Source organism: Micropterus salmoides, unplaced genomic scaffold (genome assembly GCF_014851395.1).
Source record: "Micropterus salmoides isolate LMB-PRFRI ecotype aquatic unplaced genomic scaffold, ASM1485139v1 Ms_hic_scaffold_2, whole genome shotgun sequence".
Taxonomy (NCBI): domain Eukaryota; kingdom Metazoa; phylum Chordata; class Actinopteri; order Centrarchiformes; family Centrarchidae; genus Micropterus; species Micropterus salmoides.
In genome coordinates, this window is record NW_024041150.1 from 30,108,493 (window position 1) to 30,250,573 (window position 142,081).

The window sequence follows — 142,081 nt, forward strand, 5'->3', positions numbered from 1 at the left end:
GACTGTGTTCATGGCCTTTTTGTGGGCTTGGCAGAAAGTGGCAGTGGCTGTGTGCCAGTGGGTTGGTCTCAGGGTCCTTCGGGCTTTAACTGGTAGCGGCAGGAAACAGTCTTACAGTAGTTGTGGCTAGCTCTGGTCTGTTGTCTGATGTCAGACAACATTGTTCGTATTTGAAAAGCTAATACAGTAGCCCCATATTTAATACTTTTATTAATTGTCTGTGCCATCAAACATCAGAAAGTGTTGGCATGTTTGTAATGTGAAAGAGGAAAGAATAGGAGATTATCCAAGTTTAGAAAAGCAGGAGCTAAAATTGGCATGAAATCAAACTACTTTTCATTTTTGTTTCACTCTCAAGAGTAGATTGCTCAGAAGCAGTGCCAGTACTAGATGTGAAGATGGGACATACTTTACTCTGTATGGGGTTATTCTGTAAGTACATCAGAAACTTTTTTCTGTATTGTACAGGAAATAAATTTCCTAATGATGTCCATGTTTTTTATATCCTTATTGTTGTTTTTAAAACTATCTGTCAGATTAATGTCTGTTGAAGTGTCAATCCCTCTCTTGAAGTATGGACATGCTGAATGTGATTACACAATTTCTATTTAATATACTGTATATGTCTATATATCTATATCTATATATAGATATAGATATATCTATAGATATCTATATATAGATATATCTATAGATATCTATATATAGATATAGATATAGATTTATATATATATAGATTTATAGATCACATTTACAGAAAATCTAATAGACATATCTATTAGACTTTTTTTGTAAATGTGTCCTGAATTGAAGATATCTGTTGTGATGTGGAAGAGAATCTGTGACACGACAGACAGGAACGTCAACGTGTAATTTTACCGTTGTGCTATGCAATGCTGGAAAACAGTCTTGCCTTTTTATTTTCTGGATCACAATGACTGTCCTGTGTCCTGCAATGTATAACTTTGTACTGGTGAAAGTCATATATGCCATACAGAAAATGTGCAGCCTTGTGCATTTTCAGAAAATAACAGAAAAAAAACAGACTACACTGTTATATTGACAACATGGCTTCCAGTCTCTTCATTGCGTCAGCTTGTGGCTCACCAGTTACCTTGTAGGCAAAATGCCTTTTTGTGATCGCAACCTTTTCTCAACCAGTACTATCAGTGTTCCTTTTTTCACAAATTTCTATTGCTAAGACCTGTTTATCACTGAAACCAGTTGTCCTGTAACTCATTAAATGTTCTTTGTTTTTCTCAATGATTTCTTCAGCAAGGGAGTGAGCCTCAACTTTCACAGCTGAGTCATTGGCCTTTTCCCTAACTTTTAAGAGGGCTTCCCTCACCTTGTCTGCTTGGTAACGTAAAGGTTCAATACTGTTTATCTGGCTATTTCAAGATGGCCCACCTTTGAGGAGAACCTGAGAAGTTTTTCCACATTTCCAAAAAAACAAGTGGCATCCAAGGATTTAGCAGCATCTGAAACCATCAGATTTAAGGTATGCACTAATTCAGCAGGTGAGAAAAGTTGATCTACAGGAGAAACATATGTGAAAGCAACACAGAATGAGAGCTGCACTGCGTTATATTCTGTAATATTTATAGACTTTGAATTGTCACCTGCCACCTGAATTTTGTGTTTCCCTTTAACATTACATAAATAAAAACATCCATCTATCTTTTAGGGAATGTAAAATGAATGTAAAGACTGCCTAATGTATTGTTATTATTAACACAGTGTTAAGTTGATACTTCCCATAACACTAAATCCTGCTGCTGACACACCAGCAGGATGCTTTTATTGTGAAAAACTCTGAACAGGCCAGTTACATTAGCAAAGCCTCAGTACATGTAATAATGCTTGACACTACCCACAGCGTATTTCAGCTCGACCATAAAACACTTAACAGGACTAACAACAAATAATAAAGATATGAACATATTTGAATTTGACATATTTCAGTCTGAGGTGAGGAGTCAGGTGAGCAGAAGGCCATATAACGTTAGGCTACTACTGTGCATGAAACGGAATTTCCATCCACATTGGCTCATCTTTCCTGTCTGCCTGTGTCGACACAAGGAAATTCAATACCACAAGTAATGTAGTGGAGAAATATTCACTCTTTTTCCTTCATGCCAGATCACTTGTAATTACAGTTTTTTTTTCTGATTGCTTAGGCACAATTTTTGAAACTATTAGCTATTTTTGCAAAACTCTACACACTAATCACAAAACCTCACACCAATAAAACAAAACATTATACATCTCTTGCAAAAGCTTGTGGCTTTTGTGTTTTCTGTGTGTAGGTCAGAGCAGTTTGCAATAATGTTTTGTCATGCATGTAAAACTCACATACACACAGGTGCCCAAATATGTAAAGTATGGATGTGTGTTCCTCAAAGTGCAAGAGGGAGCGCTACCGCAGGTCCTTCATTCCAGCTGCAGTCAGACTTTTTACAACATAATGTGACGATCATATTGCACTACTGTTTAGTATTGTATGCTTGTCTGCTATACACCAACTGCAATACTCATTACCACTACTGCACTTTATCTAGCACAATCTGTGCAATGTTTAACCCCGGTCCTACCTGTACATACCTGCATCTGTAAATAGCGCACATATGTACTCCAATTTTAATTCTTTTATTTGTCTACTTTTTGTTTTTGTACTGGAGTTGATGCAACAAGTGAATTTTCCCATCACACGTTTTACATGAATTGAGTTTATCACCCCTGCGATGGACTGGCGACCTGTCCAGGGTGTACCCCGCCTTGCGCCCGATGTCAGCTGGGATTGGCTCCAGCCCCCACGCGATCCTGTACGCAGGATAAGCGGTTGACGATGGATGGAGTTTATTACCTGCAACATCATAGCGGCTCAGATTTGGTTGAACCCGTTGCCCAGCCTCCCTCAAGCACATCCCATGGTTGACAACATGGTCACAGTCGCTCTGATTTCGTCAGTCATGTTCTTGACAATTCTTCTTCCTGGTCCTCTCCTTCTTCCCTATTCTACTTGATGTCCATGTACTCCTCTTCCTCCTCTTATTCTCACACTTCTAAAGCCTCCATTGTTAGTCAAACTGAATGTTTACCTCTAAAGTATTTTACATATAGTGCTCTAGATTTGATTGGTATGTGAACTAAAAATAAAAAGTTTTGTGGAACACTGAGGAATGCCAATTGGCAAAATTGTGTAGGATATATAGCAACGTTCACAGTTTTGATAGAAGTGTCAATTACAAACTGTGAGTAAAGCAGAGAAGGTGCATTCAGTTTGGCACATTTGGTAAATGATTGGCTAGAAGTGGTAATGGTTTCAGAAACAGAACTTCAAGAATGGCCGTTAGTGTTTAAGCATTCAGAAAAACTGTAAAGTAACTGCACTGCACAACTGTTGTCACTCGACCAAATCACTAATAAACTGCTTTTAAATGCGTGACATCAGTTACAATATATACCATTGCTGTGTTCGTAGGCTGAACCAACATATACGTAACAGTACAGGTGGTCTGGGAAAATTACCCTTTGCTGAAAACTCAGCAGCTGCATTATCATCAGCTGAGGAGGAGGATTGCAGTGCTAAATGTACCGTGGCAGGATCATCACAGATAGTTGGGGAAGTATCAGCGGCGGTGATTGTGCTCCAGCTCCAAAATACTTCAACAGAGCTTTTTTATTTTACCAATCACCACAAAATGCTAGTGTTAAACTGTGACCAGCATCAAGCCTAGTATGCAAACAAAAATGTATTGTAGTATGTACCAGTTAAAATCTAAATTTCTCTAGCTAGCTTGTTACAAAAGTATGTTGTTAACTAACTAGCTAGCCAACGTTAGCTTACAACATAGCCTAGCTAGGATAGGGTTTGGTTACAGTAACATAAAACATCCCTAAATGGCCTCCACATCTACCTAGCAGTATTTAGTCATGCAAACATACCTTTCTTTTGTTTTTCTCTCAGCTCCAGATGGATATGTCCTATTTTGCAATATTAAGGTAACCCAAAAGATGAATAAACAAATAAAAACTCACGTGCTCTTGTCGGACATTTGAAGTGCTCTTGGGGGCCCTCTGGTGGCACTTAACTTCACTTCGCTCACGCGTTGGGCCGGCTCTGGATTTACCCCACCTCTACCTTGTAGCTTTCAAGGTGATTTCTTTGTGGGTTATATTGATGATTCAATCATGATAAGAGAGGCTGCTGTCAGTTATTTAAACATTTCCATGGGTGCTGTATTGTCACAGCTAAATTTGTGGGACATTGAGGGTGTAACCCTTTCAACTCTGTACAGAATCAAAAACAGTGTAAGTGTGTGTAGGATAGTTACTGTAAAGGATTACAAATATTTTAGTAAAGCATGATAACCAACCTCATTCTTACAATGCGGTGCAGTAAATGGATGGCTGAGAACTACAAATATTTGTGCAGTACTATGCAGTACTGCTTTTCTCTCCTACTCCCCTTGATCTCTGTTGGTATTCAATGTTTAAAATAGGGAATTTGACCTTTATTCTATTTATAGGCCTATACTAAAACAGTGAGATGTTAGTGATCATTTAAGCAAGTATTGTGATGTGCGTGTGTGACTTGGTGAATAAGTTTAGCATTTTCATTGGTTGTGTTTGGAAAAGTAAAGCAGGTCACTTCCTGTTAGATGTTTGTGTCTTTGGTAGAGAACTGTGTTCAGTGTTTTGAAAAAAGTCTTTCATGCAACTGAAAACTAAATGAAATGTTGAGAAATAGCTTAAGGTTTTAGTGATTTGGTGCATAGTTTTGCTGTTTAAGTGAGACGTTTCAAAAATCATGTGACAAAGATTTTGTGTGTAAGTAATTGTGAAAAGCTGAAATTTACATTAGATTCCGACCGATCCTGTCACGTGTCAAGAGATTTTAATTTTAAGTCATGCTGCTGTATCTCGTACGTACAGTAAATGGGGAGACGCTTCACCCTATTTCACCCAACCGGAAATTCACAAAACATATTTGCCCAAATTAACATTATTGCCCAAAACTCTACCTGCAACAAGCCGTGCTCTCAGTTATTGTGCGTGTAATATTTTGTTTCATCAAATCTGGAAACTGATGGGGAAACAATTTTTCACCTTGAAATGAAAGTTGTGGTCAGCTGCGACCACAGTATATAATCACTGAGGTCTGTGACCTCAAAGCTGGTTACAGCCATCAGACCACTACTACAGTGAGTTCTTATATTTCAAGAGCAGTAGATTTTATTGGTGCAGCATATGTGAGTGGCAGTAATTGTTCTGGCAGCCATGAAACCATCTCTCTTGTGCTGCTTTTGCTGCCTCCTCACCATGTGCTTTGTTCTACGCAGCACTGCCACCATGTGTCACAGTCACAATCAACAGCCACAACCTCAGTTCCTTAAAAAGTCCTTTAGCAGGTCTGGAGATACAAGAGTTACGACATTCATACAAGACTGCTGTTAGAACATGTAATGGTATTTTCTGACCTGTAGGTGATAAATGGCTTAAGCTAAAATATGTCTCCCTTTAAACTACATCTACGATCTATCTAATTTATGTTGTGATCATTTTGTACCTAACCTCTTCATGTTCAGTTTACTAACAGTGTGAAATGAAATCACCAGGTCACTTAAATGCAAATATAATTTTCACTTAAAAGGACCAGTGTGACCTAACGGCCCAGTCAACATGAAGTACAGAGAGCATCTTGTGGTGAAAATCTGAAAATAAGATAAACACAATAATGATTGTCTGCCCAGTAGCTCCTACTGTTCTGATGTTGGTGTCTTTATAGGTTTTATTTAAGCTTTTGCAAAAGGATCAGTACTGAGCATTCAGCAGCTGACTAGTTAAAACGTGTTTTGAAAGCTGCTTCACGGTTGGTACTGGTCAAAACAGATCTGTGGTTAACAGAGACAGCCTAGACAAGTCAATGTGTTTAGTCACAGTGTAAAAGTTCAGCAATAGTTCTGCAACTTTAAATAATTTAGCAAACTACTATTTATTGAAAAACAGTATAGGCTTTCAGAATAAATCAATCAATCAATCAATATTTTTATACCATTCTGCCTGTGTTCTATGTCCGTTCTGTCTTAGTGTCTTATAAATACATTTATCAAATAAATGTGGTTGATTAAAAACTATGATATTTAGTAGAGGTCCAAAAAGACTAAAGTTAAGTAGAAAATGTAGTTACTTCCACCGCTATTTATAACACAACAGATGGTTTCTTTTGAATTTAGTTATTTGTTATTATTATTTAAATCTTTTTCTAAATGTTTTTAATCAGTTGTGTAGAAAAGAGATAGCAAAAGCAAAAAATTAATATTAACAAAATAATGATTGTCTGCCCAGTAGCTCCTACTGTTCTGATGATGGTGGACACACAACATTGGTCCTAGACAATCACTGTCAAATGTGAGATTCATGGAGGTCGACGTATCAGTGGACACTAGCCAAGTTAAATATAACTCCAACATCCAAGGAATAAGAATAAGAAGATATACTTTATACTGGAACACTGGAAAGCTAAAGAGAATATAGGTGTAGGAGTATAAAGGACTCGTATTCCCCAGCAGAGTGGAGTAAAAACACAATATTTGTGTTACTCCATTTTTTATTCCTATTGAAAATGTTATGTTTTATTTTGTTTTCAAATGTTCATATAACATGGCAACATAACACTTCTTTGTACCTCTTCAGGCCACTCAATAACAAATTCATCCCGACACTGAGAGAAATCTGTTGTGAAATTCGTGACCGACACCACAACCAAACTAACAATTTTGTGTTTGAGTGGTGCACAGAGAACAACCTACTAGTCAGTGTCTCCAAAACTAAGGAGCTGATCGTTGATTTTAGGATAAAAGGAGGAAACACACACCTGTTGACATCAGATTCTTTCCCCAGGCTATGAGACTCCTCAACTCCACCTCATCCTCCGCGCTCCACCGTAAATAAATTGCATTCAGCTTTCTGACATGCTGGTCTATATCAGTAGTTCTTAAAGTGGGGTCCTTGAGGAGGTTCCAGGGGGTCCCCAGACAAAAGGGGAATAAGTTACTTTTGTTATAATTCCATCCATAAGTAATACAATGACAATGCATGACTACATTGGGACATTTGGGATTTCATGCACTCTGTAATAAAACATCTAAAAGCAAAAATCCTCTTGGATTGGGGACACTGGGACAAAATCTTATCAAAAGCGGGTCTGTGGTCTATTCAGTTTAGGGGTCCTTGATGTGAGAAAGTTTTAGAACCACTATATGTTCTGTGTGTGACGCGTGAAGGCAGCTCCAGCTTTCATTTCATTGTGCAGTCCCGTGTTGTAGAATGACATGCACCGTGAAACTGAAAATCTTGAGATTGAGGTTGTTTGTGTGATAAAATAATAACTGAGAAGGAGCCACTATTTAGTGTTTTGTAGCTCTTGAAGTATAATTATAAATATAAACCTCTTCATTACCTCCTCTAAGAAAAATGTTTTTGGTTCAAGAAGTGTACAGATATCATCACTTACCACAAAGGGTTGCACACATGTAGCGTTATAGTACATGCACGCATGTAATCTATTATTATGGTTCAGTTTATTGCAAATACTACAACTAAAATATAACTTTAAAAGACTTAATGAATACTAATTGCCATCACACACATATGCATCATGTACTGATTATCTACGTTTATTTTATAGAAGTCATAATTTTATGCAGCAAAGTACGGTTGCTCAGAGAGCTCAACACACTGCACATTTGATGTTAATTATGCAACTATGTTGTCTTAATTGGTTTGTGTTTTTATCTTATTGGAATGTGTTTTCTCAAATTGCAGTGTTTTGAGCTCCCAGGGCCACCATAGAATTAATAGACTTTCAGAAATTTTCAAAATTACGCTATTAAGCTTTTCAGTTGCAGCAGTTGCCAAGAGCATTATCATGTCTAGCTCAGGAAGGAAATTACAATCACTCTTATATCTTCGCTCCCAGTGTAGTTAAGTTAAAAAGGGAAGTAAGCAAAAATAAACTGGGCTGTTGCATCAACATCAACAAAAAAAACCCCATCTCATCTAACTGATATAAAATGCCACTTCTTTGCCCAAAAGTTGTGTTTCTCTTGATTTGATGCAGTTTCAGTGATGGATCTGAGGATGAGGCACACTTTGCTCTGTGTGCTGGGTATTTTCAGTGAGTACATCATTTACTGTTAGTCATTCAAATTAAAGAAAATGATTGTAGTGACAAGAATAACAATAATAATCTGAACCTATATTAAATCCAACTATAGTTGCCAATGCCTGTTTTTATCTCTTTAATACCATAATTCAATAAGTTTGTTAATGACGCATCAATCTTTATTTTAGTGCTGAATACACACCTCTATGGACATGCCAAAGGTATATTTCCTCTCTTCATTGTTTTTATTTGTTTCTACTTACTTTACTGAATATATTGAATATATATGTTGTAAAAAGGTCATCTTTACTATACCTGAAAGTATTCCTTTTACAAATGTACTTGTCTCACAGAAAAACATGGTGAGCAGTTATAAACTTGGCAGTGTAATTCGGAGGGCTTTGCTGCAAAGGATGATCTTTCATATTAAAAATAAGACGAGGGATAGGGATTTGATTAACACATAAAGGCACTGCATTTTTGGTAAACATTCACCCTTACAGCCTAAAAGGTTTTATGCTCATTAACCTTTTGTCAGTTTTATATCCTAACTGGTACTTCTTCATTATAAACAGAGATAAAAAGGCCTGTTGTAACCCTACAACCAAACTGGCCGAAGATATTCTCAGGAGAGAGGATCACTCTCAGATGTGAGATTAAGAGTGAAGGAGACACTGAGTGGGAGTATGAATGGAGAACAACCAGCTCAATAAAACCTCCAAATGGAATTGTATTTGAAATCTTGAAGGCTCACACAGTCCACAGCGGAGACTATAGCTGTAAGGGCAAAAACAAAACCAAAAATTCTTCAACAAAGTGGAGCAATAACTTCAAATTAACAGTGTGTAACTGTAAGTCACATCAAATACGGTATATGTATGTAGCCTACTTTATTTAAATACTTAAGACGGCGTAAAGTACATGCACAGTCTAACATGTTTTCATTGTGAAATGAATGTGAAATCACTTTCCAACAGGTCATTCCCAGCCTGTCCTCACTGTGTCTCCATCCTGGCTGAGTCCTGGAGCCTCAGTAACTCTGAGCTGCAGAGTTAAAGATCCATCTGCAGGATGGAGGTTCTTCTGGTTTAAGGCTGTTCCCAAACTATCAGCCAACTACTACGACCAAGAGCTGCTACCTGGCAGCAGCAACGGGACTGAACAGGATTCCTACATCGTTCATGGACAGACACACACAGCAGGATATAAGTGCAGAGCTGGAAGAGGAGATCCAGTGTATTACACTGATGACAGTATAGCAAAGTTTGTCTGGTCTGCAGGTCAGTTTGTTCTTGCTTTGTTTCCTCCATAAAATATATTTATTTATAATGAAATTTACTGATTGACCCACTGTCTCTCTACTCATGCCAGCATCGAACCAGAATGATGGCAATCAACCGTTCAACAATCAACTCCAGATTGTTTGATGATAAAATGTTTTCTCACTCTAATGATATTTTGTCTCCAGGATCTGTCTCATTTCTCTAACATCACATTTCCTTATTTCTTCTCTCCTTGTAAGGCAAGGAAAATACGCAAGTCAGGGAAATGTGGATGCAATTAAGAGAATTGAGATGCACCTGTTATGAACTGTTGCATAAGATTGAGGGTTCTAGCAAGATTTGCATTCACCTTTCCGCTGAATCATCAGAAATAGTTTCACACAAAAAACAGAGGAGAATCTTTGAAATTCTTCACCCTCATGAAGATAATTTTCTGGTTGATTTTCTTTTCCTGTTAAATGAATTAGGAAGTCATCCTCTTCAATAGTAAAATTCAACTAATCTGCTGTGAAGCATTAGTTTAGCATTAATTCTATTTTTTGGTGTGAACTGATAAAATATTGAGCATGTTACATTTGTAAATCAACATATTAATTTAGTCAAAATGAGCAACCTAAACGAGCTAAAGGTTAATTTCTTCTGTGATGTCCTTAATTCTAAAATATCCTTTTGCTTGGTTTGATTCAATATTATGTTTATTTTCAGATCTTAAATCATCAGCGTCTCTCACAGTGAATCCTGACAGAGTGCAACACTTCTCCTCTGAGCCTGTCTCCCTCAGTTGTGAGGGAAACTCAACAGAGTGGAGAGTGATGAGGTTTACCGAAAAAGGCAGTCTATTAAGCTGTAATAACTGGGGGAAAATGATTGGATCCACATGCCATATGCACCATTTAACGTACACTGATGCAGTGTACTGGTGTGAGTCTGGGTCAGGAGAGTTCAGTAATGCTGTCAACATCACGGTACACTGTACGTTTAAATAACAGTTCTGCATATTTCTTGGCATCATGTGGATAAAATGCCACAGACATATTAATGATGAGTAGTGAAATTCTTTACTTTTGCACCAAAAACAGGAATTACAATGTTTCATTGTAAATGACAAACCTTTGCCTCAGTGTCAACTTAAATCTTTACCAAAAACTAGTACAGGATTTAAAATCACTCATTTGCATTAGGTAAATTTGCCTTCTTGTGCCAGCTGTCAGTCATAAGTGTTGTACTGTAAAATCAGTAAAATCAGCCATTTATGTTTTACAGTTACATACTATTTTAATAATACAATTTCTGTCTACAGTGTCCAGGCCTGAAAGCCATTCATTTTTTATGCCGGTGTTCATTGGGATCCTTACTGGAGTTTTACTGATTATTCTCCTGCTCTTGCTATATCGCATCATAAAATCCAAGGGTGAGAATATGCAAATGTAAAAATTAATGGGGAGTTTTTCTGTCATGATACTGCAAAGAAAATGGACATTTTGCAATGAAAAAAAACCCTCAATAATAAAAAAAAAATTTTTTTACAGATCCATGCGGTGACAGGTTGGCACAACACTCTCTTCTCCCACTTCTCACATGACAGCAATACATTTAATGTTTCCTGATAAACTTATTGCAATTTCCATGTTTTAGACCCACACAGTCTCAGAGCATCGATCAGGACAATCGGGTCACCCAGGATAAAACTCAAGAGCAAGTATACTCCTCTCTTCTTGAAGGTCAGCCTTCTTGAATGCTTTCAGAACTTTTTCTAAAATCCCTGCTGGTTTTCAGTGCTGCAATCCACTTAACTGCAATGTGTTTTTCACAAATATTCTCCAAGATTACTCTCCAACAGCAGTCCCTCTGCTGCAGATTTAATTCTGTTGTGAACTAGTGGTTGAAATGTTGTTTTCACTGACCTGTAGGTGATGTTTGTGTCTACGAATCGATCGGTGGTTGTGAAGACAGCGGCAGTGGTATAGTGTAAACTTTTTAAATGTGGAAATAATATAACAATATTATTGAACTATTTTTGTAAAAAAATAAAGTGATGCCACATTTCGTTCGATTCAGCTAAAAGACCTTTACAAGAGGAGTAAGCGTGAAGATCCAGAGGAGAGCTCGGACTACAATCCATGTTTAACCACAGGTACAAACATTGACACAAGCTGTTCATCTGCTGGGTCTAAAATTACATTTTTACTTAAAGTCTATCGAGCCATCTTTGATAATTATGCTAGAGATACCTCAGTGTGCAATTTACAGTTTATTTCAATTGCTAACCTGCATTGGTCAAAACTGAAGTCACAGAATCAGAAGTGGACCAAACTGTGAATCAATTTTCATTGCTTTCACACAACACCTTCAATGAGCACTTTCTCCAAAATCCATGAACTTTTTTCTCATTACTATTTCACCACCTGCAGAGCAAAAATCTTAGCAGAACATTTTACATACATTTTATGTTTACGTCTATGTTCATAGAGAAATGTGTGTAGTGTTATGAATGTGGTTTTACTGTAAAACTGAAACCTGAGTAAAGCAGAAAATGTGCTTGCATTTTAGCAGAAATGGTTTAAGGGGTTGGTACATCAATTATAAGCTGTGGTCATTTTGTCTCAGGTACCAGTGTTACTGTGTTAAAACTTTATTGCAGCACTGAAATTTTAAAACTTTTTTTTTTCACAAGTAAATTGCTGAATGCAGTTTTTCTCAGTCGCTTTGGTACATTTCTAGAATCATCCTCAACATTTGCTAAACTATTTTAATTGGTAAACTATGGCTAAGGTTTAGATGACAATGATTGAAAATGCACATGGCTGCACTTTTTCTGTTCAGCATATATATCAATTTCAACAGTACGGAGTTATACATTGCAGGGGATTGGACAGGAATCACAGTTACACTTTTACTGTATGCACTGTAATTTGTTGACAGAGCATGTCATTGTGAAGCAGAAAAGATAAAGACAAGACTATTTTACAGCACTGCATAGCACAGTGGAAACAATTACAAAAATAGAAATGGAAACATGGAAACACCCCCTCAGTTTGACGTTCCTGTCTATTCAGCCACAGATTCTTATTCACAGCACAACAGATATGTTCATCAATTTACCGTGGTCTAAAGTCTAATAGACATGTAGAAAAATGCTTTGCAGATTATGACGTGTTCAACCATTTTGCATGTAGTGACTCACGCAATGAACTTATGACTAGATGTTTTGGGGGGTAAGACTACTTCAACAGAGAACCAGTATACTATAATACACTGTGATCAACCACTGATACAGCAAAGACAATTGTATATAATCATTTGCATAAATGTGTCAAAGCATTTGCAATTTGCATTTCCAAAAGACTCAGAAAGACTGAGAAATTGTTTTTACATGATGTGCAAAAGTAAGATGATATGGGGGTTGAACAAGTAGAATTTCATTTCTGATCTGAGATATGTACCAAAATGACTGCGAACAACTGTATTCTATAATGAAATACTGATTTATGTGAAAAAATCAGTCACATTTTGAAGATAAAAGTACATCAAATTTACATAATGCTTCCTGTTGTTAGTGTTTTGTAGGCCGGGGTGTTATGAGTGACAATGAATGCTTTCTTAGTGAGAATTGTTGCCAGTGTTTTGTTTGAACGAGTTTATTTTGAGACATCTATGAAGTGTTTTGGTGGTTTGAGTGACTTTTTGAGGTGAGATTAACTGTTTGGCCAAGATGCATGTTGGTAATGCAGACTGTGTGAAGAGTTTCGGAAATGTCGATTCAGTTTTGACCGTTGCATCTTAGCAATTGAAAAAAACTGTAGCTCAGTGGTTATTTGGGTGAACTCAAAAACAACTGGTGCACAACAATGGTGAATGGTTGCAGTGTGAAAATATTAGCTGTGGTTTCAAGATAGTCCAAATGCGACTATCTCAGCAACACATCTCTGTTACAGGAAATGTAAAGTTGAGTGCTGTCCATGCTGACACGCTGTTTTTTGGCTTGTTTCCTCTCTGGTTCCAGTTACTAATGATTAGAATCACTAATCACTCACGCAATATTTTTAAAGGTTTAAATTGATTAAAAAACAGTTAAGTTTTATCTGAGTCATCTTCCAGTTCTGGATTCTATTGCCGCCCCGTCTACTTAAGCAAAACATGGGAATAACAAATTTCATATTGAATGTATTAATTTAAAAACAATATGAAGGAAATGTAAGATTACTCATCATTCTTAAGTGTAATTGGGAATTAATAACACTGTAGGATTAATGTTTCTTTATCAAGTCCATATTTTTGAAGTTATGGTAATGAAAATAAAAAGTCATATATGTGCATCCTATTTTCGGTACCATTTTATCGCTGTTTTTCATCTTTTTGTTATTGTGATTTTGTTCCAGGTCCATAAAGAGAAGTGCATCATCAACAAAACAAGTGAAGCTCTGATGACAACATCAAAAAAGACTATTACAAGTGCTCTTTGGATATTTTAGTTCTTTCCTGGTACTTTTGTAGTTCAATAGGAGATTATATAAAATAATTACATGATGTGGATTTAATTTTTAACCATCTGTTGGTCATAGCACAAATGGCCTACTCAGTCTGACTCCCAGATCGTCAAATACCAACGCTTTGTCACACCCTTCAGCATCTCATACAGATGTACGAGGTGCTTTTTATCGTCTGTATTAGATGCCTTTAAAAGCGTAGTTAATGTTGTGAATATATTTCCCAGTTTGGGTAGGTGTAGGCAATAATACTAGGTTAAGTTTATGAAAAGATTGCAGTTTGGGTTAAAATAAGTACGTCAAGAGACATGACGTAAGTGGCGGACGTGACGTGGCGCTATGTAACTTAAAACTGTTAATAAGTTAAGACTTGTGCTTTCACACAAACCCTGAGGCCTATACTTCGAAGGGAGTTTGACCTACTCAGATTTAACTTGGGGTTATCAAGCAAAGTCAGGGTTGACAAACTGACTCCCGACACGCGTGTCAAACGGTATCAAACGGTTGAGTCAGTGTTCACTCAATTGGAGTTGGTTCGCATTCGCATAAAGGCAAGCAGGGTTTTTTCACAATAGCGCATGCTCCATATTTTCCCCAGAAGAATGCCCAATGATAGTATCAGGAGATGAGGAGTGTAAAGAAACGTTAATGGCCTAATCTGACACCGTGGCAGCCAACAAATCTAGGTTAGGCATGTTGGCAGTGAATTGAGTAAATTTGGAAATTATCAGTGCTCTTGTTGAAATTCTATATTTAGTATTTTATGGACTCTTCTTTTATGTGAAATATGATTAAGAAGTAAAGGTACAACTGCACATAAGATCCATTGTAATTTTAAAAAATGGAGCCTGCTGAGAGGAGTTAAAATCCGGGAAAAAAAACAAACTTAGAATTTCTTAGATTCAAGTGGTAAATGTAAAAAAATCAAACACAAATCTACCAGTAAAAACATGAATATTCTCACCATTATACATTATAGTCATACATTTGTGAGAGAATCTCTCTGAAAAAGTGTTTTTTTGTCACATCGCTTCACTTTGCAATGCTGCAACATCATAAACACACCTCGTGTATTATGTATGCTGTGGGAAATTATAGCCTATTACAGTTCACAATCAGATTTAGCATTGCGGAAATAGACTACCTGTGACTTCAGCCCACATCACCATATTATCATATGCATTGGGACTTTAGAGACTTTGCCATGAAATAACTTTAATTTTAGGGAATTTCTGAGTTTTATTCTTGCAAATTTACTATTTTCACCTAGGATTTTCTTTCTTGGATTACTTTGGACACATAAAATTGTCAATCTAAATAGGTGAAAACATTTAGGATAGTTTCATTATTGTTAGCCTGTACTAATGATTAAGATCTTCTCCCTAAACAAACAACTACAGACCCGTCGCCCTGACCTCTGTGGTTATGAAGTCCTTTGAACGCCTTGTGTTGTTCCACATAAAATCCCTTACAGACCCACTCCTTTGACCCCCTGCAGTTCAACTACAGAGCCAACAGGTCTGTAGATGATGCAGCAAACATGGCCCTTCACCGCGGAGATGGTCGTGGATTTCAGAAAGAGCACAGCCCCACCTTCCCCCATCATCCTGTGTGAGTCCCCAGTCATCACTGTGGACTGCTTCCTGGGCACCATCATCTCCCAGGACCACAAGTGGAAGCTGAACATCACCTCCATCATCAAAAAGGCCCAGCAGAGGATGTACTTCCTGCAGCAGCTGAAGAAGTTCAGCCCGCCAAAGACAATGTTGGTGCACTTCTACACCGCCATAATTGAGTCCGTCCTCACCTCCTCCATCACCATCTGGTTCGCTGCTGCCACCGCCAGGGACAAGGGCAGGCTGCAGCGCATCAGTCGCTCTGCAGAGAAGGTGATTGGCTGCAATCTTCCTTCTCTTCAGGACCTGTACGCCTCCAGGACTCTGCGGCGTGCACGAAAGATTGCAGTTGACTCCTCCCATCCCGGTCACAAACTGTTCCAGACTCTCCCCTCTGGCCGGAGGCTGCGGTCCAATAGGACCAAAACCTCTCGCCACAAAAACAGTTTCTTCCCGTCTGCAAATAGCCTAAGTAACAAGGCCTGGGTGCAACCCCTTGCAAATTATACTAATGTCTCTGCACATGTAAATACTGTTTCATCTTGTGTCTGGCACAGATCAGTTTATATATTTATATGTAACGTTATATAATATTCTCATCCGTTACGTTACTTCTACACGGCACAGACCCAGAATAATGCACACGTATATGCAACGTTGTTCTTCTATTCCACATTTATATATTTCTACATTTATTTATGTTTGTGTACGTGTAGCACCTTTTCACCACAGCAAATTCCTCGTATGTGTAAAACACTACTTGGAAGCTCCTTCTGATTCTAACATTTTTAAAAATTAAATTAGCTTTTTACTTAAATTTTTGGGATTACAACGTTGATTTATCTTAACTCGAGTTTCTCAGCAGCTAGATTCCGTGCACATCCGGTTCCAGTGTTGTTAGCGTCGTTTATTGGCACTACTTGATATAAAAACCGGACAAAACTAAACATTGCTGGGAGAAAAGAAAGCGAGGAGGTTGAACTACCTGGTGAGATCAGAAAACACGTGTATGGAACTTTATTCCAGCTATCATTGTACTTTACTGTGACCAAGTTAGCGTAGCATAGCCCTGATCGATCCGAACTCCATTCAGAAAACAAACATTTTAGAATTTGTTGTCCTGCTGTTTTGCTGACAGACCTGACAAAGCATGAATTCATTTGTTTACCAAATCTACATCATACTGTAGTTATTTCGGCATCAGTTTGACACTTTATTGCTATTTAATCACAGCAAAATGTTTACTTTGGTTTCCTAAAGCTGTAGTAATGGCGAGTTATTTATTCGCGTTATCGCGTTGTGCGAACACTCAGCAGTTGTCCAGCAATAAAACCCCAGCGAGGAGAGCGTTGCGTGGATTAAATTCACGTTTGGTCTGAATGCCGCATAATGCAATAATTTATGCTTCTAACAACATTGTTACTTCAGGATGTAACAGTCACAGTTAGATAAAGATCTAACTTAATGTTGGTCAAGTCTTTTCAGGACAGCTTCTCGTTCCATGCTGTTTAGGAAAAAAGTTTGTTTGGCTGTTGAGGTTCAGCTTGTTACTTGCTATCAATTATGGGTCATGCAAGACTACAGGGATTAGACCCAAACACAGACAGAACAGGCAGATGGATTTAGTTTAATGATTTATTTGGTGATTAGCTTATATCAGAATCAGCTTTATTGCTAGGTATGTGTACACATACGAGGAATTTGACTCTGGATTGTACATTGCTCACGATGTGCTACTTATACAAAAATACAAAATCACAATAATAAAGTCAGACACAGACTTCAGTGTAGAAAACACAAAAACTCACACTATGAACAAAAACAGTATAGACATATTGACAAATAGTAGCAGTGAGCAGAGTGCAAAGGATGCAGGAGTATGTACATGTCGGGTGGATTTGATATACAGCTACATTACATGTACACAGTGCAATGAAGCATAGTGCAAAGGTTACTGGAATAAATAAGTATTTTGTGCAGGAGGAATGATTTGAGGTGGATTGGTATACAGTATATACAATATGACAATATAACAGTATGAACAGCACTGACTGGTGAATAAATAATAAGTGTTAGCCAGTAAACAGGTGGCAGATTAGAGGCAGAGTTACTGGGTTATTGTATAAGAATTATTCCTGACACCTTGAGTCAGAAATCAGCTGTTCGTCATAGTGATGGCTTGTGGGAAGAGAAGAAGATAATATGCCGGTGCAGGCAGGAACATGCCCATGTAACAAAAACTTGCAAGCAAAACCCAACTAGGCACATGACAACTCGGAAGAACTTGACAATGAACAAAGGAAGTGAACTGGTATAAATGGTCAGTGGATGATGACGGAATGAGTTCACACAACTGTGTTAAAAAGGCAGGAAAATGCAGTGCGCTTGCGTACACAGCAGGGTGTTCGTTTCCGTTGAAAAAACACTTTGCTACGTTTTGTCGCCGCTGAACTCTGTAGTTAAATGTGGCAGTCAGAAGGTGCATTCGAGATGACTGCGGCTGACTTTCGCCGACTCGATGGTCAAATGTGAGCTGCAGGCAACTGCATATAAAACCACTGCCATCAAGTCAGACGCATTATACCCCTGGTAGAGTCTGTGAGCAAGAGCCGGTGAAAGACGGACAAAATTTCTAACCAGCATGCATAAAATAACGTCAGCGCTGCATGAAGTCAAACGCACCTGATGGTAGTAAAAGGAGAGAAAGTCCGAGGGCATCTTGTGAACAACTTGAGGACGGCAAGTGTGGTTAGACAGAGACGGAGATCAATGCAGAGGGCCGGGGATGAGAGAGTGTGGCTGCGGACAGGGAGTGAAGAGCAAAATGTGACACTTTCTGTGGTTAATGTGATCATACCTGGATTGTATGCAGATGATACAGGTGTATTTAACCGTTAACATCTCATGTGGTGCAGCTTTACTAGTCACAGTTATGGATGGACAACAACAACAATTTTCTCTCTTCTCTTCTTCATATATTAAGTGTTCAAAAAACATTACATGCATGTAAATTCACCTGTCCTTTTGTCCGTACATTTTTAAGTTTGGTCTTTCATGGTGTAATTTGTAGCAAGGACACATATTTCTTTTAACCAAGCTTTGAATATTGTTTTCACACTGAAATCGTTTCCTCATGCGTGCAGGTTGACCTTATCAGCCACTTGGTGGTGCCCTGTAGTTTTGCTTTCAGTTACTTACATTTACATTTATTCATTTAGCTGACGCTTTTATCCAAAGCGACTTACAACTGCTGTACATCTCAGAGGTCACACATCTCTGGAGCAACTAGGGGTTAAGTGTCTTGCTCAGGGACACAATGGTGCATCTTATCTATGCGCCATCACCACCCTACTTGGTTTGTTCCTGTACATCTTTGCAGATGTGAGTCTGTGAGTGCGTGCATGATGCATAATTTAATGTGTGATGTTTTTTACTATGTAATGTCTTGTAGTTTGTTTAATAAATGTTAAATTGTTTTCATTCATTTGGGCAAATAATCGGGGTTGTTGTTTGAATAAGGCAACTATGTTTTCCTTCATTAATTAATCAAAGTAAATACCAAAGTAAAGAGTATCATGATTACAGTGAGATTGATTTTGGTAAATATTTTACATAGTAGTAATTGCTCCAACTTTGTTTCAATATTTTTGTTTAATTAAAAAAAAAACTTTGAACTCATCTGGTTTGTGTTTCAGAGTTTTATATATGAGCAGTCTGGCGTATTATTTAACTTGTCTGTTCTATGATTTGACCAGCGTTATTTTTTCTGGATCTCTTCTTTCAAAATAAATTTCAGCAACATTGGTAATGTTTTGTTTTTTTTTCTTTCGCTTTACCAAGTATTTCCAGTCAGCTCATCAGTTAACCCTATTAACAGAAATGTCGTTAAAATAAGTAATTGACATTTAGGAATTTAGGAAAATCTGAAGACAGCATCTGGTAAAGTTTTTGCCTCCAGCATGACAGGATGTGGTAACGTTATTCTTGCTCTGTTGTTAGCAAATACGGACCCCAACCTCGGCACATCTAGATGAGATGTTTCTCTGAAGTAGAGTATTGATAGTTTCTTCGATAAAATGTATTATGTGTATAGTTTAGTTTGTAGTTAATAATGCAGTCAGGGTTACAATTAACATGGTTTATAGTGATTTAACTTATTTTGTCACCTACCGGTATTAAATAAACTTACATTTAGCTGGATGTAATTTTGCAAAACATCTAACTAATTATGTCTTATTCAACTTTAATTTGCTCAACTTGTTGTTGTTTTTTTGTTTTGTTTTTTTATCAGGCCCGGTCAGACTGCATGTTTTGCTTTCTGTTCAACTGTCAGGAGAGTTTGATAGACCAGAAGAGGAAACAGACGCTGTTCCCCTCCCAACAATAATGGTCGATGGCCGTTTCCGATGCTTGGGCTGCTTCTGTATATGCGGTGCTCTGCTGCTGTTTGGGCTCTCTCTCCATGGTACGTATATCTCTGCTCTGTACGGCTGTGCAGTTTTACAGTTGTAAGACGTATTTGTTTGGCTGACGAACTCTTAAATGAGCTTAGAATTGTACCGCTGTTTGTTCCTGAATGTCTGCATATCATTTGAATCTCATGTGGTTACAATTACATAAAAGCTAATCTAATCAAAATGTCCTTTTAACTGTATTTTCAAATGTTGTTCTATTTAATTTCTTTGCCTTATGTAAAGCACTGCCTCTGTGTTTAACTTGCCTTGCCTCACCTAATTGTAGTTGTTAGCACAAAACAAAATGTTTTTCCAAAGGTTATTTTAGTTGTCAGCTTGAAAATAAAATCAATCTAAGGCAAATGTTTTGTTGTTTCCAACAAATCTCATTTTCACATGACAAAATAGGTGGTCAGCACACTCCCGACCATTTAAGAGTTACAAAACGATTCACATGAGCATTTCCTCATGTGAATAATTTTGTATCATATCTGAACCCTGTGGTTCATAGGGTTAGTCTACTGATAAACATCGTTTCACAGCCCAATATGGTTTAAAGTATAAATTCTGTTTCACCTGTGACCATGTTCATCAGCAGTGTTCTTTGTGTACTGACATTTTGTTAGCAGGCTGCAGGGAAACAATGAGTCAGAAAAAAACTTTCTACTTTTAAATGTTATAAGCTGGTTACAAGTTATTCTCATCACTTCCAATGACAAAAGGATTATACTCACTCAGCTGTTTTGCTTTAATGTTTCAGATGTGGAGGCTTCCAGCTGTGTCATCCATAGTGTCATCCATAAAAAAGTTGGAGACACCGTGGCGCTTTCATCATGCTTACCAAGTGAAGGGGTCACCTCTGCAAGATGGAGATACAGAGGGTCAATAATTGCAGAAAAAGACAGGGTTGTTCCTGAAAAAGAGCAGTTCAAGGGCAGATTAGAACTAAACGCCACAGACTTTAGTTTAACACTGAGAAGCCTGACTCTTAAAGATTCTGGTGATTTCAGTTTAAACTCAGAGGTAAATGACAAACAACAGGACACCGTCACCATCAACCTGCAAGTTCATGGTAAGATTCATCTGTTTTTGTAAAACTGTGTCAGTAAATGTAGTAAAGTCAGATTTACTTATTTAATAGCATTATTGGGAATTAAGTGATTTATTTCCAAACCAAGAATCTGTCTAAACTGAACTCACACAGTTCTGTTTATTGTTACACACAATATTTTACTCCAACAAGCATGAAACCAAGGAAGAAATTCAACTTTAAACAGCATTTTCAGAAGGTTTTGTCACCTTGATACTGTCTTCACTCTGTCACCCACCTGCCTCAGTAGAGCCCATAACTGAACAGCCTGTCCTGACAGCCAATTCCACCTGGAACAGCTCGACTAACTCATGCACAGTTTTACTGGAGTGCAGTGCAATCTCTAACAGCAGTGTGACCTACAACTGGACTGTGAGGAACCAAATAATAAGTGGCTCCAGGCTCCAATACGTCATCAGGCCACAGGACGGAGACACAAATTTCACCTGCACAGTTTACAATTTTCTCAGTGAGAAGTCAGCAACCAAAACAGTGAAGTGCAGAAACGACACACATAAATCAGGTATGTGCTCAAAAAAGAAAATATGAATTGCATTTCTTTTGTGCCTGTGTATTTTAAGGCTTTTAAATCTGTTTCTCTTCATTGACCGGTCTGTTCTCTGCTAGTGAAGTGATGTATCATTCAGGGAATGGCCGCAGCAGCAAGTTGTAAAGGTTGAACCATCATGCAGCCAGAAAGCGCTGTGCACATTCATGAAAGCATTTCAGTGTGCTCTTTTTACTCCACACCCGTCAGTGATAATGCAAAAATAATGATTTAAGTGTTTCGCATCTTAATGTACTGCTCACTACAGAGTGTACATAGACTATTGAATGAAAGTCAGAGAATAAAGAATGTAAATGAATATAATGAATTTCAAACCTCAAATTGCTTTATTCAGAAATTACTGCGGATATCTGAATACATTGTCGCTTCAGCTTTGATACTCGTAACAAAGTCCCACTGGAAATGGATGTCACCAATGAGAGTTTTGGACCCGCTGGGAAGTGTTTTTGTTAATCAACACAGAAGAACTCTCTAGAAATTTACTTCCTTTTCAGTAAAGGACGTTATACATTCTTTTTAAGGAAATTGTTAGATAATTTAAGTTTATTATACTATTGCAGTGTCCAGCTCCTCAACTCTTGTCTGGTTGATTGCTGCGCCGGTTATTGGAATTGTACTGTTGCTGTCCCTGCTTTGCTACACAAAGTCAAAAGGTGAGGCCTCCTCTTGGTGATGTTTGCTGGGTAACACTGATTATTCAAAATCACTCAATGATCGTTGACGGCGCAGTTGTTTAATTTGCCATGTGACATTTGTTTCTTTTTCACAGATCCATGTTGTAACAGGTCAGGTCACTCTTCTTTCATCTACAACTTAACAGTAGCAATTCACTGTACCGTATCTTTTTTTTTACCTTTTGTTGTTTTTACACATAACTGCTCATATACAATTTTAACATGTTCAGGCTCACCCAGTCTCAAACGGTCAACCAAACTGAAACTCAACAGCCTGTGTACTCCTCTCTTCTCCATGGTCAGTCTGCCATCCAACCATGTTTGCTTTAACTATTTTTAACCCTTTAACAAAATTTCTAGCCAGCTGTTTTTCAAAGAAAATGGCTAGAAAAGTCTAAAAGACGGGGAATTTAATATGACCTTGCTCTGATTATCTCTAACCTGTAGGTGATGGTAGTATCTATCAAACAATGAGAGGCTCTGAAGATGCTGGAACAGGTACTGTATAAACTCTGAATAATAGAAGAGGATATACTTTATTTAATCCCACGAGGGGAAACTCTGTGTATAATGTTTATAACGGTAAATAATGTGATGCTTTTTAATAACTCGGAGGTTAAGATTTGAATAATTCAAAACGTTCTTCTTTCAGATGGACAACCAAGTGATTACATTAATGTCACATCTCCATCTGATCTTGGCGAGCAGTAAGTACACAGAAAATGGCACTTAAATAACAGCATGTTCTCAGATCTAATATTTACATATAGTCTCTCAGACGTGTGAATTTTTTCCACTTAAAAAAGCTATGGGTGCATAGGTTTACTTCAAGCTCTAATATTTAAACATAGTGGTGTTAACACTATTTAAATGTGGCTGTCAGAAAAAGGAACTGTGAAGATGACTTGCACCCACCCATCACTCAAAAGTGCCTTACTTCATGTGAAGCTGCTAATGTCTAGAGTACTGGAACACTTACAAGATTATTTCACTCATTGATTAAAAAACACTGCATTTAGCTTCACCTTTTTTTGTATTCTGTAGTTGTGTTGCATTCTAGTAGAATATGAGCATCTGAAATCAAAATTTTTAAAGAGTAACTTAACTCCAGTCTGAACAGATGTGTTTTGCTGTCCTCCTCTGGCTAAAAGCTTCAGGCCTGGTTCACCTCTGACCTCTGGGTATGGTCAGAAATGCCCTCTATTGTAACCACGCCCGGCAATAATGTCACAGGGTCTTGGCGTACCTCTCTCTCCTTCACCCCCCAACCGTCGAGGCAGATGGCCGCCCACCCTGAGCCATGGTTCTGCTCGAGGTTTCTGCCTCTTAAAAGGAAGTTTTTCCTTGCCTCTGTCGCCTAGTGCTGCTCTTGGTGGGAACTGTTGGCATTCTGTAAATAACATCATAGAGTACGGTCTAGACCTGCTCTTTTATGAAAAGCGCTGTGAGATAACTGTTGTTGTGATTTGGCGCTATATAAATAAAATTGAATTGAACCTGTACTTTATTGCAGTAAGGTGAGAAGTAGTGGATCTCAGCAAAAACAAGATTTTCAGGAGGAGTTAAGTTACCCTTTAAGAACAATCACAGGGAACTAAAGATATCTACTATAACACTGTAGGGTTAATGTTGCTTCAAAGTTTTAAAATGTGTTGTGTATACATGATATGAAGTGTAATATAACCTTGCCTTTATGATCACTGACATGTAGGTGATAGCTGTGTGTACGAGTAAATGAGAAGTACTGGACGAAGAAGCTGGCTAAAGGGGACAGTACATACCCCTGTAGTGTCGTGTTTTTCTCCAAATACCATCTGTCGATGCCTCTCAATCATTCATTTGTTGTTGTTTTTTTTTTTTTGTTCTTGTTTGGTTCCAAGTCCATAAAGAGAAATGCATCATCAATACAGCAACAGAAGCGTACATGACATGAAAACCAATATTCATGTTTAGTCACTTATTTGATAATTATATAACTGCTTTATGATTTTTGATGATAAATGACGAGGGGATGAATGAGCATCTAATCAGAGTTCAGAGAGATGGCCCAGGGAAGGACAACAACAACATGGACTTTTTGTTTTTTTTTTTTTTTTGGTAATCATTTTCTTGTCACACTGCTGAAATGTTGTCTTGGTGCATGTTTACATTTTTAGCCACTTGGTGGTGCCATGTGGTTTCCTTTCACTTAGTGGTTCCTGTGGTCAAATGCCCTTGCAAATGCATCTGAGTACATGCACAATGCATAACTTAATGCATGAGCACATTTAATGTGTTTAACTATAATATCATTGGATAAAAATGTTTTGTAGAATATTTTCAACAAGTTAAAATGTTTAATTCAACATTTTGCACCTTTTGGGCAAACGAGGTTACATGTTGTTCCCTATACTATGTTGTATGTATGTTGTATTTTACTATCTTTGCTATCTTTTATTTAATGGTCAATGCCTGTCAGTATTGTAATTACATAGAGATTTGTTTTAAACTAGGTTTATGTCAAAAATGAACGAGCAGCCAGTTGGTCGAAATACTATTGTAAAATAAATATACACATTTGAACTCATCTGGTTTGTATTTCAGAAGGATGTGAACGGTCAGGGTGTGTTAACCTTGTGTGTTATATCTTGGTTCTGTTTCTTTAATGACTCACTGACCAGCTTCACTTTACTTGTATTGTATCACTTCTCCTTTCCAAAGTCACCAAACATGTTAATGTTGCACTTAAGGGTTTTACGAAGAAACTGGTCAGCTAGTCAGTCAACTGTGGATATCCAAATCAAGAAACATTGCTCAAAATAAATGTAATCTAAATGGAAAGGGACATTTTAAATTGAAAATATTATGACCGAGAGGAGAATGTGATTCCTAAAAAAGAAGTTGACACAGTTAATCCACTCGATTATCATGACTCAGTAAAAAAGAAAATGGCACCTCCCGCCAGCAAACAGTCTATTTTCAGGAAGCATACTCACTGTGTAGACTAATGCTCTTTTCCATTCGACAGTTTTTGAAGAATACATGCAAAACAAGTCAAATCAGTTACAGCTTTTTTTCATTGCCAAGAATAATAACTTAACATTTAGAGGGACCATCTATTTTAGATTTATTTTATTTACACTATGGTGTATAGATTTTTTATTTTTATTTTTTTTGACAAAGTCCTTGCTGAATGCCAAAAAGTAATAAGACTAAGAGCCTGAAGCCATGCTCTGTGAGGCGGCACAGCAGTGCTTTGAGCTGTTCACAATGACAATGCTAACATGTTGATGTTTTGCAGGTAAACTTTGTCATGTTCACCATCTTTGTTTAGTTTGCACTAAAAACACAAAGAACAGCTACACTGTCATTTTAAAATACAGGATTACCAAAGTCAAGAAAATTTATCCTGTGAGTAGCCAGCCATGGATATCTAAAAATCAACCTCACGGTGGTGCTAGAGGAAAAACCAGGGGATCACAAAGGTTACGAGGCTCCATCCCAAGCAGCAACCTTTAACTGACAGGTGAGTGCTGTCACAGCTGGATAGCTGTCCTCTGGGAACTATGGATATATGTACAAAATTTCATGGCAGTCCATCCAATGCTTATTGAGATATTTCAGTTTGACAAGTCATTGACCCACTGACACAATTGTAAAATATTGGTAATTTATAAAAAAAAAAAAAAAGTGACAGACAAGAACAGGCTGAATGCAATTGCTCTTTAAAGTGGGTACTCTGAGACTAAGGTGAGATTTCAGTGTCACAACAGCAAAAAAAAAAAAGTGTTCACAAGTGTTCACCAATCTGAAAAGGTGAGAATCTATGGAGAAGTAACAGAAGCGCATGTGATTCTAAAATAATCTGTCGAACACCGTTTAGTTGGCTTCTGTTCGTGCGGGCAGCTTCAATAGGCCTACAGCGTTTCACATTGTGGGGTTTCACATCATGGTTTAACTGTGAACAGACCATTGCCTTGAAGTTTATAGGAAATCAAGAAAGGTTGCAGGCAGTGCACAGACCACCTGCAGAAACCCCACGCAGTTGTTGAGACACTGCAGCATGAACAGTAGTTATAGGTGTTGATGAAGAGTGCCCTCATGATATGCTAATGTTCCTTCATCACAACCAATCCTTGGATTTTTGAGTTTTTGAACTTGTGATCATTTTTATTTTCCTCCTGAATGATAAGACTATACAGTATTGTAATAGTATGCGAATAGAAAATAAAATGAGAAAAAGAGCCACTTCTATGCACCGTGCAGTCTTTCTTACTAGTTTTGAATAACATTTTAAAGTAAATCTCAATGAGCTTCATGTTCTTTAGGTAAAGGTAAAGTGTAAAATCTAATTTGGACTTAATTATTATACTTCTATTTACTTTTAAAGGAAAATACACCCACAAGCTACTCACAACAAGTTTAATTACTTTGTTTAATAATTTTGTTTTTATATCATTTGCATATAGTATCTTTAAGGCCCAGCTTTTAGACACATTTAGTGAGACATATAGCGATCATGTAGTCAACATGTACATTCACCTTCTTTTAAATGAGCACCATCATTCGCCTGTGATGAGCCACAGAGATAGCCTTTTATCTTGATGCTGGGTAGTTCACTTCCCTCTATGTTCAGAATTTCTCCAGACAGCGTACAAACCAATCAGAAGTTCCGCTTAAGATGCACTCAGAAGTTTACCTTATAATACAAGCAGGTCCACTACAGAGTAAACATAATGTTTTTATTTACACATCGTGTGGAGGAGAATAGCACTGAACAGAATGCAGATGGGGCAAATTAATGAATTAATAATAAATACAGCATCTTGAAATATCAGCTGAGTGTGCAAAAGGGTGCAGGTCCTTCCTGAAGGACTCTGAGCCCTACTGGTTTTTATTCTTGACATCTTATTGGACTTATTTACACCTGCAGCATTCTGTACCAAAACTGATGCATGAAGGGAAAGAAAAGTAATCACTTTACCATCTCCTCGTCTAGAAGTATCTGATGACACGATGTGGTTTCCTGCTCAAACATTTTCACATGTGGACCCTTACCTTGAGTCTTCCACATCTAGCTCCGATACAGTTACCTTCAGTAGTCTGTACATTATTTGTTAGCTTGAGTTAATTCAGGTTAAGTCTGACATTATATAATGTGGGTTCATGACTACCAGAGTTTCTACGCAATCATGGACATCTAGTTTTTGTCACCTAATAGAAACAAAATAGTGCTATGGTAGTACAGTGTAATACAATGAAACAGCTGACCAATCTGACCAATGTTCCTTTGTTAAACTTGCATTTTTAATATTTCTCATGTTATGTTCTCTCTGGTTTGGCTACTTTTTAAATGTTAAATGAACCGTTTATCAGGCCTGGCCTCTTCTTTTGCTTCTTCTTTGTTGACAGGAACCTTCCCCCACTCTCCACCCTCTTTAAAATTTTTTTTAAGTGCTGACTTGTCATGGCACAGTTTGATAGACAAGAAGAGGAAACAGACGTTGTTCCTTTCCCCGCAGAGATGGTTGGTGGTCGGCTTCGTTGCCTGATAAGCGTCTTTAAATGCAGTGCTGTGCTGTTTCTTGGGGTCTGCCTTCAAGGTACGTATGATTAGTACGTTAATGACTTTTAACTGTTGTGAATATTTATTTATTTATTTTTTTGCCTGATGCAGTCTGCCATCTGGTACTTAGTAGATCATGTAGGAAGAGCATGTAGGTCAAGACTGCAGAATTTACCAGATGTGCGCACATCATCTCAGGAAATGAGTATTCCTAGGAAGAAGCATACAATTGTCTTGTGTGTTTGCAAAGGCACAAGAGGACTGTATTTAACCTGTGAGATATGCAGCTGTGGCTTCAGAGCGACTGTAGCAATATACTGACTTGAGAACTGGCACATCCAAAGAGAAAAAAAATAAATTCAAACAGCTTTAGTTAAGTAATTTACATCAACATTTATTGAACGTTGGCGCCTCTCACTATTTGTGAGTGGTTTTGATTTCATGAATAGGCAAAATATACTCTTTGCGGATATACTTTGCATTTTTTTGGTACACTGTCAGCAAATTTCCTGCTGCATCTGCTTGGCTACAAACGTTAATGTTAAACAAATGTTTTCGCAACTCAGAGATGGATCATACTTTCTGTTACTTCCTCTTTGTTTTTTGTGAGGTTTGGTTATTTTGGTATACCTTAAAACAAAAAGTACCTTAAAACATACTAATATAGTATATTCTGATAAGCCATACTTGGTCATGCAGTATATGTAGTAATTCAGTTGAATACATGACACATGGACAAGGGGGTATTTGCAGAAGTACAAGAGAGAAGAGTGAAGTGTTAATCAAATTTCACCACTGCTCTGCTTACAATTCAATACTGTGTCAGTAGTTAGTTTCTTGCAAGCACATAGTGGCTTCATTAGATTCACTCACACACACCTACACACGCATAACATGACGGCAAAAACAGGTGAACCTTTCCAGAGAACTTTCCATCAGTAGCAGCGGCACTGACCGAAAGTGACGAACAGCACAGAATAAAGCCAGCGTTCATTTTACCTTTGTCACTGAGGTCAGAATCTGCGGTTATATACTGCCTTTTTTTTTGGAAATGAGGCAATAGTGACCAGGCTGGCTTCAAACACTATAACTGTATGTATTTTTAACATGTCCATATTTCTAAAGGAAACAGTTGTTGATGTTTGTCAGCACAGTCCCGGCAGCCCATATGACAACTGAAAAGATGACTCATATGAGCGTTTTCTGATCCTACCGCCCAGTATAAAATTAAGTCAGATAGCTAAATTTATTTGTTGAGGTTGCCGTGTGCTTAGGCAGGTTCTTGCAGGACACAAAGGCAAAACAGATACTGTCTCACAGTATTTATTAACAAGGAGGTGAACTAATGTCCAAATCCAACAAAGGTAATCCACAGAACAAAGGCAGCAAAATACAAAGTACTTAACAGAATAATCCTGGAGATCAGGCTGATCAAAGAAAAACGCCAAACGAGGCAGTACTAAGAGGCTGGCAAGCAGACACACATGACAGAGAGACGAACAACGAACCAGCAAGGACAGAACAGAACTGAAATGACATTTATAAACTGGCTAACGAGGAGGGCGGGAGCACAAAAAGGTCAGGCACACAGGGTGATTGACCAGAACAGACAGAACACAGACAGGCCATAATCAAAATATACAATAAAACAGGCAGTGAGGCAAACTGAAACAGAGCAGACAGAAACAAAGCATGAATCAAACACCACACCACAGATTAAGTACAGAATAAACCGAGGCCCAGATCACGATCTGGACACGTGGTGACTGCTGATATGTAGCAGGATACCAACACATCCTGAATGAAGATATTATGTATGTCACATTATGATGTCATGTCATCATGTGTTTTATGCCATGTCATTTATGTTGTGATTAAAAGTGTTATGTTTAATGTCATTATATGCTCTGTTACTTTATGTTAAGTACATCAACATGCATTATTACACTCTGCATACTAGGCCTGGAAGCTCAAAAAGGTTATACTCACTCTGTGCTTATGTGTTTCAGATGTGGAGGCTTCCAGTTGTCAGCGTGTCATCCATAAAAAAAGTTGGAGACACTGTGGTGCTTTCATCATGCTTACCAAGTGAAGGGGTCACCGTTGCAAGATGGAGATACAGAGGGTCAATAATTGCAGAAAAAGGCACGGTTGTTCCTGAAAAAGAGCAGTTCAAGGGCAGATTAGAACTAAACGCCACAGACTTGAGTTTAACACTGAGAAGCCTGACTCTTAACGATTCTGGTGATTTCAGTTTAAACTCAGAGGCAAATGACCGACAAAGGGACACCGTCACCATCAACCTGCAAGTTCATGGTAAGGCAGTTCTTTACCCAAGTAATGGTTTTTAAATGATGATTTATTATTAATTATTAAGTTGGTTTACTGATTAATTCATATAGAACAGATACCATAACAATGATAGCAGAGAGAACTCAACACATGAAGAGGTTTTCTATTTGCTTGCTTTGCCTGTGCACCACTCTGGACCACCACAGTCTACTGACGTTTAATGTTTGTGGTGCCTACAATATTTGATTATTGACTGTCTCTGTCTTTTCTTACTAACAGGCTGGTAATAACATTGCCAACACAATCATACTTGTACATTTATTCAAATTGTGTCCACATACTATATATTTTCTTGGTGGCAACATTTGTTACGCTCATGGATTGCCAGTGTGTAGTCTGTTAAAATGAGCCTGTCCATAATCGTGAATTGATTTGGCTTCTTTATTATTTCTTTTCGGGCCTTTTATTCTGATTGTTGTTGATATTTACTTTGATCCAGTGTTTCAAAATACTATCTTTAGCAACTCTTCGCCATTTGGTTTATACAGAGTTGTGTTATGGGAGCAAACAGAGAGGATTTATCAGACTTAGATTTGGAATGAAAGGCTAAAAAAAGGATTGCCACTGATATGAATTATGTGTTTAGTGGGCCTAGTTCTGCCATACATGGAATTACTGGTGGGGTTTATTTGTACATTGATAATGGATTTACCAAATTAATTCAGATTTTTAGCTGCAGTGTCTAACTACAACTGCCTCTCTCTATCTTTTCCACCTGCCTCAGTAGAGCCCATAACTGAACAGCCTGTCCTGACTGCCAATTCCACCTGGAACAGCTCGACTAACTCATGCACAGTTTTACTGGAGTGCAGTGCAACCTCTGACAGCAGTGTGACCTACAACTGGACTGTGAGGAGCCAAATAATAAGTGGCTCCAGGCTCCAATACGTCATCAGGCAACAGCAGGACCGAGACACAAATTTCACCTGCACAGTTTACAATTTTCTCAGTGAGAAGTCAGCAACCACAACAGTGGAGTGCAGAAACGACACACAAATATAAGAAACATACCAGGTAGGTGCAGAAAAGTGGTTATAGTTTATTAGTGTTGTCTTCATGGCGATGTTTTTAATAATGCTTTTATGAATCATAACATGTGATGATGAAGAAGATAAAGAGACAAAGGAAGTACGGCAGGCCAATTTGATGTGTAAATGGTTTCACTTTTTTATCTGTATTTATATTGAAGCTCTTCACAAGTCTTATTACAATGTGACCGGTCAAAGAGATTATTTCTGCACCCTTACAAATCATTTTAAATCTATATAATACAACATCATGTTGCAGTTTCGGGGTTAAAATATTAAGATAATTATAGTGAAAATGTAATAATTTTAAATATATGTGATTATTTTCTGTGTAGTACAATTATAGTTACTTTTTCTGACACTTTTCTGTTTCTATTAAGTAAAATGTTTTAATTTTGAATATCTCAAATGTTATTTCCAATTTTATTCATTAAATTTTTGCTAGTTTAAGCCAAAATTTAATATATTGCTAATGTAGTTCTGATTGGTCATCATTTCAAATAAAGGTGCCTTTACTTCCTCACAATTAAAGATTGAATTGCCTTAGACAATAGACAATTTTATGTAAGACAATTGTATTAGATAAAATACAAAAATACAAGACCAATGCAATTGTTCATGCAACTGAGTTATGACAAGTAACTTGGTTTTCTCGTGTATTGTCCACAAACTCTAAATTTCAAGTGTGACCCAGTTGTTGTCTTATTAATATATACAGTCTGACATCTTGTCAAGCTGATAAATGATCCAACAGCTTTGAATGAGGAGAACTTAGATCATAGTGGTGATGTTGATTATTAATATCATAATTTCTACTTACTGTTATTTCAGTTTGACTTGAGATTAGATACTGTTCTCACACGTGTTCTTTTCTTATTAGTTAAAAGTGAAATTTCTGTAATTTATGTTGTGGTTTGTTTTTATATGTATATACACAGTAGAAGTCCTGCTTTATCAATTCTATTTGACCTTGCACAAATGTGATGACTATTACTTTTATTCAATCATAATAATAACAGTAATAATTTTATCATTTGCAGAGGCAGTAGACTTTGTCGTTCTCCTGAGTTTGGCAGCAGGAGGTTGTTTGATGATTGTCATTGTAGTTGGAATAGTGGTGGTTGTATGTCACAGCAAACAAAGACGAGCAGGTGAGTAACGCTACATTGAATAGCAGTAGTGTGTCCCTTTTAACTTTATAATGTCAATAGTTTATTTAAAAATATGACTGATGTGTTACTTTTTTGTTTGTTTTGCCATGTTTCGTCATTAAAATCTACCAGGCAGCGACTCAAATGACCTCACCGTGTACGCTGATGTCACTGAAATTTCAACTGAAGATGTAAGTAGGCTATGCTTTTTGGATTTACTGTGTGCACATTGCTTTGAACAAATGACCTGCATCAGTTTTTGTAGGAAATGAATGCTTGTTGTAAAAGGATGAAATGCATGTTTTACCCAGTTTCTCATGTCCTATTTTTGTGATGCATGCACATTCAAACTTCCAGGGGACCATGAAGCCATGCTCAGTGTATGAAACCATTGACAACAGAGTCTATCCAGAAAAACAAGCGGTAAGAACAAAATCTTTTTCTTTGAAGTTCTTGTAGATGAAATTGTAATTTGAGTTTACTATATACTATATAACAGCCAGAACATGTAGCCACAGTTACTTTTCCCTCCGTTATATTGATTATATGACAGTGTACATTTTTATGATTTTATAGTTGTGTTTATTTAAGGGTAAAAAGGACCATGAGCATGGTTCAAGGTAAAATATCCACCTAGCTCTTATACTAATGGAATGACTGCTGATACAAAGATAGTCGTACTGTGGTCACAAGCAGCAGCTACAGGATGATGGTTAATGTTAAAATGTTACAGAGGAAAGTCATCAAGTCAGTAAACTTTCTGCAATGTCAGTGTCACAGTAATATACACAGTATCTCAAGTGTGTTAACCTTTGCCAGCAAGAGCAAACATTGGATACTGGTCAGGTTCAGACAGCAACATTTTTATTTATTATGAGTTAAATGTTTTACTTGTAGGAGAAATCCATCCATCCATCCATCGTCAACCGCTTATTCTGCGCACAGGGTCGGGGGGTGTAGGAGAAATATTGTTTATTAATATTTCTTCTTTCAAAAGCTACTTAGCCTCACTTTGACGTACGTAGGTGGTAACTTGAAGATATGGTAGATAGAGATCCTGAATGATGAAATTATGCTTGCGACATTTCTTCCTCACATTGCACAAAATGTTTTAGAAACTGATTCTTCATTAAAATGAGTCTTGTATTTGATTGTGAAGCTGATGAGTATTTTTTTTACTTCTTTTTCTTTCTCTTCTAGCCCCAGACTGTGTATGACAAGATCCAGCTTAATCGCGTGAGGCAGCCCCCCACGTCGCACTACCAAGATGTTTCCTAGAGGGCCATAGCCTGATGTATAGCTTGAATTACTCAAAGCAACATTTGCAAAAGGTGCAGCCCAAAATATTTAAGGGTAATATGAGGATAATAAAAGTGCAACACTTGGCATAAAACAGTACGTAAGACCACAACATCATGTTTGTGCATGTGTTATACTATTGCATCTTCCCCTTATTATCCATCCATCCATCCATCCATCGTCAACTGCTTATCCTGCGTCCAGGGTCGCGGGGGCTTGGAGCCAATCCCAGCTGACATCGGGCGAAAGGCGGGTACACCCTGGACAGGTCGCCAGTCCATCGCAGGGCTCCTCTTATTATATTGCTTATAAACAATATAATATGTTGCCATTATATAGGGAGTGCCTAATGCCCCAGTTGTATTAATAGTGTAAATTCTGTAAATACAAATAATATATTGTTTAAATGTTTTATGTGTTTTGTATGTCTTCTAATGTAAGAACTGTACTTTGTAAGTCATTTGTGAATGTCAGTGATGGAAGAAGTATTCAGATCCTTTATTTATATAATGTTTAATCTACAACAGTGCATCATATTCTATCACATCAACACATCTTTGTTACATTTTCCAGCTGATGCCAGTTTGTTTAATAGTATATTTATCTTAGGAAAGATGAGAATTTTCTCAACACATAAAAACACAGAAATATTCACATTTAAAATAACCAAGTATGAGGCACATGTTTTTTTACTGAACATGAAGGTCATGAAAAATTGTAATCTGAAAAATAACTAGTAACTAAAGCTGTCAGACAAATACAGAGGAGCAGAAGTACAACAAAACAACAAAAAAAGGAAATCAAAGTACTTGAATTCATCCTTAAAGGCAGTTTTAACTGACGTTAATAGTTGGAAGTAATCAATTACCGTGGCAACCAGATAGCAGTTCTCGGTATGTGTCAAGGTCTCCTGCTCTGTTGAACTGTGTGATTTTGTCTCTGGTATAAAATAATATACTTGATCTTCTACATGTAAAGTTGACCTTTGGTATAAAGATAAATACTAAACTATTTAAACATATTTTAAATCTGAATCTGAATTATTTCTGTTTCTGTGTCACAAGAAACCATATTTACATCACCGCTACTTATATCACACTGACGATGATGATAACTTCACATCTTATGACCCAGGCTGTACCGCTATACAACTTAAAGGCAGGTTGTCTGATGGGCCTCAGACAGGCACATTAGGAAGTCCTTACCCTCATGCGTTGATGTTGAATGTGGTATTTACACGTTTTATAAAGCCTCATTTGGGTCACAATCAATTAAATGACTCACATTTTATGCAGTTGTGATCATGATTGAACAGATTCAGATTACATTGCCAGTTAAACATGTCTTACATTAAACTATTCATTTACTCTAATGTTTATGAATTGCAATCAAGACAACATGACACATAATAACTGTAAAAAGTTAACCCCACCGCAAAAACACAAGATTGGAACTTTTTGTAATATATATACCAAATTTAAATTGTCAAAATAAAAATATACCAACTGACACATTTAAAACTAGAAAACACTCACTCACACTAGAGAATATGTAGTTACACTCTTCAGCTGGTAGATGACATTATTGAACTTTTTGTAATATTTTTTTGCAAGCATGTTGTTTTATTTTAGTCTCCATGTTTATGCACATTTCAATTCACACATTGCTCATAGTTGCATTGCATTAAAAGCCACAGCTTCGTTGCACTTTGGCCAGATGGTGGGGCTAATACAATGAACTTAATGATTTGGCCTGAACATTTTGAACCTTAAGTCTCAGAAACAACATTATTCTTTCTCCCTGGATTCTGTGGTCCCTGAAGAAAACTGTTTCACATTTTGTTTTATATGGCCAATATTTTGAATTAAGTCCAAATCTGTTTTTTCACTATTCTTTTCAAAATTTGGCACAAAACATCTCTGGACCGAGCCAGAATTTTTTTTCTTCACATATTTGATATTCGATACAGGTTTGCTCAGTGTTTTAAGTGGGCAAAAAGATTCCTAGTACCCCCTATTCACAAGTTGGCGTGTAATGTAATGTAATGTAATCTTAGTATTATATCAATATATTTTTAAGTTACACTTTATTTGTAACATTTGGCAAGAAAAACGTTCTACAGTGGTAGTCAGTCTTTCATTTGTTAATGCTATAATACTATAATAGTTCTAACTTGTGAATAAAAATAAGCATTCATGCATAGGGCTGGACTAAGACAAAAAATCTGCCCTGGCATTTTTGGCCAAGGCGGCCCACCAAAATCGATCAGACCCCTCACCAATACACCATCGTTCCATTTAGGGGGTCAGATTAGGGGTGTGATGAAACTGAGATGTGACAATGAACAAGATTGGTGTCCATGACTAGACATGATTATATTTTAATAGATAATATTAATATTGACCTACTATTTAGAAAAAATATTTATATTTGAAACATTGAATTGGGAGGTCTGGATTCTGGAGACATTATCTGCACCAATTTGTGGTGGAAATGTGTTCATTTTTGTAAAGGGAAGCACAAAATTCAGGTGGCAGGTGACAATTGTAAAAAAATATAATAAAATATAATGCAGTGATCAGTAACTTATTATTATTTTTTCCTTTACAAATGCTTTCAAAAAGTGGTGGTTACATGTCCCCAGGGTCCCCAGTGTGAATGACCCTCCCTCCCTACAGGCTGAGCTACTCGATGCTTACCCTTCACCTCCAGTCTCCTCCTGCTATCTCTCTCACTCGGCCCATCACTTTGTCACTCTGTCACTCTGTTTCGCTACCACACGCTTCTTCTGCCTGGCAGTGGCCGTCACAGCTCTTTTTCTACACAGGGTAATGCAGCTGATGTTGAAGCAAACTTATCAGAAACATATCGTTTGTTTTCGCGCATTTGGCAGGACGAATGTTTTGTGTTTTTTGTGGCCCATAAAGCAAGAAACAGAGAGCAGAGGGGTGGGGCTAGTAGGAGATGTGATTAGGCCGGCCCAATGTCAGTAGGCTATAGAAAATTACAGTTATATAAATAAATAATTTAAATTACACTGGCCCCAAAGGTGCCTCGGCCCACGGGCATTTGCCCGGTATGCCATACCAAAATAGCCCTGCAGTAAGCACTTGAGCTTCTCCCTCTGTTCCTGCAGACAGAGATTAGCAGGGCAGGAACGGTTGACTCTACCAGCAGCTTGCGAGAAGTGCCTGTACACAAGAAAAAGTCCTATATGTCAATGAAACATAGAAGTGCCAATACTGCAAACCGTTGAGTATATGTATACAATATATACATTTCCTCATTTGCTATGTCATGGCTTATATTACTAAAATGTGATGTCTCCTGAACACTTTGTGCTACACTTTGTGCTATCACATGTCAACATTTGGTGGACATGTGACATGATGATGATGATGTGATGTTTCAGTGACCATGACAAATTTGGTCCCATTTAGCTAATATTTGGTGCTGTAGCAGTCTGATTGTCTATATGTGTGTGTATGACTGTTCTTCCCATATCTGAAGCTCTCAGCCGCTCTGAAGGACCACGTGCCACAAACTGACATACAAACTTTCTCCTTAAGCAATGATTGATTGATTCGTTGATTGATTGATATCTTTATTTTGTAAAAAACTAAGACACTTCAATGGAAAATGGTATAATACATTTGGCATCCATATTCATAATATGACTTGACAATATGACAAACAGTGATACAAAACAACACTATGTCCTCAAAGCTAACTAGTAGCCTACAAAAGTATTAGAGAATTAATATGATTAATAAAGCTTTGAAACTAAGGGCCGGATTTACTAACATGGCTATGAATTACCTTTTATTACCTGTTATGGGTGATTTAAGAAGAATTATTGCTAGATGACAACAGGTGCAACCGCAATGGAGGTGGGAGTATTTAAATGAAGGTTTTGCATGTTTTAATGGTTTCCGCCATGGAGAGTCGGGAGGGAAAGCAGCCACCGTGTAAAAACCTTGGTTTATTATTGAGTGTGTCCCCAGTATGTGGAAATCGTATGTACCTGCCCAACCTGCCTGATATTGCACTAAGTACTTGGGACAGCACACCTGGAAAAACTGCTTTGGAAAACCCCAGCAGAAACAGATACAGTATGCTAGAATGACCCAGACGCGAGGAAATGCCAGCAGATCGTGCTTCATCCAGCCAGAGGAAACAATCATAGACCGTCGCTCCGTGATCTCCTGTCCTTGGCCCTGTACGCCTCAACGTCCCACTCTCTGATACCTACAATGGGTTGGGTCGCTATTACTGTGAGCAGTTGGTGATCGTTCGCTCTAGCTGGATGAATTTTACGCGTGATACATGCACTGCAGCTGGGGGCTCTCCACAGCGCCACGCAACTAAATTCTTCCGTCTCTCGGAGAAAATAAGTCAGGTCGAAACAAAATTTGCTTTGTTGGCATGAATGTTTATACAACAGTAGCCTATAAATAAAATAAAATAATTGTATTTCAATACATTGGCTATAGAGTAATATTATCTAATACTGTTAATTTCTCTACTTTGTCTTTCATTAAGGTTGTGTCTCCTTCTGGCAACAATAACAACAGCCACCTCTATGTTACACCTGGCGGTTTGCACCTTCCTTTCAAACGTATTAAATACAGAGACTTTTGCACTCACGTGAAATTGTGTTTAGGCTTGGTAGATCACATTTCGTGTAGTAAATAAATGTATTTGCATGTTATGCCCCAAATTGCATATTCTTACGTACTAAATGAACAACAGGTGCTATCTTGCTTTTGAAAGATGTCATTCTCTGTGCACACTAGTAGATCAGCATACGTGCTAATTTGCTTGTGATATCAAGTTTGCACACGTTTTATTCAGGCAAACCTTTACTAAATCAGGCCCTACATGTTTGAAATGCATAGTAATACATACAAATACTTGTTGGTTTAATATCAAACAATGCTCACATATTTATTAGAAAAATACTAAATAAAATATTTTCCCGAATCATCTTTCTCAGCATTTTTTACAACAATGAAAAAATACCACAGCATTTTCCAAATGAAGGTAGAAAGTGTGTTATTTTATAAATAAAAACCACTGATTATTGAACCTGAGGTTTTGGGGAATTGTTTGGTGTTTTGCATTAAATTGTATGTGTGTTCATTATATTGTGTCAAAACTCTCAGATTCTCTAAAAATACATTCATTTCTTTCATGTTTACATGCTTTCACTTCATAAATAAACATTGAGCATGCTATTTAACTAATACTAATTAGTTAAATAGCTGTATTAGTTTTACATGACAATACTAACGCTACAGAACCTCTGTCTTTAGACATGATGTTTTTGTGGTGGAGTCTTTCTGGCATCTTGAAACTTTAATGTCTTTAATAGTTGCCAAACTAAGGGTAGGAAGGAGAGAGAAACTTGGTCATTTCTCAAAATCATGACATTGTGTAACTACTCACTGCTACAAATCTTGGAACGGACAAAACAGAAACAGGTGCTTACCTTTAGCTTATTGTGTGCATGCAAGTTTATCTGGAAAATAACAGAGAATACAAATTAATTTATGTAACAGTGATCGTTTCAATCTGAATATGGCTATATGAATGAATTACCTTTGAGCCATTGCCAAGCAGATCTGATTTGTTCTGTAATTTAACAAAAACATGTACTGCTAATTGCTGAAGAATTACAACTTAGTAACAAACAGTTTGTATGGTCAGTGTAACAGTGTAAAATCCACTTCATGAGACATTCTTAGTGTATAATTAGTTGTAATTTCACAACAAAAGTTGTATGTGTGGGTTGCAGCTCAGTGCGAAAAGGGGGGGGGGGGTTGTGGGGAAAGAAAGCAGTGCACAGAAAGCAAGATAAACCGCAACCTAGACTTTCACCTGTTCAAGCCTCATGGCTATTTATTTCTATTCAAAGATTGTTTAATTCAAAATCAGAGGAGTTGTTTTTGACTTTGTGTCATCCAGCAAACCTTAGTCATTTGCAGGAAGGCCATAGATGAAATACATGCAGTTTTGGTGATGCCCACCCTGCATTGTTTCAGAGTGTTCCCAGTCACACTGGTAGAGCTGTGCATGATGCTGATGTAGGTATGCAGCATTAGAAAGTCATCCAGAGGGAGGTGGAGCACACACAGGCTCCACATTGGCGAAGGGATGGAGGGAACCCCTTTGTTAAGACAACTGTGATGGACAATTAATAATAACCTTCATCCCTGAAGTACTTTGGTTTAGTTGCAGTCTGTGTTTATATGTCATCTTAAACGAAACGACACCGATGCCAAGCTGTAAAGCAGTTGTTCCAGTTCTGTTGTTGCCTGTTGTCAGCCTGTTGTCAACATACAGTAGTTGAAGTAATTATATGTTGCAGTTAAGCATTTTGATTATTACAGAACCCCTTAGAGGACATGGGCAAAAAAATAAATAACAATGAAAATAAAATCCATGCTTCTCGTGCTCACGAGATAATATCTGATGCTCATGAGCAGGGGTGTAACAATTCATCAAATCCACGATTCAGGTCAGACCTTGATTTTTGAGCGACGGCTCGGTTCATTTCCCCCCGGGACATTATTATTATTAGTAGTAGTAGTAGTAGTAGACTAAACAACCACTCCACAAACGCATGGCTCAACACAGAAGGGCCAACTCCTCAGGTCAAGACTCTGCAGTCTACTTACATCTGAAGGACAGAGGACACTCGTTTGAGGACCACCAGGTGCACATTTTAGACAGAGAAGATGGATGGTTTGAAAGAGGTGTCAAGGAAGCCATCTACACCAGGGTTGAGAAGCCGTCATTGAACAGGGGAGGGGGTCTACGCCACCACTTATCCCCCACTTACAATGCTGTCCTTTCATCACTTCCCAGGAAACTCAACAAACGTAACCTATTGGCCTCAGGTGAAGATACCAACGATGGTTGTTCAGTCTTGGCCACAGGTAGTCTCAACGACTGTAACAACTGTCGTCACAGCAACAAGGAACACTAACGAACCAGCAGTATCGATGACCCGGGCCAACGACCCCACTGAGGTTAAATAACCACCAATCACTGCTCTCCCCGTAGAAGGTCACTGACCCTCTGTCCTGCTGCTACAGTGCTATTTTGAACTGTTATAAGTCAAATGCACAAATATTGGATACCACAATCCACATGCAGCGCACTTGAAAATGGAATCGCAGTTGAGAAAATTAAACGCAGCGACTTTAAGAAACGTACTGCTGATGGAAAAACTCATAAAGAGAGAGGGAGACAGAAAGAGGCTACTTTACTTTGTCTTTTGTTTTTGCCCATGTCCCCTCAGGAGCTCCGTAGATTCTGATGCTTCACCAGAACAAATAATATAATAAGCTTAGGCGAGACATGTGTTTGGAGTAAGAACGACAAAGATTTTTTCCTACAGTGTTGATTGTCTCCTCTTACCTTTAAAAATGTAAAAAGTAATTGCTGTAAGTGAAATTCCCAGAAAGCATCCTATGAAAAAAACCCAAACATATCTACATCTGAGCTGAGGAAGTAGCTTAGGTTCAGGAGGCTGAGGCTTGTCATCTGAAACAGCGTAGAAGAGACAACAACATAATTAGGAGGAAATATTTAAAATTAAAACCATGAACTGGGAAGAAGTTCATCATGTTATCATTTGTTACAATATTGTGTTTTTTCCTTTAAGATCATTTTGAACTTACCATCACAGTTATGAGTGACGACACTTGAGGTGCTCTCCATCTGCCCGCTGGAGGTGCAGGTGAATTGGACTGGGTTATGTGTGGTGTTGAGAAATGCTAAAAGAGCTGCAGAGTTTCCATCAGGATTACTCATTCTGAAAACAGTCACACTGGGAGGATTAATCTGCCAGGCGAAGCCAACACCTTGATCTGTTGAAGAACAATGCAGGCCGATCCAACAGCCTCCTTCTGCAGATGTACTGGTGACAGTCTGTATGGTTGGTCTCTGGAGGTGTTCTGCAGAGGTTGATGATTAGAGCTGTTGATTAGTCATGACGATTTGTTCTCGACAAAATTTCCAAACAGTAGCAACATTTGACTTGAGACACTAACCAGTAGCAAGATACTTGTTAGCATCAAGCTGAACTTAGTGAGAAAAGTCTGTATGCCAACAAATATGTAAGGAAAATATTAAAGATAAGACAGAAACAATAAAGTCACACTCATTTTGTTAAGGGCAATTCACTCAGACAGTAAGTCAAGCTGTGTGAAAATAAAAACTTCCCTGTATCAACATTTAACTTCCTGTTGAACGCTAGTACTTACGTCTCACTGTCAGCTTGATCTTGTTTACTTTGTCCTGTGCTTTAGAGTTTAAGAGGTCTACAGTGTATTCCATGGCATCCTCTGGGGTCAAATTATAAATCGTCAAGTCACCTAATGAATAAGAAAAAACATTGAAGAGACACTTTCAAGAGAGAATTAAAATAATACATTCCTTTACACTTCCACTAAAACAGATTTGTCATTTACCTGAGGAGATGTTGAGACTGAGTCTCCCTGTGTACTGATGGAGTCGTTCAATATTTTCCTTCCCGCTGCGATAGGTGGCAATCCAAGTGTTGTTTGGGAATACTGACCAGTCAATTGTAGCAAGTTGCCATGATGGGTCAGCTCCTGATGGTAAGGTAACATTTTCCCCAACATACCCTGAGACTTCGCTGAGGGATTGAACTAGTGTCACTGTAAACACAATTTTAAAAAAGCACTTTGTGAATGAGAGTGGTTGTTTGTTTCTATGTGCCCTGTGACTGACTGGCGACCTGTCCAGGGCGTACCCCGACTCTCACCCTATTCCAGCTGGAAGTGGCTCCAGCCCCCCCTCATTTAACTTCTAAATAATGTACCATTCCCTTTCCTTAGACATAAATCATTCATTTTTAAGTTTGTAAATAAGTCTCTACAGCCATAACAGCTCTATGAATGCTGTTGCTCACATGATAATGTTAGCATGTTGATGTTTAGCAGGTATAATGTTCACCATGTTCTCTTTCTTAATTTAGGGTTTCCATGGTGGTGCAAGATGCAAAGTCAGTAGATCAGTCATTAGAAACATCATCTGTGAACCACAAATTTATAAAAATAAATGCTGACAATCCATAAAGTATTTGAGATATTTCACATGAGTGAAAACTTTTACCTGCTAGTGGCACTAAAGGAAATGTCTGAAGATCACTAAACTCATTAATATTCATCCTCAGGGGACCCTGATATCTGCAGTATATTCCACTGACAATCCATCCAATAGATATTTTACTCTGAAGCATGTCAACCACATGGTGTCTGTAAAAACTTTCATGGCAATCCATGTAGTTAGTCCAATAGTTATATAAATATATTAGACATTTTGCAGGATAGGGTAGAACATGTGAATACAGGATATAATAATAATGACAATAATAATGTGTATATCCACACATTTTGAGATGACTGATATACTTGTGGTGTTTTGTCCATCGAGGGACTGATGATAACCACTGATGATAACCACGCTCCTTCAAATGCTAAATACATACTTCCTGCTTTCTTTTGTTTGTGCATGAATGCACAGAAATATGAATATACTTACATTCTTTTTGAAATCGAATCTAAGCTGAGATAGACATTTCAGTGGATCAGTGATAGAAGAACAGTTGAGCCAGTATTTAGTCATGTATTTCGCTTTTTAATTCTAATAATGAGAGTCCCCTAATCTATTCGCTCTTGAAGTGAGGAAATTACTTCTGAATTGTCATTTTAAATATTTAACTATAGGTTTTTTAAAGTTTGGCTCATCAGCTCCTGCTCAATGACATTTTCAGCAAATATAACAGGACCTACCTTCAAGGAATAATATGAGGATGATTTCAATTCTCATCTTTGCCGAGTTACAACCATAGACTGTATAACAGCAGAAACGTTCAGTCAGCGTAGAGAAAGAACACAGGACTTCCTCTTTAGCAACTAACCACGTGCTGCATGACAACCCAGTATTTCAAAATATGAAAAGATACTTTATACACTATATACTTTTTTAATCTTTTGAAATATTTTCTCACAAGTTTCCTAAATAAAGTTGGTCATCACATTTATCAGCCTCTAAAAACAAAAAATCTTAGTGGAACTTTTTGGGGTAAATTCCCAATCAGTGTAAATTCTTTCAAGCATGTGTGAACAGACTGAATAGTTCCTTTTCTGTTGTATTGTGTTCATACGTTGTCCTATTCATGGGATATTTCTTAAATTTGGTGGATTCCAGTTGTTGCAGTTATTAGTAGTTAAATAATACATAAGATCCTGGGTTGTTGTTTTTTTTTACTCATCATGCATCACACGCCATATACTCCCACACTTAAGTGCTTCCTGTCCAAACTACAAAATGTTAAACTCCTTGTGACTTGTGACCTACAGTCTATACTTGTGACTCAAATGAGACAAATAACTTTAGATGAAATTATTTATTGAAATTGAAACTTATTCCTAAAAACAGTGTAAATATAATTAGTTTGCTTTGAAAGAAAAGTTCTCAAGAGACAAATGTTAGCTTGAGCACAACAAAGAGATCCATCGAAAACAGGAAAACAAACAACCTTGTAAAACTACATCAAAATGTGCATGTGGAAGTTACAGCTTCCCTGCTGTGTCTAAGCTGGATTCACTTAATAATTAACCAGCTGCAGGTGATCACTTACAACCATACAGATGTCTGCCATTCCCCTGAGTGACATGACAGTTTCTATCTGTAGTGTACAAAGGACATATCATAGTAAGGAAAGACACACACATGTGCACACGTATCAACACATGCGGACAGATTAACCTGTTGGGTGGCCCTGTTGACCCCAGATATCCCCAATATATGCAGGTTCATTTTTTCTCCAGACACCAACTAGTACTCTAGAATAGCAAAGGGAATAACGTCCCTTTGAAGGGAGCCGGATCTTATGGCTTCGTTTCTTTCCGAGAGCCGGCTCCTTCGGCTCCCAAAAGGCTCTTCATTTACCACTTCTGCAGGACACTAAGTTACATTCTGCTTTGTTGCAAGAAATAAATAAATATTCAAGAGTCTTTATCTGCAGTACACTGAAATATTGTGTCATATTAATGGTTAAAAAGTGGGATATGTCATGAATAACTATCTTAGTTGATAACAACAATAACATCCTATGAAATAATGTGGCACTGCGACCCTGTACACAGGATAAGCAGTTGACGATGGATGGATGGATGGAAATAATGTGGTTAGTTATACATCTCTGTACAGACATACAGTATACTTCAATTCAATTGTTTGATGTAATATGAAACGAAAAAAGTGTAATTTGATCCTTGTCATGTATTTCTTTTTCTGAGAGGAGCAGAGGGGTGCGGGGAGAAATTGGCAATCAGAGGAGAGCCAAGCTCATATAGTCGACTCCTCACTACCAACACATCACTTACTCTGGAAGCAGTGTTTGATGCTGACTCTTTACCAGAATAAATGACATAATAACAAATAAAGATATGAAAATGGTAATGCTCTGTGACTGGGCTACTCTGAGCAAGCTCAGCTGAGATTGTGAGCCGACTTTGGGGGTAAATAGGACACAAAAGAATTGTCCTACAACGATGACCCCTCACCTCCAAAAAAGTATATTAAAGTTACTGTCAGTCATCCAAATCTGAAATGGCAACGGGATTCTGGGAAACACAATTTCCCGATGGCACAATTGAGATATTTTTTGAATTGTACAGTATAATAAGATTTTATGTTGCAAGTAAGGAAAATATTAAAGATAAGAGAGAAACAATAAAGTCACACTCATTTTATTAAGGGCAATTCACTCAGAAGGACAGTAAGTCAAGCTGTTTGAAAATAATAACTTCCCTGTATCAACATTGAACTTCAACAAGGTAACAAAACAAGGGGTTAGAGGTCTATAGAAGGGTTCAGTCCCTACATAACCACCAATCACTGCTCTCCCCGTAGAAGGTCACTGACCCTCTGTCCTGCTGCTACAGTGCTATTTTGAACTGTTATAAGTCAAATGCACAAATATTGGATACCACAATCCACATGCAGCGCACTTGAAAATGGAATCGCAGTTGAGAAAATTAAACGCAGCGACTTTAAGAAACGTACTGCTGATGGAAAAACTCATAAAGAGAGAGGGAGACAGAAAGAGCCTACTTTACTTTGTCTTTTGTTTTTGCCCATGTCCCCTCAGGAGCTCCGTAGATTCTGATGCTTCACCAGAACAAATAATATAATAAGCTCAGGCGAGACATGTGTTTGGAGTAAGAACGACAAAGATTTTTTCCTACAGTGTTGATTGTCTCCTCTTACCTTTAAAAATGTAAAAAGTAATTGCTGTAAGTGAAATTCCCAGAAAGCATCCTATGAAAAAAACCAAAACATATCTACATCTGAGCTGAGGAAGTAGCTTAGGTTCAGGAGGCTGAGGCTTGTCATCTGAAACAGCGTAGAAGAGACAACAACATAATTAGGAGGAAATATTTAAAATTAAAACCATGAACTGGGAAGAAGTTCATCATGTTATCATTTGTTACAATATTGTGTTTTTTCCTTTAAGATCATTTTGAACTTACCATCACAGTTATGAGTGACGACACTTGAGGTGCTCTCCATCTGCCTGCTGGAGGTGCAGGTGAATTGGACTGGGTTCTGTGTGGTGTTGAGAAATGCTAAAAGAGCTGCAGAGTTTCCATCAGGATTACTCATTCTGAAAACAGTCACACTGGGAGGATTAATCTGCCAGGCGAAGCCAACACCTTGATCTGTTGAGGAACAATGCAGGCCGATCCAACAGCCTCCTTCTGCAGATGTACTGGTGACAGTCTGTATGGTTGGTCTCTGGAGGTGTTCTGCAGAGGCTGATGATTAGAGCTGTTGATTAGTCATGACGATTTGTTCTCGACAAAATTTCCAAACAGTAGCAACATTTGACTTGAGACACTAACCAGTAGCAAGATACTTGTTAGCATCAAGCTGAACTTAGTGAGAAAAGTCTGTATGCCAACAAATATGTAAGGAAAATATTAAAGATAAGACAGAAACAATAAAGTCACACTCATTTTGTTAAGGGCAATTCACTCAGACAGTAAGTCAAGCTGTGTGAAAATAAAAACTTCCCTGTATCAACATTTAACTTCCTGTTGAACGCTAGTACTTACGTCTCACTGTCAGCTTGATCTTGTTTACTTTGTCCTGTGCTTTAGAGTTTAAGAGGTCTACAGTGTATTCCATGGCATCCTCTGGGGTCAAATTATAAATCGTCAAGTCACCTAATGAATAAGAAAAAACATTGAAGAGACACTTTCAAGAGAGAATTAAAATAATACATTCCTTTACACTTCCACTAAAACAGATTTGTCATTTACCTGAGGAGATGTTGAGACTGAGTCTCCCTGTGTACCGATGGAGTCGTTCAATATTTGCCTTCCCACTGCGATAGGTGGCAATCCAAGTGTTGTTTGGGAATACTGACCAGTCAATTGTAGCAAGTTCCCATGATGGGTCGACTCCTGACGTTAAGGTAATGTTTTCCCCAACATAACCTGAGACTTCGCTGAGGGATTGAACTAGTGCCACTGTAAACACAATTTTAAAAAAGTTTCAGCATTATCAGTCTCTCATATTTTCAACAGTAAGACACAAAAGAAAAACAGCACTTCCCTCAAAAAAGCTGACCTTTGGTGACATTTTAAAGAAAGGTGGTCAACAATTTCAGTTCTTTCAACATATTTTTGTTTTTAACTTCAAGAAGTTTAAAGGCTTTTTTTGACAACGTCAAAAAGAAAATAGGGTAGCAAAGGTGACGTCTCAAAATTGGCGTTGTACTGTAGAACTGCTTCGAGAGATGCCATTGTGGATGGACGACACGATTATATGGACATTAAAAGATGATTTATATAAGAATAAATCCATATTTTTTAAATACTGGTTCAGTAATAACATGTTTTTGGTAAGTCAGCTTTTGAATGATCAAGACTTCTTGTCTATAACATTCCAGTCACTGTAAAATATTTTGCTGCTGTATGGGGCTATTCCACCTGGTGTACTCATGAGAGGCTAATACCGTCCCATCCCCTGAACCAGCTGATAAGTATGCTTTCTCCTTGACCTCAATGGAAAACGTCACAAGGTCAAGGAAAGATCTGACTGCACTTATTCTAGGCTTACTTTTCAAAACAAACTTTATTTAAAACACATGCACGATACAGTGAGAAACTCAATGCTTTAGAGAAAAGTAAGGTTCCCTCTCCAACACAGAATCACATCTCTTAAGAAAAGATGTTATCAGTGTATACACAGGGTACATTTAACCAATAACTCTAGGAAGTAACAACAATATACTATAGATGGTTGTTAAAAATAAACAAATAGGATTGAATTGTTGAAACTAAATAAATGGTGCTGCCTTTCCTTTCCTAAGGGACGGTCCAGTGTACCCTATGCTAAAGGAGGTAGGAAAGGAAGCACTGAAGCCCCTTTCCTTAGCTTTTAGAGAATTTGTCTAGTTCTTGTCTGGCTGCCACTTAAACACTTCAGGGTCATTTCACTCAGTTACATCCTTCCTGAGCAAAAATAACCATTGTCTCTGTGCTACCAGCTGGAACTAAAGTCAAAGAGATTTCATTAAAAATATATATATATATTCCAGATTACCCATCTAAACATTGTCCCAGGAAGAATTTTGAGAACACCTGTTGCTTTTTGGTTTACTCAACATAATTACCCTTCATGGTGAATACCTTATACACAATATATGGACAACAGAAGCTCTGAAGACACAGACACACAACTCTCAGCCATATATCTTTTAAATTTAAGATGCATAATTTTATGTTAGAATAAGTTTACTATATTTTGCCATATCAGTCTACTCTTGGCAATGGAAACTTTGTGGCCTACTGTATCAATCAATCAATCTTTATTTATATCGCACTTTTCATTCAAATACATGTAACACAAAGTGTTACTGTGGTTTAAAAACCACAGTAATGTAATAGTACCACCCGATATAATGCCCATGTCCAACCAAAAATAAGCACCTGAAAAAAACATCAATCCCTCCCAAACAGGGCTGGACTGGGACAAAAAATCAGACCTGGCATTTTTGGCCGATCCATTTAGGGGGTCAGATTAGGGATATGATGAAACACTGAAACGTAACATTTGCATAAGATTGGTGTGCATGACTACAACACAAAAATATATTGTAATATGTCCTATTAATAGAAGTATTAGTATTAAGTTGTATTAAGTATTCTGGACCAATACCATTAGGTGACTTATAAAGTAGTAAAAGGATCTTAAAAACTCTGTTCCTCTGCGTTGTTATGCTCCTTGTTGCTGATCAACAAAGCACAGAAAAGATATGTGTAAAAAAATATATGGGAAACTTTCTCCGATTGGCTCATTTACGTCAGAGAACCCGATTGGCTGCGTGATGACGTTGTTGATGATGAGGATTACTGTTCCGCTGAAACCCGAGCTGTCCTCGTCTTTTTTTTTTTTTTTTTTTTACAACTTCACGATTTTCCATGAAGTGAACCACAAACAGACATAAACAGCTCAATCCGCAGAGGGGGATCTACGGATTGATCCCAAAAGTCCTTTTATACATTTAAAAGTTTTTGAAAGGGGCACATTTCCTGTTCAATTGTATTTTCGGCAGATGAAAACTGGACCTACCTTGGAGGAATGGAAGGAGCAGGAGTCTCATCATTCCCGAGTTACCACGCACTGAGGAACAATCATGGAGTCTTTATTTTGAGAAAGAACTCCTTAACACTTCCTGTTTGTCATAGTGACACCAACCACGTGTTTCATGAACCCCTAATAATTAAAAATATGACAAACTCCTTATAACATTATCCTGATGGTAATTTTTGGGCAAACTCCCGATACATCAGTGTACATTATTTCCTACATGTCTGAACAGACTGAGTAGTTATTTCTATTGTGTAGTGCACATACTCCACCATTACAGACTATAGTTAGCTTTTTTTTCTTCTTCTTTTGTTTGGTGGTTTCCAGGTGCTATAGGTGTTGTACAATAGCCTACATGTCTATAAAAGAATGGAAATTTTTATGCTTCAAGCTTTTCATACTCCCACACTTAAGTATCACTTCTTGAAAAACTCGAGACCACTTGTGACTTACACATGGGATGAGATCATTTATTAAAAATGTTCACATCAACTCAGCCCTAAAAAGACAGTGTAAAAATAACAAACTTGTTTTTAAAGACAAAGTTCTTCAGAGACAAGTGTTAGGAACGTAGATTGAATACAACGAAGGGATCCATTGCAAAACAGGAAAAATACAACCTTAGAAAACTGCATTGAAATGTACATGTAAACTGCTTGTGAGTGGCACAATAATCTCTATCTGTAGTGTAAAAAGGACATCTTTGAATGAAAAAAAAGACAACATGAGCACATCTATCAACCCATGGCTGGACTAACCAGGATGAACATCCTCAGTATACGGCAGCTTCATTATTTCTTTAGACACCAACTAGTACTCTAGAAGTGGAGCGATTAGTCTATAAATCAGTTATTTAGCTATTGTGATTGGTGAATTAAGTCTTTTTTTAAGCACAAAACAAAAAAGTATCTATTCATGATAATAAACTGAATGTCTATGGATTTTGGACTGTTTCTGTGTGTCAGTTACCTTGAAGCTATTCGATAAAACAAAGGAATATATCCAAGCTCAATATAAACTAAACAAATTAAAGGGCAAGTATTCTGATTTTATAAAGCCTCTTTTTCCAGTTAATGATCCAGCCATGCTTCACCAAACACACACACAAATTCACACATGTTGCAAAATATCAAAGACAGTAATTAACATCAAGCTGCCAAAAAGAAGCACATTGGTGGTACTTGGCTGAAGTTACTGGAGCTCATTAAGTCCAATTCAAACCTCATTTGTAGGGCTGAAAACATCTGCTATCAGTGTTACTGCACAAAACTGGTCTTACATTGTGCTTAGAAAGTTCTATTTTGTTGTCAGTGCAGTGAGTAGTAACCATAAAAATACATCTCTGTAGGTTCTCCAGAAAAGAGAAGTGATTCAACAAAACCTTAACAGAGTTATGAAATTCCCAGTGCATCTAGTCCATACAGTGTTTCTTACTTCTTACTTTCAGTAGAAAGTCTCAGTAAACTATTCAGTGGAAACAAAAATAGAGCAAGTTTAAAAAAAACAGTTTCATCCCCTTTGATTCAGACAGCGAGAATCCAGCCAACGTTCAAAAGGTGAGAGAAGGCCAGGGGATCTTTTAGGCTTCGTTCAGACTCAAATCAGGTCTTTAAGACAGACTGTGCGGACAGTCTGATCGGATTTGTGTGTCCAGACATCACCGAGCTATCTGCATGAGTTGCACCATGAAAAATGGAGTTCCATCATCTCCCCCTCCAAACAGTGGTGCTGTCATGGCAACTCCCCCGTCATGCCAGACAAACTCAGTGATGCAGCTTGGATTCTGCGCAGCCACACTGATGCGCTTCTGACGCTTTGGATTTTATGTCGCCATTGTGTGCTGTGTTGTGTCGCAAAAGACCTGAACTGATAGAAATCTGATTGGAATCCCATTTCAAACCACCTCCAAATGTAGCTTGTATACGATTTGCAAAAAGATAATTTCATGTGTTTTTTTGCTGTTGAGACATAAAACCAATCTGGATAGGCCAAAACTTTGGGCTGTCTGAACAAGGCCATGTAGTTCATTGTTTCAATATCTGCTTTTGTCCATTTATAGCCTGTAAAGGCCACATTCAGCAGCAAAGAAGAAGTTCAAATAAAAGGGGAAAGACAAGTAAGATAAGCTCTGACAAAGAGCGAGCAACGAAACCTCTCATGTGTGATGTATACAAATGATCAACTGTGCGGCGTTCTTGCAGACTAGTGGACATGAATATTTACCACAGACAGTCCAGACGTATTCCAGTACATGCGTAGTGTAATACTTCTTTAAAAAACTGTGCTGATTCTTCAGTATTCTGAGAACTGGAAGCAGTCTGCAGCCAATTATCAGAAGTTAACAGTCAGCACTTAGAGGAAAGTGTCAAACATGAGAACGAAAAGAGGAACTATTTGAGACAGGGTATTTCTATTGCTCTGCATTATTTCCCGTAGGTCATTTTTGCCATATCATTTGGGTTTTCATCAACAACATACAAACAAACATGAAAACAACTATGTAATACCAAAAGGTATAAAAAGATACCCTGAAAGCACTAAGATTAGTATCTTTGATTCACCATCTACCGCCTTCCTGCCGGCCATTAGTAATCCCCTGCCCCCTCCTCCTACACGGACGTCTCTGACTGGAGCTTCATGACAAACTTGTGGCTTTTGGGGTCAATGAACTCCTCGCCCACGCGCAGGAAGGGGAGCGGCGTCACCGTGATGACCAGGGAGAAGTCGAGGCGTCTCAAGGAGAAGACCTGGCCTTGACGCAGAGCAGCGGTCACTGGCTCCTCACTCACTAGTGTCCACTGGCGCCCCCTGCTGTTGTCCAGGTACTGGAGGGTGGGGCCAGGGCTGAGGTAACGCTCAAGGAAGGCCTGACACACACACACACACACACACACACACACACATGATGTGTTGATGTGGTTGATACATAATCTAAAGATAAAATGTGTCTTTAATAATTTTACATTCCAAATAAAAGAAATAGAAAACCAATTAAATCTAAAAAAAAAAAAAAAGACCATAAGTTAAACATGCAGAACTACGGTACATAAATGAAATAAAAATACCTTCAAACAGCCTTCCTTACCTTGGGGGTCATGTTGTGCGTGATGCAGAACTGCAGGTGGTTGATGATGCTCTCCATGCTGTGGTAGGACTGCTGCCTGGTGGCGCGGAGGTACTTCTGCATGGCCCGCGCCATGGGGGCAAAGATGGCCTGGGCTGCCTCCCTGGGGTCCATCACCTCCCGCGGGTGTTTGGGGGAGGATGCGGCAGCCTCGTCATCCTGGTGCCGCTTGATGTGGGTGAAGGCTTCTTCTACTGCCACCACCAGTCTAAAAGAAGGAGAAACAGGAGAGGGAGTGAGACAATAATGTAGATTTAAAGCTGCCCTGATCAATATTTTTAGATTTTCAAAGGGTCAGTTCATGTGAAAAAAGGTTTCACTTTTGCTTGCTTTTATTTTTACAATCTGCAACTTTACTGTTTTGGTTTATCCTCTCGCCAAGAAGCTGTTTGAGCAAGAACGCTCTGATAAACCCAGTGTATGCTACCTGCCCAGCACCAAACAGCAGACCAAATCAGCTAAATCAGCAGATATTTCCCTAAGCGGTCATAGAGGCTAAAACAGAGCTACAAGGAGAGTGACTATCGGGACAAAAACTCCCAATGAATGCAAATCTTGGCCCGCAACTGCTGGATGTGTAAATAGACAAAGTTAACATCAACTTTAACCTGTGTTTTCATTTGATACTTGGTTGTCATTTTATTAGACAACCCTTTGCTACCTCTTTGCTCAACTGACTCTTTATATGTCCATGCATGCATGTTTAACTTATTGCATTTGTGTCGGTATGTCCTCACCTGGCCTTGCGTTTGCGGACCCTGCGCTCCACCTCTGCCTCCTCGTAGTAGTACTCGTTGTGGGAGTTGTCTCGTCTGCAAGCAGCGGCTGCGACCATTGTTGTGGACTGCCCCGTAGAGTTATTGGTGCTGTTCTCTGTAGACAGAGACAATGAAATTAAAGATGACCCAATCATCTAATTGGCAGGAAGAGAAATTCAGAACACCATGTCTGCAAAGTATAGGCATCTTTATTCTGCTTATGGTTTGGGGAATTAACATACCTATTTGTTCATTTTTGTCAGGTATTTTTATCTTATTGTTGGCGTAGGCAACGTACTACGTGTCATGTTCGAGTTAGTGTTTGCTTTCCATCCGTTTAGTGTATTTAAAATATACACGATAGAAAATTCTCTGATGCAGACAAAAAGGTTAAAAAACAGTGTACACAAGATAATTATACCTTCCCCCAGGTTGTAGATCTTGAAGGCAGACATCTTCTTGGAGAGGATGGACTTGGGCAGGTTGAGAAGGGCAGGGTTATAGACCGGGAAGTCACTGTAGTACTGGTCCAGAACCCACACCGCTGCCCGCTGAATACTGCGTTGCACAACAAAAGAGGAAGATGGTGTATTATCAGCAATGACAACCTGGCAGCTTCATGGGCAATATTAACATGCAGACAAGGAAGTGGTGAACCACCAGAGGCAAAATAAGCCACTCCCAGTGGGCTGCATGCATGAGAAAAATGTATCTGCTGTACTGTAGGAATATGAAGCCCCACATCAAGAAAATGAGATGGATAGAAAGGGCGGAAAACAACACCGTCCATGTGATCAGAATACCAAGTGTTCACACATCCTTTGTGTCTTTGTAATAAGCAGAATTTAGTATTTTGTGAAGGCAACCTGGTAGCCAGTGGTAGTGGAAGGAAGACTTGGGCTGTTTGCATTCATGCTTAGCTGTGATTGGTGCATCGAGGGGAAAGAAGAGGTGCTTTGGATCCGTTATACTTTAAAAAACAAATGAAGAATTTTTGTGGGGTTCAATAGTTTATGTAACAAATTTGGTAAAGATAAAATTATAATTTTGGCAGGGGAAGGGAAAGCAGGTGCTGCTAAAAAGGTTGTAGAAATTTGTGTAGGTGGATGTGACTTAAAATCATCTTGAACCAAAGAATCCAGAAGACAAATATTTTTGCCTTTAGTGTTAAGAGGGAAACAGTTTGTGGGTTTATAAACAGCCACATGCCGTTGCTATCCACAACAAAAGCTAATCAGTTCTTCCTGGGCCCATTCACGTCAGGTTTTGCTAAAATATGTTGTGTAACTTTTGAGATATCCTGCTAATAAACACACAAACAAACAGGACGGCAAAGATAACCCTCTTGATGGTGACTATGGTTGAAATCTCATTTAGAAAAATACAATATTATAAATATTTAAAAAAAATTTAAGTTAAAAATCTTAATTAAAACAAAGTTTACAAAAACATTTTAAAATAAAAGAAACAAATAATATCCCTGATATTCCACATATACCAACCTGAGATAACCCACGTTGTAGAAGCGACTAGTTCCGTCTGTGGTCCTCACAACCTTCAGACTGAAAGCAGGCTGCAGATGTCTGACCTCCAGCAGCACCAGGGCCAGGTACTGAATGAACAGCAGAGCGTCCACCAGAGATGCTGCGTATCCAACGATCCCCCTGTAGTCCGTCTCCCTGGGCTCCAGCACCCGCACCCCGTAGAAGAGCCAATAAGAAGCCACAAAGAGAAAGACCAACGCCAGCAGCAGACAGCGGAATATGAAGAAGCGCGGCAGGGTGGCTCTGGGCGGGCGGAGAAACAGCGCCCAGGTGGAGATGAGGAGGATCAGGAGCTTGAAGGCCAGAGAAATGTAAAGGCCCTCACATGGCGTGCCGCAAGGTTCCAGCGTATCCCGCCACAGGAGCTGTGGGAGGGCCAAGAAGGCCAGAGGGGTGACCAGAGCAAAGAACCCCAGGACAGCGCCCAACGCTGGGCCAAAGTAACGGCGGCACTCGAGCGGCGAAGAGTCCTCAAGGTCCTTAGAGACCCGTGTCAGGTCCTCGTTGGAGATGCTGTCCACGGAGGTGCCGGTGACCACCGTGGTGGTCTCGCCCCAGTTGTCATCCTGAAGAGAGAGGAGACCAGAGAGAGGAGTGTTGGTGACACAAGGCACAGCGGAGCTTAAGAGGAACGATGTAATGTATAAGAGTAAACTCTGACCCGGTCGTCTCCTCTGGTGGACTCTGCGTCCAGCAGCAGCTCTCCAGGAGCCTGGATGGTCACCGATTTGTCTCCACGGATGTTGATGTCGCGAGTCTTCGAGCGATGCCTGTCCCTCCTCTCCCTGGAGAAAAAGAAGAAGCGTCAGAGATGGTTTATTATCCAAGGATAGACAATAATTAATTCAAACTTCCTGTCCTGGCAGGCTTTACATAATTCTCTAGTCATTGAGAGGATTATTTGATCTTGAGCTAAAACAAATGTCTGTTTATATAATATAAACCGGAGAAGATTAAACAATGGGCATTATTTAAAGGATATATATTGTAAATGTGTTATTGTATTTTTTATTTTATCAGTTGTCTTTTTTTTTCCTTTTACTGTTTTTTATTTGAGCATTTAAAGCCACTATGTGTAAATGTTTATGGGATTACCATTTAGTATCTTCCAAATTATTCTCTGCCTATTTTGACTTCAAGGTATTTATGTCTAAAGCCCAAGACATTACTATCAAAGAAAATTACAAAACCTCATAGAAACTTGGGCATTTTTGCTTGAAAAATAACTGTTGAATAATAAAAATTTAACTTGTAGTGTCAAATAGTTCAGCTCTAGTTTATTGCTAAAATAGATATAATATGGCAAAAATATACAATATACACTCACAATTACAGTTGAAACAACAAGCAATGGAATGACAATTTTAATCAGCAGCTATTTGATTAATTGCTAATTTGATAAGTCGAAGTGCCAAAATGCACTTGCTCCAGCTTCCCAAATGTAAATATTGGCTGTTTTTTTGTCCTATATAAAAGTAATTTGAGTGACAGTTTGTCAGATTAAACAAGCAATATTAACTTGAAAATTAAAACATGTAATTTTTTAAAACCATTTTCTGACATTTTAAACACTAAATGATTAACCGACAACAAAAAAATCAGTCAATTAACTGATAACGAAAAAAACATCCCAGTCCCAGCCCATCTTGCAACCTGTGATCCTCCACCTGTGTTTGCGGGAGCTTCGTGAGTGGGACGACTTGTAGGAGTAGCCAGAGTACGTCGACTCGTTGTCCATGTCGGAGGTCAGCGGTGGGCGGGGTTTCCGGGCCACTCCTGCCCCCGAGCCGCCGCCGCCTTTCTCCCAGACCACGCCCAGCTGGCTCTTGTGATGGCTGATGGACTTGGAGGAAAGGGCCAGAGGGAGGCGCAGCAAGTCCACTTTACTCCTGAGGGAATCTATCTTGGAGGTCTGGCAAAAGAGGGGAGGATTGGGTGGGGGAGGAGGAAGGTGGGGTGAGCGAGAGAAGAAGATGAATGTTAGAAATGGTGAGTTTGAAACAGGAAAACGCGGTGTGAGAGGGCGAGAAAGTGGAGAGAGGAGCGTGAACAGAAGGGAGGCAGAAAGAGAAATGAACACAGTGAGGGAAAGGCGAAAGATAATTTGTCATACCAGACAGGAATTCAAGTTTCTCGGATGGAAACACACTGAGTAACAGCAACAAGAGAGACAGTATTGTTAAAATGTTGTGCACTCGGAGGTGTGTGGAGTGTCTGCGTGTGCGCTCTCAGTCACACAGGACACGGCTGGGCCCATTCTTACGCTTCGAGGGAGTTTTTATGAGCAAACTCCAATGATTTGGCCCCGAGTGTGTTCTCAGCCCAATAAAGGCCGCCGTCTATTCTGGGCTACAAGTCTCCGGTGTGCGCACGACATGCAGGAGTGGACGCAGGACATCAGAGCAGCTCTAAAACGTTCCACTTTCATGCATGAACGATTCAACCAAAGCGGAAACTCGTCTGACCTCAGAGACCACGCACGCAACTCATTTACATAAATAAAGACAACATTTTGTTTTCCACATGCTGGTTTATCTACAGTTTTTTTTCGTCCCGCGTTGTGGGATCATGTGTGATGCATACTCGCCCGGACGCCACATTCCCCAACTGTCCCCTGCGATCTCCAAGGGCAACCGAGCTTAACTACTACAATGGGGATGAATGGGAGGCCGGGGTGAGAAAAGACAGGAGGGGGGTAGTCGTCACAGCAACCAGATCATCAACTCTACACCCCCTTCTCTCCGTCTCCCTCAAACACACACCTCAGAAGACAGGAACAGTCATTTTTCCAGGCTACGATTCTGACTGAGACTCCATATTAACTCTGACTCTTCAGCAGGGCGGTACGCAATGATTTCTTTTTCCACGTAGGTACTTTCCAACTTGGACCTAGAACAAGCAGATTCTTGATCTGATAACAAATCTCGCGCTCTCAATTTGTGACCTGACCTCCTCCTTTGTCCATCTTCCACATTAGAGCCCACAGTTTTCAGTAATGGCTTTCATGTGATTCACACATGGACTTCTCAGCTGGGACAACTTCCAACCAGATACATTAGCAGTTGTAAAAGGCTGTACTCAGTTCAAATAAAGAACGTACAATACTTCACACAGAGCTTCTCCATCGTGGTGTGGAGGTCCCACGTAGCGTCGTTTCCGATGCAGACGTGGGAGATTTCAAGACTCATGTATCGATAATTGTTGACGTAGGCCTATTTGAAATAAAAGATTAGAGACACGGCAACAGTTATCTTGGTGCTTCACTTGTTGCAGCTTTATGGGAGAGTGACAAAGAGAAAGACTCTTAAAAGATTTAAAGATTTTATGGCCTGATGAAACCACAACTGAGCTTCTTGGCCCTCAGATTAAACACCCTTTTTGGTGTAGGCCTAAACCAAACATTAAACATTCCTTCCCCCCACTGTGAAGTAGCATCATGCTTCTCTGCGGCAGGCTCTGGAAGGCCGTTGAGGGTTGAGGAGGAACGAATACAGAGAAACCCAGGAGGAAAGCCTTGATGCAGGCGGCAAGAAACTTGCCCCTTGGAAGAAGATTTGGTTTCCAGTAGGGAAATGATCCCAAGCATGAGGCCTGTGCTAAACAGGAGCTGGCTTAACAACGATGTTAACGTGCAAGAGCAGCTGAAGAGACGATAAAAACACCTTTTAGAGTTGTTGTGCGGGAGAAAACCACTCTGTTTATTTATTTGTTTTTTTAAAAAGGTGTTGTCTTGGGCCACTGTCACACCACCTGGTCGGCCAGAGCGCTCACTTTCTGGCTAAAAACATTAAACCACACTGACCTGAGAGGCCAGATCCTTTAGTGGCCTGAAAACCTGTTTGGGTCTTTGGTGCAGACTTAACAAGCCGTTAAAAAAAAAAAGCAGGAACTGAGAGTTAGAAGTGTATATCTCGGTCAAATCAAACAGAGCACAGGAGCGAGGGTACAGATAGAGCTTTAACCCTCAGTGCTGAGCACAAACACTTCACACCATCTGTAGCTTTCCGTTTTAGGCTAAGTTGTTCATCAAATTGCTTCTACTACCACAAGAGCAGGCTTCTTTGGATGTCCGTGACTATTAAAACTTAAATCAAAAATATCCAACTAAAAGCTTAATGCAGGAATGTCATCAGGCTTCAGCATGCACTGCTGCTCAGTGGGAGAGACTGTTAATGCACCGACAAACAACCTTCTTCTCTGCCTGAACGCCTACACGCTCACACAGCGGGCGCAGCGACCTCAGGCAAAGTGATTAGGAGGTGTTGGTGCAGCCATGTGTGTGTGTGTGTTAAATTTCCTGCAAAGTGTTTCTCTAAACAAGGTGTCGAAAAGCACAACACCACAGCTCCTTCACAGAGCCACGACGACTTTACAAACAAACCCAGCTCTGTCTGAGACAGTCGATCCCATCGATCGCACCAACGAGCCTCTCCCACTGTAATCAATCCACAGCTGATTGACTCACTCTGGGACGCCAGAGGTTCCACGTGCAGCGTGGAAACAGGAGGGCCAGGAAAACAACTCTCACAGCACTGGGAAATTATAACGCATCATTTGGCCAAAAGTTGTTCCTACCACTCAGCTGATGCTGGGAGAGAGTCCAGCTGCACTTGTTTAGTTTTTGTTTTTTATATTTATCACGTTTAAACAAGTCAGACTCCACTCTTATTGTTACATTTCATGAAAACTGAGTTACGATCATAGTTTGTCAACAAGTGAAATGTTTCCGTTTTATCCCAGTGGGTGTAGCCTCAGGTGGCTCACCAGCTTGCCTGTGTGGCTCCCGGGGGCCTCCAGGCCTCAGGGTGGCAGTGGGCCAGCGAGGCGTGGCTGCTGCCTCAATACTAGAGTCCTGTAAGCAACCCTTGCCCAGGCTTCGAGGCCTTTACGTGACAAACGCGCAGTGAGCATGAAGAAAAAGCTCGCGATAACCGGCGAGTGAAGTGTTTAAAAAGCAGCGGAGGACGCTCTGCTTAAACACCAGCGGACACACAGAGAGTCAGTGTTGGAGACAAAGCAGAACACACCCAGGATGAAGTGATGCGGCTGAGAGCAACAGACTGGTGACTTCACAGCCAACTCAACGCACATGCGTGAGAGCTTCAGTATAGAAAATCTACCAGACGCGCCGTGTACGTGCGGTCCCCGTTTGGCGCACAGTGCGTAAAAGTGCAAAATGGATTTTAAAATAAAAATGACATCCAAGTGACCATGGAAACCCCGGTGTACGCGTTCACACTGGTAGATGAATTCAGCTTTAGTGAATGATCGATACTGTTATCTGCCAACTCATCAGCCTGGCAGAGGGTGGACAAATAAAGCAATAAAATGTATTTGAGGGGAAAAGAGGTAGCAAATGTTTAGGTTTTTTTTTTCTTTTTGCATTAAAGCCATAACCAGTCTCACATAAATGCTTGCAGACTAACAGCATATTTCACCCGTGATGCTTGCAGGAATGTCTTACCTTTCTACCCAAAAGGAAAAAGCTGCAGCACAAAGAGCCGACCAGCAGCAGCGAATCAGCGCCGAGCGAGTCCAACAAAAAAAGTGCCTCCAAATTCACTTTCTCCCGACTCGCATCTGTCCGCGGTTTGCCAGCTCATTCACAACCGCAGTGTAACTTGATTCCTCTTTGTGAGCGCAGTTTGTTTTTGTTCGGGCTCTCCGACTGGAAACTGCATCTCAACTCGAAGCACCGACGCCGCACAAAAGGCAGCGACACGCAGCTCATCCCGGCTCCGCAGCGTCTGCCGTGTGCAGGAGCCCCGCTGAGCGGAGCGGCTCCGTGAGGACATCCAGCACCGGCGTCAGGACACGCACCGTCAAGTCAGACAGCGTGCGTTCACAGCTTCCGGAGAGGGTTTTCAAATTAAAATCAGTATTTAAAAATGGCAAATAAAATTGTATCTGCCCTCAGTGACCACACACACATTATAGAATGAATCATTCCGTATAATGGGTGTTGCATTGCCACAAATGTGTCTATTATTAGCTAAAAATGCTTTTAAATGTTGAATTGAGTGGTTAAACTTATACAGTAACAGCAGACTGTTGTTTATTTATGAACCTTTATATTTAGTTGTTTAAAAAAACATAATTAAACATTTATCGATTTTCTCTTTATCTCAAGATGAGAATGGGATTTTAAGGTTTGACACACAGATTATTACTTTGCTGTTATATTTAAATAATTCCTTTTGAAAATTGCAGAATTATTGATCAGTACAGTTAGAGACAAATATAACAATGAAAACAAAAACCTTTTTAACAAGTAATGCACTTAAACGATTTATCTTGAAAAATAATTAGTAGCAATGACAATGTGCTAATTCATCATATAATCAGGTGTGCAAAATAAATGGACGTTGATGAGGACAGTCACATCATTTGATCAACCGATGAAGGTAGGTCTAAAGACATCTGTAGATACAACTTCATAAAACAAGGGTGGTATCTAAATAAAAATATAATTGTTTTACTAAATGTACAATTTTACTGCAGAAAAACCTTTGTTAAATGACAGAATAAGCCTTACATCTATATCACTAATCCAAAGATGCTGCTTTAGTTTTTGCTTAATTTGTTTGTAGCTTTCACAAACCTTTTATTCTCAAGACAAACATGCTTCACTTCCGGTCACTCTTGCTGTAAGTAAGCTTGAAACATTTAGGCTTCACTTAGCAAAAAAGCTAAACTACACCCAATTTCTCCCCCTTTCCGTTTACTATCAGAGGAAACCGACACCAAGTCTTAGTTATTGCAAACAGAGGACGCTATTTTCTTACAAATAGTAACAAAGAGGTGGCTCTTCTGCACTGACCTCATCATTTGTTCTCACTATCCAAACTTATTAAAGTGCCCGCTGGCGTTCATATCTGAACAAACTCCTCCTAAATAAGGCGATTTAGAAATATGGTAGAAGTTGAAAATCCTTACTTTTGGTTAAAAGAAAAATGGTTTGTACCAACAAGTATGACACATCCAAATGTTCAACTCTAAAATTCACTTACAGTAAAACCAACATTAAACGGTGACAGTTAAACTCAAAGAGACTCGCACACATTAATCATTTTCTTTATCCAGTTTCTTTTTAATCTCACAAAACACACAAATTTGAGACATAAGCTCTTTTTTTCCTTCTGTGCAGCTAAACAATCTCACCAATATTAAAAACAAGGGAGAAGAAAATAATTTATACATCCTTTTTTTAATCATATCTACAAAAATAAAATCAAATACGAGGACTAAGCCTTTACAGAAAAAAATTAACATATATAAAACAAGTGGGTCTGATCTCTCTATATTACATGAGTGAACAATATTGTTTAAAAAAAAGACAAAATAAAAAAGACAATGAGATGATAGTTAAAGACGTGTGTATGCATACAGTAGTTTGCACTGTGCAGGGAAGTTTGTTTGTGCAACTTTAAAAAAAAATAATAATAAAGGAATCAGTTACAGCTTCTTTCTTTTTTTTTTTTCCCCTTCAGCCAGTTCGGGCCACAAAGTTGATGTGAATGTACAAGAAATGAAATGAGTGAAAAAAAAGAAATCAACGAAGATATAAAGAAACTGAAGTGTAGAGGTAGAAATCAGAGATGAAAAATGCTGTAGTTGGAGGAAAGATGAGTTCCTGATTAAACCAGCTCAGACCATCCAGCATTTTTGTGTCAAATTATGAACACGTGTTTTCTATTTGATGACTGTGTGTCTGTAGTGTTAAATCTAAGGAATCTTTTTTTTTTTTCCATTTCATGGACATAACGTCTGGTCTGAGGTGCTTATAAATCAGCAACCAAGATGTCAAGAAAACAAACAAACTGTGTTCCCTTCAACGCCTGTGAAGAGATATTTCACTTTGGTAGAACATGTTTACGCTTTGGCACAAATTCAGAGTCAGCCGCTAAAATCAGCAGTCCTGGAGAACAGTAGCTCTCACTATAAGTGTCATTTGTTCACAGCCAAGCTACTCTCCTCACCGACGACTCCTTTAGTGTGTTTCGGTTTAAAAGTGAAAACCTTCCACCAGGCAGTGAAATATCGCTTTAATAGAATCAGTGGCTGGAAGTGTTTAAATATACTTGGCTCCTAGTTTGGTTCAGTTTGGTAGTGTGTATCATCAGTTGTGAAGCTGGTAAAGAGGCTGGGTAACTCACTGAAGCACTCCTCATTTAGTATTTGAAACCAGCTCAAATAAAATTCAGTCCAGTGTGATTCTGCCCAGCTTGACAAGAGAAAGAAAGAGGCTAAAAAACAAATAAACATTTAAACTGGTACATAAAGGAACGTGTCTAGAAGACGTTCCTTGTAACAGCTTAAATACACATTTTTGTCTGGCGTGTATTAGAGTTAGTTCACATGGAGTTTGGGGGGGCACTTTGCTTTAGTGTCAGTCTTTGCTGGTTTTCCACACGCCTCAAGGCAAAACCTTTCTGAATGTCAAACACAATAAATGATTCTTACATATGATCAAAAAGTAGTTAAAAGTAAAATTTTGACATTTTGGAAAATACTTTTATTCGCTTTCTTGATGAGTGTTAGATGAGACCGATACCACTCCACGTGTTAAGTATGGACCTAAAGCCAGATTAGCTCAGCTCAGCTTAGTGACAGTAAACAGCTAGCTTGTCTCCATCTACAGATCAAATAAATAAATCATCACAGCATCTGCAAACTGTTGTTAGGTGGATTTTGTTATCTGTAGACAGAGCCAAGCTAGCTGTTTATAGTCTTTATGCTAAGCTAAGCTAACCAGCTGCTGGCATTAGCTTCACATTAACCACACGTGAAATAATATCAATCTTGGCTAAAAAGTGTTTTTCCCAGAATGTCAAACTGCTGCAATCACGGCACAGCTGCATATAGCTTTCTTTTTTTCTTGGACCATGTGCATATACTTGAGTTGTTAAAGTATTTCTCCCAGTAAATATAAGTTGTTCTGTGCTGGGGGCGGGGGTGGGGGGGCTCCCTCACTACTTGGTAAAGAACGCAGTCCTTTCATGGCTCCGGATGTGGGCTAGACAGATAGAAACACTATGACCACTGGATTAGGGAGGGGGGGATATGTTGCTGGTTCACAGTCTTTACCGTGGTATTTACACACAATACACCGGAGAGAGGGTTCAAGGATGCACGATCAAATCTTAGTGTAGACAGGCGATGTCATATTTGGCAGCAATTGAACTGAGTGACAAACGGGTTCCTCTGTGAAAATTCAAGTTTCTACGTCTGAATCTTTATTTGTCCTCTTTCCTCACACTCATCGTCAACATTGCCTGTCTTGAACATCCACAATCTCCCAAACGCTAACTGCTAAACAACTTTTACATGATCAGAACAGCTGTGTGAATCCACTGAGCTTGTTATATTTAAATCGCTGAGATCCCTGCACGCCTCTGAAGCGGCGCTGAAAAAGAAAACCTGCTAGCATTTCAGTAGTAAACAGCGCAGTAGTGTTTCCAGAACCTACAAAATGAACAATCAACATGAACCATGTGATGATCAATATGTTGCACTGATGCTTCCAAGCAGCCGTCTCGCAGCTTAAAAGAAGGCTTAAGGATACGTCAGCGTGGCTGCAACTGTTCCCGATGGCAATAAGTTTGGTGTTTCTCCCACAGTGTCGGGATACGAAGATCTGAGATGAATGAAATGGTGAAATGATGTTTGTGTGTGTGTGAGATGGCGGATTCCTTACCCAGTGCAAATAACCTGAATTATATAGACACAGTCCTTCGGCCGTGGTAGCAGTTGAGCTCAGTGTAAAGCAACCAATGGAGGAGGGGCGGGGCCATCTTGGCTCAAACGGCGGCCACTAAATGAAGCCAGTGTCATCTCCAGTCACTGATCCGTCCACCGTAGAGGACGTATATGACAGAGGGATGCTTTGTGGGTAAAGTGCAGGGGTGATGGGTCCCTCTGGTTATTTCCTTTAAATTAACATTTCAACACTTTTCTGCTCCGTTCCTTCAACCAGCTCTTTAAAGCGAGACATACAAACTCATTTTCCTTCACAAATATTCTTTTTTTTTTTTTTTTTTACACTTTCAGTTCTTCCAACTTTCTTTTCTCTTCACCAGTCAACTTGTCTTCCGCCCTTTTATTCCTTCATACTTTTCTCCTCACTCCGCCCCCTGGACTCCCTCACGCTCTGGTAGAAGTCAAGAGGTTGTGCGGACCTCAGAAATCCCGGTGGATCTGGACAGCTTCCTGTAATCCCAGGGCAAGAGAAAAACAAAAAACAACCAGCCGCGGTCCTTCCTGGGCTCTGTTCTACTCGCCGGTCGGTGCATGCAGGGACGAGGGGCGAAGGGGAGGCGGGGCTGAGGTGCCAGAGTCTGACAGAGAATACATATGGGTGCGTCTGTGTGCAAACAATCAAGATTAACTGACTGCAAGTACATCCGCTCTGCAGCGGTGTCAGAATCCAGTCGACTGAACCCTGGGGTCTGCTGGACTGGCCTCTTTGCCTGGTTGGGTTTAAAGGAAAGAAAATACATAATTATTATAGAAAAGAGTTGCAATGCAACCACTGTTCTGTAAAGATGCAAATTCAGTGCTCCCTCACAGTCTCCTGAGCCGCGATCCAGAGATGGTGTTCTGGACACGGTTGCCGACAGAGACCGTTGTTCCTCTGACTCCTGATTGACAGATGGCTCTCTGATGGTTTTCAAAAGCTTGTGATGGGCCTTCTCTATTTCCTGTGAAGGGGTAAAGATGCAGAAAAGCCTAAATGACCTGAGTAGAACATAAACATAATTATGCCAGCTAGCATGAAGTGAAAAGTGAATCTTCACAAGCAACAAACTATCGTAAACTGCTTGAAGAGATACATGAATGCCAATACATAACAAATGGCATCAACGGTGCCACGACAGAAACACAAAGTAAAAGGACACAGCCCACAGTGTAAATCCTGCTGGAGTGCAGGATCTTTACATGTAAATGAACGTCTGTTACATTCAAGCCCTCGCCAAACGAGTTTACTTAATGCTGAATAAGCCAATCACCGCCAGGTAAATCGCTCTGTACTCACAGTATCATGACACAGACAGTGAGCGAAGGAGAGAGACACAGCGACGTAACCTGCTTGTTTTAAAGAACGGTTTTATAGAGTCCTGAGCTCACACCCGCCCGGAAAAAAGCAAGATAAGAAGAAATTACAGGCAGAGGGCAGGGTCTCTGCTCATACAGACATGTAGGAGTCTACACCGTGTTTTTCAGTCACTCATTATATTTTTCTTTTAAAAAATCCACATAAAACATTCAGCCATGTTTGATCTGCAGTGAGGCAGTTGCATCTCTTGTAAAAAGCAGAGACCCTCTTACAGAAGGTGATAACGAGGTGCGACCAGACGTAACTTTAGGCTAGCCTCCCTGGAATTCGCACAAAACCAACCACATTGGCTTGTGGGAGCCTCCTGTACCGGCTTTACTTGGTTAGTTTTGCTCATGTCCTACATACCAAAGGGATCATGATGATTTTATTTGATGCCATAGACACTCAACAATTGATTCTTCGCTAAGCCACGCCCCAAATACACAGCTGGCCAATCACAGCGCAGTATAGCTTTTTTTTGCTGTATTTTTCCAAGATATGGTCAAACGCTGTTCCTGGGGCCCTTGTAATAGTTACACTATCAAATGTATAATGCAACTGGAAAGCTGTCTGCTTCTTTCTGAGATCACTTTTGACAATATTTCTCCGGGGAGTGCAGTAATAGACAGCGCCACAGCACAGGCAGTTTGTCAGACATAGCAACAGTAATTAAGGGGGGGCGGGTCACAATTGAGCCAAGAAAGCCTTTGGTTTGACTTCAAGCTACAACACGCAAAAAGAAGTCTGTCCTACTGCATTTATGGTTTCTGACTCTGGGAAAGACAGTAAAATCCCCCGAACTGCTGTATCTCTGAACTCCCTCTTTAAACAAATCACACACATTTAGGATATTCTATGTGATCTTCTGTTGATAAATAATATAAAATGTCTTCACTGAGCCTCCCACTTTGAAAATCTCCAGTCCAAACACTTTGTGATCACAGTCCAGAAAAAAGGTGAAGAGTTGATGGACGGATCACCAGCCACCATGTCCCCACCTGAACACTAACTCACCTTCAGCTGCCGCAACTTGCTCATCAGCCCCTCAATCGTGTGGAAAATCTCATCCACATTTTTGATCACGTGACTCTGGTTCCCAGCCTGTGATTGGCCCGTTTCCTCTTCCTGTTCCAGTTGCATAGCCTCTGATTGGCGGGGCTCGGACCCGCAGGTGGACGTTTCCTCCTCAGGCTGCGTCCGTGGTGACATCACTTCCTCCAGAGGCTGACGGAAGTGGCTGGCGGTGGGGGTAGGGGGATCTGTGGCGGTCTCTCCCGGCTCTGTAGGCATCACCAAGTAGAAAGTGTTCCCTAGAGCACAGACGTGTGATAAACACAAAGTGTGCTGGTGAGTTATTTCAACAACGACATTAAAGATTATATTCTATTATCTTTAATTTTACACGTGTAAATAAAAGAACGTGCTCGTCTGATAAAAACTACAGCACTTGACCAATTTACTTATCGTTACCCTGCATGGTGGCCTCGCCTCTCGGCTCGGACGATTGGTCGGAGGGGAGGGTGACATCATCAGTGATGTCATCAGGGACAGAAGAAGAAGAAGGAGGACCCGCAACCACAGCTATGCAAAGAAAAGTGTGTGTGGAGGTGTTTGTGTGTGAAAGAAATGAAGGGTGAGGCAAGAAGTGATGTGACGTGAAGAGCAGTTGTGGGAGCAGTGTGTCATGTTGTGAAGAGCAAGCAGATAGAAGAAAAAGAGAAGATAAAGTGTTTGAGAAACAAAATAATGAATCACAGAGTGCAGAGAAAAACATGCAGAGGGAGGCAGCCATCAAAGACACCCAGAATTTATCCAAAAAGATCCAGAAAGCAGTCAGCTGATCTACTTCAGTTCGATTATCACCAAGTATTCGTCTAAAAGATTTATCTTGAAGTAAAGGTTTCAAATTTGTAACTATCTGAGAATTGAATGAACGATGAACAGCAAGCCCTGCTGAAGAATTGAAGATAATTATGTGAAAGGTTTTCTCAGTCTGATCCTCTACCTTTCCTTATGACCTGAACTCCGAGGTGCTCCGGGTCCGGGGGCAGGACCTCTTCAGGCTCGGCCTCCCATTCGTTGGCGCTGAAGTTGAGGACAGTCTCCAGAGACTGTGGCCGCTGTCTTTCGGTGAACGAGCTCCTTTCGACTGACGTCTCGTTGGTGGGCGTGTCGTCTGAATCGTGGCTCCAACCGTCATCCTCAAAATCTTGTAATATGAGGTGCCTTAGTGTTTCAACTGTAGAGGCATGAAAACAACAAAATCAGGAATTGATAGATTCTGAAATTCCTCAAGGATCATTGGCTGATTGCTAAAATAAATTTGTTGATTATTTTTTTTTATAATGACAAGCTTAAACCAAATACAGTAAAAAAGAAAACAAAAAAAACACACCCGTTTCATTACAGCTTATAAACTAATCAAATCAAATTCAAAGTTTAACACCCAACAGTGGGGATGTACCGATCCGATTTCCCACCGCAAAACATACGCTGAGAATGGCAGAAACGCAGAGGACGTCTGTGACACAGGGCTGCTGCATCTCGGTCAGCTGCACCGAGAGAATCAAGGTAAGTTGGTTTAAATTTGCAGGGTTAAATGTTTCAACTATAATTCTAAAGTAAAAAAAATACCTACTTTGCAGTTTTTACTTATTCCCGCAGTTTCATTACAAAAAAGAAAAAGAAAACATCGCAATTTTTTAGAAACACTGCCGCAAAATCAGGCATTTTAGGCCCCAACAATCACAAAAATCCTGGAAGGACTGAGGCAGGTTTTTGCCATCTCGACACTACATTTGAGACAAGGTTCATGACCACCTACGAGGTCTTTTCAGGTCTTTTATGTCAGTATTGGATCGAGACTCGGAATCAGCAGATATTCAATATAAAATGACTCGGATTGGGATCTGGGGTAAAAAAACTTATTTGTTTTTGATTCCCTCTCACCGTCTTGTAAAGCGGCCTCTGCTACACCAACTGCTTTTCCTTCACCACAGATGAAAGTTTCTGTTTGGTCCAATGGGGTGTCGGCTGAGAGCACATTGTCATCCTTGGAGGAATGAGTGTCCATGGAGTTCAACTGCTCCGTCATGGAGTTGTCTGGAAGATTTCAAACAGTTAAAGGTAAAAAAAATCAAAAAATAGAAGCAACCAATGATTTTGTTTTGTGAGTAAGTCAGAGATGTCAAACTCTTATTTTATTTCACAAATCTCTGCAGACAGTTTAATTATGCAAGGCTGGTTATTACCTGCATAGGCATTGCTGCCAGTTGAGACTGGGGACGCACTGCGTAGACTGGGGGAACTACAGAAAATAGAAACCGCACACACTAAGCATTAACACTGTGAAATAAAAACCCATCTAATAGAATAAAACAAAATATCTTACGAGTAACCTTCTGGCAAAGGAGCTGTAACACATTCCTTTATTTATTATTCACAGACATGAGATTTACTCACGATGCAGGTATGGGCGCGTGATTAATCAGGGGTGATGAACTTTCTGCCGATGATATGGTCTTTTCAAGTAAATCTCTCCAGCTGTAAAGGAAAAAGAAAACAAAAGTCAACACATCCTGCAAATGTTCAGTGCAGCAAAGCATGTTTCTGGAGGCAGAAGAAGAACACGTTTGCTCTGAGAGACTTCCTGTCACAGAAAGGAGCTTACATGTTTTTCTCTGACGACGTCCCCGCCACCAGCTCATAGATCTGCCTCTCTGTGGTGCTGATGACGTAGAGGGCTTTGTTGTCTGGAGAGAAATCACAAGATTATCACATTTAATCTGGACCACAGAAGAAGAAAAAGAGCGCCAATTCTTAGGTGTGACCACAATCTCACCTGTAGCTACTGAGCGGACCAGCAGCGAATCCAGCTTCACCAGAGGGCTGAAGGAGGTCTTGCTGTCTCCGCTGCCTCCACCCAACCAGCGGGATGGATATCTCAGCTGCAGCCGGTCGTCTGGGCCCCTCTGCAGAAGGACCAGGCAGTCGGACAGCAGCAGCGCTTGAATCTCTGGAGGAAGGATACAGAGACATGTGATTAGGGTATGAAACCAAACTGATCAATGCAGAATGTATCCAGACAGAGGCACTGACCTATCTGCTTATCTTTGCTGAGTTTCCACGTGAGAGGACCTTCATGAATCATTCTCTTCGTGGTGAGGTCCAGACTCTGAGAGACAGAGAGCAAAACACATTCAGGTAAAGAAGAAAGGAGGAGAAGCTAAAAACAGGTTAACTAGTACAAACTTCTTTACTACCTTGAATAGAGGGGCAGCGTCCAGCCTGCGCTGGTATTGGCTGAGACGTTGCCGGTGTTCTGTTTCCCTTACTACCTCGTTGACAGCCTGCAGTATCCCTCTGCAACACGCCTGAGCGCACTGAAGTGAGGGGAGGTCCGACGAGCCGGCTAAACAGAAAAACAAGAACATCGGTCTTAAAAATCACCTACTTTTTTGGCTGGTTTTCTGGCGTTGACGGTTCTTACACAACATTTCTTTTGATTCCTCACCTTCTGTGTGCTTCATGATGTTGTCCAGCAGCAGAGGGTACTTGGTGAGTCTCTGCATCTCTGACACCAGCAGGTCTTTGAGCTGCAGCCTTCGACAGTGAGGACTGGCCTCACACTCCTGAACAAAAGTCAAACACATAAGGACACAAAGCACACGGCTGCGCAGCCATGGAGGTTTGGACAGACTAGGGCCAAAAATGTTATCATGATAAAAAATTCATTCGAAAATGATAATTATCACGATAAATGTCAAATCACTATTTCTTTCAAGTTTAAAAACTGATTTTTACTCCTGAGAGAAAGTTGAAGAAACCAGATGGTTAATTAAACTTTTCTTTATGGTCAGAACAAACACTTGATGCCAAACAGTGGAGTAAGGACTTTTTTCAGTCCCTTTTCCTCAAAAAAATATTCAATTCAATTATTCTATTCAATTATTATTCAAATTAAAAATCAAATATTTAATGAACATTTTTTGACCACAGGAAAATTATATTGCGATGATTATCATTATTGTTTTATTGCCCAGCTCTAAGAAACAGACACATGTTCTCTGCGTTGTCTCTAAGTTTTTTTTGATGAATCCAATTTCAACTAAAAAACTACTCAGGCACGAACGTGTGTGTGTCTGTGTGTGTGTGTGTGTGTGTGTGTGTGTACCTGGATAATGTGAGCGAAGCGAGGGTCTTTACGTTGTTTGTTCTTGATGAGCTCCAGAGCCTGAGACTGCTGGCTGCACAGCTGGGATGCTTGTTCCTGAAACTCGTCTCCGGCTACACCTTCAAACTAGAAACAGACACCGCTGTTAACAAACTGAATACACGTGTAACATTTTAAACATTACAAAAGAAACAAGAAGACAATAATGGAGATTATTTGACTGATTGATATAATAATAATACATTTTATTTCTATAGCGCTTTTCAGGACACTCAAAGACACTTTACAGTAAAAGTAGACGTTATGTACATTTAAAACAGATTAAAAACATACAAAGCATAACATATATGAACAGTAAATAAAACATGTGGTGTGGAAACATAAGAGCAAAGGGGCAACCAAATAAATAACAAAACAACTGCAGGTGTAATATAACATTATTTGATGTTATTAAAAGCTAGTCTAAAAAGTTGGGTTTTGATAACTGATGTGAAAGAGTCCATGTCGCTGCAATCTCGGATGTGTATGGGTAAGGAGTTCCAGAGGGAGGGGGCTGCAATGGTGAAAGCTCTGTCGCCCCAGGTACGCTGCTTGGTCCGGATTTGAGGTGAGAGGTGAGAGTTTGCGGTGTGGTGGTGGAGCAGGTCTGTGAGGTAGGAAGGGGCCTTTTTTATGGAGGGCTTTATGTGTGAGGAGGAGGACTTTGTACTGAATGCGTTGGGGAATGGGGAGCCAGTGAAGATTCTGGAGGACAGGGGTGATGTGGTCACGGGTGCGTGTGTGGGTGAGGAGGCGGCCAGCAGAGTTTTGAATATATTGAAGTTTATTTAGGGCTTTGGCAGGTGAACCATAGAGGATGCTATTGCAGTAGTAGATGATTATTTCACTCACCCTGGCCAGCATAACGTCCCCGATGTCCTGAACGATGGGAGTTTCTCTTCGCTTCTTCATCGCTTCACACAGACTTGCTGCAAAGAAGCAATACAGAAGCAACTTTAAGAGTGGAATGAAAAGGACCTCAACTTCTGAGGCCTCAAAGTACAAATCACTTTTATTGAGCAAACTGAAACAGTGGCAGATGAAGCACAGCAGTGACATGAAAGTTCTTCACCTGTCCATATTTAAATGCTTAAAGTTTCATGTCTTAATTAGAAAACGTCCTAAGATGGTGTTAATTATAGGACCGTAAACAAGATCTCAAGATGAGAAAATATGCTGCTTTACCTGTTATTACTGCGTGCACAGTCAAATGAGTGCCAGAAATGTTCACTTTATTTAAGCTGCGTAAACACAGAGATACACAGACTGACCGTGGAGTTCGTAGACCTGAGGCAGGTTGGGGAAGATGCAGGCCAGCTCATCAGAGTTCAGCACAGACCTCATCTTTTGGAAAAAGACCTGGTCCAGGACCTTCAAAGTGCGCAGGTGAGACACCTCGGTGGTAAACAGCTCTGATGATGAAGATGAGAGGAACAAACGAAGACGATCAACACCAGTGCACTACAGTCTTTATTATAGACATTTAAAAAAAAGTTTTCTTTTTGTATCATGACTGTGGAGTAGCGAGTATTTCTGTGAAGCATATTAAAATGTCTGTTGTTAACGCATGTGTTGAATTCAACTCATACCGTATATGACAGCCTGTCTGTCCACCTCCCTCGGACTGAGCGTGGAGAGGAGCTGAGCGGGAACTGTGTCCTGCCAGTTCTGACTGTCACAGACCTCCTCCTCCAGCGCCGCGGCGTCTGGCAGCAGGGCCAACGGTGAGTCCATGCTCCTGCAGGGTCACGCACACACACATACACAAACACAGGTAGGAGAGATGGGCCGACATGGACGGATGGAGGGATGGGCAGAAAACAGATGGTGGTGCATGGATGGAGAGACAAAACAAAAACAATTTTATACAAACAGAGCTATAACAAAACAAAGACTATATTCTGTGTTCATGTAAAATTACAGGAAGACTTGAAATTAAAGGATGCTGAAGGCTGACATTTATTTCTTCAGGAGTTTTTCATGTGGGAAGCAATTTTCTTCTGCTAGACAATTACTGATCAGCTGATCATCTATCACCAGTCATCTAAGGGGATGTCAAGGAAACTCACCTGCGTCTAGACCGAGGAGTGTATGGGGGTGTAGGGTTCTCTAGAGACCTGAGTTTGAGAGAGAGTGAAGAGAGACATGAGGTGACAACCTAAACTTCCAGGGGTAACGTCCGGGTTGAGTTATTTGTGAGGTTAATGTTACATTAAAAAGGGGAGAGTTTGGATTCCTTGAAGAGGTCTGCATCTGAATTTCATCTCTGACATCTCAGACGATTCTGTTTTCAAAAGTAAAAATAAAAACTGTGTGGAAACACCCAGAGGAAGCCCGGCTTAGTGAATCTTTACCGTGCAGAGCTGCTGGATGCAGATGAGGTGCTGTGCTGCAGCAGCCTGAGGCCCGGGCCCTCCCTGTCCTCCCCGCAGTCCTCCATGTCCACGTCACTTCGAGAGCGAGGGACAGACTCCGTTCCAGAGACAACGCCCCGGCGGCGCCCTTCTCCCTGAGCCTTCAACGACTCGCTGCGTGCCAGACGCACGGAGATCGTGGGGCTGCAATAAAGAAAACAGAGCATTTTACTAAATGAGTAGGCAGTACACTATATACTTAACATCTACAAGTGATAGACCGATTAGTCAGTCAGCCAATTACCGATACCTGCACTCAGAGGCAGATATATCATCCTCAATGACAGCAAGTCTAATCTAACCTATAACCATTACTGGCTAGTGTTAAATATATATTGTTATTCTATAGAGAATAATGTAGCTGAATGACATCTGACAAACTGACTACCCCACTCTCCCTTAAACACCAGTCATGTTCTAAAAATCTACAGCAGACCCCGTGTGTTTCCCTATTTCATTCATTACTAAAAAGTTTAAAATAACTGGCTAAAATAAAATGTATATTACATTGTACTCTGCATGGAATTATACATGACTTTTCTTTGTTTTGATATCTGCATTATATATTGGCTAAATATTTGGCCATTCAACAACACATATCAGTCACCCACTAACGTGATGACGTAGTTTAAGAAGCATCAGAGCTACCTGTCCATGCCTTCTTCCCCTAGGCTGCTGGAGGAGAGCCTCTGCGGGTCGGCGGCGTCACCGCCCTCCTCCCCCGTCGTCTCTGTGTGATTCTCAAACTGCTGAATGATGTTCCTCACACTGCCAGGCCGGACTGCAAACACAGATAGGACTTAACTGCACAGTATGATTAAAAAAGTACACGTGCACTCTCGGCAGAAAGGGTTGATGGAAAATGAGGTGGAACACAAGCAATGTTCAAAATACAAACATTTCACAAATAAAGTGCAATGACCAAAAAAATATGTACCTTCGGTGGGTGACAACGGGACATGGAATGCTACGAAACCAAAATGAACCAAAAGGAAACAATGAAATCAGAACAACAACAAGACAATGAAAATACAATAAATCAATAAATAAACCTGCTAAAACAATAAAAAGGACAAACAGAGGGCAGAAAAAAAAAAAATCAATAGTGCCTGACAAATACAATGAGTGAGAGAATCACATGTTCGTATTAGCGTGCCTGTAGGGTACCAGTGGTTTCAGCAGATGCTCTCAGCTGCATTTTAAATACTGACAATGTGCCAGTGAGAGCAGCGAGAGGACTAAAAGAATAAGCTGTCCGGTTTAGATTTTACATTACTGCAAGTGCGTTTTAGCATTTTAGCATGAACACATGTCGTGATCAAATAATGATCTTTCTTCCCCAGTTCTATGCATGAATGTGTGTGTGTGTGTTTGTATTTACTGGACTGGGACGTGGACCGGGGTTTGCCGATGTACTTCAGGATGGGATTTCTCTTTTTATCCTCTCCATCTTTCTCTTTCTTGATACCAGTCAGCTGTGGAGAGACGAACCATGAAGTCACAATCAGCATATTTCCCTCGTTCTTGTTTATCAACTTCTATTTCTATTCTTATCTTTTATTAGCTGCGCCAGTGGATTTTTGTTTACCCAAACTTGCCTTCGTTTGAATAGCACAAACAAAAGGTTTTAGAGTTTTGGTTACCTGTGGGGCGGACCTGGTGAGCTCTAGGCATGTGAACATTACCTCGGTACGAGATGAGATGATAATTTCACAGTATTTAATAGAAATCATCAATGCTGAAATATATGAGTGAGTGAGTGTGTGTGTGTGTGTGTGTGGGGGGGGGGGCATTAAACATTTAATTTCCTGCATTCAGGTGATATACATTTTCCTATACATTTTCCAATTTTTGATGGAAATGTTTTTATTCATGTAAAGGGAAGCACAAAATTCAGGTGGAAAAGTAATAAAGAATCTAATGCAGTGCAGCTCTTATTCTGTGTTGCTTTCACATCCGTTTCTCCTGTAGATCAACTTTTCTCGTGTAATATCTTCCCTGCTGAATTAGCACACATGCAGGCATGATTTAGTCTTCCCTCCTCTTTTGTCATGTTCACAGGAAGAGAACGAAAAATTTGGCCAAATAGAAACTGTGACAAGAAGGTGTTAAAGTTACTGACTGGGATCATTTTATAATCAGTAGCTTCTTATTCTTACTTTAAAAAAAAAAAAAAAAAAAAACCCTTTCTCAAAGCACTTTTATTTGTCATTTAACTTTTCTTGCTGCAACCTATTTTTCAAAGCATCTTTAACAAACGCTTTCAAAAAGTGATGGGGACAGATCCCCAGCTCCCCCAGTGTAAACAACACAGATGCCGACACGTTTTATCCAGTTGACGTTAGCCTACATTACATCCAAGTTGCTGCCACTGCCCTGAACGATAAGTGGGCAAAGTTCTAAACTTGCTTTCCAACGGACAGTTCGTTTGGCAGTCTTTTACCGTCCTCACGTGTTCAGCTGTCAGACTCTGCAGTGTAGCGGACTAGATTAAACGCTGGCTCTGATTGGCTGTTGGGTTGAGGCATTAGGAGTGAAGACTGGTTTGGCACAGCCAGTTGTAAAGTTGCAAAGGCCATATGCTAGAGAGGAGAGGACTCTGTAGAGGCAGATGCCACTCTTACCTTTTTCGTCTTTAAGAAAGCGAGCCACTTCTCCTTCTCTGTGCTCAAACCAGGGAAGACCTTCGAGTCTCTTAGCTTGATACCGGAGTGACGCAGGTAGAGGAGCACGGCCGACGCCAGAGGAGAACTGAGAGAGAGAGAGAGAGAGAGAGAGAGAGAGACAGAGAGACAGACAGAGAGACAGAGAGAGAGAGACAGAGAGAGAGAGAGAGACAGACAGAGAGAGAGACAGAGAGAGAGAGACAGAGAGAGAGAGAGACAGAGAGAGAGAGAGACAGAGAGAGAGAGAGACAGAGAGAGAGAGAGACAGAGAGAGACAGACAGAGAGAGAGAGAGACACAGAGAGAGAGAGAGACAGAGACAGAGAGAGACAGAGAGAGAGAGAGACAGAGAGAGAGAGAGACAGAGAGAGAGAGAGACAGAGAGAGAGAGAGACAGAGAGGTGACAGGAGTAGGGGAAAGTGAGGAGAAAAGACCACAAGAGGAAACAAACAAAGAGAAGGTGTTGAGAGACAATGAACCACATCGCTTAGGCAGCTGCTGCTGCTGTTAAATTACAATTTCACTCCAACAGACGAGACGCCTGTTTTACCTTCTGTCCTCTTCGTGCTTTGATCTAGAGGGGGAACAGAAAGAGAGACATGAAAAGGCGGTTAACTCCCTCCATAAGAAATAACAGGCTTTCAGAGAGATCTCCTGTTTAATTCCTCAAAGTTAAATCCACTTCATTCAGGTCGAGACAAGGACGTGAGACACAGACTATAGTGCAGCAGTCATGTGACAGAAATCGGCCGGTGTGTGTGGCTAAAATTAAAGGAGTAAATGTCATGTGGTCTCCAGGTCGTGCTATGATAGCTTGGGTGAGCTCCTTCTTTCGCTGTGTGTTAATATTCAGTTCATGATTAGAGCCACGTCTTTAAGCAAACTAATGTATAATGAGTGAACAGGTGAATTTAAACCAAAACCGACGAAAGCAAACAACTGGATCTTTTCTAGTTTGACATCATTTAGATAAAGGTGAGTCAACTTTGTCCAGAAAATGAACCCGTGCCCTCGCCATGAACCTGAAGTTGTTGTAATTTTACAGTTTTTAAAACATGATGCAACAGCAGCGTCTGAGCAAGACTCACAGAATTTCCCAGAGGGCGGTGACCTGTCTGTCCACCACCTGTCTCTCTTTCACCGGGTCGCCATCCAGCTGCAGCAGGTCTCCTTCTCCGAACAGAGAGCCGAGACCCATCATCTGCTTGTTCCTGTGAAACACGAGCTCAATGGGTTAATATGAAGTCCTGTTAATGTTCTTCTATCAGATGGGAAAACCTAAAAGTTAAACAAACTAACTTCCGCTGTTTAATTCCCAGTTTAAATGTTTCTCAATGTTACAAACAAGAAAAATCTGAAGTAATGTACCTGTAGTCCTGTATCTGGTCCTGGATGTCTGGCAGTACTTGCTGCTGCAGCTCAGACAGAGGTCCTCTGATGTCCTCCTGGGCATGAAGTCGACTTTCTGAAGGGACGATGGACACAACATCATGTGAGTGGGCACACTTCATCACAAGTCACTTTCCAGTTTTTAGTCTCACATGAAAGAAGACCTCAAAAATCTTTGGTTGAAGGCAGAAATATTCATTTAAAAACACAAAACAAATTGAGTAAACCCACAACTCAACCAGCTTTTAGTTTTGGCTTACCTATATCGGTGAGATACTCCTCCCGTACTTTGATTTTCAAGGGCTAAAAGGGAAAAAATAAAAAGTTCTGTAATGTTACAGTAATAGAAGCAGACGCAGGAAATATTCACAGTTTTGTAAGTATTTATCGCGATATATAAGCCATATCACTATTTAACAGAATAAAGTTTATCATTTATGTTCTGTGGTGCCAAATGCAACTACTTTTATTTATTTTTTGGAAGAAACTGCATCAACGCCAACACTGTGATAAAGGAATATTAGTATAGAATCATTAAGATAAGTCGGTACATACAGCGTCTGGGTCCAGGAAATGGGAGCAGATCTGAGGTGCAAGTGCGCGGGCGTCTTTAGGACTGGAGCCCAGGTAGGCCTCCACCGACAGGTAAAACAGCTGTCGTAGAAACACATAAGCATGAATGTAAGAAAGCTAACCCAGATATACATTTTGAAATATTAAAAATCAATGTTTTTGGTTAGTTAGGTGTCAAGATACTACAATAAAATAGCACCGTTATCCTTTAATATACTATTTGCATTTACTCCAGATGTCAATGACATTAAAAAACAGCAGCATACATTTCAATTCTTAGACAACCACAATTACAATCATCAGTCCCAAAGGAAAATAAATGTAGGAGACGCTATCTTTCATTACATTTGTTGTAACATTACACATGATGCAGACTGACCAGAGGGTTGGGGTCCAGGAGCTGGGTGAAGATGTATCTCATGAACACCGCCATGTGTGCCGGCCGTGACTTCAGCAACTCGATGTCCTGAAACGGGCCGTCCATCTGAGAGAAAGACGGAGAAAGAGAAAAAAAATTATGAATAGTTGTAAAGATGGAGGGAACAGCAAGATGCAGCGTCGAAAAAGGAGGAAAATCACATCAAGCAGCTCGATTACAGCCCTTCTCACCTCATTAAATGCATAGCCGTTATCTTCCTCATCCTCTTCCTCGGGGCCGATGATCTGGGCCTTTCCGCCCTTTGAACACAAATGCGCACACACAGGTTTCAAGAAATGGGAAAGCACTTCACACCTGAGGACACGCACAGAGGGGCCAAGCACACCTGCTGTTTTCACCCATCAGCTGTGCATGCGGTTGGGTGATGTGAAATATGAATCTAAGGCTGTGTACAATTCTCTTCTCCGTCTCACTGCTTGACTTTACATTTTCAACAGTCACAAGTGAGCTACCTCTCAGAGCAGGAAGGCTCAGTGAGCGATACAACAGTATGCAGCTGGCGATGCAGGCCCTGTTTTTGCTTAAACTACACAACAATAAACTAAATGACTCATAACCTGATTTACTTCAGTGGTTGCAAACTTGATATTCCAGTAGTCGCCCTGATCGTGAAACAAAGAGCCTCTGTAAAACTCTGAGTTTCTCTATGTTCAGTGTAACCCCAGCGAAAGGGAAGGAGCAGACTCCTCTGAAAAACTGAAATATAATAAACAGGATGTACACCAGTTTAGTCTAAGCTTGTACCTGATGTTCTCAACCCCTGACGAGTAAGTTAGTACTAATGACCTACAGCAGAGCTAACAACTTTGTTACTAATTTAGCTAAAGTTACATAACAGCCAAAAAACATACTCTACAGGGGGGATGTTAGCTAGCGCTAACAACCTTCACTTTTCCAGCAGTTGGAGAAACTACAGACTTTTATTAAAGGACACACTGTGACCTACGCTGCATGTTTACTACCAGACTGAAACTTACTGCTAATTTTTCTCCGCCGTCATGTTCTGCCGCTCTCTCTCTCTCTTTCTCATTCGCTAGGCCACACTCTCAGGATACGCAGAGAGCAGCCAACCGTCGAGTGTCACCATGCTCACACAGTGTACGAGTTAAAATCATCACTTGCTCATTGATATAAATGATTGTGTGACATTTAAGTAGAGTGATTATTCATTACGCAGCGCTGGTGTGCCGAATACAGGGGAAACACGGGTCTATCTGTTATCTGCACGCCACAGACGGTCTGGGTGCTGCACTTCCGCAAGTTCCGCTGTTTGCGTCCTGTCAACATTATGTTATCAATTAACATTTAAATAATCGATTTTTGACATTTGTTAATCGATTCACAATCTTCCACGTCCGCGTCGCGATTCATCTAAGAATTGATTTTTCCTCCCACCCCTACTAAAGATATTTTCAGACTGCATGTGAGGATCTTTTTCCCGGAGGCATCTGTGTTAAAGTGAATGAAAGTGGGTGTGTCCATCTCACCAAATCAGACAGGGTGTGTGTGTCGGAGTTCTGCCGTCGGTGTAGGGGCATCCTGAAGGAGAATGAGGGGGAGGAGTGGGGACTCTCAAAGCCCTGGGGAGGAGGAGGAGGAAGGGAAGGGGGGATGAGGGGGACGGGATGAGTGGGACCATCACATACACAAACATACAATCTCACCAGTTTAAGAAAAGACAAGACAGTGCAGCCTACCTCCACGTCTCCTTCAGTTGAGTCCATTGATAGTCGACCTGCCAAAGGCACAGAGGAGTTTTAAACTACTTAGCTCTGACAAGTGCTTCCGTTTTGTTAAGCATATGGCCTCAGAGGTGAGTAAGCCCTGACCTTGGACAGCGTATGGCACAACAGAAGACACATTTTGAGCCACTTCCTTAAAGCAAGATGACTTTGTTGATTAATTATTCCCTTCGGGGATTAAATTAATAGAACCTTTTTGGGGAGCACAATAAAATTAAAACATAAAAAGATTATTTTGGGCCAGCGACTCAAGAAAATAAGTGTCGCTTTTAAATCGCTGTATGTGGGGTCGTGTAAGGGAAGTGAGTAGCACCAACAAATCTAATGACGTGATCTCAGTTTATTTGCTGTACTTCTGTGTATTTAATGAAGTTAAAAGATAAAAGAGATACACACCTTCTCCTGCTATGACGTAGCTCGCGGCAGATTCTGATCGCGTTCCGTCCTGGAGAAGCAGAATAAAAGCTTTAGTTCATTTTCAGCAATGGCTGTAAAAGTTAATTATGCACGTCATCGTTAAAGCTGGATTCACTGATTTTCTTTGGGCCGATCGGGGGACAGAAGAATGGGCTGTAAACACGACACTGACATACGGATTTGAATTTAAAATCCTTTGACTCTGTTGAAACTGTTATGGCAGGCAGGTGTATTACACTGCAGTAAGTTGTTTTGTTTACCTAATGCAAGCAGAGAAGGACTAAATGTGAGGATGAATAATGATTACAGGATCTCAGATTCTTTTCAGACCACTTCACATGACAGTGAATTTCAAAATGTGCTTTTACTTTCATTTTTTCATTGTGTGGCCTGGAATCTGATGCAATGCTCTTTAACATTTTTGCAGATCAAAGTCTATTTCTCAATCTCTATCCCAGATAAACTACAATACATAGAGGGGTGTTCAGTAAATATAGAAAGCCTGTTAAAAGATAAATAAGTCAGGCAGGTCTGCTCACCAGATCTTGCTGAATCTTGACCCGGACTTGGTGAGCTCTCCTCTTGGCACTTTTAATCCGCTCCTCCAGTGACGGCGACGGGTTCCTCGTCAGCTCCTCCAGCAGCTCCTGTAAATTGGTCAGCTTCGGTTATCAACAGCACATTTTGGCTGCTAAAACTTCCTAGTACAGACAGTAATTACACACATTTCATGATGCAACCTGGGGCTATGCGGAACACTACAGTATATATGTATGTGAGACATTATGGCAAGTGCTTTTTAAAATACCAGGGCAGCATAGAGTACCTGCAGTTCAGCTTCTTCCTGCTCCAGCATTTTCCTGAGTATCTGAGTGGCGTGTTTTTGTACTTCTGGGTCCTAAAAAAACACATCAACAACAGAAACTGTAAATAATTTTGATGATGTGCGCCAAAATATTTTTTTCTTTGTTTGTAACACCTACATATTGTCAATTTCTGAAGCTTAACATCTGTTTCACTGATACAACATGACAGTAGCTGGCAAACTGTTACTATCAACGCTTAATATAATTTCATTCACCTGTAGTGGTTTGGGTCCAGTGATTTTTTGGGAAGGGGTGCTGCTCAGCCCAGAGGGCAAGGGTGGAGGTGGAGGGGGTGGAGCATCCCCTGCCAGAGACGTCCTCTGATTGGGTGTGAGGTCGGCGTTGAAGGGCTCTAAAGGCAGGGGGGCAGCTGAAGGGGGCGGTCCTTGTAGTGTCAGAGCTACGTACGTTCCAGCTGTGGGACGATTGAAAAGACACAGAGTCAGATAAACACTGGAATAAGAACAGAAACACGGCAAACGTAAAAAACAAAACAGGCAAACAGATCCAAAGATCAAACTCACATTTGATGAGCTTCACCACCTCCTGATGGGACATGGAGGACACCAGCGAGCCGTTCACCTGAGAGGACAAGAGGAAAATCAGCCACACTAAAAACAGGAACAAACCAATAACTCTCAGACAGAAGTATTAAAAACCTTTATGATTCGGTCCCCCTCTTGGACCCCGGCCTTGACTGCAGCGCCACCTGTGAGGATGAGGAAAGGCAGACAGTGAAGCTCATGTAGCTAAAGAAAATATCGTATAAATATCGTATAAATCTCATATCTCACGTGTAACACTACAAACATCAAGCATAAGCAGATAACATCAACACATCGACCGTGCGCGTCTCACCTGGTCGCACATTCTGCACTAGCTTGACTCTCTCTCCACACACTGTGAAGCCGAAGCCGAGCTGGTCCTTCTGCACGACCACACATCTCTGGACAAGACCAGGAACTGGGAGGGGAGGGTGGGGGGATGCAAAAGGTGTTTGAGAGGCATAGTCGATTAGTCCATTATATAAAATCTAGTGAAATACTGAAACAAAAACATAAACCAGCGTGGGAAGTCACAATTACCCGTACTCTCAGCAGGGACATCAACTGCTAGCTCCCTCGGCTGGGTGGCAGAGGATTTGCGTTCAGAGTCCCCGATGGTCAGACTGCTGAGCCTGGGTTTGGGACATGAGCGGAAGAGAGAATCAGCACGAAGCAAAACTAAACAGGGTGACTTACGAAAAACACTCTGGGAGGTCTGAAGGGAATAAATGAAGAGAGGGGAAACCACTGAAGGCAAGATGAAGAAAAAAAGGGAAGAGAAAGAGGAGAAGCTTACAACATGAGAGGAGGGGAGGTGGAGGTCAGAGGCAGAAGATTCAGGGTGAGGCGCGTGGAACGATATGTTGGGGTAAAGAGAGAGGGAGAATATGAAGAGCACGAGAAGCGTGGAAGGAGTCGACGGGAAAAACTCACCAAGCAGCAAAAGGGCTGAAAGCGAAGCATGACAGAAAAGAAGGAAAAGGCAGATCAAGGGGGAGAGGGACAGAGAAAAGAGAGAAGAATGACCAATCTTGACGTAAAAAAGGACACAGAGAAACTGACCGAGATCAGTTCAAAACATCCTCAAGGCTGCACTTCATATAAAACAAGTTACTGGGAATGCATCAAACCAATCCACCAAATCAGTATCATCACCAGTAGCGACATGATTAGTTGGAGCCATGATGTTTCTTATATGATATATGAATCGGTGCATCCCAGTGAGCTATGATACATTGTGAGCATACGGAGTATATTGGCGTATATGGCTCACGTCCTTTTTCCCACCGCGCCCCATTTTAAACTCAACCCTAGAGGCACGGCTACCATCATGGTAACTGGCAGATATGAATGGAAACTGTGCAGCCCAAAACTGCTCAAATTTGCAGGTGTATTTATTTTTTTTTAGGTGGAAATTTGACAACAGCTAACGTGCCGGGTTGCCGTGACAGATGGGTTGAAATCGTACGTAGTGGGTGGATTGTCTTTCGTAGGCAATCCGGCAACTTGGGTGATGTGAGACAAACATGCAAAACGTATGGATCTGTGTTTGATGATTATTCACAAGAGAGTTTGAGGGCCGTGCAAATTACAGGGGTTTGCCGGAAGAAACAACAAAACAGGAGGGCGCTGGGAGAAGGCTCTGAAATATGGGAGAAACCTGGGACACAACAGGAGTGCTGGCAAGTCTGTATATATATAACTACACTGCTACATGAAGCCCGAGCAACCTGAAATCTGCTGCCACAGCTGTACAACTTGTAGGCGTTATTAACCCCAAACCCTGACATTAGCTCTCACTGAACAGCTTTCCTACCTGAACAGGTGGGCGTTTTTCTTATTGGCTGCCCTGCTGTTACACACACACACACACACACACACACACACACACAGACACAGACACAGCGGTAGGCACGTGCACAAGAACTCACACACACACACAGACAGACAGAGGGGGAAAAAGTTGACAGCAGGAGAAACAGGAAAGACACACGATCAAGACACAGATGACCACAGAAACACAGTGTTGGGCTACGTGGTGAGCATGGCGACAAACAGGATGAACTGCAGTACATTAAGTTTTAAGCAGCGGCAAAAGCTAGACAGCGCAGGTGAAGAGCCACAACACGAGATTTAAGCAACAAACAGATACTGAAACTCAATATTAACAATAACGGCGGAAATCTTTAGGAAATTCAAATCAAATTCTTGGTGTCTCGACTCGATTCAGAATCAATTCTCAGTTGAATAAATCAAAGGGGTGAACTGTTTTGAGGCTCCCAATCTAGTCAAACGCAATATGAAACATAACTGGCTGTTCCGAATCAGGTTAATTGGATTAATTGCTTTAAGTTGTTTTTACACAATACAAGGAATTTGTTTTGCACCTATATAAAGCTGGCCAGGATGAAGGTCAGTTTCTGAGCCTTTAATTTCAAAAAGTAAAGTGCACTGATTTGGAAGCATGCTACAGGCTTCTGTCTGTATGAGACCATTTAAACGGAAGTGTCATTTACTGACTAACAATACATCAACTCAGCTAAATGTTGAGTTGATGTGCGTGTTCTGGCAGTGAGCTAACGTTAGGTAGCCTCTGGGTGATGGGGCACAAAGTTTTTAAAGATGAAAGTTAAGTCTCTCTGTTAAGTTCCTCTTTCTCAATAAACATCAACAGCGTCTGTGAATCGATTCAGAATCACAGAGTTAAGAGTCATGATTATTGTTATGATTGATCCTTCCCCCGCACACCCACAAATATTCAGTCTAAGAATTGTTTAAAAATCTTTTTCAGTGTGTATTCTCGGGCTGCCTATGTTGCTGTGCATCAAGTATTTTGCCATCTGTCTCTCCTGGTTCCAGAGAGCAGTTTCATCACCTCACAGCAGCCAGTCTGACAGGTTTTTCCAGTGGCAAGACTGGACCTAAATCAGATAAAGACATGTCAATTGGCCAATTTGGGAGTACTACTTTTTTATACCCCCAAGCAAGGCGTTGAGACGTATCCTTAACCATTGGAACAGTCTGAGTGTAGTGGCTCATACCTGTCCAGTGTAGAGGTGGGTTGACGGAGACTCATGTCTGCAGCTGTGCGCCACCCCTCTGCTTCGTGGTGCGGGATCAACACGGTCACTGGGCCTCCCTTATCATCACCATCATCTCTTTCCTCTTCAGTTTTCAGTCCACACAATGGGGCTCTCTGTTGTGCTTTGATCAGATTTTCAAGCTGCTTGGACGCTGGTTCAGATCAGACAGACTGCTCCTCATGTTCCCATCCACCACAGCGGTTCCAGTTAGGTGTCAGGAGGACTTGTAAAAGAAAGTGCTGCTAAAACTAAATCTCCCAAGTATCCCTATTCACAAGCTTACATTAGTGGTTAAAAATACATACTGTAACAAAAGGCTGAAAGTGGCTCTGATGCAGTGGTTAGGCTGTAGTGGAAAATAGATAAAGGACAGTCTGCCTCCTCAAAGCTCATCAATCATGAATGAATGGCTGATATGTCTCGCTTTGCTCCAGGTGGTCAACAACTCCCATGCCTGTTTAGTGTCTGTGTAAAAAAGCTAAATCAGGGAAGGTGAATCCAAAGCTTCAACACGCATGACTTACGTCCAAATAACAGAAAAGCAATATGTTAAATGGCATTTAGTGACCCTGCAATGAAATAACTAACCAAAACCTTACACGCAGACAGACTTGTTTACATGTGAGGCTATGAGCAGCAGTGCCAACCTAATTAATCCAATACAAGCTAAGCACTACCTGAACAGCTCCTGTCTAAGTCATATGCTTGCATAGATTATGTTTAAAATCTAAAACACGAGAGTGGTTTCTAACAGCGATATCTGTACTGATTGTGTGCGTTACACTAACATGAGGCTGGCTGACGCAAAATTTCTCCAGATATAAAATAACGTACCTCAGTTTGATAAGTAAAACGTCAATTAGCAGTCCCACTTCAACACGCTCCTACAGTAATTTAACTGTAAGTGGTAGAAATGTAAATGCTAGCACAGTGTAAACAACAACCAGCCCAGGCGCTAACTGCTCTTGCTAACTAGCTAGCTAATTAGCAGATTAGCCGGCATTAGCTCGTTCTGCCGTTGGGCTCATAAAAGTAAAAACTACCGTGAATGAAAGCAATAAATGTGCTTCGTGACCTATCTAAATAGCCTGACTAAGGAATGATAACAACGATCTGAAGGGGCCTGCTATGTCCAGCTAGCGTTAGCTTCCTGAAGTTAGCGCTACAGAAGGGCCAGCTTCAATCCGCGGCATCGCGTTGGTCGTCAGACCGACCGAAAGCGCCGTGGGTTCGGCTTCCAGCTGCGCCAACGACTCGGTCCTCTGGAGGTAGCCAGCTAACCAGCTATGTCTGCAAGATGATAGACCAGCATGGCTTTAACTGTATGTAAATGGTTGGGTATTAAAGTGGCCGAGATGTTGACAGCCCATGCATAATCCAGGTCGATAACGTTATATCCCAGAGTCCCGTTTTCGTGCAAATGCAAACACTAAAGCTGCACGTTAGCCAGCTAGCGTTAGCTACAAAGGCGATACGATTCCAGTTAACGTTAAAGCTCCACCTCAGGTTTGTTTCCCAAAACAAGTCACAGCGGGAATATCCGGATTACTTCTCTCTTTCTCTCTCTCGTGGTCTGCCAGAAGACTCGGTAGTTAATCCCAATCGTTGCATATAGTTTTTGTCTTTTTTAATCCCAGCTCTTGAAATAATGTTCTCTGATGTGTTGATATCCTGCTGTCTTGACTGGCTGCTGATCTACCACCATGTTCTCAAAGATCATACGGTGCGGAACAGCGCCCCCGCCTGGGTGGACTCCGGTACTGCAGCCGCTTTGCCCCACCGAAACCTACATTCTGATGGAGGCTACAGTTTATGGAGGACTGATCCTGACATGCTGCATGCATGGACACTGAGTATTTAATCGGATGCTTATTTATTTATTTATTTATTTAGAAAGGAAAAGGAAAAACGTTCAAGCTCCTTTCAGTCTTTGTTTTAAAAGTTTCCAAATATGGCAGAAACTTATAGCCTACTATGGGCTGTCATATTTTATTTATTTAAAATGGACATAGCACATTAATGAACATATCATTATGTACGTCAATGTAAATATGCCAGATTTAGCCTGAAGGCTATTTTTCCTCTGCAGACTCCCAGGTCAAAACAAAAAAAGACAACACACACTACACCACAATATAGCCTGTAAGAGAGTGCTTCACTTGTAGATCATGAGCTGGTTACCAAAGTAAATCAGTTATAAGGTGAAAGTAATCTGTTGTAAAGTGCAATATGTTAAGATATGCAGTTTAGTGCCAATCTGTGCAATTAAGTGCAATGTAATGTTTTAAAGTGCTAAGTGCTGTCCACTGGAGAAGCTGGGAACATGTCCCCATCACTTTTTGAAACCATTGTTTAAAAACGTTCTGAAATGTAGCTTGCAACAAGAAATGTTAACAAGCTGAATGATAATGAAACATGCAATGCAAGGCAGTTAAAGGAAACAAATGTGCATTGTCCAAACAAAACAACTTAAGATAAAAAAAGAACAAGCTACTGATTTCTGCATTACAATTTTTTTATATTTCTTATATTCTGAGTTGTCACCTGGATTCTGTGTTTCCCTTTACAGCTATAAATTAAGACATTTCCATCATAAATTGATGCAGAAAATGTCTCCAGAATGCAGGAAAGTAAGTGTTTAATGCACTTTTAAAGTTTTCTGGGGGAGGACACCCAAGCCCCCAACTCATTTCAGTGCTGAATATTTCTTCGAAATAGTGTTAAAATATGTTCTCATCTTGTTCTCCTGAGCCCAGTGCATCCTCGCGTCTCCTGAGTTAATATCTTCACAGCCCTAATCTGAGCGCTCATGTCCCCACCACTTTTACAAACAAAGTGACGCCCTTGCCAGCTTTAAAAAATAGGCTTTACCACAGTAAACCATGTATATGTTTTGCTCCTGTTGTTGGCATGAACAGTGCAAGAACACTTCTTTCCCGCTGCAGTTGGCCTCCTCAACAAAGCCAGGTCCCCCACTGTCACTGACTCTCATGCCCCTCAAACACACACACACACACACACACACACACACACACACACACACCTGACCCCACACCTTAGAACAATGCTCCACTTTGAACAGTGTCCATTGCACTAATTCTTTTATGGTTACTGTGAGTTTTTTCACATTGCTTGTTAATATCTTGTATATTTTTGGCATTCTTTTTTTCCATTAGTATTATTGTATTATTTTGTATACTTGTTCATTTTTGATCTCTTTACTTATAGGCCTATTTATATTATGTTCTGTAAAGCAGATACCAAGGCAAATTACTCCTATGTGAAAATGTACTTGGTAATAAACCTCATTCTGATTCTGATAGCTACAAGCAGATATGGGAAAAGTGGCTACACCAAAAAAGTAAATCACAGAACTTTAGCAAAGAGATAGGTACTAATTCTTTCAGCGGGCATATTCGCATCAGTTATTTTCTGCTGGCGTATTATGACACACTTTGAATTGCGATGACCTTACTGAGGGTTGGAGAGGGTTTCAACACTTTACCAAATATGGCCAGCGCGGGGCGTGGGATCCACTCAGCTGTATGAGGTATGGGTCGATGGGTGGATGAGAGAAGGGGATGCGCCGCTAAGGAGGCTCCGCGAGGTAGGAACTTAAAGCTTATAGCAAAAACATGAAAGACAACTCCCACACTAGAAATCGGTAAGATCATTCTTCAGTCTTGTTTTTTTTTTTCGCAGAGAGTTTATGCAGAAGTCTGGAGAGCGTTTATTCTGGTCTATTTTTGGACAAGCGAGAAGAGCTCATTATGGCACAGCCCTCTGGGCGCGGTATCACCTCTATTTGGTACGGGAAAAAATCTATATCACTCACTTTATGCGCCAGTTGTAATGTGTAGGCTATAGGCTATTTTACAGAGTAGGCTATACTATGTACTTAAATTAAACTATCTCCTCTGGTTCCATTATAACGCTGATGTGTCTGCTTGCAGCCTCGACTCTCTTAAAACCAGGAAATAACGGAATGTATGAAAAGGTGTAGTTAGTTTTAAGAAGCTTTCTGTGTTCATACGCTCCCATTTCACGCCAGTGTAAATGATCAACATTTAAGGTATGGGCTAGGCCTACACAGTGATATAGGCCTAAGCTACAGTAGCACTATGTGTTTGTTTTGACCTATATGCAGTAGGCCTATGCATAGCATAAAACCAAAAAATCAAACCAGGCTGGTTTCCTGTCAGCAGGAACAGCACAAGGTCACGTACACCACACAACCACATCTTTCTCAGTATGCTTCAACAGGTTTTTTTAATCTTTTTTTATCTAAACAGTTTCTCTTACCATGTCAAACTGGGAGACCAGCAGCAGACCTATGTTTAAACTCATAATATTTCACTAGAAAAGATGATTGATTCTAGCTGATGTTAAAGAGGGAGGTTTTTTTGTATTATCAGCCGAAGAGCTGCATTTCTAGCTCCAGGCTTGATTCACATTATGTCTGACAAAGTGATTAAGTGCTCATTTGGTTGCTGGTGTGGGTTCCTGCGGACATGCCGTTAGCGCTCCAGAGCTGCTTCCTGTGTATTACTCTCATTACACAAAACAGGAAGTAGACTCTATGGCATCATCGGCTAAAAGACAAATGCGATTAGCCATTTTCAAGGTTTGCATTGGCAGAATGAGGCAGCATTCTTTTCTCCATGGCAGATGCACCAACCGCTCTGTCTGTAGAGCAGAGGTTATGGTCTCAGCATCTGCATCTACAGCAGATACCTCATCATCTGTTTGTCAAATGCCAGTACTGCAATTTAAAATTTGGCAAGGGCGCATTGCCTCACTTCATTGTATTCCATGAGTGAGAGAAATCCACCTCTCTTTCAAAATAAAGCTCATTTAACCTGTGGCAATGGAAGGAGGTTTTAGGTGGAAGTTTCCCTTATGTCACTTTATCTCATGAATTATCTGTGAATCTGGCTTTCAAACGGCATGTGAAGGAAATGGCACAGAAACTACTCTTACATAAGCATAAAGCACGCTTTGGTCTTGAGGACAGGATCGCACAGTTAACTATGAGCTCATAGGTGTTATTTACACTGGGGACGCTGACACGTCCCCACCACATTTTGAAATGGCTGATTTTGACCCCGTGACTTTTTGAAAGCATTTGTTAAAATGCTTTGAGAAAAGTTTATTTGCACAATAAAAAAACATGCAAAGCAATTTCAATATAGAAGAAACAAATGTGCATTGCCCCAAAAAGGTAACAGGCTGATGATTATTGCATTCTATTTATTTGTCACCTGCCAGTTGATTTTATTTGTTTCACTTTTTATAAATGAAGACATTTCCACCCTAAAGTGAAGCAGAAGATGTCACCAGAATGCAAGAAATTAAGTGTTTAATGCTCTGAATCTTCTGGGGAGAACCCATCATATCATATTTCTTCAAAATAGTGTTAAAGATCTCCTCATCTTGTTTTTGAGCATCGTCTGGTCTCGTGACAGAAGTGTATCATCAGGCCCTGAATTTGGGCCCTTATGTCCCCACCACTTTTTAACACAAAGTGACTGTGGCTTTGGAGATCCTTTATTCTCATGCCGATCGCTCTATTTTAGGATGCAGTTTGTTATTGTTCTTTGTATTTTATTACAGCAGATAAATATACTAATTGTGTAGTACAAGAAAAATAACAGCCTTCTCCTCATTATCAATACAAAGAGCCTCACAAAGGTTTCCTGAAAAAGCTGCCTCAGGATATAAGTTTTCAAATTTAAAACCACTGCTGCTCACCAAACCAGATCTCCGGCCTGTTTAACTCTTGGTACCCTGCGAGTGAATACTGAACTTGGGAAGACTGGCTTATAAATGGAGTGGATTACAGAGGATTTCAAAACTCCAATGTCTCATGCAAATGGTGGATTATGAACTTTAACTTTGAATCTCATTAATGCCGTCTGTGATTGTCTCTGGTGCTGTATGTTGTCTTGTTATTTCTGGCCATGCTGAGATCTTAAACTCAATAACATTACCTGATTAAATAAAGGTAAAAATAGGCAGGTCTGAATGGTCTAGGGGTGTCAAATACAGATTGTACAGCAAATATAGCAACAAATGGGATATATACTGTAAATTAAATTGACTTGGCTTGAACTAAAAACCGTCACATATTGGACACTAGAGGGCACGAATATCCAACTGTTACGTCCAACCCCTTCAAGCTGAAGACGGAAAACTCCCACTTCCTGTAAACCTTCCTGGCACAGGTCACAGCTTGAACAAGTTCCTCAGTCATACTTCGGTCTTTACGCAACTGTGGTTTGAGCCTGAACATGTCAGCCAGGGATGAAAAACTCATTAATAATCAAATTAGCAGCTCTTATGTTGCCGTTTCTCACTATTTGACATTAGCTTTGGTTGTCATTTACCCAAGACATGAAACAAGACTGGACACTGGACAACTTCTTTATTATGGGCTGTTCAGGCTTAAATGATGCATCATTAATTTAGGGCTACAACATTTGTAAGAAAGCAGAATATGTTTAAATCTCTACTTAAGAAATGAAGCATCATAGGATGCTTTATTCCACTGATCTACTGCACAGTACTGCCTGCCTTGCATCTCTATTCTACATATTTCTATATGTAGTACAGGTATGTTCCTGTTTTATCTTTTCACCAAATTTAAATTTATTCAGATTTCTCTCTTGTTGTTTTTCTGCAGAATATGTGAGAAACGTCCACAGAGTGTGTGACAAGCAGCCCACTTGAGATCTCCGTTCAGTATTAAAGACTCATCTTAACCCTCGCTGGACGACAGAAGCCACTTCAATCTCCTGACTGATTGCGATTTTCCCATCATGCCACTGATCGTATTGTCCACCCCCCGGCTGCTATGGGTGCGTTTAGCTGCCCTGGTGTTCACCTGCGTGGCGTTCAGTGTCGCAGCACACGGAGCCTGGGTGCACAACGTAAGCATGGGTGACTGGTGCATCTTCTGCTGGGCGTTCAGCTTCACCTGCACCCTGCTGGTCCTGCTGGTGGAGCAGTTCGGCCTTCAGGCCCGAGCCCCGGTTTCCTGGTCCAATTTCCCCATCACTATCGCCTGCTACGCCACCTTCCTCTGCCTCTCTGCCTCTGTCATCTTCCCAGTTTTTTTCATTAAAAACCAGAGGCTTAATGACGAGGTTCGTGGATATCGCATCACTTCCACCGTCTTCTCCTGCCTTGCAACGGTAGCCTACATGGGGGAGGTGAGCCTGTCTAAAGCGAGACCAGGAGAGGTGGCAGGTTACATGGCTACTGCTCCAGGCCTGTTGAAGGTGAGCCAGACCTTTGTGGCCTGTGTTATTTTCATCCTGGTCAGCGAACCCGTGTCATACAACCATCACGCAGCACTCAAGTGGTGCATGGCCGTCTACTGCATCTGCTTCATCGTCTCCATGGCTGTGGTGGTGATGTGTGTGGGCGAGTGCACCGGCCTTCTCCCCATTTCCTTCCCCAAATTCCTGTCAATTTACGGGATCCTGGCAGTTATCATGTACTTGAGTGCAACCATCATCTGGCCCGTGTTCCAGTTTGAGAAACAGTACCGGTATGGAGGCCAAGATTCAAAACTGATCACTGTCTCGGTGCTTACTGCGCTCAACTTCCTGCTTTACCTCGCTGACCTGGCCTACTCTGCCAGACTAGTGTTTGTCACTGCCTGAGAAGAAGAGATGAAGAAGGGAGACCCATTGAGTGATGGAGAACAGAAATAAATTGTATAAGAGCTTGAGTGGCTTTGCAGAAAATTCTAGCTAATGTCGAACTTACTCTTCCTTTTTGGTGTCTAATTGTAAAATGCTGCAGTGAGATGTCATGTTAAAACAAGGAAAGTACATGTTTATATATTCCCAGATATCTGCAGTGACAGTATTTAACCTCTAATGTGATTAAACCTGTGCTAAATATGCAACACAAGTTTAATGTGAACGATCTAAAGGTGGAATTTCACATGATGGCGTGACAAAAGCTTGTAATGTTGTTATAATCCAATGAAGTCAACACACTGGAGCTCAGGTGAACAACAGAAGAAATGGGAAGAAATGTATTTACTATATCTGAGACATGCAGAGGAACTTGTATAATAACCCCACACTCTCATCACAACCTGACAAAGGTTTGTTTAAAATCTACTTTTGTTAATAAGCTTTTGGAGGAAAATAATTTAGCTGTCCTTTTGTGCTGATATCATATTATCTGAAACATTTTAAAAGAAAGAATTTGACCAAATAAAGCTTTTAGTTAAACCAATAAATATTTTATTTTTTAAGCACACAAGATGGCCTGCGGTATGTGCTGTGATTGTGGTTACACCATGTGTTGTGGCTTTCATAATTCACTGCATAAAATTTGGAGCTTTGCTTCTGTGGAAGATTCTAGGTAGTCAAGATACATAAACACAACTAATCAAGCAAAACACCAGGATGATATATAGACAGGATCTTCAGGACACTTGGATAACTTCATTGCAATATTACAGATCACAACAAAGTATGGAAGGAAGTTTGTTGTCATTATAATCACTGTCACAAAATTCTGTTTGGTATCTCAGAAGCAGCAGCAAGGCATAAGATTAAAAATACACGTCAGACAAACTAGACAACACAGTACATAAACAATAAATAATAAAAGGAGTCAGTAATAAATAAATAAATAAATAAAGGCAACAACAGCATACAGTGCTTTAAGAGTTCATTGTATATTGTACCACACACTGTATCACAATAGTATGGGTCTGTATTGCATGTTTATAGTCCTCATTTATGGTTGTCGAGTTTGTGTGTGGGTGGTGGAGGGGCCGATGGAGGCTATAGCTCTAGGCTAGGCTAAAGCTGTTCCTCAGCCTGTTTGTTCGGGTTTTCAAGATGTGGTGCCTCTTCCCTTCTCTTCCCATCTCAAGGAAAACAATAAAAAAAAACATTCACATACACTCCGGTAGTCTTTTCACTCTTATTGTCTCAATTACTTCAGTTTTGAACATGGACGTAAAGTTAATTTCTTTCAGTTATTTCTGTCAAGACTGAACATTGTAGTGATACATTTGAAAACACTATAACTGGAGAGAGTGTTTGAGATAAATCATTCACCAGAATCTAGAACAAGCAAAATGTAAATCCAAAACTAAATCTTTCAATGGAAGAGAAATCACTTTGATCATGGTTTCTTTGACGAAGGGAAAGCTAAGGAGGACATGAAGCCGGAGATAGGGAGATGTTTTGCAGAGTGTGCTCCTGGGCCTCATGCATTTCTCATCGTGCTTAAAGTGGAGAAATTCTCGGAGCAGGAGAAGTACGTCATCAAACTTCTGCACAAGTATTTATCTGAAGAAGCTTTAAAATATGTCACAATTGTCTTCACTCACGGTGACCAACTGCCTGAGGGAGAGACAATCAGGAAGTTTGTCTATCAAAGTGAAGGTCTGAGTGATCTGCTGGAAAAGTGTGGAGGTCGGTGCCACGTCGTTGATAATAGATACTAAAACGAAAACCCAAAGGACGAATAAAGGAGACACTGGTTCCAGGTGAAGGAGCTACTGCACAATGGACAAGATGGTGACTGAAAACAGCAGAAGCTGCTACACCAATGAGATGCTACAAGATGTGGAGGAAGAAATACAACAAGAGGAGGAGGAGATTGTCGTCAGGGATGTCAGAGAAAGAGATCAGAAAGCTGGCAGAGGGCAGAGCATACACAAAGCTTTCGGTCAGATTAGCAAGTATTGGAGTGTTGTGAATTATTTTGGAGCATTATAGCTTAAATTGTTATAATTAATTACTGGAGCAATGGTGGTCTACATTTTCATCATTTAAAGTGTTATTTTGTAGTGTAAAGTTAGGATCACAGTGTTAAAACTCTACAGCTCTGAGTGTGTGTGCTCCTTTCTGTATCTAACTGCCCAGGCACGTGTGTGTGTGAGCAAGTTCGTGCGCTTTGGGAGAAAAGGGAGGGAGCACAGTGAGGCAGCATTAAAAACACCTGCAAAGGAAAATATAGAAGCAGATTTTGTGCAAATTGTATTACAAAACATACAGTCCATCACAGTAAGAATGTCCTGTTTCTAGCACAGAGCACAAACAACACCAGTTTATTCCACAAAAGTCAGGTTATGGAAGAAATGGCATGATCAAACAGAGTGCATGCAAAAGACACAGAGAGGAGGAGCAGGCAGTTAGGGACTTTCCCACCAAATGCTTAGGCACGTGAAAATCTTGGACTTTCCCAGACTCAGGTGCAGTAGGAAAGAGAGCCAAGAGATGATGTGAAGCCAAGAAACAGAGCTATAAAAGGAGGTCCAAAAGGAGGTGAAAGTCAGTTGTTAATTATTAATTGGATGTAAAGGTCTCTGTGCACCTTGAATGTTTGTACAAAACAATCCACCTGATAGTTGTAAATTTCCTTTTGAGGATTACCAACAGATGTAGTAACACAGTTAACGAGTAGGCCTAACATATATTTTTCACTTGTTTTTAATAAAATGGCCATCCTTTTAATGAACACCAAGTGCATGGCTGAGGGTTTAACTGCATAAACTTGCCAAAGACACATAATGTCACCGTCATCTATGTTTATTGTTTACATTTGATGTTATGCACCACCATGCACCTGAAATGCTTTCAGATTGGGAGATGGATATTTCAACTTGGAAATTTCCGAGTTCCGACCGGTCTGGAACGGGCCATTAAAGTACTCTTTACTTTATAGTTATTGTGTGTAGTGACAGCGATGGCAGAAACTTGTTTTTTTCTTTCTCTTATAATCTTTTAGGTAAGTAACAGTACTGTTTTTATTATTATTATGTCTCAATATCTAGTCTGTACACATGTGTAGGGTTTATGTCAGAGATGTGAAGTTGTTTCATTGTTTTCCTCATTACCTTTTCCTCCTCGCTTGACCAGTCAAATCTGGGAGAGGATCTTTGTTTTTTCGTTTATTTACCATTTATAGACATACCAACAAACAGAATTCCTTTCACCATATTGCATGTTGCACAGTCAAAAAACTTTTTGCTCCCATTTCTGGCTCAGCAACACCTGTGTCCTGTTGCACCTTAATTAAATGAACTCCGGTGCTTTGACAGGGCCAGTGATGGTAGGTTTACCAAAAACAAATCATAAACAAATGTGCTCTGATGGGACGCTTTATTTGAATCCCTCAGTCACTGATGTGCTTCTAGTCAACCAAACTGCCCTTCAGGTCTGAGTAGGTGAAACAGCTGGAATAAGTTCATCTAGACTTACAGTTGAACTATTTCTTGTTTGACTGAGTGGAATAGTCCATTTCTGTTTACATTTATTGTCTAAATTGACAGTTCCTGCTGTAGTCAAGTAGCTATTCTATAAGAAAATGTTTGTGTATTTGAGCAAAGCATTAAGACCCGCCAAGATAAGCCAAGAAAGCTGCATGTCAGCTACCTCATATCATTCAAAGAGAGGGAACAACCTGATCTCACAGAAATGAACACGACCCCTTAACCCAGATTCACGTGGTGGTGGCACGTCATGTGTTAAAATTACGTGTCGGCACCACTAAAACAACACCCATACAAAGTCAATGAGGCTCATTTGTCGTGGTGGACACACGGATTCCCTGGTTCAACAACGTCACACAGTTGGCGGCGGCAAATGTGGTTTTCTAGTAATTTTAACACATTACCTGCCACCACCACGTAAATCCGGGTTAAGGGGCCGTGTTCATTTCACGTAGCCTATTTCTGTGAGATAAGGTTTGAGGGAACATCACAGTTCGGGGGAGGCTACTGTTTGTGAAGTGATTGAGGCAGGCACTTTTCAAAAACAAGTTACAAAGTGCTTTAACAAGTGCAAAGACAATAATACCCAAGAGACAATAATACAAAAACAATACAAGATAAAAGCATGAAAACATTGAAAAGACTAAAATACACATTTAAGATAAATATAAAATTAGTAAAATACAATAAAATAAAAGGGATAAAATAAAGTCAAATAAGATCGGGAAAGGCTCTCCTATAAAAGTATTTTTTAAGAAGGGACTTAAAAGAGTTCACTGACTCAGCTGACCTGATTTCTCGGGCAGGCTGTTCCAGAGCCTCGGGGCCCTGACAGCAAACGCTCTGTCCCCTTTAGTTTTCAGTCGAGACTCTGGAACAGATAGCAGACCTCTGCCCGAGGATCTCAAGGTACATGCTGGTGTGTATGGGACTAAAAGTTCAGAAATATAACAAGGCGAGAGGCCATGAAGAGCTTTAAAAATAATCAATAGAATTTTAAAGTCAATTCTAAAACATACTGGGAGCCAGTGTAATGAAGCTAAAATAGAGTAATGTGGTCATATTTCTTTGTTCTGGTTAAAAGCCTGGCAGCTGAGTTCTGGACAGTCTGGAGTCGATCAATAGATTTTTGGGTTAAACAGGTGAAAAGGCTGTTGCAATAATCCAGGCGTGATGAGATGAATGCGTGTAAAATGGTCTCGGTGTCCTTAAAAGTTAACATAGATCAAATTTTTGTTATATTTCTAAGTTGATAAAAACATGATTGAACAAGCTTTGTGGTGTGCTGCTGGAAATTTAAATTACTATCAAACCAAACACCAAGGTTCTTTGCCACAGGCTTAATGTGATTTACTAGGGAACCAGCAGACGGCAGTATTTGATTTGCCATCTGCTGGGACCCGATGACCAGGATTTCTGTTTTGTCTGAGTTCAGTTGGAGGAAATTATTTGACATCCATTTTTTAACTTCACAAAGGCAGTTGTTAAGTGAACTCAGCATTCCAGGGTCTGTAGATCTGACAGGCAAGTATATTTGTGTGTCATCAGCATAAATATGAAAAGAAATGCCATGTTTATGGATGATATGTCCAAGGGGAAGCAGATACAAGGAAAACAAAATGGGTCCTAAGACCGACCCCTGAGGCACACCATATTTAACTGGACAGAACGAGAGACATAGTTGTTTACAGACACGCAAAACTTCCTATTTGACAGGTAGGATGAAAACCATTCTAGGGCAGTACCAGAGATCCCCACCCAGTGCCTCAGTCTGTCTAACATGATGTTGATCAATGGTGTCAAAAGCAGCGCTAAGGTCCAGGAGTACCAGGACTGAGCACATGCCTTCATCAGCAGACATTCTCAGTGACTGGGCAGTCTCAGTGCTGTGGTACTTCCTAAAACCAGACTGAAACTTTTCAAATAATTTGTTATTTTCCAGCACAGTGAGCAGCTGTTTGGACACAATTCTTTCTAGAATCTTTGCAATAAAAGGCAGTTTTGAAATTGGTCTAAAATTATGTGGGAGGGAGGGATCTAAACCAGGTTTCTTTAAAAGTGGGTTCACGCAAGCCGTTTTAAAATAATCAGGGACACAACCAGTGGATAGGGAGCTGTTGAAAACAGAGATCAAATGGGGCCCAACAGAATCCATTACTTTCAGTAAAAATTTTGTAGGTATTACATCAAGTGGGCTGGAGGACACTCTCATTTGTGATACTGTTTTAAAAGCTCAGACAAGTCGATGGGATAAAACTGGTTAAGACTCTCTTGTTGCTGGTGAGGAACAATAAGATAATAAGATAAAAACAATTCACAGTCATCATTACTTCCAGCTGAGGCACAAGGAGGGGTTGGGTTTACCATAAGGATAAATAAGGATTATTATTACCAGCTGATCCACAGTCTTAAACAGAAACCTGGGATTGTGTTTATGTGTAGTAATGAGTTCAGAAAAATAGTGTGGTAGAGCTACAGCAGAAGCTGTCAAGGTTTAACAGGCTTGCTAAGATAACAAAAAGCTGAAAAGTAATTCACAGCTGGGAGCGTGGCCATAACCAGCTATGATGATATAGCCAATCAATAAAATAAATACAGGCTATATAAAAAAACATCAAGTTAAACGAAGGCTTTAGGACCATGCAGACGCAGCTGATTACTCAGTCGCAATCCTCATTTCAAGTTGAAAAACTGTTTCCCCATCAGTGTCCAGATTTGAAGCACATGAATATGTTGCGGGCGCAGTAACTAAGAGCACCGCGGGCAGTTTTGGGCGATAATCATGTTTTGTGAATATCCAGTTGGGTGAAATAGGGTGAAGCGTAGGCCTATCTCCATTAAGAGAGACCCTGTGCACATTTAGGCTACACACGCGGCACAGAATAATATTTAAAACCCCCGGCACGCCGACAGGATCGGTCAGGATCTATGGTAAATAATGTTCTGACAAACAAAAGATTAGCATAGCCTACTTTTTACCTTTGATACTTAGCCAAAGTATTTTTAAAAGCAGGTGGCTATTTGTACTTTTTTATTTTATTTAAGACCAATAGGCATACTTTTAGTGGAGTTATATTTAGGAAAGGTATCTGTACTTTTACACAATAAAAGGATTTGTGTACTTCCACTACACCTGCAGTCATATAACCTAAAACCAAAAACATGTGATGGAATATTTCTGTTCAATCGTGGTTACATCAGCTAGTGAGACATAAAAAATGGAAATGTGTTAAAACACAGTGGGCACATCCTTTTAGTACTGACTGCATTGTGCAATCACAAAGTGAAAGCAGTCCTCACATGAAACTTCTTCACATAAACTCTGGCAGTCGTGTCTCTCTGAATAATTGTCACTCCAAAGTTACTTCACCTTTGACAACATGGATGGTAAGTTGACCATCTCATACTAAAAGTGCTGTCCTGAGCTTATCTGATAAAATGAAGCCGGTAACTATTGTGTGATTTCTTTACTGAACTTCGCGGTTTATGTTTTGTCCTGTTTAGAGCAGAAGCGCTGCGCTGTTGAAGACAGTCAGGCAATGCGACCATTTTGCTCTGTAAAAGAGATATAACTTAGGCTATGTGGACCGCTTAACCTAAATGAGAATGTGTGATTGTCAAAATTAGAAAATTCTCTAAATGGTAAAAAAAAATATCGCCTCTCTTTGTAGGCCTACGGATGTACAGTCAGGTAGCAGGTTCTCATTTTTAGTCATGGTCACTTTCACCTTTTTAAATCACACAACAAAAAAGCCCGTAAAGTGTGTTAATATAGCGCCTTTCTAATCATCCGACTGCTTAAAGGTTGCAACACATAGCCTACTCACGCCCAAGTATGGACGCTGCACTACGTTACATTCACACACTGGATGTGCTCATCAGAAACTAACATTCACACACCGATGGAAAAGCATCTGGATCAGTTTGGGGTTCATATCAGATCGGATTACGCATATCTAAAAGCTGTTCTTGAAACGATCCTCTTTGGTCTTTACCACACTATATTTGTGTGTTGAACAGAGTTTGATATACATAGCCTATATACTTTCTTCATTAATAATCTTTTGGGACACCGTTTATGTATTGACACCATTCTATTCTGTTGTTATGCTAATGCAGCTATTTTATAAAACTCGTTTCCCTTTTTCATTGTGATTTTTGACCAAGATTTTTATTGTTGGGCTTATGTAGCTATCTTCTTACATATGACAACATCTAAAAGGCAGTACAGTACAGTATTATTTATGAAAAAAAATTTTCTTTCAGTGTCAAACAGAAGAATTGTCATGCTGGGAAAAACTGGAGCTGGAAAAAGCAGCCTGGCTAACACCATATTTGGGGAGGAACAGTTCAAGATCGACCATACTCTCAACTCTGGAACAGGTGAATGTAAAGCAGAAACCAAATCTGTCAATGGAAGAAACATCACTTTAATCGACACTCCTAGTTTCTTTGACACTGATAGATCTGAGTACATGAACTGTGAGATAGTGAGGTGTATCACAGAGTGCGCTCCTGGTCCTCATGCTTTTCTTATTGTGCTTAAAGTGGAGAAAGTCACAGAGCAGGAGCAGGCTGTCATCAAAGAAATAAACAAATGCTTCTCTGATGAAGTCTTCAACTACGCAACAGTTGTCTTCACTCATGGTGACCAGCTCCCTGAAGGACGGAAAATTGAGGATTTTGTCCGCCAGAATAAGTTCATGAATGATCTGGTGAAGAAGTGTGGCAGCCGGTGCCACGTCTTTGATAACAGATACTGGAACAATATCCCCACAAATGATTACAGGAGCAACCAGTTCCAGGTGGAGGAGCTACTTAAGTCAATAGACAAGATGGTGATGGAAAACAACGGAAGCTGCTACACCAATGAGATGCTACAAGAAGTGGAGGAAGAAATACAACAGGAGGAGGAGCAGATTCGACTGTTACCAGGAGACATGTCAGAGAAAGAGATCAGAGAGCTGGCTAGGGGCAGAGTATTTCATGAGCTTTGGATTAAACTAGCAGGCACTGTAACAGGTACATTGTTGGGAGCATTGTTTGGTGTAGTAGTGTTTGTTGGAGTAGTTGTCACAAGTTTAAGTGAGACTTCAGAGCCAGTAAAATTACGGCAAGCTATATCCCAAACTGCAAAAGCAGTAGGAGCAGCACTAGCAGGAACAGGAACAGCCGCAGTAGCAGGGGGGCCAGCAGCAGCAGTATCTGGAATAACATTAGGCACACTTACAGGGGTATCTGCTGCAGTGGGAGCAGTGAAAGGAGGAATTGCAGGATATCAAGCAGCTGAGGGAGCAGACACCCCACGGGAAGCAGCAGAGAGGGCAGCAGAGGCTGTCAAGAAAGAAGCCCAATCAGCCTTAGATAAAGGAAACGATGTTGTGAACAGACTGTACCAAACGTAAAACAGATTCAAAATCTATAACAAGATTCTTGAAAAGGGAGAGATAATTTATGATTAAAGTCTTGTATCTCCTTGTAGATTAAATGAAAATCTTGTATCAAATGTCATGACAACCCATCCAATAATAAAAGCCCAAATCTTTAACCTTATAGTGATGCTATGTAAATGTCAGGGGCTCACCAAAGTCAGTATATTCGTCCTTTGTGTACCATTACATTTATTCATTTAGCTGACGCTTTTATCCAAAGTGACTTACAATTGGTATACATGTCAGAGGTCGCACGCCTCTGGAGCAACTAGGGGTTAAGTGTCTTGCTCAGGGACACATTGGTGTCACACAGAGGATTCAAATCTGGGTCGCATTACCAAATTAATAAATAAAAATAATAAATAAATAAAGTATGATGTAATATTAATCTATATTGATCGCCATGGGCACACTCACAAGCAATAATGTAACTAAAATGTGCCTCACCTTTAGCAGCTTCAGCATTAACGTGATGATTACATATTAACGCATCAATATTTATAATCCAGTTATATAAATAATTCTGAAATTGGTCATTCTGCATAATGAGTACTTTTACTTTTGGTACTTAAAGTATATTTTAATGCTAATACATTTATACTTCTGCTTAAGTAAACATTTTAATGCAGGATTTTTACTTGTCTTTATTTCTACACTGTGCTATTGCTACATTTAAAGTATGAGATCTGAGTACTTCCTCCATCTCTGCTAGCATGGCTGAACAGCATTCCTTCATCGTTACAGGAAATGAGAGACAAGTATCACTTTCTATCTGACGGTTCTCAGAGCCCTAAACTTACTGCTTTACCTCGATGACACTGCCAGACTACTGACTCTTCACTTTTGGTGTCTAATTGTAAAATATTGAAATGTGGCTCTAAAAATGTATGTATGTTTACATATTCCTAAATATCTGTAATGACAGTATTTAACCTCTAATGTTAAGGTCAAATCTTTATTTATAAGGCACTTTAAAAACAAACCTGGTTTGTGCACAAGTGCTTTTACAGAGACATTGGTACTGAAATACATGCATACATAGTACACACAAAAACACATGCATAGAGACATTCATATGTTTCAATGAAGAATGTAAATCATGTCAAGAAACATTACAGGGATTGGCAAGAGAGTGCGTGAATAGACCTGTGCTAAATGTGCACCGCAAGTATAAGAATGATTTAAAGGTGGGATTTACATGAGATGACACGTGCGATAAAAACAAAGTCAGCTTGTAATGCTGTAAAATTCCAATGAAGTCAATACACTAGAGTGCAGATGAACAGAGAGAATGGAAGAAATCTATTTACTGTGTCTGAGACGCAGGCACTCTGGTTGCTGATGAGGAAACCTATGGGCTCTCCTCACAACATGATTTGTTCAATATCCTTTTTAGTTTCCCCTCGGGTAAATAGTAAACTTGACAGACGGCCTTTCACTTTGCACTTTATAAATTGAATGAATTACAGAGTATTTAAAAATGATGCCTCAAGCCACTTGTCAATTTTAAACTTTAACTTTTAATCTTTAAATTGTCTGTGATTGTCTCTGGTGCTGTGGTCTTGAAATGTCTGGCCATGTTGAGATCTTCATCTCAGTTAAATCACCTTATTAAATAAAAGTTATGTAGGGCCTACATATCTGTTTCAGAGGTCTAGAAGGTGTCATATATCATACAGATTGTAAAGCTTTCAAATCTGTGTTCTGAAATGTATATATAAAATTGACTTGACTTGAACTAAAACTCACCACCGTTTGGACACAAGAGGGCATCAATATCAAACTGTGTACACATTGGAGTTATAAATGTAGCCTAGTTTCAAATTCCTTCAAGCTGCCAACTTTCCACTTCCTGTAAACCTACAAGAGTTGTGTGTGTTTCTCACACATTTCAGAAACCAAATCTCCTGGTTGAACTGTGAGATAGTGAGCTGTAAGTAAATGTGCGACACATGTTTAACGTGAACGATCTAAAAGTGGGATTTTACATGATTGTGTCCACAAAACAAATTCAGCTTATGATTAGGCCTATGTTAAAATCCAATGATGTCAACACACTGGAAGAGCAGAAGGGAAATGGTAGTGATGTGTCCGTCCGTATCGAGGCTTCGAAGCAGGTGTCCAGTAATTCAGGATGATTTTTGTGAAGCACGTATCGAGGCTTGTTTTGGTGACGTATGTGGTGACGTTCGAAGCCTTGTGAGCCACGTCGTACCACGTGACTGATCCAGGAAATGGTTCGCGGGTTTGGCGTGCGATTCGAAAGGAGCAGCAAAATGTACCTTCCTCAACATTTTGTGGACTTTTGGTTTGATTTTAATTGAATACAATTAGATTGTAGGCTATCTACAGCTTACTTTAAATGACTAACATATTTGATCAACTTATGGCAGAATTGCTTTGATCAAATAAATTGTGATAAATGAAACAGGAAATTTTAGCTGAGTAAGACTAGTGGCAGCAACAAAGGGTTGAGAATATTTTTGGACATTTTGTGTTTTTTGTAAGAATTAAACTGGGGGCTCTTACACTATATTACCCTAATAATATATTTCTAAAGCAGGTAAAATCATCTCCTAAAAAAGAAGCCCAGCCCAGCACTGTGGAAAAGATATTTTTAAATACAGATGAATAAAATGTTCTCTGTATTATCTAAAGTCACAAACCAAGTCATCATAACCATCTCCCTTGTTTCCACTTTCCCTTTTGACCCTTCATTGTGTCATAAAGACAGACACCTTATTAATAAGTTAATCAATTATGTATTGGCATCACAAACATAGTTCATTAATTTATTCAATTCAAAGCTTCAGACACCAAAGCCGTGGTGCCATTATGATCACTTTGCCTGTTGTACATTTATTGTCCAAGCTTCAATGCTTCATGCAGCTTCATCTCGCTATCACTACTTATTACTTCCTCCACCTCTGCTAGCATGGCTAAACAGCATCCCTTCATAATTACAAGCAATAACAGCCAAGTATCTAACACTTACTGACCTGGCCTTCACTGCCAGACTAGTGTTTGTCTCTACGTGAGAAGAAAAGAGAGGAGGAAGACACACTGAGTGATGACGAATCGAAATAAAAAAAATATAAAACCTTGGGTGGCTTTGCGAACAAATTGAATATCTGACAAAAAAATACTGACTGAGGATTTGAACACTTATTTGTCTTGAATGTTGATTTTAAACGTTTGAATCTTTATGACGTCTGTGATTGTCTCTGATGCTGCATGTGCTCGTGTTGTGTCTGGCTATGTTGAGATCTTGATCTTGATGAGATCACCTGATTAATAAAGGTTATATCTATTTCAGTGGGCTAGAGGTTGTCATATATTGTACTGACTATAAAGCTCTACAATCTGTGATGTGTGATTTTGAGATTTATAAATAAAACTGACTTGACTTGAACTAAAACCCATTACAGTTTAGACACCAGAGGGCCCCAGTACCAAACTGTTCTGTTTTAGACTGAGGGACTTTCAAACTCCTTCAAGCTGAAGTCGGCAAACTTCCACTTCCTGTAAACCTTCCCTGGTTTCAGCAGGTAACCAGATCTGTGCCCTGATGGCAGCTTTATTTTTGCCCCAAAGTCAAAAATGTGCTCCCATATTTCCCTTCTCGTCAACCAAATTGCCCGGTGGACCAGTAAGTCATTTCATCCAGACTTACAACCTATTTCTTGTTTGACAGAGGGGAATATTTGTTTATTTATTGTATTGCGAGTTTCTCCTGTAGCTGAGTAGTAGCAGTAGTTGCCAAACAGTCGGAGGATTAGATATTGCAATCTGTACACAGGATACATTTCCCCTTTTCTTATTTCCACCCCTCAGGGCGTCTGCAGACAAAACTGCAATATTTTGTTACTAATGATATTTATTCAGAAATTATTTATTTTTTTCTGGCAAATGTGATATAAATCAACATTTTCTACAGAACTGTTAAATGTTTTTCTGTTTTTTTCTGTAGATTAGCCTGTAATTGAACCCGAAAATATGAGATGTAATATTTCTGATCTGTAGGCTACAGAGTGACATTCTACTAATAGGGCCTACTACTTTTACTGTGCAGCTGGGAAGTGAAACTGATGTTTCAACTCAGATCAGATACAAGAAACATCGTCACTCTGGCATTCATCACTTTACTTTTGATAACATGGACTATAAGTGAATTTCCTTACGGAACACTAGCCTACACATCAAGTTGCAAGATGCAGAATTAAATCTTAAATCATGTTTTACAGTGCAGAGGCGTTACAATTAGATGGCTGCCAATAGATCTTCTTCTTTTGTATTATGTAGGCTTATGTGAATAGTGATGATCTCTTATTAAAGGCTGTTGACCTGAGCAGATCCTATTTCTTAGATCTATGAATAGCCCCACTTCAAACACTGCCCCTGTGACAAGTGAGTGTGACAAGTGGTATGTGACATTATAGTTCATAACTCATTATTGCATATAAAATAGTCTGTTATAAAATGCGTATTAAGTTTTGTCTATATTAATGGTTATATTATAATGCGTATTAAGTTTTGTCACTGTTTAAAATTAGAGTTATATTAAGAAGTTGAATGCAGATAATACTGATCTTCGTCTGTATGGGTTGATTATTCGTCGATCTTTTGGTAATGCCTTGGGGTTTCAGTAGGGGGATTCCGGCGCGCTCCTCTTCCTCATTCAATACAGACGAGTGAAGGCGAGAGCTGCGTGTGTATGTTTCCTCAACTTTCTCGTTATTTTCCCCCTTTTTAAGGTGATGACCACTCACAAAACAATGTAGATTTTAACATATGCTGATAGTAGGCTACATTTCGTGATGTTACTGTGGTTTTATATGAGTAAAAGAGACGTTTTACATGCGTATATCGTTAAAGAGTTTTGTGCTAACTGAGAAAATGTGTCACGTTATGCTAGCAGCCGGAGACCTCGTGGCTCCGTCGTGTCAGAGTCCCGCTATATACACGAGTGTTAACTTTGTCGTTGGTGTTTAAGCTAGCTACTGACATCCACATATTTCTGTTGTAAAATTTATTGTGAATTTATCACTAATAAGGGTGAGTTTGTGTCATGCTGAGACAATGAATACTATTGAAAGTATAATTCATTTTAGTGTTATGCGAGAACTAATGTAAAAATGAGTATTAATGTAATTTGATAACTTTGTTAAAAACATTTTACATTTCATATGGTAATTTAGTTTAAAAGATAATTTAGAATGCATTAAGAAGATACTTGTGACTGTGGTCCTGAATCTGATGAGTGCACTAATATTGAAATGTATGTTTTCTTGTATACATTGTTCAAAAACTCATTCAATACAGACGAGTGAAGGCGAGAGCTGCGTGTGCGTGTTTCCTCAACTTTCTCGTTATTTTCCCCCTTTTTAAGGGCACAACACCCCCACAGTTCCAACAGCAAGTGAAAGTAAAGTTATAAATACAACCTGCATCAGAGCCTTTTTATATACACTCTATATTCAGAGCACAGGAGAAAACACACACAGGACAGTTGTCTGATAAATCCTATCGGTGTTTACTCTTCACAGATCTCTCTTTTAACAACATGGATGGTAAGTTAAAGCTATGTCTTTCACTTGGCCTAACACTGCTCACTGTAGGGCTATTTATTAATAATCTAAAACGTATTTTCGGTAAACACATATTTTGCCGAAATGATCCTTACAATGATATTTGAAACATGCTGTAGGCTAGCCTAACTATTGTAGACCTAATCAACAATCAGTAGAATTTTTAATGTGTCAGATAAACATTTAATCAACATTTAGATTGGACTTGGTATCAGATACCCGAACTTAACAGACTGAGATCAGGATCAGGGCCAAATGAACCAGATGATTCCTATTAAAAGCTGTTTACAAAATGATTAGTTTATGTTGTTGAACAGTGATTGATAGGCTACTGTATAAATATTTACTATGTATCACAAATTGAGGTTATATTGATCACTAAAATAATTTTTTTATGTATTGATAACATTATTAATTTGTGTATTATGCTAATGTAGATATTTTCTGAGTAGCCTACTAACTACTTATTTTTTCATTTTGATTTTTGATCAATGAGATTCTTTTGTAATTGAGCTTTTATGTATATTTATTTACGAAAACAAAACACAAATAAATGACAGTATAAATGAATGATATTTTCTTTCAGCGTTAAACAGAAGAATTGTCATCTTGGGAAAAACTGGAGTTGGAAAAAGCAGCCTGGCTAACACCATATTTGGAGAGGAACTGTTCGAGATCGATGATTCTCTCGACTCTGGAACAAGAAAATGTCAAGCAGAGACCAGATCTGTCAAAGGAAGAAGCATCACTTTGATCGACACTCCTGGTTTCTTTGACACTGATAGATCTGAGGAGGAGATGAAGTCTGAGATAGTGAGCTGTATCGTAAAGTCCGCTCCTGGTCCTCATGCTTTTCTCATTTTGCTTAAATTAGAGAAAGTCACAGAGCATGAGCAGGCTGTCATCAACAAAATAATCAAATACTTTTCTGAAGAAGCTTTCAAATATGCAATAGTTCTCTTTACTCATGGTGACCAGCTCCGTAAAGGACAGAAAATTGAGGATCATGTCCAGAAGAATGAGTACATGAGTGAGCTGGTGAAGAAGTGCGGAGGCCGTTGCCACGTCATTGATAATAAATACTGGAACGAAAACCCAAAGGATGAATACAGGAGCAACCGGTTCCAGATGGAGGAGCTACTTAACACAATAGAAAAGATAGTGATGGAAAACAATGGAAACTGCTACACCAATGAGATGCTACAAGCAGTGGAGGAACAAATACAACAGGAGGAGAAGCAGATTAGACTGGAATCAGAAAACATGTCAGAGGAAGATATCAGAAAGCTGGCTGAGAATAAAACAGTCAGGGAGGTTTTGGCCAAATATGTAGGTATTGGAACAGGTGTGTTGTTGGGAGCTTTTTTGGGTATGCCACTGGGTTTATTGGGATTGGTTTCAGGAGCAGTGATGGGAGGTTTTCAAGGATATCTTGTAGCCAAGGAAGCAGCAAAGAGGGCAGTAGTTGCTGTCAAGAAAAAAGCACAATTGACTCTTCATTAAGCCACGCCCACCTTAGTTACTGTTGTGAAGTCTGACAAACTGTCAGCGCTGCCACTGTCTATTACTGCACTCCCTGGAGAAATATTGACAAATTTGTTGGATCTTAGAAAGTGGCAGACAGTTTCGCACAGTTGTATTATACATTTGTTGTATTCGGGCTGACTCAAATTGACTCAAACAGACGTGACAAAAATAAAAGATAGAAGCTATGCCTACCGATCACACAGTAGGCCTACAAGTGAACCACTGCAGACAAAAGACAGCGATATTAAGGATCAACACTGTACACCAACCTGTAAAGCTGGGCAGGCTTCTATTCATTATTACAATCGTTAAAAAGCAGAGTGTTAGCTTGTGTTAGCTAACTAACATCACATTATCTGGATTTATTTTAGGTTTTGGAAAGTAATGTTGTGTAAAAAATTCAAGACTTGGGCCAGATGAGAAAGCTTGAACTTTTTACCAATATTTTTATTATCAACAAAAATAAATACCAATTAGAATAAAAAAAGTTTCACCGGAGATGGTCAGAGATCGGTGCAAAAGAGTTTACACCAATAAAGGATAGATAAACCCGTACAACATCCCTACAGGTCAGAGGATGGTGTCAATTCTGTGTTCATGACTACAGTTCACCACTTATAAGTATAGACAAGGTACATCTAAGTAAAAAGATTATAAATAATTAAAGATTATCACTGATGACTGTTTCTTGACTAATGTCTGTTTTTTGTCTGCACTGCTCCCCCTCTCTGTGTCCTAGGCATGCCTTCTGCTGATCATGCTATTTTAACCATAACCTGACTTAGTGGAATAAGCTGGTGTCTTTTGTGCTGTGTGCTAGAGACAGGGCATTCTTACTGTGATGGGATATATTGATGTATGATTTGTAACACAATTTTCACAAAATCTGCTTCCTTAGCTGGTGTCTTGGTGCTGTGTTACTGTGCTCCTTCACTCTGCTCCCAAAGCACACATGATTGCTTACACACACACACACACACACACACACACACACACTACTACACGCTACACGTTAAAAAAAGGAGCAGATAAACTCAGAGCTATAGAGTTTTAACACTGTGATCTTAACTTTACACTATAAAATAACACTTTAAATGATGAAAATGTAGAACACCATCGCTCTAATAATTAAGGATAAGAATTTAGGCTATAACACACAACAAAAGAGAATAAATCGTACTGCTCCTTTCAACCTCTCTGGGTAGCGACAGTAACTGTTAAAAGTGCCCCAGGAACAGCATTTGACCATATTTTGGAAAAATAAGGCAGAAGAAAGCTAGAAAACGATTCCTTTTGCATTAGAGTGAATGGAGTGCATCCATGAAAGTGTTCAGTTAGAACGAGTCCTATACTGCGCTGTGATTGGCCAGGTGTGTATTCGGGGCGAGGAAAAAAATGGCTGTGGTTCTTTGTAAATTACAATGTATCACTAATATGAACAATTCATGAATTAAAAGATTTTATTAAACAAATAAAAAGTTTTTACTTGGTAAGATTATAACTTTATGAATGGTGTATTGGGAAATACTAACTTTACCATCCTTTGAGCCAGTGGGGGAGAGTAACAATATTGAGGTACTTGTACTGTGATTGAGTATTTCCATTTTATGCCACTTTATACTTCTACTCCACTACAGTTCAGAGGAAAATATTGTATTTCACCACATTACTTTTATTATATATTATATCTTTAGTTGCTTAACAGTCAAATTCTAAAAAAAAACTGATAAAAATAATTACCTAATAATAATTATGTGCAGTTTAATTTTATAGTTTAAATATTCAATTATATTGATCTCTGGCTGGTTCTTCGTGTATGCAAGGACTGATGTTGGAAGGACTGCTTTTATAATTTGTGCAGCAGACATGGTATTGGATTAATTATTTTTACCTGTATCTGAGTATATCTACACAGTGGTTTTGCTACACAAAGTACAAGAGCTGAGCACTTCTACCTAGCCTTTTACCATGGCTATCCAGCATCCTATAAGAGGCCATTTAGGGTGAAACCACTGAAATACATACAGACACACAAGCACCAACAATGTGTGCACAGACACTGAAAACGGGCACATATACAGTGAAAGGTTCCACGCTCTAACCCTTTCCCACCTTCAAACACAGTGGGACACAGGCTACGTGTCTGTGTGCATGTGTGTGTCTGTGTATAGAGTGTGTGTAAACTAATTTCAGTGCGCCCGGAAGCGGTTTCATTGTAACAGAGCTGCAACCTGGACCGACTCCACAGTGTTTTCCTGCCAAACATGAGAAGTGTGGTGGACAACAGTGTGGATTGGTGCATTTTATATTAAATAATTTTGGAGCTACTCCAAATTCCTCTTCCAGAGAGGAGCAGGGGGTTAATTATCAACCCTCTACAGACGGCTGAAGAGACCTCAACAAAAGAAAGGGGGTGGAGAGGTCACTTTCTGTGAGTGCTATTCATGAGCAGTTGATCGCAAAACTGGCCACCTTTGGCAACAGCCGAGATAAGTCTCTCGGTGCCTGAATTGTTAAAATGACAAAGAAACTAACCAGAGATAACAAACAGCTCAGATCAGAACTCCCCTTTCTCCCAAGACTCAAAAGGATTAACTATTTAATTAAATCTTTTAGTTACTTGATTACGTTTGCCTCTATTTGAGTAGTTATGTTACCATGTTGTTGCTATCTGTTGTTGATATTAGTGCTGAAAAGAATCTAAATAAGTTACTTTTTCAGTGTTTTTATTTTCAGCAAGATTAAGGACACTCACACTTCATCTTATGTGTAACCAATGCTTGTTCACAATACTTTCTCACACAATTCCTTTAGAAATGATGATAAAGAAATGTCATACTATACTCTATTAATTGCTGGCTTGAATTTAAGGCTGAATAACTAAATTCCCCAGTTCCTAAGGAAAGATTGTTCGGATTAATCTAAGCTTTCCTCATGTCACCTGAGCTCCCCCAAGTGGACGAAATAAGTATTACATACCATCGTCGGAAATGCCGTTAATGTATAAATTTATCATGACCAATAATTTGACAACTGTTTTCCTGTTACCAAATGCTTAAATTAGAACGGTACAACTGTTTGACCAGTGAGGTTTGATTGTGGAAAATATTTGATTATAGTACGCACAAATAGATTTTCTTTTCTTTTATAGACATTAAAAGTTTAGAAAGACAGTCCCTCGGGAAACCGTAAACGCCCCCTGGGGGAACCACGCCCCAGACAACAAAAGAGCGACACACGACGTCGCCCTATCTGTACTCTTCCGCTCTGCTCCCTGGACGCTTCGGCCTGGGAGAATTCAACCAGCACAACAAAGTCTTTGTTTCACTTGAAGCTCGACACCGATTTTTCCCTCGTTTAACAGCAACTTTACTTGTTTTTCTTTTCTTTTTTTTTCGTTTGTTAAAAGTTATCAGTCCGTTAAGTTACACTAGTTAATTCAAGAACGACCCAGTTCTTTTTAAGCTCTATAAGTCGAGCTAAGCCCACGGAGGTCGGACGGCGCCACGTGGCTTGCAAGCAACCACAAAGGATGACTTAAACATGACCCGAGAGGCCCCCACTGCAAGTTTCGTCCATAATCCTTCCAGAGACGGACCCCAGAGAAATTCCCTGGCAGAGAAAGCGACTGGCCGACAGCTTTAAGTTGTCCTAACCGAGAACGCACGGACTCTACCAGTGTGAGGCCGTTTACCAGCAACCCGGCGGGAAGAAACACAAGCAGTAAGCCAAAATCCTACATTCTGTGATCAGTGACGTCCAATGGTTGCTAATCCATTTTTCTTTAGTCCAGCATATGGAATCTTTATACCCCTAAACAAATTTAACCGAGTTATCATCTAATTGCATTGGTTAGTTGCCGTATGAGTCAAATGTTTCCCACAATCGAACCTCCATTCTCATTATTCAGCCATTGTTTATTTCTCTGATGTATTTAACCACCCTTTTATATCACTTTAGTTAGTTAATAAATTCACTGTAATCAAGGAATTATGTGTGTTGCCTATTTCTACATCCCTGCCAAGAGAATTGACCCTTTTGATATGAGACTGACTGATTGATTTAAGATAATTGAGCGATTATTAACTAATGATCACTGGTGAATAATTGTATAATTATTAAAAGCTACCTAGAGGTCCGGAGAGTCTAGGATAATAACAAGTCCGGTGGTGCCCCTTTTTAAACGAGAGCTTTTTATGGATTGATGTTTTCTGAGTATTAAAATTCATAATTGGGTATTAATTCTCATAAAGTTATTAAAATTCATAGCTAGTTTAGACATGCTACAGTAGTCCTATTAGCCGAGTAATAATTTTAGTAGGACTTTTAGCATGTGGACAGCCATTTGTTACTGCTAACATTAATGATGTTTATGACTTTTTCATCCGTGTCGTGTACTGCATCCAATCTATTCAGGATGACCCAATAGCCGGACACTATACTGAGTTATGGTACCTTACAAGGACTATTCATTCTATGTTATTAGGATTTCTGTGGTTCATTGTGGTGACACCCCGGAGTCAAGAGACTGCACCACTCTCTTAGGGACATTACATTTTGTCACAGACAACGTCTTAGTATCCCATCACGGGATTACACATCACTGTCCAGAGTTGTGGACTCGAGTCACATGACTTGGACTCGAGTAAGACTTGAGTCAAAAATTATGACTTTAGACTTCACAAAATCAAAGAAGACTTACAACTCGACTTTAACTTTAACTCAAATGTCATGTGACTTCACTTGGACTTGATGATATTTAGGAGTTTGTCATTTGGAAAAGCATATTAATTTGTTAATGACTCATTCTGCACTTAATGAAAAGATTTCTCAATATAGGCCTAATGCTGCTGACTTTAAAAATGTAATAATATAAATTACATTATAATGTATAATTACTAATTACTTGTTATTACTAGTGTATTTCTAGAGAAATATACAACAGCTTCCATCACCATGAAATCATAATGCATGTTTAAATGTGTTTTATTTGATGTCATCATTATGGCAGTATCTGGCACATCAATGACAAAAAAAATGTGTTTTGTAGGTATTCTTGATGATATTTAAGCCATTTAGAAAAGCATTTTAAAATGTTGATGACTCATTCTGCACTTACTGAAAAGATTTCTCAATATAGGCCTAATGCTGATGAAGCATAGTGTTTCTGGGGCCGGGCCCTACTGATTACTGGACAAAAACACATTTTTCACAGATTTGGGTGAAACTGGATCAAATATGAAAGAGAAATATTATATATTCTAGTGTTCTCTCTGATGTCTCTGTGATTCACAGAGTTTCCTGATGGACAGATGGCTTTACTTGTGGCTGAAGTTAGTTAACAGCTAACTGCTGTTAATAGCTCAGTTAGCTGTGCAACCACTGGTCAGATTAGCTCTGCCTGTATTGAGAGCTCAGAGTACCTGGGGAGTGGTTGTTACACGACAGTCACGACATACAGCGAGTGGGAAAGCTCTAAAGATTCTAAGAGACTATTATGCGGACAAAGGTAAGACACATGTAATTAGCCTGTAACCTGAACTGACTCCACTCCAAAAGTTGAGCTGCGTGAGCAGTGTGTGACTGAATATGTTATAAGAGCAGAGACCGTAATTACAGTATTGAGAAATGCTGTCGAGATATTAAGGGATGGGCTGTTAGTAGCCATGATTTTGAAGGACCTGCCAGACTCATTCAAACCGTTTGCTATACATGTCACACCAAGTGAGAAGGCGGTAGATTTTGCCAAATTCAAAACGAATCTACGGAGCTATGAGGACACAGAGGGGATGCGGGCCGTAGCATCAGCTGACAACGTCACGAAGATGCGGGCGCAGCTTTGGCAAGTTCAAGTGACATCATATGCTTCAGATGTGGCCTGAGAGGACACAAGGCCAGAGAATGTCAACACAAGTAGTGGTGCAGTCAGTGTAAAAGCAACACACATCGGGACACAACCTGCAGAAGGAAACAAAGGCGAGACGAAGTTTCTGAAGAGGTGAGCGGCAAGGAGTATGCATTCCAGATGTGTCAAGGCAACAGGTCTGATGGTGGATACAGGGGCAATTTCACCCATCATCACAGACATAGCAAAATTTAAGAAGAGACTGAACGACCATCGTTGGTATCTTCACCTGAGGCCAATAGGTTACGTTTGTTGAGTTTCCTGGGAAGTGATGAAAGGACAGCATTGTAAGTGGGGGATAAGTGGTGGCGTAGACCCCCTCCCCTGTTCAATGACGGCTTCTTGACCTGGGTCTACTGCTTCTATGGTGGGGACGCAGGTGAACAAAGAAGTCACGTCATAGGATACCATGGTTCCATCTGTGTCCAGTTTCAGTCCTCGAACTTTGTTTACAAAGTCAATGGAGTTTTGGATGTGGTGAGGCGTGTTTCCCACCAAGGGAGCTAAGATGGTGGAAATGTGTTTGGCAATGTTGTAGGTGACCGAGTTAATGCTGCTGATAATCGGCCTGAGTGGGGCTCCTTCTTTGTGTATCTTGGGTAGTCCATAAATGCATGGAATGGCTTCTCCAGGATACAAACGGTAATATTGTTCACGGGTGATGGTGTTGTCCTTCTGTAGCTGTTGTAGACATTCTATGGTAGGAAAGACTTCGATTACAGCATGAAATTTGACAAGCAGATTGGTTGTCAGAACAAGCTTCTTCCAACTTTGTCTCCTGGCTAAAGTTAAGCCTTTTTTAATAGGCACGATCTAGAAAAGGCTATTCATGCCTTTATTAGTTCAAGGCTAGATTATTGCAACGCTCTTTATGTTGGTCTAAGTCAAACATCCATCTCTTCAACTTGTGCAAAATGCTGCTGCTCGCTTTTTAAGAAATACATCTAGAAGTGCAAACATCACTCTCGTTCTATTTACACTGGCTTCCAGTGCGTTTTGTAATTGATTTTATTGTTTGTTTTCAAAGCCTTAAATGGCCTAGCCTCAGAGTACATGTCCGAGATTTTAACTTTGGGTGGGCAAAATCGTCTGTTGCAGTCTTCGGATTTAAAAGTCGAGGTCGAGGTACAAACAATGGGGTGATCGGGCCTTTGCTGTTGCTGCCCCAAAAGTCTGGAACAAGCTCTCCCCTAACATTTGTACTATAACGGATGTAGTTCAGTTAAATCAAAACTTAAAACTTATTTATTTAGAATGGCTATTAATAATTTGATATAATATTATATAAAATTTTTAGGCAACCTTATCTGGCTTACTGTTTTCTAGGCTTCATGTCCTTTCTTATCTTTTATTGAATTCTGTGTTTATTCTCGGTTGATGTAAAGCACTTTGGACACTTATACAGTATTTACCTGAGACATAATCCTTACTCAGAGATAAATCTATAGTAACAACGAAGACTGAAGTCTACAGAGCCCCCCTAGTCCCATTTAGTCAAAAAAATGTATTATAATTACCTCGTGGCCTCAAGATACTATAAAGGTCTCCAGTGCCAAGATACTATTTCTACTATCGCTATACTATGGCCTCAAGTGTATATAAAAGGAGCCTGAACAATAGAGCAGCTTTTCTCCCCAAAGCAGAGAGTGCACAGGGCCTGCTCCAGCTACCACCTACTTAAAGCACTCCTTGGGTGATAACTATGGAGAGAGACCATTTTATTTATTTTCATATTAACTTAGGGGTGAGTTATGCTATGGTAATGGTAGCGCCAACAGCGTAGCTGTGATCGCCAAGAGGAGAGGAAAGAGAGCAGGATCAGAGCTATATTGGCCCAGCTTGGACCTAAGGCTGCTCTTTAAGCTCTGGTCTGGACAAAATGGGACTCAGGTTGGTCAAGAAACGAAAATCAGAGACTGCTGTGCTCAAATCTTTACAGAGACCTGCTTATTAACATCCTGGATCAAGCAGTCCATGCATTTTTCGAGCTGTCAGCGCTGGACTCCAGGGAGGGACTCTGTTTTACATCCCCCCCCCCCCCCTCTCTCTCTCTCTCAAACTGCTACACTGGGTGGAAGTAGAATTAGCTCTGAAAGCTACTCCTATATTGAAAAGCAAGCAGGCTAAGACAACCAACTGTGCTTTGATCTACTCTCTCTTTCTGATCCGTAGGCTACATCATGTAGTAAGATATTCTGCTAATACTACATTTACATTGTGCAGTTGGGAAGTGAAAATGATGTTTCAACTCAGATCAGATACAAGAAACATTGTCACTCTGGCAGTCTTATCACTCCTCAGTTCTTTCACTTTTGATAATGTGACACGATGAGGGTGTGATTCTATATTTAAATAAATAATAATTTGAATAAGTTGCCAACAACGTCACCTGGGGAATTTCACCCCAGGTTCACCTGAAATAAGGCCAGGGCAGAGAGTGTTTCACATTTAAACAAATAATTTTATTAACAAAATACTAATTAAAGACAACCAAACCAAAAATACTTTAACAAAAAAACAAAACAAATACCAACTACTTATACCAGTTACGAAGGCATGCCATTATTGAATAAAATAGAAATATGGGCCAAACGATTTAAAATACAATATACTATTTAAAATGCAAATACAAAATCAGCCCACAGGCCAGAGCGAGACAGCCCGCACAGCAAACGATTCGCTCTAAAACAATCAAGGGAGCATTATGTTTAACCACGATGCACTAAGCGCACACAGCAGACAGTTACCTTGGCACGCAAGCAGACAGCACACTTACCACACGGACCAAGAGAAATGACGCATGCACATACAAAACGCTGACCAGGCGACTCCACAGGTTTAGGGCTGTTAACCATCAGCTAAACTGTTGCGCTACAGGCCATGACAGCACTCGCATCAGCACACCACAACGCCGGACCACCGTTGCCAACAGTGAGACGCCCAACCCAGGTAAGAGAGAGACCGACACAGGTGCATCCTCACCTCTACTTATAGGCCATGGCAGCGGCATCCGGTTGTCAGGGCAACAGTGCCGTGCCATATAGTGGCGGGAGGGAGAAAACCTCTTGACCTGCCACAATAACATGGACTATCAGTGAATTTCCTTACGGAACACTAGCCTACACATCAAGTTGCAAGATGCAGAATTAAATCTTAAATCATGTTTTACAGTGCAGAGGCGTTACAATTAGATGGCTGCCAATAGATCTTCTTCTTTTGTATTATGTAGGCTTATGTGAATAGTGATGATCTCTTATTAAAGGCTGTTGACCTGAGCAGATCCTATTTCTTAGATCTATGAATAGCCCCACTTCAAACACTGCCCCCACAATTCCAACAGCAAGTGAAAGTAAAGTTAGAAATAAAACCTGCATCAGAGCCTTTTTATATACACTCTATATTCAGAGCACAGGAGAAAACACACACAGGACGGTTGTCTTATAAATCCTATCAGTGTTTACTCTTCACAGATCTCTCTTTTAACAACATGGATGGTAAGTTAAAGCTATGTCTTTCACTTGGCCAAACACTGCACACTGTAGGGCTATTTATTAATAATCTAAAACGTATTTTCGGTAAACACATATTTTGCCGAAATGATTCTTACAATGATATTTGAAACATGCTGTAGGCTAGCCTAACTATTGTAGACCTAATCAACAATCAGTAGAATTTTTAATGTGTCAGATAAACATTTAATCAACATTTAGATTGGACTTGGTATCAGATACCCGAACTTAACAGACTGAGATCAGGATCAGGGCCAAATGAACCAGATGATTCCTATTAAAAGCTGTTTACAAAATGATTCTCAGTGTTCTTTACTGCAGTAGATAAGTTTATGTTGTTGAACAGTGATTGATAGGCTACTGTTAGAAATGATTTGAACTGTTCTTGATCATTAAAATACATGTGGGCTTTTTAATGGTCTATGTTTTGATACCATTCTTCATTTGTGTATCATGCTAATGCCGCTATATTATTTTAAGTAGCATATTAATTGCTTTTTTTCACTGATTTTTTATTTTATTTTTTGTAATTTTTACAAAAACAAACAAAAAACAAATGTATAGTATAAATTAATCATTATTTTCTTTCAGAGTCAAACAGCAGAATTGTCATTTTGGGTAAAACTGGAGTTGGAAAAAGCAGCCTGGCTAACACTATATTTGGTGAAGAACTGTTCAAGATCGATGATTCTCTCAACTCTGGAACAAGAAAATGTCAAGCAGAGACCAGATCTGTCAAAGGAAGAAGCATCACTTTGATCGACACTCCTGGTTTCTTTGACACTGATAGATCTGAGGAGGAGCTGAAGTCTGAGATAGTGAGCTGTATCATAAAGTGCGCTCCTGGTCCTCATGCTTTTCTCATTTTGCTAAAAGTGGAGAAAGTCACAGAGCAGGAGCAGGCTATAGTACAAATGATAAACCAATACTTTTCTGAAGAAGCTTTCAAATATGCAACAGTTGTCTTTACTCATGGTGACCAGCTCCGTAAAGGACAGAAAATTGAAGATTTTGTCTGCAAGAATAAGTTCATGAATGATCTGGTGAAGAAGTGCGGCGGCCGTTGCCACGTCGTTGATAATAACTACTGGAACGAAAACCCAAAGGATGAATACAGGAGCAACCGGTTCCAGGTCGAGGAGCTACTTAAGTCAATAGACAAGACGGTGATGGAAAACAACGGGAGCTGCTACACCAATGAGATGCTACAAGCAGTGAAGGAAGAAATACAACGAGAGAAGAAGCAGATTCGACTGTTACCAGGAGACAAGTCAGAGAAAGTGATCAGAGAGCAGGCTGAGGGCAGAGTATCCACAAAGCTTTCGGTCAGATTAGCAGGTGTTGCAACAGGTACATTGTTAGGAGCTTTATTCGGTGTGGTAGTGATGGTTGGATTAGTTGTCATAGTTTTAAAGAAAATTACAGTTATCCAATCTATGGCCAAAGCAGCAGCTACTGTTGCAGAAGAATTTGGAGCAGCAGGAAGAGCAACAGCAGCAGGAGGAACAACAGCAGGAGCAACAGCAGCAGGAGGAACAACAGCAGGAGCAACAGCAGCAGGAGGAACAGTAGGAGGAGCAGCAGCAGCTGTTATAGGGGCATCTGCTGTGGCGGGAGCAGTGATAGGAGGTTTTAAAGGCTATAATGCAGCTGAGGGAGCAGACACCCCACTGGAAGCAGCACTGAAAGCAGCAGGTGCTGTCAAGAGTGGAGCCCTGCATGTTTTAGATGAAGCAAATGATGTTATGGAAGAAATATTTTATCCAAAGTCAAAACAGAGTTAAAACCTATAATGGGCTGTGACTCTCAAAGAAAATCTTGGTCTAAACTATCTTTTCTTATTAAGCTGTTTGTGTTTGTGTTGAGTATTTCTCTTTTCTGCTACTTTATACTTCTACTGCATTACATTTCAGAGGCAAATATTGTACTTTTAAAATTAACCAAATTAACAATACCAAACGTAATTTAAAAAGTATGATCCAATATTATAGATTAAGGTAAAACTATATTGATCACCATGGGGACATTCACAAGATATAATTTGGCTAAAATTTGCCTCATCTTTAGTAGCTTCAATATTAAAATTTACATATTGGTGCATTAATAATTAAAATGCCATCATTTACCTTTTTCTGAAATTTGTCATTCTGCATATTTAGAGTACTTTTACTTTTGGTTAAAAAAAAAGAGTATTTTAATGCTAATACACTTCTACTTTTGCTTAAGTAACAATTTTAATGCATGATTTTTCCGTGTAAAAGAGTATTTCTGCTAGCATGGCTAAACAGCATCCCTTAATCATTACAAACAATAAACTGACCTTGCCTTCACTGCCAGACTAGTGTTTGTCTCTACCTGAGAAGAAAAGAGATGAAGGAGGGAGACACATTAAGTGATGACAAACTGAAATATAAAAGCTTGAGTGGCTTTGCACAGAAATGTACTTTTTTTCAATAGCGTCCAAGTCATGTGACGCAGAGACTTCAAACCAATGCCAAATTGTAGTACTACACTAGGCAAATGAGACACACCACTTCATATTTTATTTGAGAGCATATTCGAATTTATATTAATATTTATTCATAATTTATGGAAAATAATGACTTTTTTTTTTCAATAGCATCCAATTCATGTGACACAGGGACTTCAAATCAATGCCGAATTGTAGTACTACACTAGGCAAATGAGACACACCCCTTTATGTTTGATTTGAGTGCATATTCTATTTTATATTAATACTTATTAGCATTTTATGGGCAAATTTTTTTGCGTAGATTTGTGAGATATGCAATTGTTTGTTTATTGCCAGGAAATTTTTGAAGAACAAAGAAAACAAAATTTCAACAATTTGAGGCAGGCCTGTACAATGATTCAGGTTGACTAATATCCCAAGGAGCAGTAGGTGGCGATAATGCACCTGTACTTGAATGACAATCTCATATAATTTGCAAAGAAGAAGAACGATGTAGAAGACAATGTAGAAAAATAGACAACATGGAAAAGGAGTTTGCTATTTAAAAACAACATGGGCCGTTTCAAAAAAGGCCAGAGGCAGCGGAGTACAGATCTCTGGCAAAAAGCTGGAGGTAGAGATGTTATAATCAGGTCTTTCATTTTTCATGGTTTTAATGAGGTAAATATTACACCTGAACAGTGGAGCTCAGTCACACTTACTCTGTTTAAAAACAACAACAAAGATCATCTAAAGTGGTTGAAAGTCATATGGTTTGAAGACAGACAAGCAGTCCGGACAGAGGGCTTAATGCAGGTAAGTTGTTGAGCCCCCAGAAGTTTTGTAATGTTAGCTTAATTTTTGGTTAGACTACATCAAACTAAAGCAATTTGGATGTAATTAATAGAAATAAAAAAAGGGAGTAATAGACAAGAAATTGTGAATTAATAGAAATTCACAAATTCAATGCTATTTAATGTCAAAATATTGGGTTAGTCTCCATCATAACCAAGAATGACATTATTTTTTAAACTATATTTATTCACTGTGGTTGAATTAAAAATGTGATTTGTTTTTTAGGTTTGACATATTTATAATAATATATAATTAGATTAATTACTTTTGGGATATTTTTATGTTTAGGAAGAGAAGTCACTGAGAGAGAAAGGCTTGAGGAGACAGCTAAAAAAGACAGACATGACAAGGTTAAGAGAAAGGAGACAAGGAGCAAAGCTCTACAGACAAGAGAGCAGAGTAAATGACAAACCAGATAAAGACACTGACAATGGAGAAGAGCTTAGCAATGTAAACATAGAACAGATACCAACAGGTGAAGAAGACAGGGACAGTACACCTGATGAGAGCAAAACGTGTACCACACAGCTGCAGCCTGACACAGAGAGTCAAGAAGAGGACATAGATGCATATAAGAAGACTTTAGGCCAGACAAATGAAAAAGTCCTTCCTAAAAGTAAAAGTGGGAAAGGAAAGGGAAAACTGAGAACTAAAACAGATGATCACTTTGAGCAAACTGACTACAGAAAGTGCAAAGCAGGCCCAAAAGTGTTTAAAATTGGGATAACAAGAAATCAGTGGAACAAAATTAAACCTAAACATGGGGTTACAAAACTCATTCCCCCATGGACCGATACATTTTATCGTGCATTTCTGAAAAAAATCCATGCTGTACACTTGCTTTTAAATATCAGCATGTCAAGACAAGCGATAGCCGTAAAAAAGAATTCCTCATTTTTCCATGCCTCAGCTCATTGTACATTTGATGGATGCAAGGCTGTCTACGTTTTTTCCAAGAAAAACAAACCAAAATCAAAGGATAAAAATATTTCCTTTAAAGTGAAGCGCAATGGGGAAGTAACACACCATAAAAATCAAACACGATCTAGACCAGCAAAATACCTGCGAAGAGGAAAGATTGCCAAAGCTCTTACCAATGGTGTCAGTAATTATTATTACTGTATGCTGAAAAAGACACCTGTTGAAGAGATCATGGCTGGGAACATAACTAGAAGCCTCACGAAGGATGTTTTGAAAAAAATATCCTCTGAAGTGAGGAAGAGTGCTAGGCTCCATAACGACATGATGCTTGAACTCATGCTGACTCAAAAAGTAATTGCAGAGAGCAGCAGTCATGCATCATCAAAAGGCTATCTTCAGCACCTACAAATAAGTCCTTTTGCTGTACATTTACACACAGAAACTGGAATAAAGATTCTTGCTGAACACCTAAGAAGACCAACACCTATCACCCTCTACCTTGATGCTACAGGTGACGTGGTTCAGAAAATCCTGGATCAAAATAAACGAGTGTTATATTATGCTCTCGTTTTGCCAGGCATGGGCAAAGACAAGCCTCCCTTACCTGTCATGGATTCACAAGGAAGTAGTCTCACACAACAAAAAGACAAATAGTACTAGTTGAGACAGATTACAGCTCGGCTCTGATTAACAGTGTGCTCATCTCCTTCAACAAGGAGAATATTTCAGTGTACCTTGCCAGAGCATTTGATATAGTTTCTGGACAAAGTGAACCTATTCCCCACTTCACTGTGCTGCATTTGTGCTCTGCCCATATCATGAAGGCTGTATCCCAAGCATTTGGCAAAAAAACAGGAGACAGAGGCATACATGAGTTTGCCGCATTCAGTTTTGCTTACCTCCTCAACTATTAATTAATATACTACTAAGTATGCAGGTGGCCCATGAAGTTTTTTATCACATGTGTGTGCTTTTTGATGCAGAGAAGTACACTCATTCGGTAAAGCAGAGCAAAATGTACCTCAACAAGTGTGTTTTGCAAACCCAGGACATGAAGCTGGAAGAAAGTGGACATGTCATTGGAGAGGAGGAAAGACCAAGTGAGAAACCTGCTGACAGTATTTTTGGAAAATCACCTTTCACACGTGCTTTTCAAGTCAGACGGGAGCAAGCTGAGTGTGACATCCTGTCAGATGATGCAGTTGGCATTAAAAACCATTACCACTGTCCGGGTGTCATCGATGTGCTGTTAAAAAACTACATGGGGATCTTACCGTTGTGGAGTGGTTTGTTGCTCGGGGATCTGTCACGGCATGGAAAAATCACAACCTGTAAAACAGATGGAAGTGCCAAAACTAGGGATACCAACTGTCATGTTGAGCTCTGGTTTGGTTTGGTCAAACACTCCATCCTTTTAAAGAAAAGGTACCTGAGACCTGAGTTCATTTCCAAAATGTTTGCCTCAATCCAAGGAAGATATATAGAGCACATTGGGCAACATAATTTGCCAATTCAGATTTTCGATAAGAACTTTGCAAGTTCTAGCAGGCCAGATGATGACCATGAAGAACAATGGAACAAGCGGACAGCTCTGTTGGTCACTCCAGGTCCAAGTCAAAGTACTTCAATCCACCCAAAACCCTGTCAAAGCCCAAGAGCCCACATGCTGCAAAAGTAAAGAGAAGAGGGAAAAAAGTGGATCAGGATCAACCAGATAAAGACAAAAAGGTAAATATATTTGAAATAATAATATTTTACCAAAAAAATAAGTATGGTATAGGCTTGACTGGGGAAATGTGCAGGAGAAAGGACATGAAGCAATATAGTATAATATGAATTTTGGTCTGTGTTTCAAAAAAGCGATCCATATGATTTATCATGTAAATTTATTTTCTGGACATACATTTCCCAATAAATGGGAACATTGTTGTAAAGGTACAGCTACTAGGCCAGCTTGTGAATACTCTATATAACATGGTATAAATAGAAGAAGAAAAACACTACATGGTAAAACAGAAAAATGGCCAATTCTAAATGTTGTTCAAAATTAATTAAAAGTTTTTTTCTTTCAATACCCAGACTGTCAATAGTAACCAGCATGTATTGATTTCCTGTTAATCCTGACTTGCAGTTAACCTTACTGTGGAAAAAGAGGGACACAGAGGTGGTCGTTGCATTGGTCCCTTCACAGATTAAGGGGCGCAACATCCTTATCCACCACAGTGAGCTACGCACACTTCGACCACCCCAGTGGTTGACAGGGGAGGTACGTGACAGCGTATTTTAAGTATATAAAGAATCACTCTGCAAAGTAGGATTTATTGTATTTACATTTTAGGAATTATAACAAGGAATGTTCCGAAACTAGGAAAGAAAAGTTTCACAAATTTGGGAATGTGTAATAATTGGCTATTATGTTGTTTATGCCAGGTTATTGAGGCCCTGTTTCATGTTGCTGCTCATACATTCAGTGTGGTGGACACCATCTACTTGATGAGTCATTACACTGCAGGTGGGATACTGTTCGGTGACAGAACTGAGCTACCCGTCACAGTTTACCAAAGGTAATATGCTGTATGTGTTTTGTATGGTTTGTTTTGTTTGTGCGCGGTGATGTTGTGTGGTGGGGTTGGGAAATGGAAGTTTACATTCATTTTCTACATACAGTAAAACATGGGCTTAGAATCAACAAGTCTTCATTACAAACAATTACAAAATTGAGATAATGCATTACTTTATCCTTGTTCCTCGTTCAAAGTGTGCCCACCAGGAAAAATCCCCTCATTAATCTTTTGGTTGAAAGTAAATGTCTTTCTATTGGATATCCTTGCCAACAGTTCTCTAAAGAAGTCCCTAAATATAAAAAGAAAGGGCATGAAAACACATTTGTCAGTGGATAACTATGGATTTGTCATTAGAAGTCTGTATGTTTGTCATCATTTTGTATTTCATACAATTGTAGGTAAACTTTGAGAACTATGAAGCTGTTCTGTCATTAGTGCTTGTCATCAACAACCACTGGAACTTTCTGGTTTGTAACTCTGTTGTTATTGATTTGTTATTTTATTATTTTGTATTATTTGTCTCTGAATGTACACCATTTCACTTTTGAATAGCAATGAAATGAAAAGTATTTGTGACTAAGATACATTTCCTTTTTTTCTGTGACAGTACATTAATGCTAAAACCAGTACAGTATTCCTGATGGATCCAGCCCCCATGTCATCTGAGTTGGAGGACTCTAAACGGGCTGCTAAAAGAATACAGTAAATCAACATTTAAGCTTTTTTTTTAAAAGAATTGATTACAAATATGTCTAAGGTGAGTTTTGAAACCTGCAATAATAACAAGTTGGTGTTGAAGTGTACAAGGTAGATTTAATTGTTATATCACAATAGGGTTTAATTAAATCCAACACCCTCACGTTATTCAGTACAGAACACTCATAAAATAGTGAAATATTTTGCATGGAGCAGTGCTGAGGATGAATTTGAATTAGAATTTAAAAGTCTAACAGTCTGGGGAAAACGCTGGCCTGCAATCTGGTGGTATGACAGCAGAGACTTGTATATCTCTTCCCAGAAGGCAGCAGGGTGAACAGGCTGCAGACTGGGTGGGTACTGTCCTTTAGTGTACTTGGGGCTCTGTAGGCACCTCACCTCACCAATATCACTGATGCTCAGTAGATGGGTACCAATGATCTTCTTAGCGGTTATAATCACCCACTGCGGAGCCCTTCTGTCCTGGGCCGTGCACATCCCATGCCAGGTGGTGAGGTTTCCAGTCAGGATGCTTTCTATGTCTTCTCTATTAAAGTTGACAAGAATTTGGCATGGGAATGTAGAGGTCTTAAGCTTCCTTTAGAAATTAATTTATTACTTATATAAAGTAGCCTAATATTTATGACTGACCTCTCCCCGTCCCTCAAGCATTTGCAATGATGAGATGAATACAAACATTGGTTATTCACTTGTGGTACCAAATGTCTGTGAGTGGATATTATCTTTTGACCTACACACTGTATCTGTTTAAAGTGTATTAACGTTTACTTATTCAGGGAATACTTCAGGATGAGAAGGACATGCCACAGCAAAACAGACTGGGTGGATGTAAAGTGGAAAGGGGGAGTTATGTGCCACCCAGTTCAAAAAGACGGAAGCAGCTGTGGTGTGATTGTTGTTTAGGTAAGCTAAGGAGATTTTGTTTGGACCATTTGATTTTTATGTTTAAAACAATTTTATGTGAACCAAATCTGTTTCTACAGTATTTTTGTGAAGCATTCTTGTCATGGGTGATTGTCCTCTATAATGTACCTCCCATGTTAGTTGTATCTGTTGTATTATTATCCAATGAAGAAGAAACACCCTCTGTAACAGGAGTGTTGTGTGGCTAGATGGCAAACGCTGTGATGGAGGCCTTCCCTCTGATGCCAGATGTTAAATTTGAAACATCAAAAACGCACATTACAAGGGAGAGGAGAGATCTAGCTCTCCAACTCCTAGAAGCATCAGGTACATGCTGTAAATCATGCGTACAGTATACCTACAATATACTTTAATTAAATAAATAATATATTGTAATTATTTTTTCAGTCTTTGATGAGCACTCGTGTTGTGCTATGTGTGCAGCCTTAAGGCCTCCGGGATCTGGACCCCCCATTACAGACTGGGTGAGTTGTGAAGCAGCGATATCATGTTTAATTGTGATGTAGACCTACTTGAGTATGGCTGAGGAAAAGTCAACTAACACAAAGGTCAAATCAATGTGTATACACACCTTGGTTTGTAATAAACCACTCAAAGCACTTTACACTAAATAAAAACAGTCACCCATTCACACACACATTCATACAACGATGGCAGAGAAATACATGCAAGGTGCCAACTGCTGATGAGAAAGAAACTAATACTCGTTCACACACACTCACACAACAATGGCACAGCCTTCTGAGCAAATACAGAGGGGGCATATATCTTCCATGTAGTGGACAACCACTCTACCTCTAAGCAACAGACATTGAAATAAATATATATACAGTGGGGGAAAAAAGTATTTGACCCCTTGCTGATTTTGCAGGTTTGCCCACTTACAAAGAATGCAACGATCTATAATTTTAATCATATGTACATTCTAATAGTGAAAGACAGAATCCCAAAGAAAATTCCAGAAAATCACATCATATGAATTTGTTAAAATTGATAACCATCTGATGAGGAAAAACAAGTATTTGACCCCCTGGACAAACAGCATGTTAATATTTTGTAGAAAAGCCATTATTGGCCAGCACAGATGTCAAACGGTTTTTATAGTTGGTGACAAGGTTTGTGCACATTTCGGCAGGGATGTTGGCCCACTCCTCCCTGCAGACAGCCTCCAAATCATTCAGGTTCCGAGGTTGTCGGCAACTCGAATTTTAAGCTCCCTCCAAAGATTTTCAATTGGATTCAGGTCTGGAGACTGGCTAGGCCACTCCAGAACCTTGATGTGCTTCTTCTTCAGCCACTCTTTTGTTGCTTTGGCGGTGTGCTTAGGGTCGTTGTCGTGCTGAAACACCCATCCTCGACCCATCTTCAGCTCTCTCACTGAGGGAAGGAGATGTTGGTCCAGAATTCCACGATACATGGCCCCGTCCATCCTCCCCTCAATACGATGGAGTTGTCCCGTCCCCTTGGATGAAAAGCACCCTCAAAGCATGATGTTGCCACCACCATGCTTGACGGTGGGGATGGTGTTCTTTGGGTTGTACTCGGTGTTCTTTGCCCTCCAAACACGACGAGTTGAGTTGAGGCCAAAAAGTTCTATTTTGGTCTCATCTGACCACATCACCTTCTTCCAGGCCTCTTCTGAGTCGTCCAGGTGGTGAATGGCGAACTTCATGCGGGCCTGTACATGTTTCTTCTTGAGCAGGGGGACCTTGCGTGCGCTGCAGGATTTCAATCCATGACGGCGTAGTGTGTTACCAACCGTTTCTTTTGTAACTGTGGTCCCAGCTGCCTTCAGTTGATTCATCAGTTCCCCCCTTGTGGTTTTGGGATGATTCCTCACCGTTCGCATGATCAGGGACACCCCACGAGGCGAGATCTTGTGTGGAGGCCCAGACCGAGGGAGGTTGGCGGTGGTGTGGTGCTTCTTCCATTTCCTGATAACTGCACCGACAGTTGATCTTTTCTCTCCAAGTTGCTTTCCGATTCTCTTGTAGCCCATCCCAGCCTTGTGCAGATCAACAATCTTGTCCCTGATGTCCGTAGAAAGCTCTTTGGTCTTGCCCATGGTGGTGATGTTGGATGCTGGTTGTTTGGGTGTTGACAGGTGTCTTTTATACAGGTAACGAGGTGAGGCAGGTGTATTTGATGTAGATAATTGGTTGGGATTGGGGCTGTGTCTTAAAGAAAGACTAACTGGCTTGTAGGAGCCAGAATACTTGCTGTTTGGTAGGGGGTCATATACTTGTTTTTCCTCATCAGATGGTTATCAATTTTTATAAATTCATATGATGTGATTTTCTGGAATTTTCTTTGGGATTCTGTCTTTCACTGTTAGAATCTACATATGATTAAAATTGTAGATTGTTGCATTCTTTGTAAGTGGGCAAACCTGCAAAATCAGCAAGGGGTCAAATACTTTTTTCCCCCACTGTATATATAAATATGTTACGAAAGATTTTTATCAATTCCACAGGTCCAGTGTGATGGCTGTGAACGGTGGTTCCATGCTCAGTGTGTGGAAATGGACAGCACACAATATGAAGAGGCAAAGAAAGGAAACTGGGAATGTCCGTTGTGTAAATAAAGTGTTTCTTTGAAATCTGCTCAATGCTGTGGAAGAAAATGACTCTGTGTGGTACAACTGCAGTTGTACAAGAGGTGTGTAATATGTGTAACGGGTAGTAGTACAATTCGGCATTGGTTTTGAGTCCCTGAATCATTTGAAATGGAATCTATTGAAGAAAAAAATATAAATAAATATTAATATAAAATATAAAATTTACTCAAATAAAATATGAAGGGGTGTGTCTCATTTGCCTAGTGTAGTACAACAATTCGGCATTGCTTTGAAGTCTCTGCGTCACATGACTTGGAAGCTATTGAAAAAACAACACTTTTTCAATAAATTATGAATAAATATTAATATAAAATATAAAATGTACTCAAATAAAATATGAAGGGGTGTGTCTCATTTGCCTAGTGTAGTACTACAATTCGGCATTGGTTTGAAGTCCCTGCGTCACATGACTTGGAAGCTATTGAAAAAAACAGCACTTTTTTCAATAAATTATGAATAAATATTAATATAAAATAAAAAATGCACTCAAATAAAATATGAAGGGGTGTGTCTCATTTGCCTAGTGTAGTACTACAATTCGGCATTGGTTTGAAGTCTCTGCTTCACATGACTTGGAAGCTATTGAAAAAAAATTATGATTCTCCCATAACACTGTTTTCACAATTGTAATTTATTGATGGTCCCTAAGCTAGTTAAAAGCGAGCCATCAGAGGTGAGCTAACCGCACTTATACAACCGTCAGTGGGTGAACTGACTAAAAAGCCGTCACTGGATCCTGGGTGAATGTCTGTCGAATATCCAACTTAAAACTAACTTCACCGCGGTCTTTTACCTCAACATCAGTCTTGAATCTTAATGCCACTGTTGTTTATTTGATACACGTATTATAGCAGTGAGTGCAGCGGTAACGTCAGATCCTATTTATACAGGGGAGAGACGGTAGTTCGTCTGAAAGTTGTCGCTGTATCTAAACCCTCAGCGGGTTAGGGAGCTGGATTTGGCTGTGAGGGTGACTCCGACCAGAGTTTACTCCGTCTCGGACGTGGCGAGTGTAGTTTCGGGAAAAGGCTACTGGATTGTGCAATGAGGAAGTGAAAGTGTGGCAAAACTCGGGGGAGGACACAGGAAGATATTAACATACTGTAGGCTACACTCAGTCTTGTCACTGACTAATCCTCAATTAACTACTTTACTTCTGACAACATGGACGGTAAGTTAATATTCTTTAGTTGAGCTATTTTTTTTTTATCTGGATGGGACTCTGCACATTAAGTTGCAAGATGAAGAAATTTAAATAGCGTAATGGGACGGTTCATTAGCCTGCGCTGTTTTGTTTTAGGCTAAATAATATTACTGTTACAGTACACAGGTGCTAGACTAAGATGTCACAGATCTTGTTGTTGTTTTGTGCTCTCAAACTTAAAACCTTCTTTCTCAAGCCTAATGAAGCCGTTGTGTTTTGTCCTGCAAGAGCTTTCTCTCTGAAAGCCCGGGTCTGTATGAGATGGTTGAGGTTTTTGACAGTGGCATGCTTATTACATCACAGGGTCGATTCCTGTTCTCACTCTCTGTCCTCTTTCTCTCTATCCTCTCCCTCTTTGTTCTGACAATCACACACATATTGTATGCAGCTAGAGAAAGATATATAGCCTTATCTGATAATAAATGAAGAAACAGAGTATATATCACCTAAATAAAGTAGGCTATATCAATACTCCGCCTAGTGGGCTAATGTGGAGTCCTCTGCAGTAAATGTGCAGAATAGTAGCTAATTTGGCATTATAACTATGTGGTCTTGACTTCCTGTCAACTTTTTCACCTGGTTATTTCTTTCTCTCTCTCTCTGTGCCGATTCTCCTGCTCTCTCTCCTTCTCCTCCCTCTCAACATCATTTTGATCATCTCTCACCACAACCAAAACAAATTTGTATTTTCATCTATGGAAAACAGGCATTTCTTTTGGGTCATATATGACTTCACTGCCTCGACAAATAGTTGCGTCTTAAACTGAAACAGAGAACCGAGAAAGATGTATACGGTTAACTAACTTTAACAGTACCCACATAAGGAAGTTTAAAACAGTGCTGATTTTCAATTTACACTCATTAAAGACTGCAGACAAGTTCACAAAACCTAATAGTGCTTAATCTGTAAATCAGGACGTCCCAGAACACAGAGAGGCTGCTTTCCTATCATAAACCCACAGCACCTGGAGCACAGTGGACAATGCCTATACGTGCTAGCCGTTTAAAACTAAACAAAACTGTCATCACAAACAAATCAATAATTTATTTACATTTATTAATCAAAGCATCAATAATCACTCAAAAGGCCTAACCTTTTGCCATTTCACAGCAGAAAAGCCCAGTTGCTTAGCTGTGTGGCTCACAGTAGGCCTAATAATATGCCAAAATATTTAGACACCAAAAAGCATTAAACCCCTTGCCAGCACACAGTTCATCTACTGGTATATGTGGGCCTTTGTAGATTTTAATAATATAAGATAATTGAACTTATGTCTGTCTTCTTGTATATGAAAACAGACATATGTACATATTTATTGATGGATATTGTTTTCTTTCAGGGTCAAACAGAAGAATTGTCCTGTTGGGAAAAACTGAAGTTGGGAAAAGCAGCCTGGCTAACACCATATTTGGAGAGGAACTGTTCGATATCGACCAATCTCCCAACTCTGAAACAAGAACATGTCAAGCAGAGACCAAATCTGTCAGTGGAAGAAGCATCACTCTGATCGACACTCCTGGTTTCTTTGACACTGATAGATCTGAGGAGGAGCTGAAGTCTGAGATAGTGAGCTGTATCACAAAGTGCGCTCCTGGGCCTCATGCTTTTCTCATTGTGCTAAAAGTGGAGAAGTTCACAGAGCAGGAGCAGGCTGTCATCAACAAAATAAGTCAATACTTCTCTGAAGAAGCTTTCAAATATGCGACAGTCGTCTTCACTCATGGTGACCAGCTCCGTGAAGGATGGAAAATTGAGGATTTTGTCTGCAAGAATAAGTTTATGAATGATCTTGTGAAGAAGTGCGGAGGCCGGTGCCACATTGTTGACAATAAATACTGGAATAAAATCCCAAAAGATAAATACAGGAGCAACCGGTTCCAGGTGGAGGAGCTACTTAACACAATAGACAAGATGGTGATGGAAAACAACGGAAGCTGCTACACCAATGAGATGCTACAAGCAGTGGAGAAAAAAATACAAGAGGAGGAGGAGCAGATTAGATGCTTATCAAAAAACAAGAGAGAGACCAGAGAGCAGGGTAAGGTCACCATGTTTAAGAGGCTTTTGATCCAAGTGGCAGGTGCCGCAAAAGGTGCATTATTCGGAGCTTTTATTGGTGTAGTATTGAGTGGGGTGGTCATTTCTTCAATGCCATTAAGCGCACTGGCATTTGCTTTAGTTGGAGCGGTGATAAAAGGTTTTAGAGAATATATTAAAGCTGAAGGAGAAGACACACAACAGGAAGCAGCAAGTGGGGCAGCAATGGCTGACAAGAACGAAGCTCAGTCTGTCTTCGATGAAGCAAAAAATGTTTCGGACTGACTGATCAGCCAGAGTACTTCAAAAGATTTTTAACAGCATTCATAGAGTAGATCTCTAGTAAACCCACTGGATAATGTTGGTTGTATTCCTGTCTTTTGTTGAAATACGTGTCATTACCATGCCTTATTGCACTAATAAACATATTTAAAAACAAAGTAAAAAAGAAACATTGGTCTCTGTTTCCTTTGGCAAAAAACAGCTAACCAGAAAATTTAGAGCATTAAAAGTTTTCCTGCATTCTGGAGACATTTTCTGCTCCAATTTACGGTGAAAATGTATTTTTATATGAGAGAAAACTATATTGCATTGCATGTTTTCTTATTGTGCAAATCAACCTTCTTAAAGCATTTTCATTTGTTGGTTAACATTTCTTTGTGCAAGCTGTTTTTAGGAACGTTTTAAACAAATGCTCTCAAAAAGTTATGTGGACAGAAATCAGCCATTTCAAAATGTGCTTCAGCACCCCAAAAAATGGTCTGAAATCACCCCTGCATTTATTTAGGTTAATGTATCATATGAGGCACACAAGGTGGACTGTGGTATGTGATTGTGTTGTGGCTTTCATAATTCCATTCCTATAATATTATAATATATCATAATGTTACCTCTTTAAAAGGAGCACCATGCAGATTAGAGAGCAGACATTCTGAATGTCATGTTTTAGTGAGTAGTGAAATATTTTTGGACTCAATATCTAAATTATAGAGAACATGTTCCTTTCAAGTAAGAATAAAACAATATATTATTATTAACATATTAATTAACATATATTAACAATATATGGATGTTGCCAGGAAGTGGGAGCTTTACTTAGTTTGACACAGATATGTGGATTTACAGTCTCCTCCAAAAGTATTTGAACAGTAAGGCAAATTCCTTTGTTTTTGTTGTTCAGAAATGTGGGTTTAAGATCAAAAGATGAGTTCATGAGACAAGAGTTCAGAATTTCAGCTCTCATTTCGTGGTATTCACATCTAGAAGTGTTAAACAACTCAGGACATACCACCCTTTGTTTGAACCCACCCATTTTTCAAGTGAGCAAAACTATTGGAACATGTGACTGACATATTTTTCTTGCTGCCCAGATGTTGCCTTTTAGGTTGATTGTCCAAACATTAAATTGCTCTGCATGACTAGTCTAAGTTTTCATCCTTGGTTCAAACCTATAAAGACTGCATTTCCTGTTAAAGAGGATAAACCAACATGAAGACCAGAGAGCTGTCTGTGGGAGAAAAGCAAGCCATTGTCAAGCTGAGAAAAGAAGGAAAATCGACAAGAGCCAGTGGACAAACATTGGCCATAGCAAGCACAACAATTTGGAATGTCCTGAAAAAGAAAGAATCTACTGATGTACTGAGCAACAGACGTCGAACAGGTCGGCCAAGGAAAACAGTAGTTGATGACAGAAATATCGTGAGAGCTATGAAGAAACCCCCCAAAACATCAGTAAGTGACATCACCAACGACCTCCACAGTGCAGGGGTGAAGGTATCACAATCCACTATTGGAAGAAGACTCAGAGAGCAGAAATATAGAGGCCACACCACAAGATGCAAACCACTCATCAGCAGGAAGAATCAGAAGGCCAGATGGAAATTTGCAAAGAAGTACAGAGACGAGCCGCAAAAGTTCTGCAACACAATCTTATGGACTGACAAGACCAAGATTAATCTCTACAAAGTGATGGAAAGGCCAAAGCGTGGAGAAAGAAAGGAACTGCTTATGATCCGAAGCATACAAGCTCATCTGTGAAGCATGGTGGAGGTAATGTCATGGCTTGGGCGTGCATGGCTGCCTCTGGAACAGGCTCATTAATATTTATTGATGATGTAACTGATGATGGTAGCAGCAGAATGAATTCAGAAGTGGAGAGAAACATTTTGTCTGCCAATTTACGGAGAAATGCATTTTTTCACGCAGCAGGACAATGACCCAAAGCACACTGCCAACAAAACAAAGGACTTCATCAGGGGGGAAAGTGGAAGGTTTTTGACTGTGAGTACCAGGAAATAAAAGCTAAAATTCTGAACTCTTGTCTCATGAACTCATCTTTTGATCTAAAACCCAAATGTCTTCAGTGAACAACAAAAACAAAGCAATTTGCCTTGCTGTTCCAATACTTTTGGAGGGGACTGTAAGTACTAAAAGTAAAAGTACTCATTACGCAGAATGACGAGTTTCACAAAAATGTTAAGGTCATTAGGTTATAGTGATTTATGCATTAATGAGTAAACATCACTTTAATTCAATTCAACCTTTATTTAAGATTTTCTGATTTCTCATTTAAAATGATTTTGTTTATTTTATCTGTACTTGAAGGGAAATATTATCTGCACATTGGAGTCAAAAGCATAGGGCAAAAGATATATCACTATTCACTAAAGAATAAGAGGTAACCTTAACTCACAGTCAACATTGGCAGTACAGAAAAAAAGTGCATTTTCACCACCCATTTTATTTAGCTACTGAATACAGGGTGAGAATAAGAAACAGAGGCATGCTGCAGTTGTCTTTTTAACTGTATTTTAAAAGCCCGAAGGAGATGGGGAGACTGTCAGTGCACTCGCCCACACAGCACCACCACAGCCAAGTAGAGGATGAAGCAGATGCAGTACACGGTCTTGTACCACTTGAGTGACCACAGGGTCGCTGACCAGGATGAAGATTATCAACAGGCTTGTTTGTCTATAGGATAATTAAAGCCTAATGCTTTGAGTAAATAAATAACAAAACAAATGTCAAAAGATAAGAAACTGCAACAAAATTGCTAATTGTATTAATGAGCTGCTCATCCCTGCCTGACATGTCTAGGCTCAAACCAAAGTTGTGTGAACACCGAGGTATATGTGAGGAACCTCTGTTGGCTGGTCAAGCTCTGACCTGTAACCAGGGAAGGTTTACAGGAAGTGGCAGTTTGCAGTCTTCAGCTTGAAGGAGTTTGAAAGTCCCTCTGTCTAAAACAGAACAGTTTGGTACTGGGGCCCTCTGGTGTCTAAAGTGTGATGGGTTTTAGTTCAAGTCAAGTCAATTTTATTTATATATCTCAAAATCACACATCAAAGATTGTAGAGCTTTATAGTCAGTACAATATATGACAACCTCTAGCCCACTGAAATAGATATAACCTTTATTAATCAGGTAATCTCATCGAGATCAAGATCTCAACATAGCCAGACACAACACGAGCACATGCAGCATCAGAGACAATCACAGACGTCATTGAAATTCAAAGACTGTTAAGTTTTAAAATTCTCAGTCAGTATTTTTTTTGTCAGAAATTTAACTAAATGTTTCTGCAAAGACACTGAAGCTGTTACATTCTTTATTTCTGTTCTTCATCGCTTAATGTGTCTCCCTCCTTCATCTCTTTTTTCTTCTCAGGTAGTGTCAGCAAAGTACTCAGATCTTGTACTTAAATATAGCAATACCACAGTGTAGAAATACTCTGCCTCCAAGACTTTTATACCACTATTAGATTGTTCATTTTGGGCTTTTAGTGATTTAGAAATTTGATAAATACCCAGTCAGAGCATGAATGCTAATGACTTTGGTGTTCCCCTGACATTGGGCCACCAGCAGATCAAAGTTTTCACTTATTCTGTTAAAAATCTGCTCAATGATTTGGCACAAAATCTGTCCAGACTGAAATATTCCAACAAATGTTAAATGGATTTCCATGAAATACAGACATTCACGGTTCCCAGACGATGAAGGTGACTGATCACCTGACTATCTAGCGCTGTCATCAGATCAAATTTTTAATTTGTCCAATACTTTGGTTTATGACCGGATACTTTCAAAACTAATGTCATCCAACCAATGATGTCAGCCTCAATTGTACTTTTTGTTTTAAGCTAATAACAAATGTTAACATAACGAACTAAGATGATAACATGTGAAACATTAACATCTTATTCTTGTTTCACTCTTTACAGTAATCTTTGACAAACATATTTGGCTTCCTCTGTTATGAAATAGATGTAATTATTCCAATGCACCATTCATAAATCAATTACCTTACCAATTAAAATATTACCAATTATAATTTTTTCATATGTTTCAATTCATTCGTTGTTCTTATAAGCTTGGTCTACACTGTGATCCACAAAGACCTGTTTTTTGGTAGAACAGCAGAAGGCCTGTCTAACAAGATTATGTATGTGTAAGTTATATTTTCTGGTTAGCTTTCATAATTCTAAGAAGCGTATTACAAATGAATAAACACAATCAGCTCAAAGTTTAAAGATAGTTTAGACCATTTTCTCCTGCTTCTTCAAGAGTCACGTATCATTAAAGGCTTTAACTCTGTTTTAACTTTGGAAGTAATATTCCACCCACGACATCATTTGCTTCATCTTTCATGACAGCACCTGCTGCCCTCTTTGCTGCTTCCAGTGATGTGTCTGCTCCCTCAGCTGCATGATATCCTGTAACACCTCCGCTCAACACTTCCAATACAACAGACGCCCCTCTAAGGGCTGCTGTTCCTCCTGCTGCTGCTGCTCCAAATACTTTCCTACGCCAGGACATCCTTGCCCACATGTTCCATGATGATGCTTCTAATGAAGGTTAAAAAAAATCATTTATAAATTTTTTTTCTTTTTAATTTAAAAGTATTTATTACTTACCCATTTATCTCTATGGAAAATATGAAGATACTTGAACAGGACACGTTTTAGCCATGTTGCATTAGAACAACCAAATAGAGAAAGTTGCTTTTATTCTTTTGAATGAATGTAAGTGTTCTGTTCTGAATATTTATTGTTGTCTTTGCTGACTGTATGCTGGAGAATTTACAATAAATATTTAGTGTCAAAAGTTAAAAACTATTAGTTTCATATCATAATGATCTAACAATAGTGAGTAAAATATGCGTGGCTTTCATTACAAATTATAATAGGTATGGTTGTACATGTTTTATGTTCACCCCCTCTGAATTCAGATAATAGAGTTTGTAAGGGCACAAGGAAACCAGTGGGTATCATTTAGTAACGTTAAGTTACTCTTGCATGCAGCATGTTAAGCTAACCACAACGTGCCTTACTCTAACGTTACACTGTTACCCACTGAAATGTCCCGGTTCCTACACGTTAACATATAATGTAGATAAATAATGAAGACATGTCAAAGAAAGACACAGATACTTACAAGACCAAAGTAAATGTCTTTTTGCTTCCAGTGTTTGCAGTAAACTCTCGCCCGTTGCTTGCTGAAAGGCCGAAATTGTAATGTATCCCTCGTTTAAAAATGACAGATGTCTTTATCGCGAGATCTGGCCATCCTTGATGTCTAACTTTCAAGTCTCGCGTTGCCAGTAGTCATGTGTCAGTAGGGCTACAGCTGACATCTAGCGGTTGAAACTAGTAATTGGATTTTGTTTTAAATTAAAATGAAAGTTAATGTAGTGAATGTTACAGCGAAAATAAATTTAAATGTTTCAAATATTTACTTGCATTTGATGAAATGATATCACGCACCTCAACAGCTGCATGGGTGAAAACTACATGTAACCTATTTGGTCTGAAACAGGGCTACAGCCAAGCTGTTGCTATTAGATCACTAATTGCCTCTATTTCGCTGAGTGGACTAAAAGCAGACTACACGTAGCCTGTCCAAATAAGAGCTAAATCGTAGCTACAGATAGACCATATCAATTTAATGACACTTAATATCTTGTTGATATTATTGAGATTGCAAAAGTAATAGGATATCAACCATCTCATGTTGGCCAGGGCAAAACCCATTTTTACTAATTGTTGACTTTTTTGACTAAAAGTGGCCTGCAAATAGCCGGTCTGTCTACGAGCTAAATCGTGGCTACGCACAGGCTGCACGTAAATCATGCGTTAGAAATGAAATAAAAAATCACTTTGTAATCACTGTAGACCTTGCTTAAATGATGGAATATCATACACATTGCAAGTTATTTTGGCAAAAAACGGCATGTAACCACTTGTAAAGTTATTGTGGCTAGAAGTGGGTTACTCATAGCCAGACTAAATCAGGTCTATAGTAAACCTAGACGGTGAAATGACGGCTATTGCTTTCTGGGGAGCCCTTATCAGCTAAACAGATGAGTAAAACACCATCCTGGAATGCACACCAGTGTTTCCCATATGGTCATTTATTTGTGGCAGCCCGCCACAATATCAACGCTGACCGAAACAAATTGATTTTTCGTTTTTTTTACTAGGCCTATTTTAAATCTATTTGATTGCAGAGCGCCATAGCGCATTCGCGCAGTACTTTCTCTCGCGCGTCCCTCTCTCTTTCTCACTCACTCGTCCTTCTCTCTCTCACTCGCTCTCTCTCCCTCTCGAATACCGCTGCACAAATCAGTCCAACACAATGCTGTCAATGTCGGAGACCCAGAAAAAAGTTATTAGCAAGCATGTAAGGAGTCTAGCTAATAAGGAGAGCTAACGTTAAGTTAATGTTGAAAACACCTGGGTGGGTTTTTGAGGCTAGCACGCTGTACATAGCTGGTAGTCAATATCGACTGCACGCGCAGGTCAGATATAACGATAGCTCTGTTGGGGGTTAACATTAGTTTAGCTTTGAGAATTACAAATGTCTGTTAGCCAACAACAGGCCAGCTAGCTTAATGTTATCAACTACAGTTTACTGGGCGTATTGTTTAATAACGTTAAATCCAGTGATGCTGAAATGGAAGAAGTCTCTTCTAGCATTGCTCGCATTGTATCTTTTACCTTTCGTTGTTCATTTGGTTTTAATGCGAATTATTTCCAAACACAACTCCTTTAACAAAATTAGTCGCGGAGGCCCAAAGTTAATGAGTTACCGGAGTGAACACGAGTGACAGCCATAGTGACTGCAGACGGCAATGTCAGTGAGAGGAAGCGGGGCTGAGTCACTGTAGCACTGTGCGTGTGTGTGGTCTTAACTGTTGTCAGGGAGATATGCTATTTTTAACAAATTCTTATCATTTTCGCCGGTTAGTTGATTGTTCTTTTGCACTCGCAAAAAACCTGGTTTAACGCTAACCATATGTTATGTTGCTCTTTTTTAAGCACCAGACATAATGTTAAATAAGGAGACAAATTAAAGTGGGGGAGAGATCACAGTACAGTTTGTCTTTCATTCAACTAATGATAAGTGGCACATATTTTAAAACGGTCAAAATTACTTTTATTGACTTTCTCGTGAAAAGGTTGAAGTCAAACTTTGCATTACATGCACAACTAACCTGCTAACAGACACACAGCACAATCATTGTCCAATCAAAACTACAAAAATACATCATAAAGTCACAGCAAACCCAGCGCAACAACATTAAATAACGTTAACAAGTTTTCTTTCCGGGTTTGACTCCCGGGGCTGAGTCAGCTAATAAGACCGCTAGCTGCAGGGCTACCAAAGCTAACCTGCTAATGTTAACTTTATGCGGGGGAGCGCCATCATTCTCTGCTGGGTCCCCCTGCCCTTGTCTGAGAACCTCCAAAGTAACAGCAGAGAAAATCTAAAAATATTTTCTCCATAAAACATGATCTAGTTTCATCAAAATCAGTGAAGTTGTGTTTGTTTTGTCCAGTAACATTAACATTAAGTGAGTGTAAGTGAGGCATGTCTACTGATATAACATTAGGCCAGGATGAGTCATCTTTTTTTTATTTTTTACATAATGTTAACTGAAATATTCCAGGAAATTACAAACTCTAAATAAACGATACGATAAAAATTGCTTCAAAACAATGTTTTCATTTCGTTCCCCAATATTAGTGCATTTGTGACATATAGATCATCTAAACGCAATTAAACATCGATTTTGGTTAACTTGTTATCTGATGCTAACAGTTAACTAGCTAACGTTAGCTAAAATGAGCTAGCTTGTCTGAACCACAGTTATTTATTTAGCCATATAGCATTATTATATAGTTACTTATTTCAGAATATATTAAAGCTATCATAGCTTTTTTAATATATAATATATTAATATATATAGACCTTTGTGGCTAACTTGCAGTATTACCGCCTTACCTGCTCATGCTAAAGTCCTCTGTCACGTAAGACCTGTTGCCTTGACACCGCGCTCCATCTGGACTGCATACTCCTTGCTGCTCACCTCTTCAGAAACTTTCGGCGCTTTGTCTCGCCCCTTTTTATAGAAGCCTGTATACAGGCTAATTACATGTGGCTTACCTTTGCCAGTCTCTGCCAGTACTGTTACTATTAATAGTCTCTTAGAATCTTTAGAGCTTTCTGCCCTGCACTTTTGACAACCATCTCTAGGTGATCCTGGGCCCATAACCATAACAGTAAGATTGTTCAATTCTGGCGTGCACGCCCAGTGCTAATCTATGAATAATGATGGAGTAATAAAACATGGTGGGGCATCAGCGCTCGTGGTGGAACTCTCCCTCTGGACATGTCACATGTCAATCTCAGCACATCTTATTGGTTGTTGGCATTGCTCATCATAAAAGACCTGTGTTAACACATTGAGAGCACATTTGTTTCTATTATGTCAACATTCCCATTTACAGTCTCTTGAAAGTCAGTATTCTTCAACTCCTCAACATTAATGACCCGAAGACCACAAGACCACAATGTAGGTTACCAAGTGCAAAACAGACATAGGCTCCTACTCTGGAAATGCCCCTTCATGTCTAAATTTTGAGACTGGGGAGAAACTATATTCTGTTACAGTACAAAAAAAGACGTAATCAGATTACAGGTAGGGCCTACATTTTGTAATATCGGGGATTACTGATAAGGTTTCCATGAAACAGAAAACGCAGTGCAATTTGACTCTGTATATGTTTTTAATAAACGGTCTATGTGTACATGTTTCTGTTAAGACACAAAGCTAGGGAGGGACATGCTGCATGTGCTGATTGGCGTTTACAGTCACCAGTAGTGCCGAATGTGTGTTTACGCCAGGTTTACGCTCCCACCCTGTCATGAAGACTCTGTGTGGACCAGTTCCAGCTCTCAGTGAGTAAACACGGCACCTGAACCGGGACGGAGCACAGCCTCCGAGAC

The 142,081-nt window shown here is 39.7% G+C and overlaps 11 protein-coding genes, 1 long non-coding RNA gene and 1 pseudogene across 29 annotated transcripts; 9 read left to right on the forward strand and 4 right to left on the reverse strand.

Moving 5' to 3' along the window:
* Positions 1–8,098: 8,098 nt before the first annotated feature.
* On the forward strand, positions 8,099–15,690 carry LOC119911487. Its single transcript, XM_038730392.1, has 11 exons — positions 8,099–8,182; positions 8,359–8,391; positions 8,746–9,021; positions 9,148–9,450; positions 10,159–10,425; positions 10,754–10,864; positions 10,983–10,998; positions 11,089–11,174; positions 11,364–11,414; positions 11,512–11,587; positions 13,833–15,690. Exons 1-10 carry the CDS (start codon positions 8,134–8,136, stop codon positions 11,535–11,537), a joined length of 1,218 nt encoding a protein of 405 aa, XP_038586320.1. The 5' UTR covers positions 8,099–8,133; the 3' UTR covers positions 11,538–11,587; positions 13,833–15,690.
* An 801-nt stretch (positions 15,691–16,491) lies between these two features.
* On the forward strand, positions 16,492–24,909 carry LOC119912199 (SLAM family member 8-like). Its single transcript, XM_038731265.1, has 10 exons — positions 16,492–16,544; positions 19,848–20,021; positions 20,771–21,082; positions 21,348–21,623; positions 22,229–22,321; positions 22,438–22,453; positions 22,573–22,640; positions 22,790–22,840; positions 22,995–23,049; positions 24,054–24,909. The coding sequence occupies exons 2-10, from the start codon at positions 19,943–19,945 to the stop codon at positions 24,055–24,057; spliced, it is 954 nt and encodes a 317-aa protein (XP_038587193.1). The 5' UTR covers positions 16,492–16,544; positions 19,848–19,942; the 3' UTR covers positions 24,058–24,909.
* A 2,879-nt stretch (positions 24,910–27,788) lies between these two features.
* LOC119911919 lies at positions 27,789–33,935 on the forward strand. Its single transcript, XM_038730897.1, has 7 exons — positions 27,789–27,848; positions 29,897–30,203; positions 31,197–31,253; positions 32,308–32,418; positions 32,551–32,609; positions 32,776–32,841; positions 33,619–33,935. Exons 1-7 carry the CDS (start codon positions 27,789–27,791, stop codon positions 33,694–33,696), a joined length of 738 nt encoding a protein of 245 aa, XP_038586825.1. The 3' UTR covers positions 33,697–33,935.
* Positions 33,936–34,200: 265 nt separating this feature from the next.
* Positions 34,201–44,000, reverse strand: LOC119912200. 9 transcript variants are annotated; one of them, XR_005446091.1, is made up of 8 exons: positions 43,545–44,000; positions 42,198–42,407; positions 41,991–42,101; positions 41,406–41,690; positions 41,143–41,268; positions 39,319–40,034; positions 39,209–39,238; positions 34,201–36,908 (listed from the first exon to the last, which is right to left on the reverse strand). XR_005446091.1 is itself a non-coding variant. In XM_038731267.1 (8 exons), the coding sequence occupies exons 1-7, from the start codon at positions 43,579–43,581 to the stop codon at positions 39,216–39,218; spliced, it is 825 nt and encodes a 274-aa protein (XP_038587195.1). In that variant the 5' UTR covers positions 43,582–44,000; the 3' UTR covers positions 34,201–36,908; positions 39,209–39,215. The 9 variants fall into 9 exon arrangements, 4 of the variants coding, with proteins under 4 accessions (XP_038587195.1, XP_038587197.1, XP_038587194.1 ...); XM_038731267.1 differs by having other exon boundaries at positions 39,319–39,351; XR_005446089.1 differs by lacking the exon at positions 34,201–36,908 and adding an exon at positions 38,129–39,099.
* Positions 44,001–45,493: 1,493 nt separating this feature from the next.
* Positions 45,494–49,523, reverse strand: LOC119912202 (CD48 antigen-like). Of its 2 annotated transcripts, none has more exons than XM_038731272.1 (5): positions 49,402–49,523; positions 47,085–47,294; positions 46,878–46,988; positions 46,293–46,568; positions 45,494–46,155 (listed from the first exon to the last, which is right to left on the reverse strand). In XM_038731272.1, the coding sequence occupies exons 1-5, from the start codon at positions 49,433–49,435 to the stop codon at positions 46,004–46,006; spliced, it is 783 nt and encodes a 260-aa protein (XP_038587200.1). In that variant the 5' UTR covers positions 49,436–49,523; the 3' UTR covers positions 45,494–46,003. The 2 variants fall into 2 exon arrangements, with proteins under 2 accessions (XP_038587200.1, XP_038587199.1); XM_038731271.1 differs by having other exon boundaries at positions 46,293–46,577; positions 49,402–49,522.
* Positions 49,524–49,864: 341 nt separating this feature from the next.
* Positions 49,865–60,442, reverse strand: LOC119912198 (vang-like protein 2). 2 transcript variants are annotated; one of them, XM_038731264.1, is made up of 8 exons: positions 60,310–60,442; positions 56,513–56,757; positions 55,507–55,630; positions 54,804–55,411; positions 53,723–53,859; positions 53,281–53,416; positions 52,505–52,751; positions 49,865–52,286 (listed from the first exon to the last, which is right to left on the reverse strand). In XM_038731264.1, exons 2-8 carry the CDS (start codon positions 56,581–56,583, stop codon positions 52,029–52,031), a joined length of 1,581 nt encoding a protein of 526 aa, XP_038587192.1. In that variant the 5' UTR covers positions 56,584–56,757; positions 60,310–60,442; the 3' UTR covers positions 49,865–52,028. The 2 variants fall into 2 exon arrangements, with proteins under 2 accessions (XP_038587192.1, XP_038587191.1); XM_038731263.1 differs by lacking the exon at positions 60,310–60,442 and adding an exon at positions 57,946–58,049.
* A 1,472-nt stretch (positions 60,443–61,914) lies between these two features.
* Positions 61,915–87,019, reverse strand: arhgef11 (Rho guanine nucleotide exchange factor (GEF) 11). Of its 3 annotated transcripts, none has more exons than XM_038731274.1 (41): positions 85,248–87,019; positions 82,753–82,838; positions 82,520–82,624; positions 82,321–82,370; positions 82,186–82,243; positions 81,877–82,076; positions 81,622–81,693; positions 81,335–81,442; positions 80,775–80,823; positions 80,334–80,371; positions 80,124–80,216; positions 78,807–78,875; positions 78,577–78,681; positions 78,180–78,278; positions 77,885–77,927; positions 77,604–77,700; positions 77,324–77,446; positions 76,786–76,809; positions 76,194–76,320; positions 74,951–75,044; positions 74,507–74,536; positions 74,218–74,350; positions 73,510–73,713; positions 73,225–73,272; positions 72,745–72,893; positions 72,427–72,567; positions 72,008–72,084; positions 71,117–71,242; positions 70,457–70,574; positions 70,206–70,354; positions 70,042–70,117; positions 69,785–69,958; positions 69,614–69,695; positions 69,406–69,486; positions 69,195–69,250; positions 68,893–69,045; positions 67,949–68,182; positions 67,414–67,524; positions 66,958–67,253; positions 65,413–65,545; positions 61,915–65,314 (listed from the first exon to the last, which is right to left on the reverse strand). In XM_038731274.1, the coding sequence occupies exons 1-41, from the start codon at positions 85,280–85,282 to the stop codon at positions 65,265–65,267; spliced, it is 4,296 nt and encodes a 1,431-aa protein (XP_038587202.1). In that variant the 5' UTR covers positions 85,283–87,019; the 3' UTR covers positions 61,915–65,264. The 3 variants fall into 3 exon arrangements, with proteins under 3 accessions (XP_038587202.1, XP_038587201.1, XP_038587203.1); XM_038731273.1 differs by having other exon boundaries at positions 82,747–82,838; positions 85,248–87,018; XM_038731275.1 differs by lacking the exon at positions 67,414–67,524 and having other exon boundaries at positions 82,747–82,838; positions 85,248–87,018.
* A 1,779-nt stretch (positions 87,020–88,798) lies between these two features.
* Positions 88,799–94,221, forward strand: LOC119912888 (myeloid-associated differentiation marker homolog). 3 transcript variants are annotated; one of them, XM_038732109.1, is made up of 3 exons: positions 88,815–88,896; positions 88,992–89,097; positions 91,972–94,221. In XM_038732109.1, the coding sequence occupies exon 3, from the start codon at positions 92,108–92,110 to the stop codon at positions 92,954–92,956; it is 849 nt and encodes a 282-aa protein (XP_038588037.1). In that variant the 5' UTR covers positions 88,815–88,896; positions 88,992–89,097; positions 91,972–92,107; the 3' UTR covers positions 92,957–94,221. The 3 variants fall into 3 exon arrangements, with proteins under 3 accessions (XP_038588039.1, XP_038588037.1, XP_038588038.1); XM_038732111.1 differs by lacking the exon at positions 88,992–89,097 and having other exon boundaries at positions 88,799–88,896; XM_038732110.1 differs by lacking the exon at positions 88,992–89,097 and having other exon boundaries at positions 88,830–88,953.
* Positions 94,222–99,772: 5,551 nt separating this feature from the next.
* LOC119913388 (GTPase IMAP family member 7-like) lies at positions 99,773–103,128 on the forward strand. 2 transcript variants are annotated; one of them, XM_038732806.1, is made up of 3 exons: positions 99,773–99,927; positions 100,807–100,923; positions 101,089–103,128. In XM_038732806.1, the coding sequence occupies exons 1-3, from the start codon at positions 99,921–99,923 to the stop codon at positions 101,943–101,945; spliced, it is 981 nt and encodes a 326-aa protein (XP_038588734.1). In that variant the 5' UTR covers positions 99,773–99,920; the 3' UTR covers positions 101,946–103,128. The 2 variants fall into 2 exon arrangements, with proteins under 2 accessions (XP_038588734.1, XP_038588733.1); XM_038732805.1 differs by having other exon boundaries at positions 100,807–103,128.
* A 3,531-nt stretch (positions 103,129–106,659) lies between these two features.
* LOC119913382 (GTPase IMAP family member 7-like) lies at positions 106,660–110,467 on the forward strand. 3 transcript variants are annotated; one of them, XM_038732800.1, is made up of 3 exons: positions 106,660–106,726; positions 107,362–107,542; positions 108,147–110,467. In XM_038732800.1, exons 2-3 carry the CDS (start codon positions 107,536–107,538, stop codon positions 109,061–109,063), a joined length of 924 nt encoding a protein of 307 aa, XP_038588728.1. In that variant the 5' UTR covers positions 106,660–106,726; positions 107,362–107,535; the 3' UTR covers positions 109,064–110,467. The 3 variants fall into 3 exon arrangements, with proteins under 3 accessions (XP_038588728.1, XP_038588727.1, XP_038588729.1); XM_038732799.1 differs by having other exon boundaries at positions 106,661–106,726; positions 107,295–107,542; XM_038732801.1 differs by having other exon boundaries at positions 106,662–106,726; positions 107,519–107,542.
* Positions 110,468–118,428: 7,961 nt separating this feature from the next.
* LOC119912835 overlaps positions 118,429–142,081 on the forward strand; it is a 101,775-nt pseudogene continuing 78,122 nt past the window's right edge.
* Positions 125,696–129,546, forward strand: LOC119912839. The gene is made up of 6 exons (XR_005446281.1): positions 125,696–125,760; positions 125,901–125,995; positions 126,787–126,913; positions 127,106–127,240; positions 127,322–127,398; positions 129,408–129,546. It is a non-coding gene; the product is annotated as an uncharacterized LOC119912839 (long non-coding RNA).
* On the forward strand, positions 130,229–133,233 carry LOC119912834 (GTPase IMAP family member 7-like). The gene is made up of 2 exons (XM_038732057.1): positions 130,229–130,722; positions 132,096–133,233. The coding sequence occupies exons 1-2, from the start codon at positions 130,716–130,718 to the stop codon at positions 133,076–133,078; spliced, it is 990 nt and encodes a 329-aa protein (XP_038587985.1). The 5' UTR covers positions 130,229–130,715; the 3' UTR covers positions 133,079–133,233.

Bases quoted from the DNA above. Each gene is read 5' to 3' on its own strand.
- LOC119911919 (XM_038730897.1), top strand. From the start codon at position 27,789: ATGGCACAGTTTGATAGACAAGAAGAGGAAACAGACGTTGTTCCTTTC. The intron at 32,610-32,775 runs GTAAGTAGGCTA...TCAAACTTCCAG, and splicing joins CTGAAATTTCAACTGAAGAT to GGGACCATGAAGCCATGCTC. The intron at 32,842-33,618 runs GTAAGAACAAAA...TTTCTCTTCTAG, and splicing joins TCTATCCAGAAAAACAAGCG to CCCCAGACTGTGTATGACAA.
- LOC119911487 (XM_038730392.1), top strand. From the start codon at position 8,134: ATGGATCTGAGGATGAGGCACACTTTGCTCTGTGTGCTGGGTATTTTC. The intron at 9,022-9,147 runs GTAAGTCACATC...ACTTTCCAACAG, and splicing joins CAAATTAACAGTGTGTAACT to GTCATTCCCAGCCTGTCCTC. The intron at 11,175-11,363 runs GTCAGCCTTCTT...ACTGACCTGTAG, and splicing joins ATACTCCTCTCTTCTTGAAG to GTGATGTTTGTGTCTACGAA.
- LOC119912200 (XM_038731267.1), bottom strand. From the start codon at position 43,581: ATGAGAATTGAAATCATCCTCATATTATTCCTTGAAG. The intron at 42,408-43,544 runs GTAGGTCCTGTT...TTGTGTTTACAG, and splicing joins CCTCATATTATTCCTTGAAG to TGACACTAGTTCAATCCCTC. The intron at 41,691-41,990 runs GTAAGTACTAGC...TCTAATCATCAA, and splicing joins GATCAAGCTGACAGTGAGAC to CCTCTGCAGAACACCTCCAG.
- LOC119912888 (XM_038732111.1), top strand. From the start codon at position 92,108: ATGCCACTGATCGTATTGTCCACCCCCCGGCTGCTATGGGTGCGTTTA.
- LOC119912199 (XM_038731265.1), top strand. From the start codon at position 19,943: ATGGTCGATGGCCGTTTCCGATGCTTGGGCTGCTTCTGTATATGCGGT. The intron at 21,083-21,347 runs GTAAGATTCATC...CACCTGCCTCAG, and splicing joins CATCAACCTGCAAGTTCATG to TAGAGCCCATAACTGAACAG. The intron at 22,841-22,994 runs GTACTGTATAAA...TTCTTCTTTCAG, and splicing joins CTCTGAAGATGCTGGAACAG to ATGGACAACCAAGTGATTAC.
- arhgef11 (XM_038731273.1), bottom strand. From the start codon at position 85,282: ATGAGTCTCCGTCAACCCACCTCTACACTGGACAG. The intron at 72,568-72,744 runs GTATGAGTTGAA...CTTCATCATCAG, and splicing joins CAGACAGGCTGTCATATACG to AGCTGTTTACCACCGAGGTG. The intron at 69,696-69,784 runs GTGAGATTGTGG...ATTTCTCTCCAG, and splicing joins GGTCCGCTCAGTAGCTACAG to ACAACAAAGCCCTCTACGTC.
- LOC119912198 (XM_038731264.1), bottom strand. From the start codon at position 56,583: ATGGACAACGAGTCGACGTACTCTGGCTACTCCTACAAGTCGTCCCAC. The intron at 55,412-55,506 runs GTCAGAGTTTAC...CTCTCTCTTCAG, and splicing joins CCACCAGAGGAGACGACCGG to GATGACAACTGGGGCGAGAC. The intron at 53,860-54,803 runs GTTGGTATATGT...TGTGCAACGCAG, and splicing joins TACAACGTGGGTTATCTCAG to TATTCAGCGGGCAGCGGTGT.
- LOC119912202 (XM_038731271.1), bottom strand. From the start codon at position 49,435: ATGATGAGACTCCTGCTCCTTCCATTCCTCCAAG. The intron at 46,989-47,084 runs GTAAATGACAAA...CTTATTCATTAG, and splicing joins CAGTCTCAACATCTCCTCAG to GTGACTTGACGATTTATAAT. The intron at 46,578-46,877 runs GTAAGTACTAGC...TCTAATCATCAG, and splicing joins GATCAAGCTGACAGTGAGAC to CCTCTGCAGAACACCTCCAG.